The sequence below is a fragment of the Antechinus flavipes genome, chromosome 1 (assembly GCF_016432865.1).
Source record: "Antechinus flavipes isolate AdamAnt ecotype Samford, QLD, Australia chromosome 1, AdamAnt_v2, whole genome shotgun sequence".
Classification (NCBI taxonomy): domain Eukaryota; kingdom Metazoa; phylum Chordata; class Mammalia; order Dasyuromorphia; family Dasyuridae; genus Antechinus; species Antechinus flavipes.
In genome coordinates, this window is record NC_067398.1 from 338,584,224 (window position 1) to 338,728,402 (window position 144,179).

At 33.2% G+C, this 144,179-nt stretch overlaps 1 protein-coding gene and 1 long non-coding RNA gene across 2 annotated transcripts; both read right to left on the minus strand.

The window, feature by feature from the left end:
• Nucleotides 1-381: 381 nt before the first annotated feature.
• LOC127543356 (uncharacterized) lies at nucleotides 382-106,046 on the minus strand. Its single transcript, XR_007949217.1, has 2 exons — nucleotides 102,670-106,046; nucleotides 382-5,037 (listed from the first exon to the last, which is right to left on the minus strand). It is a non-coding gene; the product is annotated as an uncharacterized LOC127543356 (long non-coding RNA).
• A 13,307-nt stretch (nucleotides 106,047-119,353) lies between these two features.
• On the minus strand, nucleotides 119,354-120,022 carry LOC127543334 (5'-AMP-activated protein kinase subunit gamma-2-like). Its single transcript, XM_051969378.1, has one exon. The coding sequence runs from the start codon at nucleotides 120,005-120,007 to the stop codon at nucleotides 119,369-119,371; it is 639 nt and encodes a 212-aa protein (XP_051825338.1). The 5' UTR covers nucleotides 120,008-120,022; the 3' UTR covers nucleotides 119,354-119,368.
• Between the last annotated feature and the right edge of the window lie 24,157 nt (nucleotides 120,023-144,179).

Genomic DNA, 144,179 nt, shown 5'->3' on the forward strand with positions numbered 1-144,179 from the left:
TGGGTTGGGGGCAGGAGGAAGGGGAAGAGAGGAAAAATTTGGAACACAAGATTTTGCAAAGGTAAATGTTGAAAATTATCCTTGCATGTGTTTGAAAAAATAAAATACTATTGAAAAATGAGATAAAAAGAAATAAAATTTAAAAAGAAATGAGGCCTTGGTCAGAAAAAAAAGGCAGCTCAAATCCCACTTTTCTCAAGATTCTCTTTCCAGTCTCTCCCCAGACTCACAGGGCTAATGCTTTCCCTCTGAAATTATCTTCCACTTATAATACATATAGGTTGTTTATACAGAGGTATTTATATGTTGTTTCTCAACACTATTCCATTAGAATGTGAATTCCTTGAAGGGAAAGACAATGATTTTCTGGCACAGAGTAAATTCTTTTTTTTTTTTTTTTAAGCTTTTTATTTTCAAAACAAATGCAGAGATAATTTTTCAACACTGATCCATGCAAAACCTTGTGCATCAAAATTTCCCCCCCTTCCACTCACCCTCTCCTCTAGATGACAAGTAATCCAATATATGTTACACATGTGGAATTCTTCTATGCATATTCCAATTACTGTGCTGCACAAGAAAAATCACATCAAAAAATGAGAAAGAAAGCAAAATACAAGCAAACAACAAAAAACAGTAAAAAATACTATATTGTGATCCACATTCAATTCTCATAGTCCAATCTCTGGGTGTAAATGGCTCTCTTTATCAACAAGACGTCTGGAATGGCCACCAGTCATCTCATTGTTGAGAAGAGCCACATGCTTCAGAATTAATCATCATATAATCTTATTGTTTCCATGTACAATGATCTCCTGGTTCTGCTCACTTCTTTTAGCATCAGTTCATGTAAGTCCAGAGAGTAAATTCTTAATAAATTATTGGTAACTAACTCTTTATCACTTTAGATCTATAATTGGTCAATGAAGCAAAGATGAAAAATATGGAAATAATATTGGGAAGAGAAGCCAGGAAACTTGTTGGGGATTTGTGACATAGTCCACCTATTCTGAATTTGAATTTATAATTATGTAAGGAAAGTCACAAAGCTGTCTATACCCTTCATTCAGCAATTCCTCAAGAAATGACTTCAAGGAAGTCAAGGACAGAAACAAAGGTCTGCTAAATAGATATGCAGATAGGTGGATAGATAAGACAGATAACAAAATATTAACAGTAGTACTGTTGATGGCAACGTTTTAAAAATCATAAATTTAAAAATATATAATACACAAAAATTTAAAAAAATATATTTTTAAAGTTTAACTCTTAATGATGGAAAAAAGTAATGAAATGAAGAACATCCCAACAAAAAGACCCCTGGTCCTAGGCAGCTTCATAGACCTTAGGGAGGCATAGTAATAGGACAGGGCCTGAATTTTACTCTTGCAGCTACTTCCTGAGATAAGCAATAAGAAGCACAGATAAGATGTTCTCTGTCTTTAGTGGGCTTTTTGTTCTTACATAGTCCTTTTCTTGTCTTAAGTGGATCTTTATTGTAGTAGACCCAGCTTGAATTCCTTGTCCAGTTCCTTTTCTGTATTCAATTTCTGTATTCAATCAGAAGGCTTGATTTCAAGATGTCAACCCCACAGGTTATTTTCTTCTATAAAAGAAGTGCTGGAATTACAAACAAAAAAGTAAAACAGTTCCTGCAATCTAAGAATTTGCATTCTAATGGTGGAAGATAACACATTGGGAAGGTTTTATCTGCAAGTCAGGTGGAAAGGGTTATTCCTTAGGGTGCAGCAACAAATATGGTAATGCTTCTTTTAAACGCCATTTTTCACTGAAAATCATTTGAATTTCTGACATTAAAGCAAATATCAGTACTAAAAACATTGGTGACGATAACTTGCTTTTTCTGAATTTTCAGTAGATGTGGTTGTAGCACCTGTAGGAGCAAATGCCATGCTGAATTTCCAAAGCAGTTGCTAAGATGACAGTTATGGGCACAGGCTAGAAGTATTGCCATTTCCATGGTTATCAGGTCAGGATGTGGGATTGTCTCCAACTGGTGAGGAAAGATGGTGAAGATGATGGTGACATGGCTGGCTCCCATCTTTCTCTCTATCCCCTATTAGATCTGAAAGGCTGTAATTTTAGGAAGAAAAAGGGAATTGCTGAGAGTGAACAGGTAACTACAGAACAGGTGTCAATGAATATTTTCAGCCTTCATTTCTCTCCTGAGAACTGGTCCTATATTTTTGGCCATCTGGTGAGTATCTTCTCTTGGAGGTTAATACCAATACCTCCAACTTAACATGTCCACAACAAACTTCACATTACCTCTACTGTCTCTATTATTAACTTTCCTACTGCCTAGTTTGAAAACTCTCTTTGTTAATTCTACATCTAATCAGTTGTCTGTCATTTCCATCTCTTCAAATATTTCTCAAATCTATTCCCTTCCTTTCCATTTTCATTTTATTTTTTTCCATTTATTTATTTTTTATCATTTATTTATTTTTCCATTCTTTTTATTATTTTCCATTAGTTCAGATATTATTAGATTTTTATTTACAACAAAAGAGTAGTTTCTTTACTGGTGTGCTTTCCTCTAATATCTTCCTCTTCAATCCATCTTTTATACAGGTACCTGAAAAATAGTATCCCAAAAATCTTAAGGTCAATTTAAGCTTTATAAGCCTAGGCATTAGTAGCTTAGAAACTGCACTATAAGACTTCTGAGACAACACAAATGTAACCACACTGCTGCTCTGCTCAGAAATATTCAATGTGTCCCCATACTCTACTGGTAACATCCAAACTTCCAAATTTTCCAAATCTATTTTGCATGAACTAGTTGCAATCTATTTTTCTTTTTTTTCCTTTTTTCTTTTTCTTTTTATTAAGCTATTTATTTTCAAAACATATGTACGGATAATTTGACAACATTGACCCCTGAATAGCCTTGTGTTTCAGATTTTCTCCTCCTCCCCTAGATGGCAAGCAATTCAATATATGTTAAATTTTAGCATGTTAAATATTTTAGCATGTTTAACATATATTGAATTGCTTGCCATATGTTAAAATATGTATAAACATATTTATATAATTCTCTTGCTGCACAAGAGAAATCAGATCAAAAAAAAAGAAAATAAATGAGTAAGAAAACAAAAATGCAAGCGAACAACAACAAAAAGAGTGAGAATGTTATGTTGTGATCCATATTCACTTCCTACAGTTCTCTCTCTGGGTGTAGATGGCTCTCTTCATTACAAGATGATTGGAATTGGCATTAATAATCTCATTGTTGGAAAGAGTCACATTCATTAGAATTGATCATTGTACAACCTTCTTGTTGCCGATCTCCTGGTTCTGCTCATTTCATTCAGCATCAGTTCATATAAGTCTCTCCAGGACTCTCTGAAATCATTCTCCTGATCATTTCTTACAGAAAAATAATATTTGATGACATTCATATACCATAACTTATTCAGACATTCTCCAATTGATGGGCATTCACTTAATTTCTAGTTTCTAGCCACTATGAAAAAGGCTGCCACAAACATTTTTGCACATATGGGTCCCTTTCACTTCTTTAAGATCTCTTTGGGATATAAGCCCTGGAAATAATGCTGGATCAAAGGGTATGCACAGTTTGATAACTTTTTGAGTATAGTTTCAAATTGCTCTCCAGAATGGCTAGATCCATTCACAACTCCACCAACAATGTATCAGTGTCCCAGTTTTCCTACATCCTCTCCAACATTTGTCATTATTTTTTCCCGTCATCATAGTCAATCTGAGAGGTGTATAGTGGTATCTCAGAGTTGTTTTAGTTTGTATTTCTCTGATTAATAGTGATTTAGAGCACCTTTCCATATGACTAGAAATGGTTTCAATTTCTTCATCTGAAAATTGTCTGTTCCTATCTTTTACCATTTATCAATTGGAGAATGGCTTAGATTCTTATAAATTTGAGTCAATTGTTTACATATCTTAAAAATGAGGCCTTTATCAGAACCCTTAAATGTGAAAATGATTTCCTAGTTTATTGCTTCCCTTCTTATCTTGTCTGCATTAGTGTTGTTTTTCAAGAACTTTTTAACTTAATATAATCAAAATTGTCTATCTGGTGTTCAATTATAAGTTCCAGTTTTTCTTTGGATGCAAATTCCTTCCTTCTCCACAGATCTGAGAGGTAAACTATCCTATGTTCTGCTAATTTGTTTATAATATCACTCTTTATGTCTAAATCATAAACCTATTTAGATCTTATCAAGATTACTATTACCAAGGTATGTGGTGTGGGGTGTGGGTCGAGTCCTAATTTCTTTCATATTAGTTTTCAATTTTTCCAGCAGTTTGTGTCAAATAGTGAGTTCTTATCCCAAAAGCTGGGGACTTTGGGTTGGTCAAATACTAGATTACTATAGTTATTGCCTATTTTGTCCTATGATCCTAACCTATTCCACTGATCAACTACTCTATTTCTTAGATAGTTCCAAATTTGGATTACTGCTACTTTATAATATATTAGATCTGGCACAGCTAGACCACCTTCATTAGCATTTTTTTCATTACTTCCCTTGAAATTCTTGACCTTTTGTTCTTCCAGATGAACTTTGTTACTATTTTTTTCTAAATCTGTAAAATAATTTCTTGGGAGTCTGATTGGTATGGCACTAAATAAATAGATTAATTTAGGTAATATTGTCATTTTTATTATATTCGCTAGGCCTACCCATGAGCACTTGATATTTTTCCAACTGATTAGGTCTGACTTTATTTGTGTGGAAAGTGTTTTGTAGTTGTGTTTGTATAGTTCCTGACTTTCCCTTGGCAGATAGATTCCTAAATATTTTATATTAACAACAGTTATTTTGAATGGAATTTCTTTTTGTATATCTTGCTGCTGGACATTGTTGGTGATATATAAAAATGCTGATGATTTATGTAGATTTATTTTGTATCCTTCAACTTTGCTAAAATTGTGAATTGTTTCAAGTAATTTTTTAATTGATTCTCTAAGGTTCTCTAAGTATACTATCATATCATCTGCAAAGAGTGATAATTTGGTTTCCTCATTGCCTACTCCAATTTCTTTAATCTCTTATTCTTCTCTTATTGTCAAAGCTAACATTTCTAATACAATACTGAATAGTAATGGTGATAGTGGGCAGCCTTGTTTCATTCCTGATCTTATTGGGAATGGTTCTAATTTGTCCCCATTACAGATGATGCTTGCTAATGGTTTTAAATAGATCATTTTAAGGAAAACTCCATTTATTCATATACTCTCTAGTGTTTTTAATAGGAATGGGTATTGGATTTTATCAAATGCTTTTTCTTTTTCTTTTTGGAAGTTTACTTTATTTATTTATTTTTTTAAATAACTTTTTATTGACAGAACCCGTGCCAGGGTAATTTTTTACAGCATTATCCCTTGCACTCACTTCTGTTCCAATTTTTCCCCTCCCTCCCTTTGCCCCTCCCTCAGATGGCAAGCAGTCCTTTACATGTTATATAGGCTACAGTATATCCTAGATACAATATATGTATGCAGAACTGAACAGTTCTCTTGTTGCACAGGGAGAATTGGATTCAGAAGGTATAAATAACCTGGGAAGAAAAACAAAAATGCAAGCAGTTTATATTCATTTCTCAGTGTTCTTTCTTTGGTGTAGCTGCTTCTGTCCATCCATGATCAATTGAAACTGAATTAGCTCTCTTTATCGAAGAGATCCACTTCCATCAAAATACATCCTCAAACAGTATCATTGTTGAGGTATATAATGATCTCCTGATTCTGCTCATTTCACTTAGCATCAGTTCATGTAAGTCTCACCAGTCCTCTCTGTATTCATCCTGCTGGTCATTTCTTACAGAACAATAATATTCCATAACATTCATATACCACAATTTACCCAACCATTTTCCAATTGATGGACATCCATTCATTTTCCAGCTTCTAGCCACGACAAACAGGGCTGCCACAAACATTTTGGCACATACAGGTCCCTTTCTCTTCTTTAGTATCTCTTTGGGGTATAAGCCCAGTAGAAACACTGCTGGATTAAAGGATATGCACAGTTTGATAACTTTTTGAGCATAGTTCAAATGCTTTTTTCTGAATCTATTGAGATAATCATATGATTTTTGTTAGTTTAGTTATAAATATAGTTGATTATGCTGATAGTTTTCCTAATATTGACCTAGTCCTGTATTCCTGGTATAAATCCTACTTGGTCACAGTGCATCATCCTGGAGATGACTTTATGTAATCTCATTACTAATATTTTATTTAAGATTTTTGCATCAATATTCATTAGGGAAATTGCTCTATAATTTTCTTTCTTTTTTTTCACCCTCCCTGGTTTAGCTCTCAACATCATAGCTGTGTCATATAAGGAATTTGGTAGGACTCCTTCTTTTCCTATTTTTTCAAATAGTTTATATAGTATTGGAATTAATTGTTCTTTGAATGTTTGGTAGAATTCACATGTAAATCTATCTAGTTCTGGAAATTTTTTCTTAGGGAGTTGATTAATAGCTTGTTCTATTTCTTTTTCTAAAATGGGATTATTTAAATAATTTATTTCCTCTTCTATTAATCTGGGCAATCTATATTTTTGTAGATATTCCTATATTTCATTTAGATGATCAAATTTATTGGCATATAGTTGGGCAAAATAACTCCTAATTATTGCTCTAATTTCCTCTTCATTGGTGGAAAGATCTCCCTTTTCATTTTTGAGACTAACAATTTGATTTTCTTCTTTTCTTTTTCTAATCAAATTAACTAAGCTTTTAGTTAATTTGGTTTTTTCATAAAACCAACTCTTAGTTTTGTTTATTTGTTTATAAACTCAATAGTTTTCTTATTTTCAAGTTTATTAATCACAGTTTTATTTTCAAAATTTCAAATTTGGTATTTAATGGAAGGGGGGTTGATTTGTTTTTTTGTTTTGTTTTTGTTTTTGTTTTGTTTTTTTTTAATTGTAAGCCTAGTTCATTGATCTTCTCTTTTTCTATTTTATGCAAGTAAGCATCTAGAGATATAAAATATCTCCTTATAAATACTTTGACTGTATCCCATAAATTTTGGTATGATATCTCATTATTGTCATTTTTTTGGATGAAATCATTGACTGTGTCTATGATTTACTGTTTCATCCACTCATTCTTTAGGATTAGATTATTTAATTTCCAATTAACTTTTGTTCTGTTTTCTCCTGGTCTTATATTGCATGTGACTTATTGCATCATAATCTTAAAAAATGCATTTACTATTTCTGCCTTTCTGCATTTGATTTTGAAGTTTTTTTATGCCCTAACACATGGTCAATTTTTGTATAAGTTCCATGAACTGCTGAGAAAAAAGTAAACTCCTTTCTGTCTCCATTCAATTTTCTCCAAAGATCTATCATACCTAACTTTTCTAACATTTTTGTTTACCTCCTTAACTTCTTTTAAATTTATTTTGTGGTTCAATTTATTTAGTTTTGAGAGAGCAAGGTTGAGATCCCCCACTAGTATAGTTTTGCTGTCTATTTCTTCTTGCATTTCTCTTAACTTCTCTAGGAATCATGCTATACCACTTGGTGCATATATTTTTAGTATTGATATTGCTTCATTATCTATGGTACCCTTTAGTAAAATATAGTTTCCTTTCTTATCTCTTTTAATTACATCTATCTTTGCTTTTATTTGATCTGAGATCAGGATTGCTACCCCTGTTTTTTTTTTTTTTTCTTTCTTTACTTGAAGCATAAAAGATTCTGCTCCAGCCCTTCACTCTGTAGGTATCATTCTGCTTTAAATGTGTTTCTTGTAAACAACGTATTGTAGGATTCCAGATTTTAATCCAGTATGCTATCTTCCATTTTATAGGAGAGTTCATCCCATTCACATTCACAATTAAAATAATTCTGTATTTCCTGCCATCTTATTTACCCTAGGTTATGCTTTTCTCTTTCCTATCCCCCTTTCTTCCTACTCAGAATTTTGCTTTTGATTACCACTTCCCTCAAACTGTCCTCCCCTTTAAAACCCCTCCTCCTTTTTTACACCTTTCCCCAATACTTCTGTTTTCTCTTCTATTAGTCTTTCTTTGCCCCCTTTCTCTCCCACTTCCCTATAAGGTGAGACAAGTTTCTCTGGGAAACCAAATATGTCTGATATTCTCTCTTAGAGCCAAATCTGATGAGAGTAAGATTCACATAATGCTCATCCCTCCCTTTCCCCCTCAATTATAATAGGTTATCTTTGCCTCTTCATGAGATCAATTTCCCTTATTTTACCTCCTTTTCCCTTTTTTCCAGTATGATCCCCTTTTCACTTCTAATTTCTTTTTTCCATATTTCATAATAAAATCAAATTATACCCACATTCTCTAAGTATAATCATAACTGAAATATAGTTCTCAAGAATTCTTTCCTTTTTAACCTTTTTATGCTTCTCTTGAGTTCTGTTTGGAGATCAAGTTTTTTGTTTAGTTCTAGTCTTTTCAGTAGAAATAGGTGAAATTTACCTATATCATTGAATGTCCATCTTCTTCTCTGAAAGATAATGCTTATTTTAGCTGGATATCTTATTCTTGGCTGTAATTCAAGTTCCTTTGCCTTTTGGAATATCAGATTCTGGGCCCTTTGATACTTTGTGATGGAAGCTGCGAGGTCTTGGGTAATCCTAATTGTGGCTCCTCAGTATTTAAATTGTCTTTCTGGTTGCTTGCAATATCTTTTCCTTGATGTGATAGCTCTGAAATTTAGCCACAATATTCCTTGGGGATTTAATTTTGGGGTCTCTTTCAGGAGGTGATTGGTGAATTCTTCCAATGGCTATTTTACCGTTTGATTCTAAAATATCAGGGGAGTTTTCTTTTATGATTTACTGTAAGATAATGTCTAACTTCTTTTTTTTATCATGGCTTTCTTTCCTGGATCTATTTTCCAGGTCAGTTGTTTTTCCTAGGAGATATTTCATATTTTCTTCTATTTTTTCATTTTTTTCTTTTTGTTCAACTGATTTTTGAAGCCTTATTGAGTCATTCACTTCCACTTGTTCAATTTTAATTTTTAGTATATCGTTTTCTTCAGTTACCTTTTTTTAGCTCCTTTTGCAATTGGCCAATTTATTTTTTGTGTTCATTACCTTCTTTTTTTCCATTTCACAAATTTTGTTTTTCAATGAATTGGTGTCTTTTTCATATCTCTTTTGTAGGGCAAATGCTTTTTCCATTCTTTCTTGCAACAATCTCATTTTGTTTCCCCATTTTTCTTCTAACTCTTTTAAGATCCTTTATGCAATCTTGCAAGAAAGCCTTGTAAAATGGGGATCAGCTCATGTCTTTCTTTGTGGCTTCATCTGGAGTTGAACTTTGCCTTTAGAAACCTCAAGATTTGAGGTCTGTTCTTCTCTCTATAAAAGCTGCCTGTAGTAAGAGGTGGTTTTTTTTGTTTTTTTATTCATCTTTTTAAGTCTTCTTAAAAGTTCTGTTCAATGCAAAGGAGCTGACAGCTGCTTTAATTTGCTCTGGGGAAATTCTGCTGATTGATTTCCAGTGCTGGGTAATGGCAGCTAGGTGGGGGGAGAGTGGGGTTACCAGGGTTCAGTGGTTTACAATTTGCCTTTTGTAGCAAATCTGTCAAACCACCTACTTGCAACCTGGACAGAGTGGCCTAAGAAGCTCACAGAAGACTCCCAGGTCTGTGGAAGCTGCAACTCTCTGACTCAACACCCCAGCTTCTTGCCCAATCTCCCTGTGCTGTGGCTCAGTACACTATCCCCCTGTCTGTTTGAAACAGATCTGTTCTGAAGTTCTTCCAAGGTATCTTCTTCTGGGAATGTGTTGTACTCCAAATATTTGTGGGTTCTTTGACTCCAAGACCAGTTTAGAGGCTTAATCTGCTGTTGGTTTAAGAGAAGGTAAGAGGAGGTCACCCAAAACCTTATCTTGAAATCTAGAACTTTCTATAGTCATGATATGTTATGCAATATTCCATGAACAAGACATGCACTTTTCTTCTTTGCCCACACTGCTCACTTGGATAGTGCCACACCATACTACACACACACACACACACACACACACACACACACACACACACATCATTCTTTCTTCCTTAGAAAGGAGAACTGTCTTTCTTTCCTTCTTAGATAATGAAATCCTCCTCATTCTTCAGTCCCACAAAATACCACCTCTTCCTTGAAAGCTTCCATGGTTTCATTCAACCAGATGCAATCTCTGCAACCTCTGAAAACACAAAGACTGTATTAAGTACATACTCTGTACTAGGAATTAGGGATACAAAGAAGGACAGGGAAAAGACAGTCTGTCAAGGGAATCCAAAATAAAGAGATGGGGAACAACATGAAAACAACTATGTACATATAAAGATAGTATGATGATAATCTGTAAAAAGATAGCAGTAGCATTAAAGAGATTTAGAAAAGATCTTGCAGAAAGTAAGATGTTGAAAGAAGCTAGAAAAGTTAAGAGATAGAGGAGAGAGAGAATTCCAGGTCTATGATGTAGTCGATTAAATAGCTGAAGTCTGAATTGTTAAGTACATGTAAATAAGTAAAGTGTAAGAAATTTGGAAAAATAAAAAGGAGGCAAGTTACAAAGGACTTTGAAGACCAAACAGAGGGTTTTTTATTTTATCCTGAAGGTTACAGAGAGACATTTAAATTTATTGGCAGTTTTTTCTAAATATCTGTTATGAAGCTTTGCATTACAGATAACTATATTCTTAATTTACTCTAGAGGCCAAGGTCTGGTGCCAAAGCCTTCCTATCTCTGCCAAGAAGTGGGAAGTATGATTAATTCTCAGCATTCTGAGATTTGTAATTGACTATTACATTTATCATAGTTATTAAGTCTTACAATTAATATCCTTTATAATATTGTAAAACTTTGCATAAATGTGCAGTCATTGAATAAATTATTTTCCTGATTCTACTCAGTTTACTTTGAATCCATTCATATGAATCCTCCTTGCTGCAAATTTCTAAGATATGTAGGGAATTGGTTTATGTGTAACAACTCTGAGATGTCATCCTACAACCAAATTAGCAAATATGACAACAAAAAGAAAATGACAAAGTGGAGTGGGAGTAGGAGGGGAAAATAGGCATACAATTCCACTTTTAGTAGAGCTTTGTATTGGTCCATCATTCTGGAAAGCAATCTAGAACTACTCCCCAAAAGTCATTATTCCCTAAAAAGTCTTTATACAGTGATTTCATTAGTAGGCTTATATTGCCCCCAAAAAAATCACAGAAGAGAAAGAATCTTCCTTTATAAAAATATTTATAGTGGCATTTTTAAAGCACTAATCTAGAAACAAAATGAGAAATGGGTCAATTAGGGAATAGCTGAACAAATGGGAAGTGACTACAATGTAACATTATGGTGCTATCATAAATGACAGAAAATAAAGTAAATGCTGACAGATCCTATCCAAATTACAAAAACTTGAAAATAGCTTTTAGCTGTCATCTAATGGCAAGTCTGACTAAGATAAAGGAAGCATATGAGAAACTCAGCCATCAATGAATGAATTCTTTTTAGCCATAAAAACACAAAAAGAAAGACTACTAGAGATAGAAGGATTGTAATCAATCAATAAATATTTACTGAACACCTATTATGTGCCAAGGTACTTGGATATAGTTAGAGAAAAAATATACACCTATGAAATTAAGAATTACATTAAACATATAAATTCCCCAAGGACCCTGTAGTATTCTATATAACAAATAGGAAATATATTCATGGTTAATAATTATAGAATTCAATATAATTTCAAATGGGCATTTTTAAACTATTGACACTATGTAGCTTTGGAAAGCACAAGGTTTCAAAACTTAGTTTTAAGTCAGTTCTTTGGAACTCAAAAGGCATTTTCCCATAGAAACAATGTTATACATGGTGGTCAAGTTCCCAGGCCAACCCACAAAAACCTATAATTTAGTTAAAATAGAGTTCTAATAATACTAAATTTGAGTTCTCTTATTTCTGAGAGCAAGAAAGAAGAATGTTTTCTTCCTTCCCCATCCTCCCCCAATGTCAGTGTTATAAGTAAATCAACTGGTGTTAAAATGTTGAATTCTACCAAATTTATATTTGCTTACTTCCCATTCTGAAACTCTCCATGGTTTCCAAGTGCCCTTCAGTCCTAATGCTGCCCTAGGCTTCTGAATTTAATACTTACATATCTATCTTGCTATCTTGCTATTGCATTTTAAAGAAAATGCTCCATGTTCTGACTACTCAAATTTTCCAGACCAACCAAAAAAATCCTATTTCCTCAAATCAGGAGCCTCAACTATCTTTTGAAGAAGGAAAGCAATCTGCTTAAAATTGTTCATGTTAAAGTATGAATGAATATTAGTCACTTATCCCTCTCAAGCCTATTTGTATTCTCATCAATTGTAATTGTTGTTCATGTTTCCCCATAGATTTCCCAACATGAATTTATGCAATAAGCTGAAAAACTTTTTTTTCTTTTATTATCTTATTTGTGAAGGTAATACATTATTAATAAGATAATATGGACATAGTATGCTATAGAAAATCATTGCACCTACTCCCTTCTCATATTTTGATAAAGCATTCATATTGACCATTCTCAAAGATTTTAAGGGAGATCAGAAAGCAAGCATATGAGCGAATGCCTGCCAATGTCCCCTCAGTTTGCTTAACACACACACACACACACACACACACACACACACACATACACACACACATCCTATCTATAGTTCTTTCATTCTTTTGGTAGAATCTTCAGAGATGTTAAAAATCAATGTCTCATTTCATACAGAACTATGTTGCTTCCACACAGATTTCATTCATATTTGTGAGCTCTAAAAACTTACACAACTTCACTTTTTTTTCCCAATATCATTGTTATTTTTTTTTCAAGGTATACTTGTAAAGTATAAGAGTTGGCATAAAATTGAGGTAGTTTTATGAGTCTGATGATGAGAATTCATTTTTTAAAATAATGGCTTTTTATTTTTCCAGATACTTGCAAAGATAGTTTTCAACATTCACCTTTGCAATATCCTATATTCCAATTTTTTCTCCCTTCCTCTCCACCCACCCCCTTCCCTACACAACAAGAAATCCACTTATAGGTTAAACATATGCAATTCTTTCAAACATATCTCCATATCTGACATGCTGCTCAAGAAAAATCAGATCAAAAGGGGGAAAACAAACCAAACAGAAGAAAGAAAAACAATCAAGCAAATAAACAATACCACCACCAAGAAAAGGTGAAAATACTATACTTTGATCTGCTTTCAGTCTTCATAGTTCTCTCTTTGTAGGAGGATGGCATTTTCCATCACAAGTCTATTGGAAATGCTCAAATAAGCTTATTATCGAGAAGAGCCAACTCCATCACAGCTAATCATCACATAATCTTGTTGCTGTGTACAAAAGTCTCCTAGTTTTGCTCATTTCACTCGGCATCAGTTCATGCAAGTCTCTCCAGGCCTTTCTGAACTCATCCTGCTGATCATTTCTTACAAAACAATAATATCCCATAACATTCATATACCATAACTTATTAAGCCATTCTCCAACTGAGGGGCATCCCGCAAATTTCCAGTTCTTTGCTACATATGGGTTCTTTCCCCTTTTTTATGATCTCTTTAGGATACAGACTTAATAGAGACACTGCTAGATCAGAGGATATGCACGTCTCTTCAATGATGGGATGATTCAGGACAGTTCCAATGATCTTGTGATGAAGAGAGCCATCTACACCCAGAGAGAGGATAACGGGAACTAAGTATGGTCTACGACATAGCATCATCATTCTTTTTGTTGTTTGCTCCCATTTTATTTTGCTTCTCTTTTTTTCTGTTTTGATTTGATTTTTCTTCTGCGGCATGGGATAACTGTATAAATATATATGCACATATTGGATTTAACATATATTTTTACCATGTTTAATATATATTGGACTACTTGCCATCTAGGGGAGGGGATGGGGGATGAGGGAGAATTGGAACACAAGATTTTGCAAGGGTTAATGTTGAAAAATTGTCCACACATATGTTTTGAAAAATAAAAGGCTTTAATAAAAATTTTTTTAAAAAAAGGGTGTGCACAGTTTTATAAACTTTTGGGCATAAAACTCATTTTTTATTAATGGCAGACTTAATTACATATTATTTCTGTCCATTATCCTCCTTCTAACTTTACCTATAAAAGCATATGGAATAACCTAACTTCATTGAATTTTTGACTTAACTTTCTCAACTACTTTTCAATAACTTTATAATGTTTTGTAATTTTTCATCATCCTTCTTTTGGGGGTCAGGGAAGGTTTTGTTAATTCATCAATTTTATAATTTCTTGGTGTGGAGACTCCTTCTGCCAAAACAGATCAACAATTCATTTATAGCTTATATTCTTAAAGAGTTACTAAGGCAATGAGATATTAAGTGACTGGCCCCAAAGTCACATGACTAACCTGAACTGAAATATTGTTCCAAAGCCAACCTTCTCTCTACAGTGCTATCCACCCACTCATTCTTCTCCATATTTTACAAATAAGTTCATTATTATAAACTAAATGAAGGAAAAAGCATTGATTAAGCACTTATTATGTGCCAAGAATATTATTGAAATAGATACTGAAAAGCAAAACCATTCTCTTAGAGAGATTACATTTTAATTAAGAAGAATGCTCAATAAAAGGATGCAGCTGCAATGTGGATGAAAAGGCCCAGCAGTGTTCATTAAGATACAGTGATAGGGAAGATAGCATTTATTCATTCAGTGATGATTACATAACTGCCATCCTGGATGAAGGCCCTTTGCCCTTCATGCCTAGACTATTGCAATAGCCTGCAGTTTGGCCTCCCTGCCTTAAATCTCTCTCCACTCTGACCCATTTTCCATTCAGTTGCCAAAGGAATTTTTCTAAAGTCCAAATCTGACTATATCACCTCTCCTATTCCATAAAGTCTATTGGTTCCCTATTACTTCCAGGTCTCTGTTAGGCTTTTAAAGGTCTTGATAACCTGCCTCCTAGCTACCATATCTTTTTTCTTCTGAAGATTAAATATTAATTCTCTAGCAAATAGTTATAACTGTCACTATTTTTATTTTCCTTTTCCTTTTTGGAAAAGTGGAAATGAAAGCTTTTTGACACAATCCATTTCATTTTAAAAATCTAACCTTTATCTTGATTCTTATTCGAACCAGTCAATTATCTGACTGCACACAAATCTCTGTGGCTATTGCATCTGTAGCCAAACATTTCTTTTCACTCATTTCTAAAACCTCTGCAATTTTTCTTCTGTCCTCATAATTCAACTAAAAGTGCATTTCCCAATGTTATCAGCGACCTCACTACCAAATCTTGTGGTTTTTTTTCCAATCCTCATCTTTCTTGACCTTTTTAATATTCTTTAATAATATAAATCATCCTCTCTTGTTGGATATTTTTTCCTCTTTAGGTTTTCATGACACTGATCTCTCTTGTTTCTCCTCCAATTTGTCTGATCATTACTTATCAGTCTCCTTTGCTGAATTTTCATTTAGGTCCCGCGCCTTTTATGGTGATCTAATTAGCTCCACTAGCTTTCACTATCTTCTCCAATCACAAGATTCCAAATCTACACACCCAATCTTAGTCTCAGCTCTAGCCTCACATTACTACCTATTTACCTCTTGGACATTTCAAATTGAATGTCTCCATAGACAATTCAAATTCAGCATATCTAAAATAAGTTTTGTTATCTTTTCTTCTTACAAGCTTTCCTGGTACTCCCACATGCACCATAATCTTCCCAGTCACTCAGACTGGCAATCTTTAAGACATCCTCTAACTATTCTTATTCACTCTACTTATCCAATTTGTTGTTAAATCTTGCTAATTTTACCTTCAATAAGTGTGTATTGTGTGTGTGTGTGTATAGACACATACATACATATGAATGTATATATGTATATGTATGATGTATGTATATATGTGCATGTATGTATATATAATATATAATACATGAAATGCATCTTACACAGGTCTTCATTATCTTTTTAATTAGTCTCCTTAATTACTGCTTCTCCCCATTCCTATTTATCCCCTTCTCAGTTGCCAAAATTATTTTCCTAAAATATCACGTCACCCCATCATCAGAATGAAATCTCAAATTCTCTATTTGCATTGGAGCTCTTCATAATCTTGTCCCTTCCTACCTTTTCCACTTTTTTACCTTTTATTCTGTTCCACACACCCTATAATCCAGTGACTCTGGCCTACAAATTGTTCCTCAGACACAATACTCGATTTTTCACCTCCATACCTTTGTCTTGGTTGTCTCAGAAGCCTAAAATGTTATCCTTCCTCACCTCTATACCCTAGATTCCTTGCATTCCCATGAGACATAGCTCAAATCTCATCTTACACAGGTCTTTCTCAATCCTCCTACCTTCATTGCTAGTTCCTCCCTTCTGAGATTATCCAGCATTTGTTGCTATTTTTCTGGTTGTTCAGTCATTTCAGTCATGTCCAATTCTTCATGACACCATTTGGGGGTTTCTTAGGAAAGGTACTGGAGAGGTTTGCCATTTTCTCTTCCAGCTTATTTTGCAGAAGAAGAAATTGAGTGACTTGCCCCAGTCACACAGCTAGAAGATGAGGCTGGATTTGAACTCGGGTCTTCCTGATTCCTGGCCTGGCATTCTATACACTGGGCCACCTCGCTGCCTGTCTTCCAGTACAGTTTTATATTATATAATTTTTAAAATAATCTAGTCTTTTAAAATCTTCATCTAGTAGCATGTCAATTTGTTGACCATTAGACAAAATCACACATCTAAAACACTAGTCCTAATATTCTCTACTCTTTTCCATCGTTATCATTATGAAAGGCGGAGGAGATACCCTAGGACTAAGGATTATTTGCATTTACACTCCTCCCCAAACCATTTAGTGGCCAAATTTCTGAGGATAAATTCTTTGTAATTGACAAGGCTACAGCATCTGTCTCTGATCCTATTTGAATTTAAGTTGTGTCAACATAGCCCTTAAGAACTATGCTCACCTTCATGCCACCAATTAACTTTAGGGTAGGATTTTAGTGGAAGGCTAATTCTGTAGATAATCCAAGGTCAATGTTTTGACAAAATCTCTCATATTGCAGAGAAAATGATGAATCCATCAGTGAGGTGATGAAGAAGAATGAAGCATAAGCAACCATATGGATGGAGATAAATTAGGTATGTACAAAACGGAAACTAATGGCATATAGAATGAGATGATTCAGGTTACCTTGATTTTATAAAATCAACTGCAACCAACATGCCTATAAATTTCGGAAAAGTAAGTTAATCCTATTTTTCCTGCTGTCTTTGATTATTAAAGCAGGGATTCAGAGATGCATTGCCACAAAGGAAAAAAAAAAGTCTTCCCTGTAGCTTAGCCAGTTTTCTGTGAGTATTATTTCCTACCAAGAAATTTTCCTTCCACATTCTCAGATCTGTTATCCAGCTTCAACCATACTTTTCTTTATTGCCTTCCTCACACCACTCAAAGAATCCCATTTCCTGCATCTAGCACAGGGTCTATTGCATGAGAAATATTTTTTCTCTTGTATATTTATTTGTCAAAAACAACATTGTAGGAAGTAATAATTTATCTTATTTCTCGGTCACAACTTTTCCCTGGAATTGACAGTAGCAAAAGGATCCTAATTCTATCTTATTCTCTACAGGTTTAGTAAGAACAAGATGAATAAATGAGTAAAATCTCTCTGAAAGTGAATGGAAAAATACCTAGCCAGTGTATTTATAGCCAGTATATGTACTAGCCAGTGTAAGATGTATATTTGCCTTCTGATTACCATCAAAATTTCCTTCAAGAACTGAGTTTCTCCCTCAATTGAAGTATGAGACACTGTAAAAATATTAGAATCCATGACATACTAGGACCAAATAGAAGGAAGTAAAGCTATTTAGCTTGGAAAAGAGGACATTTAGGGGAACTATCATTTAGTCAGTAAACTAGTATTTTTTACATGCCTCTTATGTATCAGGCAATGATAAGTGCAGGACACATAAAGATAGGTAAAAAAAAATTCCTGATGTACAGAACATGTGAAAGAAAAATTAGATTTATGCTATTTGTCCCAAAAGGGGAAAAAAACTAAATGAATGTAGACTATTGTAGAAGAGCACTCTTTAGCACAAAATAAAGAAGCCTGTTAAACAATTAGAGCTTTCCAACAAGGGAAGAAGATGCCTTTGTAAACTAAGATTCATATATGTGAAACATTAAAAGTTCCAAATGGAGACTAAAACACTTCTCAGAGATATTGCTTCAGAATTTGAAGCAAAAATAAATTGCAGAAATCACTGCAGTAATTGCAACTTCCTAGCAATCATAATTTGAATTCTAGTACCCATCAACATGTTGAAAGGTTGATGAAACCATCACTCTAACAGATAAATATAAATATGGTTTGGAGTGGGACAGAATTGGAAGGAATAATTCCTATCAATCACCTATCATAGCACTGAAAGAAAGTGCCTTCTAGTGGCTTCCATATTCTATACAGTCATAATTGACAAGAAAACACATGGTAGTAAGATATGCATACTTTCATTCATTCACTCAACAATCATTAAACCCTATATTCCCGAATATTAAGATATCAAGATAAAAATAAAAGTCCCTGCCCTCAAAGGGCATATATTCTACTGGAGAAAACAAAATGCACAAAGAAAATCAAATTTAAAACTGCACATAATTATAAAGTGATTTCCTGGGACAATCATAAAAGCAACTGGGAGTGGGAAAAGTTGAAGGATCAAAAGTTTAGGTAGGATCAGCTATCTAAAAGTTGAAGGTTTTAGGTAGGATGTGGCACTTGAGATGAATCTTAAAGACAGCAGTGATGCAGAAGTGAGGGGGAATACCTTTCAGGAATGGGGCACTGAGGCTGTGCAAAGGCACAGAGAGGAAAGATGAAATATCAGGGATGAGGAAGTGCAACTAGATCAATTTGATGACACAGCAAATAAAGGAAAAGAATGCACCTTAATAAGCTTTAACCTAAGCTTTTAACCTAGAAGCAAGAGATCTGGGAACTTCTGAGCAATCAAAAGACATGGTCAGTGACTTAGGCAACTCTGTGGAGGCTGGAACACTGACTGAAGAGAGATTCAAGAAAATCAATGAGGAGACTAGTGAAGTAATCCAGAGAGGGGATGAGGACTTTCAGTAAGGTGGTGACTGGGAAACTGCAGAGTGGAGCCAAATGCAAGAGTCAGTGTAGAAAGAGAGCATAGAAATAGATAGCTGAGGGGGAAGAAGAGAGAAATGTACCAGAAAACTGAAGTCATGAACCTGGCTTTTAGCATAATAATAGGAGCCTGTATATTTCAATTTCACTTCTGTCTCTGTTTTTCTCTCCCTTTTTCTCTTTCTCTCCTTCCCCCTCCCCCCTTTCATTTTTTTTAAGTCACATTCAGTAGGCTCCAAAGTGATTAGCACGTCTGTAAAACAAAATCCTGATGCAAAAAAAAAAAAAAAAAAGAAAGAAAAAAAAAAGGAAAATAAGGGATTTTCAGAAAATAACTGAAGCATTTGGGAAGAGGGAAAGCATGTGCTCTGGTCTCAGGAGACAGAATGAAGGTGATAATTCTACCCTGGAAGGTTTGAACAAATAAACTTGTGTGAAAGAGTTAAGTTCACAAGTATGAAAAAGATTTCCAGCTTCTCAATCTAGAGAAGGAAGGTTCAAGTAGGGTAAGGATACAAGCTACATAACTGAGGAAAGTAATGTTATAATTTAGCCCTAATTTCACAATTTGAACATTTCATCTAACATTATACAAATATTTATGTCATCATTTAATGAATAGGGAAACACCACCATTTAGTTGGTAACATAGATTACTGTTAGTAGGCTCCCATTTACATTTGTCAACATTTTCATCTTAACATTCAATATTTTTATTTTCAGAGCAACATAAATGTACATAATACATAAAAGAAATAGTGATATATAAAATACATAAATGACAAATTCAATTCCCACTGAAAAAAATATTGATTTGGCAAAAATTATATATACAGAACACTATGATCAATTTTGAGACAAATTAGATATGATACAATTGAGCAATAGATAAAAATAAATATACATGATGCTTTTTTCCCATGAATATTTGGAAGGGGAATTCAAGGATTAATGTACATATCTGTACCGTTTCTCCACCATTGTTCCTGGAAGTCTTCTTGGAAGAGATGAGATTAGTAAGGTTCTTTGGAATCTGGGTCCTTCACATTTTGTACATGAATCAATCATTCACACCTGCACTATGGGAGTTTAGTATAAAAACACCAGAGATCAAAAAGCATTGAAACACCCTTTTTCCCTCTACTGAAATAAACTCTTAGACCTAGGAAAGAAATATACTCCTCAGATTGATCATTCTGGGAAAGAAAGTAACTCTATGTTAAAAGCACCCCAACTCTGTTTTGAACTTTCAAAACTGCAGGCGTGTTGAATAGAAGGGTTGTCAGCAAAGCTAAGGAAGGACTGCAACACCGATAACTAGAAACATGTGTGAGGCAGTTTGAACAAGAGCAAAACTTACTCTGGTGATTTATCATTCAGCTGAGGTTTCAATACGTTTACACTAATAGTCCCTGAAGGTAAAAAAAACCTTTATTTTAAAATTATTTCAAATAGAGTCATAGAACTGAAAGCAATTCTGAGGCATCTGTGTTATTTGTCAAAATAATTGCTCTATAAAGTATCTAATATTTTAAAATGTATTCCATACACAGAGCATCTGATATAAGAAATTGCCCTTCACCTCCTTGAAAATGTTACTTATCTCATTTTGTAGTTGTCTGAAAATTAACTTAAAAGTTTTATTGATATCTGTTAATGAAATCAGTTACACACTTTACTAACTGAAAATATAACTGATTATATAGTTGTTCAATATAAAACATTTTCAAAGTGGAATATATTAGAATAGTTATCCACAAAGGAATTTTTTTTATTGCAATAGACAAATCTTTCATATATGAAACACGAAAGATTTGTCTATTGTAATAAAAAAAAAAGACAACACAATTTATTTCAAAATCACTAGTCTCAATTAAGTTCAAGTGCACATTTCTATGGGAATGAGAGTTCAGTTATCTCTCAGTTGCAACATTAGGCAAAACAGCCTTGATGGGATGAAGATAGTTCCTTAAAAGCAATGTTTATATATTGCCCTATGCACTAAGGTGACAGCAAACAGACTAATACTCAGGGTAGTCAAAGATACTGGATTTCACATGCTTTCCAAGAGAGTCACCAACATTTTGGTTTTCACTTTTGGCAATCAGTCAATCACAGGGTAATTAACAGTTTCATTATAATGTACTGACATCATTATTAGATGACATTAAAGTGGCAGCATTATGCAGCGTATGTCTCTACAAGGTCAGTACAGTCATCTGGCACGGCACAGATACTGTTCACATCTACATTTACTGAAGATTTACTAGAGAAAAGAACAGTAAGGTAATGTTCATGTATACATATATAGTGAGTATATGTGAAATCTATGCATCCTCTATCTTATTTTTGCTACATGTATGAAACACTAATGAATGTTGAATGTAAACACTTAAGAAAATGTACATTTAAAATAGGCACTAAGATGAAAATGAAGTCTCAAAGATCTATTATATTTCAAAAGCTTTATTTCCCACAGAATCTCTTCTAGTTCATCACAGAAACATGCAGCAAATACAAGCTTGAACAAAGATGTGGCCCAGCAAAATGGAACAGACACTGAATTTGGAATCAGAGGATTGGAGCTTGAATTAAGGCTCTGCCATTTGCTATTATGTGTGACCCTGGCAATATCTCTTCTAGTTCCAAATTCTACAAGCTTTCATATCCAATATAATATGAGTTGTTAAAAGGAAATGATGAAATTATGTGCTTTTCCTTAAGAATGAAACTAGTCTTATCCTCAAATCAGAAGAGAAGTGCAGATATTGAGATTTTTTGGTTGTCATTTAGTTTTGTTAAAAGAACACTCTGGTGATCTGTATTATTATAAACTCTCTCTGAAAAACAAATTGACTACAGGATAAGATAACTGAAAGAAGCAAAAGGATTATTCTATCCAGGCTCCGAGGAACACAATTTATGGTGGAGAATTTATGCCACCTGTTTACAGTAAACATTTAGTAAATTTTCCTGCCTAAAAAAAAGACATGGAAGTCCAACAAAGAGAAAGTTAAGAGTGAACTCTCCTAGCTATGTCACTATTAAAATTCAGAATTATAGTAAAAGGAAAATAGGACATTTCTCAAGTTTCCAGAGCTAAAAAGGATAGAGATGTCTTAGAGATAATGCTCTTTCCTGTAGGTAGAAGAGTAGATGAACTAATGTTCCTTCCATGTCTGAAATTATGCTTCTGTGATTCTGCTGTAACCAATCTTATGCAGAGCTGCCTCACCATTCCTTCCTCAAATACTACTTTCATCATTTCACTCAAGACCTTGGAGTGGCTTTATATGGCACATTCCCATTCAACATAACATCAGCCTCTCAATCAACCATCCAACCAACAAGCACTTATCAAGTGCCTTTTTATGTGCTAGGCCGTGGCAGTTCAAATTCAAAAGTGAGTCAACTTTTCTCTCAAAGAGTGTACAGTATATGTTTATTAAATACAGAAAATAAACCACAAAAAGGGGGGAGGAGAGGAGAATACACAGTGGGTAGGACATGTATGGAGAAACACTACCTAAACTAGAGGAATCAGGAAAGATTCCATGAAAGGAAGTAGTACTTAAGCAAGTCTTGACTAGTCCTAAAGATAAGGAGGGACAATGTTCAAGGAAGGGGGCATAGTCTGTGCAAAGGCTGAGAGGAAGCAAACAATATTTTGTATGGAGAATAGCCAACAAAAAAGTTTGGTTGCGACACAGAAGAAATTAGAAGAATGTGAAAACAATCTATAAAAGAAGGTTGGAGATAGAAGGCTTTAAGTATCATATGAGGGAACTTGTATTTTAACCTAGGAACAACAGAGAACTACCAAATCTTCCTGGGCAAAGGAATGGCATGGTCATACCTATACTTTAGGAATATCAATTTGGCAGGCATATGGGGGAGGGTAAACGAAGGGAAAATTGGAAGCAGGGAGTCCAATTAGGAGGTTATTGCTACAGAACAGGCAAGAAACATTAAGGACTTGAATTAGGGTGGCTGTGGTATAAACAGAGGACACAGATGTGAGAGATTATGAGGAGGTAAAAATCGACAAAACTTGGCAACTGATTAGACAGTGAATAAGAGTGAAGAATCAAGAATGACTCATGGTGCTAGGTGAATGGAAGAATGGCATTGGCCCTTGAGAGAATAGGGAAGTTAAGAAGAGGGTGAAGTTTAGATGAAATGTTAAATGGGCAATTAGAGATAGAGGACTAGAGCTCAGAATAATAAGGAGAGCTAGCAAGATGAGTAATCTCTGAACTATGTGCATAGAGCTGAATCCATAGAAGCTGATGAGAGGAGAGAGGAGACAGAAAAAAAGGAGGGAGAGAAAAAGAGGAGAGAGGGACAATGAGAGGAGAAAGAAAAGAGCCAGACAAGTAAAAGTGGGGAGGAAGGAAGGGGGAGAGAGAAAGACAGAGAGAGAGAGAGAGAGAGAGAGAGAGACAGAGAGACAGAGAGACAGAGACACACACAGAGAGAAAGAGAGATAGAGAGAGCCAGAGAGAGACAGAGACAGAGACACACACAGAGAGAAAGACAAACAGAGAGAGAGAGAGAGACAGACAGACAGAAAGACAGACAGAGACACACAGAGACAGAAAGAGAGACAGAGAGAAAGACAGAGAAAGAGACAGAGACAGAGAGACAGAGACAGAGAGAGAGAGAGAGAATGACACAGAGAGAGAGAGAGAGAGAGAGAGAGAGAGAGAGAGAGAGAGAGAAGAAGAAGAAGAAGAAGAAGAAGAAGAAGGAGGAGGAGGAGGAGGAGGAGGAGGAGGAGGAGGAGGAGGAGGAGGGAGAAGGGAGGAAGAAAAAGAGGGAGGGAGGGAGAATAGATAAAGATAAAGCACTCAATACCCTGCATTCTTTCCAAACTTTCCAGCCCAAATCATCTCTCCTTTCTCAGCAGAGCCTCTTAAATTCCCACCAAGCCAATTTTCTTGACATTCTTTGTACAGAATTTGCTAATCCTTGTTTCCATGCTTCTGCTAATACTAATCCCCTGGCCTTAAATTATCTTTTCTGACAAAATCAACCTTCAAGAAGCTTTCCTTGATAGCCCACTAACAGGGCAAATTTGTTTGCTCCCCACCTCCTCAGGACTGTTACATGTTTGTGTAATAAGATTTCCCACCAAACCTGAAGCATTTTGCTTACCACTAATGTGGCATGGGGACAGTTAGATTACTCAGGAGTTAGAGCACTGAGCCTGGAGTCAGGAAGACTTGAGTCCACAGACTTCCTAGATGTCTGACCCTGGGTGAGTCACTTAATCTGTTTGCCTTAATCCATTAATGAAGGAAATGGAAAACCACTTCAGCACTTTTGCCAAGAAAGCCTCCTGGATGGCACTGACATGTTCTGATCCACAAGGTTACAAAGACATGATCAAACAACTGAAAAACAACAAAATAGAAGCAGGAGCAATTCCTAACTGGTGAAAAAAGAATGCTGAGCAAAATCGCTGTAGAGCTTCTTAGAGAAGAGACACACTTAGGTCCAGATACTCTTCAGAAGAGAAATGTTCGTGAAAAGACTTTGGAAACTGTGGACACATAAGAAAAGCAAGCCACTCAACACTGTGTCAGACTTTCAGCTTGCTCCTCTATGGACTTCAGAGATTTTTGTACATGTGAGACTGGAGCCTCTCTCTTGGTTTTGAACTGAGATCTCATCTTGCTCCCAGAAAAAAAGTTCATTCACTTTTGTAAATTTTCTAGTAGATTTTAATAATATGTATAATTTCTTTGATTTCTGTTTGCCATTTGTTTGGACAAATGGGTTTGTTTAATATTGATTATTTGTGATAGTATTTGTGTAACCAGTATTTGGTAGGAAAAAAAAAAAAAACATCTAGCAGATGTAAATTTTAGGTTACTCTCCTCATAAGAGAAACTAGAGAAATTGCTTTTTTGTGTGCGAACAAATAATGGAAATAATGATAATGAATATCCCTAGACCAGTGATCCTGGGAATGGGAACATGCAACTCTATATAAATTTAGTCCAACACCCTTAAGGACAAAAATAAGGGAAGGAGCAAACATCCAATTCCAGATCTCCTGCTCTTTTCAAAGAGGAAATTCATCCTCAGATAGTGATAGACCAGATTCTAGAGATACGTATCCATGTTATCTGCAAGTAAGCAACATCTTTAAATTTAGATAACTAATGTGGAAATAATAAATTACCATGGCATGCAAATATATGACACTTAATATTATTATGCACTTCTTCACATTTTTTCTTTCTCACTTTGCTCTCTCTCATTTTCTGTTTTCATATTAATCCTTTTTTTTTTTAATAGATGACTGTAAAGTCTGAAAAGTTAGTTAAAGCCCATACCTTCTACTTCTATGGTTCTTTAGACCTTACCTGCAAAAGGTACTCATTACAGTACTTGATTAATGAATACTTTGATTAAATTATATTGATGTTATCAACTGAATAACAGATTTTATGAAATAGTTTACTCAATTTCTGTTCGGTCACAAAATAGAATTTTATGTCCAACAGGCCAGGAAACAAACAAAGGTTTTGATGGATAGCACCAATCCAAAAGATGGCTTTGTCCATTTTTAAAAGATAAAAGACTGCATGGTCTTACAAACTGCTAATGATAAAGGCAATTGTCTAACTATCCCCTCTCATTATAGAATCAACAATAGTTATGATATCAAAGTTGTCCTTCTGGCCAGCTACCTTCTGTATTCTCCTCAGGTTGCTCTACACTATCATGGATACCACACCTCCATAGTCTAAATAAAACTAGGATGAAGGTAATTTCAAAAATCAGGGGAAACAGTGGTGACTATGAGTCCAGCTGCCACCATGGGCTATGACAATCACAGAGAAGAAACCAGTGGTAGGTGGGAAATGTACAATAATATGAGTAGATAGATGTGTAGTTCTGTAGTGACAGAGATATGAACTGCCTCTTTCTATATGGACTCTGGCCACATAGGTTCCTTTTGTAGGCACCCCCCATATCTTGCCTTGCACATTTGGACTTTGCATTTTTACCTGTGTGCATACCTATCTGTATATGTTTCCTAAATGTTCCCACTCTTCCCATTGTCACTATATATATTTGTGGAAGAATGGATTATGGAGGGAATGGTCTATATCTACTTTTTCTGCCATGCAATTTCATTAAATATCTTTGATTTACTTTGGGGTTTAAAAAGAGATAGGGGGAAGACTGCCTCCAAATATTGCTTTAAAAGCTATTATCCACTCTGTCTTTCATCCCTAGACTATTTACAGAAAAGTGTTTATCTATTAAAACTTTGTGAAATCATGGAATCCCAGAGCTTCAAATTGTCCTTTGCTGAATCTTTATATCACAATCACTAATTGTGGCTGTCCTTGGCCTTAGCTCTGCTTCTCTTCTCTCTCACTTATTCTGCTCTCTCATCAGCTCTCATGGGTTCAACTCTCATCTTCAGTCTCTCAGATCTATCTATGTATACATCGAGTCATACATAATCTTTTTCCTGACCTCCAACCTACATTACTAACTTCCCCTTAGACAACTCTAACACAAGATGTTTCAAGATAAAATCATTATTTTTCTCTTCAAACCCTTCCCCTCCACCTAGCTTTCCTACTATTATCATCAATCCTCTCATTCATTCAGGCTGGTATACTCAGTATCATCCTTAACTCCTTAATTACACTCACTTCACATTTCTAATCTATTCTTAAATCTTGTTGTTTTCAGCACATCTCTCATCTACATCTCCTTCTCTCAATTCATGGAGCTGCCACTTTTTTACAGACTCTTCATCACACGTCCTGCCTTGACAATTACAGCCTATATATTTGTAAGAGCATGTTCTTCAAACACAAGAATGAGAATATTGTTCTAAATATACAGGTTATTCCTCAGTTTTAAAAAGTGATTACTCCCCAAATGTGTGATTTTGACTGGCATAACAAAGCATATGAGGATTTTTAAAAATATCGTTTGAAAGATATCAAACTACATTGTTGGTGGAATTGTGAACACATCCAGCCATTCTGGAGAGCAATTTGGAACTACGCTCAAAAAATTATCAAACTGGGCATACCCTTTGATCCAGCGGTGTCTCTACTGGGCTTATACCCCAAAGAGATACTAAAGAAGGGAAAGGGACCTGTATGTGCCAAAATGTTTGTGGCAGCCCTGTTTGTAGTGGCTAGAAGCTGGAAAATGAATGGATGCCCATAAATTGGAGAATGGCTGGGTAAATTGTGGTATATGAACGTTATGGAATAGTATTGTTCTGTAAGGAATGGCCAGCGGAATGAATACAGAGAGGACTGGCAAGACTTACATGAACTGATGCTAAGTGAAATGAGCAGAACCAGGAGATCATTATATACCTCAACAATGATACTGTTTGAGGATGTATTTTGATGGAAGTGGATCTCTTCGATAAAGAGAGCTAATTCAGTTTCAATTGATCAAAGATGGGCAGAAGCAGCTACACCCAAAGAAAGAACACTGGGAAATGAATATAAACTGCTTGCATTTTTGTTTTTCTTCCCGGGTTTTTTATACCTTCTGAATCCAATTCTCCCTGTGCAACAAGAAAACTATTCGGTTCTGCACACATATATTGTATCTAGGATATACTGTAACCTATTCAACATGTAAAGGACTGCTTGCCCTCTGGGGGAGGGGATAGAAGGAGGGAGGGGAAAAATCGGAACAGAAGTGAATGCAAGGGGTAATGCTGTAAAAAAATTACCCTGGCATGAGTTCTATCGATAAAAAGTTATTAGAAAAAAAAAAAAGAAAGATATCAAACCATCTCTTCATTAATTTAACTGCCCAACGGTCTGGGCATGCTTAAAACAATCATTTTTGCCAGGTGTTCTGTAACAGGAAGAGGGAAAAAATCAGGCAAATAGATGGACATGGATATTATATTTGTTTCTCATATTATAAGAATCCTAGGAAACCACTTCCACTCACCAATTAGTTCTGTGTATAAGGATATCCAAACGTTTATCAGTTCAACAAAATAACAGAGGTATAGTCTCCAATCAAAAAGAACACAAAGAGTAACTAATAAATTAATGTGCTGTACTATTAGTCCAGGATAGTAGTTATATTTTTACCTCGGGCTAAGGATTATTCAAAAGCAAAGGATAAAAGAAATAAGTCTATAAGAATGTCAGAGATAGAAGGAATCTCTGAAGCCACCCAAGGTTCATTCAGCCTAGATTAAAGGAAAAAATTCTCCACAATAGATGGTGTCATCCTCAAATAGAAATGAATCCTGCAGGCTACAGGGTGACTTAGAAAATCACAAAGGAACATTACCTATGTGGTATTTTTATTTATTTTGTCAAACATTTCCTAATTGCATTTTAGGTTCTTCCCATTCGGGTTTTGTGGAAGCCAAGAGGGCCACAAATTTGACTCTCTGCTCTACAATATTTAATTTCTGCCTGAAGATCTCAAGTAAAAACGAATCTGCTACCTTACAAGCCAGCTAATTCTCTATGAGATAACTCTAATGTTAGGGAGCTTTTCCTTACATGGCACAGTGAAAAGAATGTTGTGTCTAGAGCCTAGGCAAACTGGGTTCAAAACCCAGCTTCAGTCACTTGAGCTGCACAGTGTTCAGGTGAATTAGATCAAGGTATTTTCTACCTCTTCCATGTACCTACAGCTGCTCCTTTGCAATTTCCCCTCTGTTGCTTTTAGTTTACAACAGCAAACTCTCGGACAAAGTAGAATATGGCCTTCTAATTTTCCTTCTACTGAACAGTCCTTCAAATACATGTTCTCCCTTAAGTCTTTGCTTCTTCAAGATAAACATGCAAGTTCTTTCAGATAGTCCTCCTAAAGGAAGAAGTCGACTCTCTTCACTTACTAACCTCCTATGAATGCTCTCAAGATTATTAACGTCCTTCTGAAAATGCTGTAGGTATCCAAGATTGATCATGTTTCAGATGTAGTCTGACCTAAGATCTGATACATCAATTACCATTCCTAGCATCGCAATAGCTGAAAATTATATAAGCACTGGATCAAGGCTTTTATCTAACCTATTGATAAAATATTTTAAACTGCACAGGAGCAACTAGAATGGAAGTATTCCATTGGTGTTTTCCTTCCCTTAAGAATTAAAATTCCCTAGTGATATATATAGGATGTTCAGGAGGACTAGCACCTCTGGTGTAAGGGCTTATTGAGCCTTTGTATCAGGGCTGCTCACCAATTTTGGTGTCCAACCTTCACCCAATGCTCACCTGTAGCATAGTAAAATCACCTTGGCAGATGAGCTTGGCAGATGAGAAGGGAACAAAAAGGCTTCAAACTTTTCAGTAAATTAAGGGGATGTCTATCCCAAGCATGTGAAGAGTTCCCCAAGCATATGAAAATTTCCCTTTGGTGGAATGAAATGGAATAGTTTGTTCCAATGGTCATAAAAATGGCTGAAGCAGATGTTATAGGGAATTTGGTCAGATATTGAAGATACCAAGGTTATCCACTACAGTCTGGGCCACCTACAGTTATCTGGATTTTTACCACTAGTTTTCTGTGACTCTGGAAGAGTGAGGCTGATGACTTTGTGCAACTCTGCTTCAGTTAAATCCAAATCACAGGCAAATAAAAACATCATCCCATGATGCCACTGATCCTCTTTGAAAATGAAGGACAAAACAATAATAGCAGCCACAGCAACAGCAGTAAACAGACATCACCTAGTTCAAATGCATCAATTTTTTTTTGTCAATACATGGAGTAGAGATCATATCTCTTTACTCCTAGTAGAGAATTTTCCACTAAACTTAGCTGTCTCTAGCTTGGTGACAAAATCTCCAATTCATGACTTCCTTTTATATCTCAATACCCACCATATAAGAAACTAGAAGATTTAAGTATCTATACTGCCTTTTGGAAAATATTTTCTTGTAAATAAATACCTCTACTCAATAAAAAGAGATAATTTAAAATTAAGAGAGTAAAATATAGCTTAATCTAAATATCTTTTGGCCTATTTTAGCACTACTAAATCTCCAGAAAGTAGCCAAATGATACAGACAAATCCATGGACATATACCCAAGGTCAGAATCTTATCCTGTAAAATCTTCCAGTAAGAGAATATAGACTAAAGTTTAAATTTTTTTCAATCCTATTTACATGTGGAGAAGCTAACTGCCATCCTTAAGTTAAAGATGAAATAAAACATTAAAATGATCTTAATATGTGAACCAAGGGAAGTGTTTGGTTTTTTTTTTGAACTGAGGAAAAATCATTGACCCTTAATGAGCAGTATGTGTCAAGATTTTTCACTGATCAAGGCAAGTTCAGAATGTTAGTCATAACCACAGGTTATACTTAAAGGTTATCCAATAAAAATGTACACCATTTTCTTTTGGACATAAATCAAAGAGGTAAGATTGTGCAACTTAAGTGCTTCATACTTAATAATAACAAACAGATGGTAAAATACTACTATAAATTATAACAAATGTTTGAGCTATGGGCCAGGAAACTAAAAGAAATTCCCCTTATTTAACTATCTAGAAACCATTTTGTTTATGGATATTATTTTAAAAATAAAATGGAACAACCATCAAGCTTAATATGACCCAAGACAAAGACATACTAACCTACAATATTGCCTACAACACAAACATCTATAATATGTTGAATTTTATTAATTCAGAAATTGATTACTTAAGATATATTATATGTGCAGCACCCCTCTCCTAGGTACCATGAAGGATACAAAAATGAGCAAGGAGCTTATTGTCCAGTAAGACTCTGATGCGAACCTTCAAAACTATATTAAACTATATTACTATATTAAAACTATATTAACTAACTATATTAAACTATATTAAAAAACAGAACATAATTAAGTACTGTTGTAGAAGTTATTATCAAAGAATCATACTTTGAGAAGGGAACTGAGAGGTCCCTTATTCAATTGCTTCATTTTACAAATGAAAAAAGTGAGGCCTAGAGAGAAGATAATTAAACACTCTAGTTCACTCAAATAGGAAGTAGTATAACCTGCATTTAAATATAACTTCTTGTCACTCTAAACAGAGTTTATGTTTCTTTATCCCATGCTGCTTCTTATTATATTCACTAAACAAACATAAAACACAATGTTTAGAACACTTTGCTCAGTATCAGAGTTGCTACAAGGATAAAAAAGATAGGTTCCCCAATAAGCTGCTTAGTGTATGGCAACAAAGATAAGACATTTTTGATTCTGACTTCTAATTTCATTGGCATAGGAAACTTCTGGTGAGAAATCACTTTTACTTATATAGAACAACAATACTTACTATTTTAGAGAGTTGGGGGTTGATATTATAAATGATTTACAAACAAACACTTGCCAATGGGTATCAGAAACAGGATTTGAACTTGAGTCCTCCTCACTCTGAGACCAGTTCCATTTACTACATCACACTCTTTCTTCAGGAAAGGACAAATACATCCATAAAAATTAAAAAGCCTAAATTCAAATATGATAAGTGAGGAAATTTGGCACAATGGCTAGAATACTGCATTTGGAATCTGAAAACACTAATTAGTCAGGTTATTTGGGGCAACTTGTTTAACTGCCTAAGATTCTATTTCTTCATCTATAAAATGTGAACAAGAGCATCCCTCAGTGTTGTAAAGAATCAATGGATAACATGTAAAAATGTTTTGTAAAAAAGAGGAGTTATACAATTTATCATCATCATTATTATTATGTGAACAAGAAGAGCACAAAATGTTGTAAGATCAGATATCAGATTCAAAGTATGATTAGCAGACCAAGGCAAGAGAGATTACTTCCAGGTGTGAAAAGCAATATTGACTACACAGAATATCTGTTTGTACATCAACAGATGAGCCCTGTTTCAGAGGGAAAAAAAAGATAACTTCTCTATCTTATTGTAAAAGAGAGTAAGAAGAAAAGATATGCCAAAATTCAAATAAATTGAAAATGAATAATTTTAGTATGTGTATGATAAAGGGGATTTTATAACATTCTGTAAGTGCTTACTAAGGGGAAGAGAAAGTGAGTGCTTTTAAGAACATTTTTAATTATTATCATCATAAACATAAATCATATAAAGTCAATATTTTCTTTTCTCGTTTTCACTTCCTAGAGCTAATACTTAATGGATACAGTAAAAGAAACAGTGAAAGAACTTGTCCCACAAAATAGGGGAATAATCAAGTTTCTATCATAAAATATAGTATTTTCTAATATAATATTATTACTTTAGCTCTTTCCCAAGAAAATAAGCCCACAGCTTCTCTTTTGGATATCTGCTGCTTGCACACAAGCACATTCTGTTAAGATAAGGTCAAATAGGTCCTGAAAACGTACACATTCATGTAATGTATACTTCATTCTTTTATGAAGCTATCCACATTGGTTCGTAAGGATTCAAGTAAATCTTATGATCAAATGTTGTTCCTAAACTACATTTCTATCTATTCATACAGGAAAGTGTATATGCCAGCTATTAGTACTGCAGCAAAAGAAATGGAATGGACCAGAAAGATGTAAATTAAAATCCAGCCTCAGACACTTACTAGTTGTATGACCCTAGGCAAGTTCCTTGATGCCTCAGCCATTTATCTCAGCTTCCTCAACTGGAAAATGGGAATAATAACAGCCTCTACTTTACAGAGTCATTGTGAGAGTTAAATAAGATAATATTTGTAAAAGTACTTAGTATAGTGCCATGTATATAGCAGAGCTATATAAATGCTTGTTTCCTTCCTCTCTCTTCATGTGTGTATTTGTTTTCAATTTATTTTGGCATAAATATAATATACATACATATTAAACATGCACTGTATATATTTAAGGCTCTCAGGCTGAAAATGCATCCTCTTTTCAACAAGGGCCTCCATCTCTGCCCTCAAATGGCCCAGATTCAGTCTTGGCGGGGAGCCTGACCTCTAAAAGACAGGATCAAGATTTTCTCACATTCTCATTTTTATTATATCTCCAATCTCAGTATAGAAGTCCAGGGAAAATTTCAAATAAAACTTAAATATGGCTCATCTCTAATGTCTTTCCAAAAGGAATTAACAAGGTTCCTTCTAAAAAATTCTTTAACATGCAAAGTAATAGATAACAGAAATGGGGCATGTATTTATTTTCTTTAACACACACACATACACATACACACAGTTTTAAACATAAAAAGTAATAAGCTTGAATTAATACTTAAAACATGATACAATAATTTATACATCTTATTGTACTCTCATAGGACTCCGAAGAGATTTATGAGACTGTTGAATTTCCTTTTTCACCCCTACCTGAGCAGTATCAGCAACTCACAAGTCCAGATCTCCTAACAATTTATGGCCCAGACTAAACATTTTTAATACTTTCTTTTATATTATTCTCTTGTTTTTTTTATTACAGTTTTTTTATTGACAAAACATATGCAGGGATAATTTTTCATCATTGACCCTTGCAAAAACTTCTGTTCCAACTTTTTCCCTCCTTCCCTCTAACCCCTCTCCTAGATGGCAGGTAGTCCCATATATGTTAAATATGTAAAACTATATGTTAAATACAATATATGTATACATATTTATACAGTTGTCTTGCTACACAAGAAAAATCGGATTTAGAAAGAAGGTTAAAATAACTTGGGAAGAAAAACAAAAATGCAAGCAAACAATAACAGAAAGAGTGTAAATGCTATGGTGTGGTCCACACTCATTTCCCAGTGTTCTTTCGCTGGGAGTAGCTGGTTCTGTTCATCACTGAACAAGTGGAACTGGTTTGGATCCTCTCATTATTGAAGAGAGCCACTTCCATCAGAATTGATCCTCATATAGTATTATTGTTGAAGTATATAATGATCTCCTGGTTCTGCTCATTTCATTCAACATCAGTTCATGGAAGTCTCTCCAAGCCTCTCTGTGTTCATCCTGCTGATCATTTCTTAGAGAACAATAATATTCCATAACATTCATATACCACAATTTACCCAACCATTCTCCAATTGATGGGCATCCATTCAATTTCCAGTTTCTAGCCACTACAGAAAAGGCTGCCACAAACATTCTTGCACATGTGGGTCCCTTTCTCTCCTTTAATATCTCTTTGGGATATAAGCCCAGTAGTATAGTGTCCTCTTGTTAATGACTGAAGTTGTTGCAGAAATTATCTATAACTAAACAAGCAGTTTCTAGACCAAAGAATTCCTGACCTCTTCAACTTATGAAGTCACCACTAAAGCTAGAATCATACATCTCAGTATTACTATTTAATCAACTATTTTCAGACAAAGAAACAAAAAGAAAAGGGAATCAGGAATATAATTATCCACAATTATGCAAGCAATACATGTTCTCACTTAAGAATTCAGAGTCACCATTGCTGGTGCTAATCTCTCCCCACCTGAAAACACTAAGAAGTTTACTTGAATCTCAAGTAACATATTCCCAAGAGAGAGAATGATAAAAGTTATTTTTCTTTTATGATGGAGATTTTATATTATGATGGAGATTTTATATATACACACACATACTCTCTCTCTCCTCCTCCCTTTTCCCCTCCTCTCATTTCAGTTATGTCCAACTCTCAATGAGAAGTTTTCTTTACAAAGAAATAGAGTGTTTTGCCCTTTTACAGATGAGATACTGAGGTAAACAGGTTCAGTGACTTGTCCAAAGTCATACAGTTAGTAAGTATATGAGACAAGATTTGAACTCGGGAAGATGTCTTTTTGACTTCAGACCTGGCATATGTAAAAATCAAGGGAAAAAAGGTTATCTTATTTGTATTTTATACAAATGGTAGGACAACCCAATCTGTCAGAGAGCCTTCTAGTTTTCTGAGCAGTTTTTTTTTTTTTAAATCAAATAATGAATCTTTACCCCAGTAAAGGGAATCACTGGATTTATCAAATGCTATGAGGCTACATTCATTTGCTTCTATATATTGTGTGACTAATCTGTTCTATTAATCCATCTCTCTAATTTTTAACCAGTAACAAGTATTATGAAGATTACTGCTTTCTAGTAATTTGAGATCCAGTAATAATGGCCCTTTATTCACAACTTTCTTTATTTTCCTTGAGATTTTTGACCTTTTGTTCCTCCATATGAATTCTATTATTATTTATTCCAGCACAATAAAGAAATCTTTTGTTATTTTTATTAGTATAAACATTAAATAAGAAAATTCATTTAGTCAGTATTGTCATTTTTATTATGTTGCCTCAGCCTTGCCATAAATAATTAACAATTTTCCAGTTTTTTAGCTCCATGCTACATTCATATAGTTATCATCAAATTTAAAAATATTTTTTCAAAGACACAGGAAAAAAGGTTGCAAATACAAAATAAAAATTGTTACAAATACTAGAAAAATTAAAAAATAAAAATATGTGGAAATATTACCTAGAAATATGATAGAACTGAAAAACACAAACCAAAAAGCAGAAGGATTAAAAGACATCTTAATAAAAGATAGAAAAGCTAAAACTCATTTGGAAAAGGAGGAGCTACAATTACATATTTAAAAACAATTACAAAAGAGAAGAAATTGTAAAAGATAAAACACATAATATCGATTATATAAAATTGGAAAATTTCTACACAAACAAAATTAATCCATCTAAGATAGGAAAAGCAATGGTCAAATAAGAACAAAATTCTGTTATCAAATTTCTTAGATATATGAGATATACCTATCTATAGACAGCTAATAAAAAATATGTAGGACCAAAATCCATTCCCCAGTAGAGAAATGATCAAATGATATGAATAAATAGTTCACAAAAATGTAAACTATAAAGAATGGTACAAATCACTAATAATTAAAGAAGTTCAAATCAAAACAACCATGAGCTTATATGCTATATCCAGCAAACTGCCAAAATTATCTTCACAAAAGAAAAGACATGTAAGGTTGTGAAAAGACAAGCACACCAATGTATTGTTAGTGAACTGAACCATAACCATTCTAAAAAGCATTTTGAAATTATATAAAGTAGCTAAAATGTTCACACTCTTTGACACCATATACCCTAGAGAGATCAGTAATTAATAATAATAATAATACTCTCAACAGACCAAAATATTTCCTTTTTTAGTTATAACTTTTTATTTTCAAAATATATATATACATGGATAGTGTTTGACATTCACCTCTACAAAATCCTGTGTTCTAATTTTTTCCCTCCCCCACCAGTGAGCAAGTGATCCAATATCTGTTAAACGTGCCATTCCTCTATATATATATGTCCACAAATATCATGCCGCACAAGAAAAATCAGATCCAAAAGGAAAAAAAAAATGAGAAAGAAAACAAAATTCAAGCAAGCAACAACAAAAAGAGTGGAAATATTATGTTGTGGTCCACATTCAGTTCCCATTGTCCCATCTCTGGGTGCAGAAGGCTTTCTTCATCACAAGACCATTGAAACTGCTCTGAACCACCTTATTTAGACCAAAATATTTATAGCCGTACTTTTTGTAACAGTAAAAACAAAAATACAACAAACAACTGAAGTAAAGTAGATAGATTAAGGAAAGACTAAACAAACTATAGTATATGAATATAATAATGGAATATTATTGAGCTTTAAGAAATAATAAATATGATGAATACAAAGAAATGTAGGAAAATGCATATAAAGTGATATAAAGTAAAAAAATCTGAGCCAAAAAAACAATATTTACAATGACTATAACGTCGATGGTAAGAACCTTCTCCCCAAAAAGAAAAAAAAAATGAACATGATAAAATTATAAAGAAGCTTGAACTCAAAGAAGAAATTCAAATATCTTCCTGAACTCCTTCAAAGTGAAAATTTCTTTTTTTTTTTTTTTAATTTTATTTAATAATAACTTCGCATTGACAGAATCCATGCCAGGATAATTTCTACACGACATTATCCCTTGCAATCACTTATGTTTCGTTTTTTCCCCTCCCTCCCTCCTCCCCCCCCCAGGATGGCAAGCAGTCCTATATATGCTAAACATGTTGCAGTATATCCTAGATACAATACATATTTGCAGAACCGAACAGTTCTCTTGTTGCACAGGGAGAATTGGATTCAGAAGGTAAAAATAACTCGGGAAGAAAATCAAAAATGCAAATAGTTCACATTCATTTCCCAGTATTCCTTCTTTGGGTGTAGCTGTTTCTGTCCATCATTTCTCCAATGAAACTCAGTTAAGTCTCTTTGTCAGAGAAATCCACAAAGTGAAAATTTCACAGGTGTTGAAATCGCCAAATAATTTCAAAGTTTTCAATGTTTTTATTGATTTTTGCTTATGTTTCCTTTCCTTCCTCTTCTTTGACTCTCTTTTTATTTCTCTCTTTGTCATCAGAGAGAAGAATACAGAAAGAAATTTCAAAAATGTAAAAATGAAAGAGATCAATAAAAACCATTTTAAATGTATAAGTAATGAGGAGGGGTGAAGATGGTAGAGTGATAGGAAATAAGGCAGGAAATTCCTCTCAATAAAACCCTCTTCACACATCTAGAAAATACACCAGACTTAATATTGAAAAGGAAATATACCTTTTCAGAGTGAGCCCTTTGTCCATTCCAGCTATGCATAGGAAAAAAAATAGGAAGAACTACATATTCTTGAGAAGGAAATGAGTTAGAAGGACACTTTCTACTGAGTACTCACACTCCAATGCCCAGGGAAGAGTTATGAAGTCTCAAATCCATACCATCCAACTCCCAGACTCATAATAACTCACTAATAGAAAAAAATGAATCAGGAATTTTTTTTTAATTAAAAATCTTTTTTACATATGACATGAGAACATGAGGAAACAATGAGAGGAGGGGGAATGAGAGATATGGAAGAAAGAATGGAAAGGGAAATATTAGCTTGACCCAAGATATACAAAATCTTCCCCAAACAATAAATCTCCTGAAAATTAGAGCTGATCAAATAGAAGTCAATGAAATGGTAAGAAATAGTAAAACAATCTCAAAAGACTAAAAATAATAAAAGATAATGTATGATCTCTCAAAGCAAAAACAAACAACATGGAAAATATTCAGAAAAAAACTGTAGAATTGCTAAACAATATGAATACTGTGACACTGTGTATTTGTGTATGAGAGTGTGTGTGTGTGTATATGTGTATGAGAGAGAGAGAGAGAGAAAGAAAGAAAGAGAGAGAGAGAGAGAGAAGAGAAAAGAAGAGAAGAGAAGAGAAGAGAAGAGAAGAGAAGAGAAGAGAAGAGAAGAGAAGAGAAGAGAAGAGAAGAGAAGAGAAGAGAAGAGAAGAGAGAGAGCGTAAACATCATATTTCCAAAAAATCTTAAAAGGAAACTGCCTAAGTACTTGTGGGAAGATTTACACTTCTAAACCTTATATCATTTAAAAAAAAAAAAAAGGAAGAGCAAATCAATGAATTGATTGCGCAACTAAAAATACTGAAAATAACAAATATTAAATCTCCAATTAAATACTAAAATAGAAATCCCGAAAATCAAAGAAGAGATCAATAAAACCAAAAATTAAAAAAAAAAATTAACTAAGAAATTAGTAGCTGGTCTATGAAAAAATAAAATAGACAAATCATTGTTTAATTATATTAAAAAGAAGAAAACTAAATTATCTACATCAAAAATGAAAAGAATGAATGCACAACCAATAAAGATGAAATTAAAACAATTATTAGGTATTATTTTGTCAAACTATATGCCAATAAAACTAGCAATCTAAGTGAAATGGGTAAATATTTATAAAAATATAAATCAGCCAGATTAAGGAAAAAGGAAATAGAATACTAAAACAACCTTTTCTCAGGAAATGAAATTGAATAAGCCATCAAAGAGCTCCCAAACAAAAAATCCCAAAGATCAAATGATTTATAAGTGAATCCTACCAAACATATAAAGAACAATTATTCCAATACTACATAAATATTATTTGAAAAATTAGGTAAAGGAATCCTACCAAATTTTTCTATTATAAAAATATGGTCTTGATATCTAAAAGAGAGAGAGCAAAAATAAGAAAGAAAACCACATACCAATTTCATTAATGAATATAGATGCAAAACTTATAAATAAAAAACTATCAAGGAGATGGAGAATATTAAGACAGTGAGGTAGTATAGTGGATAGAGTCATAAAGACTCATCTTTTTGATTTCAAATATGATCTCAGAAACTAGCTGTGTGATCCTGGGCAAGTCACTTAACTCTGTTTGCTTTAATTCCTTGCCTATAAAATGTGCTAGAAAAGCAAATGGCAAATCAGTCCTTGCCTGGAAAACCCCAAATGGGGTCACCAAGTGACAGAGATGATTGAAAAATGCCTGAACAATCAATAGAAAGGAGATTAAAGCAATTTATCATAAAGATCATATACTATGGCCAAGTGAGAGTTATACAAGGAATGGAGGTTCAATATTCAATAAAACAAGAAAAATATATGATTATATAAATAAATATAGAAAACAACTTGTGAAATGGGAAAAAAAAAAAAAGGAAAAAAGAAAACAACCCATCTTTAAAACTATAGAATAATTGACAATTGAAGGAATCTACCAGTCACTTCCTGAAAAAAACCTCAAAATGAAAACTCAGCAACACCATAATCAAAAGTCAGAACATCAAGGTCAAAGGGAAAAAAAATACTATAATAGATACATAGAATATAAATACTAATAATCATACTAATCAAATACTATTTAGCTGCCACCACTCCGAAGAAGGAAAAAAACTTGGAATATGCTATTCCATTGGCAGTGGATAAGAGCTTACAGCCAAGAATAATTTAGCCAGCAAAGTTGAATAAAATGCTACAAGAGGGAAATGGAAATAGAGGACTTTCAAGAATTCCTGATGAAAAGATCAGAACTAGGAGAAAGGTGGAATAGCAAATTCCCCATAACTGGACATCTTTTTCAAATAGAACCTGTATGATCCTAAACATAAAAAATTCATACATCAGTATGGTAGATAGGGTCTAAAGTAATGAATATTTTGGTGACTTCCAAGCATAAGATTCTATACTCCACAAATGACTTCTTTTTCACATGCTCTTCCACATTGACCCAAATGATAATGTACAGACATTTTCCCTAAGTCAAGCACTTCCTTAATTGCTTTTTTAATCTTATGGTTCTTTTGACAAGCTAAAATAAACTCAAATAATATCAGTCCTGCTGCCCTCAAAAAGTAATCTAATCCATTTAATCTTGTTCTCTTACAAAGTTATCTTTCTTGTCTGTTGCAACAATTATGCAGAAAGATCAGGCAGAAAGAAGGTTGTGATGTGTTGGTGACATGAAATGGGACAATGCTCAACAATCTTTTCAACTTTTTCTAGCCAGTAGAACTGTTCTATTTGTATAGAATATAAGAGGTGGGATTGGGGGATGAATGCTTTATAACTCAGTTTCTTTTCCATCTGAAGAAGTAAAAATGAACTTTTTTCTGAGGTTATTATACTTCCTGACTATGCAATATGACCACACTATGGCCATTTTTTGAAAAACAACTGAAATGACTGATTTGCAGGAAACAGTAGAGGAAAGAATGATCAATGTATTGTAGAGAAGAATGAAAAAGAGTTCAAAGAAAAGATCTAATTCTAGAACTCTGCTACTTTCTGGTATATCCCAGAAGAAAGAAAGCTTCATAGCAATTGTCTGATATGAACTAAATACTAAACTTTATAACTTTTATACTATGAAAGCTGAATGAGCACAACTCTAACCATACTTTGCATGAGAAAATTGATGATTTTGGTTATATTAAGTTAAAAAGTTTTTGTACAAACAAAATCAATGAAGACAAGATTAGAAGGGAAGCAATAAACTAGGAAAAAAATTAAATTCAAGGATTCTGATAAAAGTTTCATTTCTAAAATATAGAGAGAATTGACTCGAACTTATAAGAATTCAAACTATTCTCCAATTGATAAATGGTCAAAGGATATGAACAATTTTCAGATGAAGAAATTTAAACCATTTCTAGTCATTTGAAAAAATGGTCTAAATCATTATTGATCAGAAAAAATGCAAATCAAGACAATTCTGAGATACCACTATTTACATCACAGATTGCCTAAAATGACAGAAAAAGATTGAAAGGGTGGAACTCTGGAGAAGTATACTTGAAAGAAGTATACTTGAAACAATGTGTTAACTCAGTGGAATTGATGAGACAATGGTAATCTAGTTTACATATATACTTAGTACTTAGCGTGGTTCTACATTCTACAGTTGATATAATTGTAATAAGATATTTAAACTGAGGACAAAGTGAGCCACAGACATTCTGTCTTTGATCATCCTCATGGTGGCTCTCCTGCTTCCTACACTAAGATCAGGCTGGCAGACTAGCAGAATGCGGGCAAAGGAGACTGGGTCAAACTATGACAAACACAGAGTGTGAAGGGGACAGTAAAGACTTTGGACTTTATTCCTGACTATTCTCGTGATGGTTATTCTGCTGAGCCCAAGGTTGGAACCAAGGCCCTCCAGAAAGCTAGCCTGGACATTACAAAAAATGATGAATGTTGGAGGGGATATGAAAAAAATGGGGTACTAATATATTGCTGGTGGAGCTGTGAACTGATTCAACCATTCTGGAGAGCAATTTGGAACTATGCCCAAAAAGTTATCAAACTGTGCATACCCTTTGATACAGCATTGTCTTTACTGGATAAAGAGATCATAAAAAAGCAAAAATGTTTGTGGCAGCCCTTTTTGTAGTGGCAAGAAACTGGAAACTGAATGGATATCCATCAGTGGGAGAATGGCTGAATAAATTATGGTATATAAACATTATGGAATATTATCATTCTATTAAGAAATGATCAACAGGATGATTTCAGAAAGGCCTGGAGAGACTTACATAAACTGATGCTAAGTGAAGTGAATAGAACTAGGAAAACATTATATACAGCAATAAGAAGATTGGGTGATGATCAATTTTGATGACATGGCTGCTTTCAACAATGAGATAATTCAGGCCAGTTCCAATGGTCGTGTGATGGAGAGAGCCATCTGCACCAGAGAAAGAACTCTGTTGACTGAGTGTGGATCACAACATAGTATTTTCATTTTTTTCTTGTTTGCTTGCTTTTTGTTTTCTTTCTTTTTTTTCCCTTTTTGATCTGATTGTTCTTGTGCAGCATGATGATGGAAATATGTAAAGAAGAAATGTACATGTGTAACATATATTGGGTTACTTGCCATTTAGGGGAGGGAATAAGGGGAAGGGAGGAAAAAATTTTTGGAACACAAGGTTTTGCAAGGGTTATTGTTGAAAATTATCTATGCATATGTTTTGAAAATTAAAAAGCTTTAATGAAAAATACTAAAAGGTGAGGCAGCTGGTCTCAGACACTTAATGCTTCCTGGCTGTGTGACCCCGGGAGTTATTAAACCCCAATTGCCTCAGGAAAAAAAAAAAAAAGGTATTGTTGATTCTCCCATTAAAAAAAAAAAAGAAATAAACAACCAAAAAAATGAGAAAGGCTTACTAATCCCATCATCTCAGAAGAGAGAATGGATGGAGGTAGGTGGACCTGAATACCTGAATATATAGCCTCAGTTGAGGACTATAACCAAGGCACAATTGGAGGCTAAAAGACCAGGTTGAAATAAGAAAGTTATGCCCTTCCCTTTAAGGACAGGATTAATAACCACAGCACTCTCAAGAGAATGTACAGGTAGTTGAAAGACTGGATTGAAAGAGCTATAATCTTTGAAGGGCTTATTTTTAAGAACCTCCATTTTTCCCAGGCTGGTGTCATCTCTGTATTCCAGTTACTTTTTAGTTGTACAACTATGTTTAGGATTATCCAATCTGAACAGAACATAGCACATATAAAGTATGTGAGGCTAGAAAGGTAGGAGTCATATTATAGAGGAACTTCAATGCCAAAGAAAGAGCTAGTTTTATCTATCCCAGGGATAAGTGAGCCACTGAAGATTTTGAGCAAAGTAGTGGGATGTATGGGATATGTGCTTTAGGAAGATTATCTTGGCAATGTATATGAAGGATGAAAGGGAAGCAGATACATAGGGGGGAGAGATACAGCCCAAAAGCAGAGATATGTTAAAATAGTGCAGCTGAGAAGTGACAAATACCTAAGTCAGACAAGTGGTTCTATGAATGGAATGGAGACAGATGCTGTGAGGGTAGAATTGACTTATATCCTTTTGTCTTTCTGTGTCAAACATAATTTCCAACTTTCTTCTATAAAAGCCTCTCCATGAAAAGTTTCAGATGACCTGGATTTTCACTTCTGCCTCTTCATTTTCCCTGCTAAGTTCCACTTGACAGGCTGTAACCCTTTTATTATATTTTCTCTTATCCCTATTTACCACTTTGTGACAATTCAGACATTGTATCCCCAAAAAATCATTTCAGCCATATGTTAAAGATATAGAAATTAAGATGAAACTAGTTTAACAATCAGACGGATTTAATAAGTAAACACCATTTTTATCTTTCAACCTTTGATCTTTATCTTTCATCTTTCTTGTTGTTATAACCTCCCTGAAATTCTTTCTACCCTAAATTCCCCTAACTATTTCCCTCTCCCTGTCAAGCATTACTTTATTAAACTAGTTATTGGCTCTGCTACTTCCATATCCTGTAAAGGAGGTGGAAATACAGTATTTCCTTTCAACCTTGGTAAAGCAAAACTTCTGTTTTATTTAATTCTCCATTAATGGTCCAGAATTACATTCTTCCTCTACCCCACAAAAGATTTATACAGATTACAATGATTACCTAAAAGAAAAGAGAGTTTTCTTTCATTTATATGCAAGTATATGCATAACTTTCCAGTTGAAGCTTATACAATATTATGAGATTCCATCATGATATGCTGTTTTCAAAAAGTTTTACTAAATGTACTTTTCCCCTAACTTTTATTATATCAGTGATTACATAAGATTCATTCTTTTAGTCAACTAAAGGCTATATTTGCCCCCTCAAAACTCTTTAAGATTCAAGTCAAAGATCTAAGACAATTTTCTTTCGAAGAAATAAATTACTGTCCTACAGTCTTAGAAAATTAATTATGATATTTATGCATACTAAAAAGTACTGGATATTAAAAAACAAAAAGATGCAATTTCGCCAAATATGTCTTACATTGAAATAGCCCTTTATATTATTAAATATCAAGATTCCCAGTTTTCATTCCCAAATATTATTAATAGGTGTCACACAGATCATTATTATGATTTATTAATTCCTAAGGTTATCCATTTAAGAACTTTAGGTAAATACCACTTAACTTAGAATTTTTAAAAGTTAAAAATTAATGTAGAGATAAGAAAATTCAAGTGATTGCACATATTTCTTCCTTTAATTTTTCTTCAATGATTCCATATTTTTCAATTTATTACTAAGGTAATTTTCACATGGTAAAAATCAACCTAAGGAAAACCAAACTTTTAATTATTAATTATCAATCATATTTAATGCTTCTTTTCTTTTGTATGACCTTTAATTAAACTGACTTTTTAAAACATTATATACTTGGAACAATCTCAAGTAAACAAAATAATTAAGTCCATAAAATTTCAAAATAATCCTACATATCTGATGTGAAAAACTCTTTAATATAATTTAACTTTCAATTAACAAAATCTACCAGCATTTGTTGAATACCTACTAAGAACCAAGTACTGTTCTTGGTACAGTAGAGACAAAGACAAAACCTGTCCTCAAGAAGCTTCATTGAGAAAAACAACAATCAAAAAATCAGTTATTCTAGTAAGTATATGAACATAAACATTAGAAATAAGTCTTCTAGCATTATATTTATGATCTAATTATAACTGACTCTATAAGAAATTGAGGGCAATAAGATATGAAAAAGAAAAGAGCCACGTCCATCAGACAAAGAAGAGAGCCATGTCCATCAGAATTGATCATCATATAGTCTTGTTATTGCCATTTGTAATGATCTCCTAGTTCTACTAATTTCACTTAGCATCAATTCATGTAAGGCCTCTCTGAAATCATCCTGTTGGTCATTTCTTACAGAACAATAATGAAATAAAATACTTAAATAGTCCCATTTTACATAAAGAAATTGAACAAGTCATTAATGAATTTCCTAAGAAAAAAATCTCCAGGACAAGATGGATTCACAAGTGAATTCTACCAAACATTTAGAGAACAAATAATTCGAATAATATGTAAACTATTTGGAAAAATAAAGAAGGAATAGAAGGAGTACTGCCAAATTCCTTCTATGACACAAATATGGTACTAATACCTAAACCAGGAAGAGTCAAAACAGAAAAAGAAAATTGCAGACCAATTTTCCTAATGAATATTGATATAAAAATTTTAAATACACTATTAGCAAAAAGATTACATCAACTTATCAGCAGCATAATACACTGTGACCAAGTAAGATTTATACCAGGAATGTAGGGTTGGTTCAATATCAGGACAACTGTTATCATAATCAACCATATCAGTAACAAATCCAACAGAAATTACATGATAATTTCAATAGATGCAGAAAAAACTTTTGACAAAATACAGCATCCATTCCTATTTAAAACACTAGAGAGTATGGGGATAAAGGGAGCTTTCCTTAAAATAATAAACAGTATCTGTCTGAAACTACAGCAAGAATAACGTGTAATGCAGAGAAATTGGACAGATTTCCAATAACATGAGGGGTGAAATAAGGATACCCATTATTACCACTATTATTCAACAATGTGCTAGAAATTTTGACTTTAGCAATAAAAAAAATTAAAATAAATTAAAGGTATTAGAATAGGCAGTGAGGAAATAAAACCATCACTCTTTATAGATGATATGATGACATACTTACAGAATCCTAGAAAATCATTCAAAAACCTACTGGAAACAATTCACAGCTTTAGCAAAGTTACAGGATATAAAACAAACATATACAAATCATCAGCATTTCTATATATTACTGACAAAATCCATCAGGAAGAAATAGAAAGTGAAAAATCAATTTTAAATTACTATAGACATGGCTTGACAGGTAGATAAACCCAGGAAGTATATGAACACAATTACAAATCACTTCACACAAATAAAATCAGATATAAAAAAATTGGAAAAAATATCAGTTGTTCATGGCTAGGTCAAGTTAATATAATAAAAATGACAATTCTGCCTAAGTTGATCTACTTGTCCAGGGCCATACCAATCAAACTGCTATACTGTTATTTTATAGAACTAGAAAAAATAATAACAAAAATCATCTGAAGAACAAAAAGTCAAGAATATCAAGGAAAATAATGAAAAAAAATACAAAGGAGGGTGGCTTGGCATTACCAAATCTAAAACTATATTATAAAGCAACAGTCATCAAAACTATTTGGTACTGGCTACGAAATAGAGTGATGGATCAGTGGAATAAGTCTAATAACAATTTAGAATTTGATAAATCCCCAAATTCCAGCTTCTGGAATAAGAACTCACTATTTGAAAAAAATTGCTGGGAAAACTGGAAAATAATATCTCAGAAAATCAGCATAGACCTATATCTCACATTCCACACAAAAAAAGGTTAAAACACATACATGATTTGAGCATAAAGCATGATACCATAAACAAATTAGGAGAACAAGGGATAATTTACCTATCAGATCTTTGGAGAAGAGAGGAATTTATGACCAAATAAAAACTAGAGAACATTATGAAAGGCAAAATGGACAACTTTGATTACATTAAATTAAAAAGATTTTGCACAAACAAAACCAATAGAAACAAGTTTAAAAGGGAAGTACAAAGCTGGGGGGGGGGGGAGAGAAATCTTTACAGTCTATTTCTGATAAAGCTCTAATTTCTAAAGTATATAAAGAATTGTGTCAAATTTATAAGAATACAAGTTATTCCTCAATTAATAAATGGTAAAATGAACAGACAATTTTCAGATGAAGAAATTAAAGCCATTTATAGTTATATGAAAAAATGCTCTAAATCACTATTGATTAGAGAAATGTCAATTGAAATAACTCTGAGGTATCTCTATACACCTCTCAGATAGAATGTTGGTGGAATTGTAAAATGATCCAACCATTCTGGAGAGCAATCTAGAACTATGCCCAAAGGGCTATCAAACTGTACATACCCTTTGATTCAGCAGTGCCACTACTTGATCTGTATCCCAAGTAAATCTTAAAGGAGGAAAAAAGGACCCACATGTACAAAAATATTTGTAGAAGCTTTTTGTGATAGCAAAAAATTGGAAAAGGAGTGGATGCCCATCAATTGGGGAATGGCTGAAAATGCTGTGGCACATGAAAGTAAGGCAATATTGTTGGTCTACAAAAAATGATGAACAAGCTGATTTTAAAGGCCTGGAAGAATTTACATAAACTGATGCTGAGTGAAACAAGCAGAACCAAGAAAACATCGTACACAATAACAGCAAGAGCGTGTGATGATCAATCATAAAAAGCTTGGTACTTTTCTGCGGTTCAGTAATCCGAAATAATCTCAATAGACTGTGGATAGAAAATGTATACAGAAAAAGATTTATGGAGACTAAATGTAACTCAACATATGCTATATTCACTTCTTTTTTCTGTTTTTTTTTTTTTATCTTTTCCATGGTTTTTTCCTTTTGCTCTGATTTTTCTCTCCCAACATGATTCATAAAGTCATGTGTATTAAAAATAAATAAACTTACAACAAAAAATAAAATAAAAGAGAGAAGAAAATAGGGAAAGGAAATGAGAACTTTGCAAGAGAGTTTAAAAAAGGAAATACAAAAATTAGCTGAAGAAAATTCCTTAAAAATAAAATTAACAAAATGGAATCTCTTTACAAAATAAATTTGGCGAAATGGGAAAAAAAAAACAATTCACCGAAAATCAAAATCTGTGAAATGGAAAAAAGAATTAGATAAACAAAACAACTCATTTAAAAGCTCAACTGGCTAAATGAAAAAGGAGATAAAAAGCCAATTTTAGAAAATAATTCACTAAAAATTAGAATTCAACAAATGGAAGTGAATGACTCAATGAGACATCAAGAATCAAACAAAACAAAAAAAAAAATGGAAAAAATAGAAGAATATGCAAAATACCTCACTGGAAAAACAACTGACCTGGAAAATAGATCTAAGAGAGACAATATAAGAATTATTGGACTTCCTGAAAATCATGATGAAAAAAAGACCATAAGGATCCTCTTTCAGAAAATCATCAAGGAAAATTGCCCTGATTTCATAGACCAGCAGGTAAAATAGCCATTGAAATAATTCACTGAACACCTCCTGAAAAAGAACCCAAAATGAAAATTCCAAGGAATATAGTAGCTAAATTTAAGAATTATTTAATCAAGGAGAAAATATTGCAAGTAGCCAGAAAGAAACAATTTAAATATCAGGGAGCCACAATCAGGATTATTCAGGATCTAGCAGCTTCCACTGAATGGCAAAGATAAAAAGGAAAGAAAAAAAAATAATTGTTTCATTTAAAAGTTTAAAAGTTTACATCCCTACATGGGAAGATGAAATATTTAAATCTTGAGAACTGTATCTTTTAGGGGGTATAGGTATAATTTAATTTTATTGTAATGATATAAAAAAGAAACTAGAGAGGTAAAGGGGATTGTACTGAAAGAAGAGGAAAATGGAGGTAAAATGGGGTAAGTTGCATTTCATGAAGAGATTAAAAAAGACCTATTAAAACTGAGGGAAAGAAGGAAGGGGAATGAGCATTATGTGAACCTTTCCCTAACCGGGTTTGGCTCAGAGAGAGAATATCAGACACATATAGCTTCACAAAGAATCTTGTCTCACCACATAAGGAAGAAGGAGAGGAAAGAGAAAAGAAAGGGGGGGGGGGGCGAAATAGAAGGGAGAACAGAAGTAAAGGGGAAAAGATTAAGGTAAGGGGAGAGGATGTAAAAGGGGAGAGCTGTTTGAGAGAGGTGGTGATCAGAAAGAAAATACTGGGGAGGAGGGAAGGAAAGAGAAAAGTATCACTTGGGGAAAATAAGTTGGCTGGAAATACAGAGTTAGTAATTTTAACTATGAATGTGAATGTGATGAATTCTCCCATGAAATAGAAGTGGACAGAAGATTGGATTGAAAGCTAGAATTCTACAACATGTTGTTTACAAGAAATACATTTAAGGCAGAGTGATAAATATGGAGTAAAAGTAAAAGGCTAGAACACAACCTATTATGCTTCAGTTGAACTAAAAAAAAGCAGGGGTAGCAATTCTGATTTCAGACAAGCAAAAGTAAAATAAATCTAATTAAAAGAGATAAGGAAGAAAACTATATTTTGCTAAAGGATACCATAGATAATGAAATAATATCAATACTAAACATAAATGCACCAAGTGATATAGCATCCAAATTCATAGAGGAGAAGTTAAGAAAGCTGCAAGAAGAATAAGACAGCAAAACTATACTAATGGGGGATCTCAACCTTGCTCTCTCAGAACTAGATAAATCAAACCACAAAATAAATTAAAAATAAGTTAAGGAGGCAAACAGAATTTTAGAAAAGCTAGGTATGATAGACATTTGAAAAAAATCAAATGGAGACAGAAAGGAAAATTTTTTTTTTTCTTGCCAGTACATGAAACCTACTTAAAAATTGACCATATATTAGGGCATAAAACCCTCAAAATCAAGTACAGAAAGGGAGAAGTACTTTTTCAAATAATGATAAATTAAAATTACATGTAATAAAGGGTCAGAGAAAAATAGGCCAAAATGAATTGGAAACTAAATAATCTAATCCTAAAGAATGAGTGGGTGAAACAACAAATCATAGATGCAATTGATAATTTCATCCAAGAGAATGACCATAATGAGACAACATACCAAAATTTGTGGGATATAGACAAAGCAGTTCTTAGGGCAAGTTTTATATCTCTAGATACTTATTTGCATAAAATAAAAAAAGAGAAGCTCAATGAATTGAGCATGCAATTAAAAAGGCTAGAAAAAGAACAAATTAACCCCCCATAATTAAATACCAAATTTGAAATTCTGAAAATAAAAGGGGAGATTAATAAAATTTTAAAGTAAGAAAACTATTGAACTAATAAACAAAAATAAGAGTTGGTTTTATGAAAAATCCAACAAAATAGATAAATCTTTAGTTAATTTGATTAGAAAAAGGAAAGAAGAAAATCACACTGTTAATTTCAAAACTGAAAAGGATGAACTTTCTACCAATGAAGAGGATAGTAGAGCAACAATTAGGAGCTATTTTGTCTAATATATGTCAATAAATCTGATAATCTAAATGAAATGGATGAATACTTACAAAAATATAGGTTGTCCAGATTAATAGAGGAGGAAATAAATTAAATAGTTCCATTTTAGAAAAAGACAATGAACAAACTATTCATCAATTCCCTAGGAAAAAATCTCCAGGGCCAGGTGGATTTACAAGTGAATTGTACCAAACATTTAAAAAAACAATTTTCCAATACTATGCATATTTGAGAAAACAGGGAAAGAAAAAGTCCTACCAAATTCCTTTTATGACACAGATATGGTCATTATGTAATAATGACCTAATACATAAACTAGGTTGGGTCAAAATAGAGAAAGAAAATTATAGACGAAGTTCCCTAATGAATACTGATGCAAAAAACTTAAATAAAATATTATCAAAGAGATTAAGCTTTCCCCAGAGTAATATATCATGACCAAGTAGAATTTACATCAGGAATGCAGGGCTGGTTCAATATTAAGAAAACTATTAGCATAACTGAGTATATAATCAAACTAAAAAATCATATGATTATTTCAGTAGATGCAGAAAAAGGACTTGACAAAATCCAACACCCATTCCTATTAAAAACACTAGAGAGAATAGGAATTAATGGAGTTATCCTTAAAATGATCAGTAGTATCTATTTAAAACCATCATGAAGCATCATATGTAATAGAGATAAACTAGAACCATTCCCAATAAAATCAGGGATGAAACAAGGTTGCCCACCTTTACTATTACTATTCAATATTGTACTAGAAATATTAGCTTTAGCAGTAAGAAAAGAAAAAAGAAATTAAAAGAATTAGAGTAGGTGATGAGGAAACCAAATAATCACTTTTTGCAGATGATATAATAGTATACTTAAAAAATCCTAGAAAATCAACTACAAAAACTGTCACAAAATTCATAATTTTAGCAAAGCTGCAAGATACAAAATAAGTCCGTATAAATCATTAGAACTTTTATATGTTACCAAAAAAAGTCCAGCAGCAAGAGACACAAATGGAAATTCCATTTAAAATTACTATAGAAAAGATTAGAGGGGTCTACCTCCCAAGATAAAGTCAAGAACTATATGAACATAGTTATAAAACACATTCCATACAAAGAAATTCAGATCTTGGGATTGGAATTGGAATTGGAAAAAAATCAAGTGCTCATGGGTAAGCCAAACTAATATAAAAAATGACAACACTACCTAAATTAATCTACCTATTCAGTGTCATATCAAACTCCCAAAAAATTATTTTATAGAGCTAGAAAAAATAAATTTCATTTGAAAGACCAAAAGGTCAAGAATTTCAAGAGAACTGATGAAAATAAATGCAAATAAAGGTGGCCTAGCTATACCAGATCTAAAACTATATTATAAAGCAGCAGTCATCAAAACCATTTGGTACTGCCTAAGACATAAAGTAGTTGATCTGTGGAATAGGTTGGGTTCAAAAGACACAATAGTCAGTGACTACAGTAATCCAGTGTTTGATAAACTCAAAGACCCCAGCTTTCATGATGAAAACTCACTATTTGACAAAAATTGCTGGGAAAATTAGAAATTATTTTAGCAGAAACTAGACAATGATCCATATCTAACACCCCATACCAAGATATGGTCAAAATGAGTTCATGATTTAGACATAAGAAGTGATACTATAAGCAAAATTGAAGAACAAAGGATAGTTTACTTCTTAGATATGTAGAGAAGAAAGGAATTTGTGGCCAAAGAAGAGTTAGAGTACTTTATGGAATGCAAAATGTATAATTTTTATTATATTAAGCTAAAAAGATTTTGTACCAACAAAACCAATGAAGACAAGTTTAGAAGGGAAACAATAAACTGGGGGAAAATTTTACACCCATGGGTTCTGATAAAAGGCTCATTTCTAAAATATGTAGAGAACTAACGTCAATTTATAAGAATTCAAGCCATTCTCCAAATGATAAATGGCCAAAGAATATGAACAGACAATTTTCAGATAAAGAAATTAAAACCATTTCTAGTCATATGAAAAGATGCTCTAAATCCTTATTGATCAGAGAAATGCAAATTAAGACAGCTCTAAGGTACCCCTATACACCTCTCAGTTTGGTTAAAATAACAGGAAACGATAAGGACAAATGTTGGAGGGGATGTGGGAAGAGTGGGACACTAAAACAATGTTAGTTTGAATCCTACTATTCAGGAGAGCAATTTGGAACTATGCTTAAAAAGTTATCAAAGTGTGCATACCCTTTGATGCAGCAGTGTTTCTACTGTGCTTATATCCCAAAGAGATCTTAAAGAAGGGAAAGGGACCCATATGTACAAAAATGTTTATAGCAGCCCTGTTTGTAGTGGCAAGAGACAGGAAGCTAAGTGGATGCCCATCAGTTGGAGAATGGCTGAATAAGTTATGATATAGGAATAAATGAAATATTATTGTTCTATAAGAAATGATCAGCAGGATGATTTCAGAGAGACCTGAAGAGACTTACATGAACTGATGCTGAGGGAAATGAGTAGAACCAGGAAAACATTATACAAAACAACAACAAGATTATACAATGATCAATTTTGATGGACATAGCTCTTTTCATGAGATCAGTCAAGTCAATTCTGATAGACTTAATGATGAAGAGAGCCATCTGCACCCAGAGAAAAGACTATGGGAACTGAGGGTGAATCACAACACAGTATTTTCACTTTTTTGTTGATGTTTGCTTGCATTTGTTTTCTTCCTCACTTTTTTCTTTTTTGATCTGATTTTTCTTGTGTTAGCATGATGATTGTAGAAATATGTATAGAAGACTTGCACATGTTTAACATATATTGAATTACTTGCCATCTAGGGAAGGAATGGGAAGAAGGGCCAGAAAAAATTTGGAACACAAGGTTTTGTGTGGGTGAATGTTGAAAATTATCTATGCATATGGTTTGAAAATAAAAAAACTTTAATAAAAAATTTTCAAAAACCTATTAATGTAAATTTTTTTTAAAAAAGAAAGAGGATCTTTAAGGTTAAAATGGCAATAAGGACAAAAACATCTCTCTGAGCGAGAAGGAGTGGCAAAAATAGCTTTTGGAATCTTCACAGAAGGCTGTGCAGAATGATGAAGAAATGTCTGAAGAATAAGAATTAAGGTGAGAAGAATAATGAAGGAGTAAATAATTACTTCCCTTCATGAATGAATGAAAGGAATTGATTTTCTTTAAAAAGGAATTTATTAAATGGTTCTTTTGCAAAGCACTTAGTGAAACACCAGGGATACAAATATAAAAGTAAAGCATTTCCTGCTCTCAAAGAGCTCATGGTCTAATGAAGGACACAACACACAAAAAAAGTTAAAAGGGCAAGTCAACTTTCCCTTGGTTTTTAGAATACAGCAGTAAAGTAAAAAGAAATGCCTTTTTTTTTTTTTTTTAAATTTAGCTGAGACAGTTGGGGTTAAGTGACTTGCCCAGAGTCACACAGCCAGGACATATTAAGTGACTGAGGTCACATTTGAACTCAGGTCCTCCTGACTTCAGGGTTGGTGCTCTATGCACTACACCAACTAGCTGCCCTGAATGACTTTTTTAAAATACCATTTCCACTGAAAAATTCATATTAGCTTGTGATATTCAACTATTCACAATACAATAAACATTTATTAAATTCCTATCATGGACACTGTGATAAGCACTAGAAATACCCTATAGGAACTTACAATCTAGTGGGAAAAATAACCCACAAAAAGGAAGATGAAACGTGAGGGGAATATGAGGGAGGTAATGCATTTGACTTTCATGGCAAGAACGTATGGCATCAGATACAGCAATTATAAGACTGTATTTCACCACAAAGAATAATCCAAGGAAATAATGATATTTATAAGGCTCTTAGATTCAGGGTCTTGGTTTACCTCTTCTGGGGACTAAGGGAAAACAATAGTAAAAGTAATGACAATGGGCTGTTTTGACTAGCCCATGATGTTTCCTGTTTCTCCTGCAAGGTACTTTGCAACCTCATCTTGGTTGTCTGACTTACTATGTGAATGACAGTTGACTAAAGTTGGTAGGGAAGACTGGACCCATTCCATCTTGATCTCCGTTTTTCTTCAAACTTTGTACCTCTGTGCCTATAAACAAGATAATGGATGTCATACATGCCTAGAATGCACTCTCTCTCCTGGCCTCTATCTTTTAAAATCTCAGGCTTCATTCCAGCCTCAGTTCAAGTACTTTCTTCTATAAGAATCCTTTTTTGATTAATAAATATTTTAATAAACATTTATCAATGTTGACTATACATACTGGGGCATATGCTAAGTTCTGAGGATACAAAGAAAAGAACAAAAGAATCCCTGACCTCAAGGAGCTCATCTAATAAAGGAAACAATATTAAAAAAAAGACTCTGAAATGAGATGGAAGGAAATTACCCAATATAGGGGCATGAAGCCTTCAGTTGGAGTAGGAAAGGATCTGAAGAGATGAGAGTGTCCAAGTTGATTCCATCATGTGGAATGATGATTTTCCAGAGATCATGAAGTCTAAGGAAGCAGCTGAGTAAGAAAAGATAAAACTAATTTTCTGGATGCTCTCCTTAAATGGTGAATACTTTGTCAGTGTTCTCTCCATACTCATGTTCCTCAACACCAACCTCATTAGAATGTAAAGTTGCTTGAAGGCAAGGTTTGCCCTTAATCTCATTTTTGTAATCCCAGTCCTCTGATTAAATTCTTTTTTTTTTTAATTTTATAATAACTTTTTATTGACAGAACCCATGCCAGGGTAATTTTTTTTTACATTATCCCTTGCACTCGCTTCTGTTCTGATTTTTCCCCTTCCTCCCTCCACCTCCTCCCCTAGATGGCAAGCAGTTCTATACATGTTAAATATGCCACAGTATATCCTAGATACAATATCTGATTAGATTCTTAAAGTAGATTTTTTGAGTGCCTCTGAATTCATTACTGAAATATAGTTTTGTAATAAATAGAAGAGAACAAAAAGGCGAGAAGAAAGCACAGACAAGCAGGACAGTTCTGAAAGTAACATTTGATTTTATTATGTTACTCTTGCTCAAAAAAGAACACTATCTTCCAGCTCTTGATGTTTTCACTAGCTGTACCCTATTCCTGTAATGTTCTACTTCCTCATCTGTCCTCCTGACTTCCTTGAAGTACCAGCCAAAACTGACCTTCTATAGGAAAACTTCATTGCTAACACTTAATTCTAGTACTTTTCTTCTGTTGATTATTGCATAAATACACACACAAATATATCTCTGTGTAGATATATAATTTCCAATATATATCTTTTTTGAACATAGTTGATTGCATATGGTTTCTTCTATTAAATACTGAGTTCCTTATAAGAACTTTCTTACTTTTCCTTATATTTCTAGCATTTAACACAATGCTTAGCAGCTAGTAGGTATTAAATATATGTTTACTGACTGACTGATTTAACTAGCACTTCAACTCCATCAAGGCTTTCATAATTCCAGTAATTGTTAGTGTTCTCTCCATCCTCAAATTATGTTGTATTTACTTTTAAATGTACTTATTCTATCCTCAAAAAGATTAAAAATTTCTTAAGTGCACAGACTATTTTTAATTTTTTAATTTTAATTTTAGTCTTTTTATCTCCAGGTACCCAATTAACATATAGTAGTAGCCACTAAAAAAATCCCTTGTAAGTTGAATTGAATTCAAGCCCAGTAATAGATTGTTATCTTATCCTACATGTTATAAACATCTCATTTCCAATCCTAATGGATTAGAATTTTAGGAAGCAAAACAATCAATTAGAATGCCAAGATTCAATGGGCCAATAGCATATCAGAGAAAGACAAAATGGAACAGTAAGTATAGTGTGATATTCTTGTTCTTTAACTGTGGTGATTTTCTTCTTTAAAATATAATATAATATGATAGTTCTCTCTGGGAGAAAGCAGGTTTTTCGGAGAGGTTTTCTGGAGGCAGCCTTAGTTTCAGTTGAAAGTAATAATCACCCAAAACGCAGCCAGGTGTTGAAAGTTCAGATCTTTTATTGCCTCCAATATAACCTGGTTAGCTCAGGCCTATCTCTCTGCTTGGTTCTAAGAGCTCTTGCAGTTTTGTCCTTTGCTTCTGCCTCTGCTTTCTTCAGTCTCCAGAGCCAGCACCAAGTTGAATCTGTCTTGCCTCCGTGAGAGGGCTTCTGGCTCTCAATCTCTCAGAATGCTCCTCCCTGACCTCAGTCAATGTTCCAAAGTAAAACTCCTCAGTCAGAGAGGGCTTCTGGCTGAACTCACTTGATGCTCCGCTCTCAATCTAAAATCAGCTGAACTCTCCTAATTGGGCTTCTGCTTTTTTCTTATATATCAGAGAGCGGGATTATGGGTTTTCTCCCATAGTGCCCTCTGGCCCTAAGAGCTTCAGGGGAGGTGTCAATTCACAAAGTTACAAAGTTTACTTTGTCACTCTCCCATACTTGTGAACTCCAATGAGTAAAGGTATGAACACAAGCATTGTATCAATTAGTTCTACTTAGTACCTTGTTTCAGGTTCTGGCCCAAAACATCTTATAAGATCAGATCAGTAATCTATCAACTCTAATGAGTTAGCAGTTTATAAAGATTACAACAGTATAGGACCATGAATAAGAAGGAAACATTAAATATGGGACCAAAAATTCCAGGACATTTGGTCGTAATGTCTTTAAGAATAATTATGTAATTTAATATAATTTTTGAGAACTGAGAAAAGAAAACTTGGCTTGATTATATTGCACAGTTGACAGTCTTCTTAGGATTGGGAAAAATGAATATTAAATTAGGTATAAAATATCTATTTTGCAAAATAACACTGACATGATTTAATTATCTAGCTACTGCTCCTACATAAAATGTAACAAATACTTTAGTTTGTGCATATAATAAAGTTCACAGAAGATAAAGGAACACACCTTACCATTCCCCATAACATTCTCTAATTGAAGTTTCAAAAGAAATGCATTGACTCAAAGGGGCAATTATAAACCATTTTTAAGCCACTGAAATAGTTGCAGTTATATAAAATCCTAAAAGAGAAAAAGTGGAAGATAAGCATTTTTGACAATAATAAATTAATGTAGGAAATGCAATGTGAATAAGACATTTGCTGATAAACTGACAAAGGGAATACAATGGCAAATAATAAATATGGGGGGGAAAGGAATTTTTTAACATCTAGATTTTCAGCACTGCCTTTAAAACAAATACAGAGCAAACTATTTTCATTCATTTTTAAAAATATCAAAAAGTCTAAATATTTATTTACATAGTATCTTTCAATGTTCATTTCCTTTCATAACCTTACACTTCATCCTGCCATAAATATGTGAGTCTTTTCCCTAATGTTTACAGACACATGCTTGTTGGCTACCTTCATTTCCCCTGACATTTTCCATTGGCTATTTTCATTGTGGATTATGACTGTAACTGCTGATGTTGGCTCAATCCAAAGAAAGAAAAAAAAAAAAGGAACAAAAGAATTGGCCAGTCCTTGAAAAGTTGCCAAAAAGAGTTTTTTGTTTTTTTTTAAAGTGCCAACTCTTCTGAATCAAGGGACTAAAACTAAGCAAGTAAGATCAGGAGAAAATTTCATCACTTCAAATTACATAACCATGTTTATTTTGAAAAGCTGACACTTATTTCATTGTCTTATATAAAATAAGTACATTGGTTAAACTTATTTCCTATGAAGTGACACTAGGTAGCAGTTATATGAAAGCCAAATTAAAACTTTAATATTTATTGATATAATATTCTATGTCAAGTTCCTCATAGGAAATATACTCTGGAATCCTAGATTGTTCCAGCTCATAGGACCTTAGAGAAAACCACTATCCTCTGATTTTACATAAAAAGAAATTGACAGAAAGAATAAAATAAATTTGTCTGATACTACACAATAAATTAATAGCAGAAACAAGATGAGAATTCAGGTTTCTGGGTTTTGGCTTGATGCAAAGGGTTAATTTTATGTTCAAAGAAACATTATATGTCATATATTTATATATGATATCAATAACATATGTAATATATGTAACATTGTTATATTAATATATTTTACATTAAATATTATATTTAATTTCTTAATATGCTTCTAGTATTCTTAATATGCTTCTTTCAAAAAACAGAGAATAGTTGAAATTCAGAAGAAGAGATCCAAACCTGGGTCCTAACAAAATACAAGTTCTTCAATATAGAAATAAAACAGTTAAAATATACAAAACTCATGAGATAGTGACAAGCTATGGTAAATAGCTCCAGAGTTCCCAGTTACATACAATGTTAAAAGAGAAAACCCAAAACCTAGATACTTCTGCTCAGTGTTCTTCAGGCCCTCATTAGTCTCTCCTCAACTACCACTACAACTCTAAACTTATTTTCCTTCAGGGTTAAAGTAAGAAAACAGTGGGGAGAAAAAGACAGAAAAGTAAAGAGCAAAACTGTGAAGGACTTAGACAATCAAACCGTGTCAATTCAAATGAAGAGATATTTAACAAATTTTCACAACATATAAGGCAGGTGTAAGCTATATAGCATCATGGATAAAGCACTAAGCCTAGAATCCGAAAGACCTGAATTCAAACAATGTTACTTATATTACGTGTGCTATTAATATCACATATAATATTAAATATTAATATCACACACATGCTAGCTGTGTGACCCTGGGAAAGTCACTTAGCATAGAATGCCTCATCTGTAAAATGAGCTGGAGAAGGAAATGGGAAACCACTGCAATTTCTTTACTCAGAAAAGCCAAAATAGGATCATGAAGAGTCAAAACATAACAGAAAACAACAAAACAATTAACAGTGTATAAAGCATCCTATGAATGCCCAAGAAAATACAAAAAAGAAATAGTCCCAACCCTAAGAGCATTTGCTACCTCGTGGAAGAAATACAACATACACATATAAATAAGCATAATGAAAAACAGAACTCAATGGTATTAGAAGATTTTAAAAAACAAAAGTTATGCAAAGTCCACAGATAGAAACATATTCTAACAGGAAGGAAAAAGAGTAGGAACATAGAAAGCTAGAGAGAAAAGGACTAGATTTTAATCAGTATAAAGTAGGAATGGATTATGAGGGAAATATGGTATAGAGAAGAGGTAAATGTCTTCCAGGTATAAGAAAAAGAATATTCAAAATCACAAAAATAACAGACAATAAGACCCAAAATTTTGAGTTGAAAGAAACTTTTGAGGTTATCTAGTCCAGCATCCTCAATTCATAGATAATGGAATGATATATTCAAGGAATGAATATGAATTATGGAGCATATATACTAACATCAGGACCAGATTGATATCTGTATTCTACACAAGGAAGTATATGTTCCAGTGTTCCAAATACTAAATGCTGTTATGTGAGCATAGTTTCAATGCCATATAAAGAGACGGCAATATCCACAGGAATAATTTTATATGGCCAGTTCTATAATGCAAAGAATGCTCATGACCATCCCTTTAAGGGCCTTTATTTCAATGAAAAAGTTGTGTGCCAACAAAAGCATCATATGATTTCCCAAGTCAAATCCATCTTCATATTCATCTCTGGGTTCAGTTTGTCATCTATATCTATTTAATGACCAAAATATTTATAGAATTGAGATAAATCAGCTAACTCCAAAGCAGCATTCAACTGCTTATCTTGGTCTCAACAATTGACCTTTGTCATCCACTTTCTTTCTTTTATACGGATAGAAAATATAAATTCTTTTGAATAATTATGTGTCTCACTTAAGAATCTGTGCAACTTTCTGGGACATTATGCATTCACTCCAATATTCTGTGTCAAAAACAAGGAAGTGAGAGTAGAGCCAAGATGGCAGAGTAAAAGCAGAGACTGGCTTGAACTTTCCCAAATTCCCCCAAAATCAACATTAAAATAACACCTCAAAATGAATTCTGAAGCAAAATAAATAATAAAAGGAGGGAATGAAACCATTTTCCAGCCCAAGATTACGTATAAGGTCAGTAAGCAAGATCTGTCACACTGGGATGTGGAGCAGAACACTCCTGAAAAGCCAATAATATTTGGAAATCTCAACTTCTTCCAAAGCTCTGAACTCACATATGGTAAGGGAATTGGACAAATGGTCAAAAGGAGATTTAAAAAGAATTTTTGTTGGCACTGGGAGCAGGACTCTGCTGCATTGCCCATATGCATTTCTCAGTCATATTTCCAAGTCTAAAAAGAGCATTAGCAAGAATGGGCCTGGCCACTTATGACTTCTCATAGACCTAAGCATGGGTCCATGGGAGCAGTGACTCCTCCCTACATTTATATATATATACATACATACACACACACTATATATATATAAAATATATACATAATGTCCCTACATTATTATACAATATACACTGGAAGAATCAGCTCCATAAATACCAACCCAAAAGACCTTAAGTTTGCGACAGTACAACCTGTACCCTGAGTGATTCAATAAGATTAAAATGTTTATATTCCTGTATGTGATAATGCTCATAACTTTACCATTATTAGGGAAGAAAGGTCATGGGTAAAAGCTGACTATGATGGAACTATATCCAAAAAACTAAATTAAGAAGCAAGAAAGATGCATGCAGTGGAAAAAAGAAAAAAAGAAGGGTAAAGTGATAAATCATCTTATATAAGAGACACAACTGAGTTTTACAGCAGATTGGTATGGCAGGAAATGGCTAAACTTTACTCTCCTCAGAACTGGTTCAAAGAGGGAATAACACAATTGGGATAAAAAAAAAAATGTATCTTATCTTACAGGAAAGTAGGAGGGGCAAAAAATGGGAAAGGGATACTAACAGAAGGAAGGATTGATTGGAGGAGGCAATGCATAGAAGCAAAACTTTTTTTATTGAAGCTTTTTATTTTTTAAAACATATGTGTGGACAGTCTAAAACATTAATCCTTGAAAAACCTTGTGTTTCAATTTTCCTCTCCTTCCCTCACTCCCTCCCCTGGCAAGTTGTCCAATACATATTAAACATGGTAGAAATATATGTTAAATCTAATGTGCACATATATATTTATACAATTATCGTACTGCACAAGAAAAATCCAATCAAACCAGTTTAAAAAAGAGGAGAAGCAAAATAAAATGCAAGCAAACAACAACAAAAAGAGTGAAAATGTTATGTTGTGGCCCACACTCAGTTCCCACAGTCCTCACTCTAGGTATATATGGCTTTCTTCATCACTGAACAATTGGAACTGGTTTGAATCATCTCACTTCATCTCAATACATAGTAGTAAATGACCATAGTAATCTAATGTTTGATAAATGCAAAGATACGCACTTTTAAACTTACAAAAACTAATGGAAAAACTGGAAAGCAGTATGGCAGAAATTAGGTATAAACTAAGATCTTGTACCTTATACCAGAGTCAAAATGAGTACACGCTTTAAATATAAAGGGTGATACTATAAGCAAATTTAGGGAGCATGGAATAGTTTACCTGCCAAATCTAAGGATAAGAGAAGATTTTATGACCACACAAAAGATAGAGAGCATTATAGGATATGAATTGGATTATTCTGATTACATTAAATTAAAAGGGTTTTCCACAAACAAAATCAAGGCAGACAAAAATCAGAAAAAAAGCAGAAAACTGGGGAACAATTTTATGGCAAGTTTCTCTGACAAAGGCCTCATTTCTTGAATATATAGAGAACTGGGTCAAATTTATAAGAATACAACTCATTCTCCAATTCATAAATGTTCAAAGGATATTACCAGGCAGTTTTTAGATGAAAAAATCAAAGTTATCTATATTCACGTGGAAAAAAAATGGTCCAAATCATTTTTGATTAGAGAAACACAAATTAAAAGAAATCTGAGTACTATCTCATGCCTATCAGATTGGCTATTATGAAAAAAAATGAAAATGAGCAATATTAAAGGGCATGTGGGAAAATTGGGCCTCTGAAACACTACTAGTGGAATTGTGAACTGATCCAACCATTCTTAAGAGTAATTTGGCCATTTCTAATCATATAAAAAGGTGTTCCAAATCATTACTGATCAGAGAAATGCAAATTAAGGCAACTCTGAGATACCATTATATACCTCTCAGATTGGCTAAGAGGACAGCAAAAAAAATAATGATGAATGTTGGAGGGCATGTAGGAAAACTGGGACACTGATACATTGTTGGTGGAGTTGTGAATGGATCCAATCATTCTGAAGAGCAATTAGGAACTATACTCAAAAAGTTGTCAAACTGACCATACCCTTTGATCCAGCAGTGTTTCTACTGGGCTTATATTCCAAAGAGAACTTAAAAGGAGGGAAAGGGACCTACATGTGCAAAAATATCTGTGGTGGCCCTTTTTGTTGTGGCTAGAAACTGGAAATAGAATGGATGCCCATCAATTAGAGAATGGCTCAGTAAATTGTGGTATATGAATGTTATGGAATATTATTATTCTGTAAGAAACGACCAGCAGGATGAATGCAGAGAGGCTCCACTTTAACAACAATACTATATGAGGATCAATTTTGGTGCAAGTGGCTATCTTTCGCTATGAGAGGATCCAAATCCGTTCCAATTGATAAGTGATGAACAGAACCAACTAAACCCAACAAAAGAAATGAGTATGGACCACAACATAGCATTTCCACTTTTTCTGTTATTGTTTGCTTGCATTTTTGTTTTTTCCTCAGGTTATTTTATTTTTTTATTTTTAATAGCTTTTTATTTACAAGTTATATGCATGGGTAATTTTATATATTGACAATGGCCAACCTTTTGTTCCAATTTTTCCCCTCCTTCCTCCCACCCCCTCCCCTAGTTGACAGGATGATCAATACGTGTTAAATATATTAAAGTATAAATTAAATACAAAATAAGTATATATGTCCAAACCGTAATTTTGCTGTACAAAAAGAATCAGACTCTGAAATATTGTACAATTAGCCTTTGAAGGAAATCAAAAAATGCAGGCGGGCAAAAATATAGGGATTGGGAATTCAATATAATTGTCCTTAGTCATCTCCCAGAGTTCTTTTGCTAGGTATAGCTGGTTCAGTTCATTACTGCTCCATTAGAACTGATTTGGTTCATCTCATTGTTGAAGATGGCCACGTCCATCAAAATTGATCATTGTATAATCTTGTTGTTGCTGTGTATAATGTTTTCCTGGTTCTACTCATTTCACTCAGCATCAGTTTATGTCTCTTCAGATCTCTCTGAAATCATCCTGCTGATCATTTCTTATAGAACAATAATATTTCATTTATTTCTAGACCATAACTTATTTAACCATTCTCCAACTGATGGGCATCCACTTAGCTTCCTGTTTCTTTCCACTACAAAAAGGGCTACTACAAACATTTTGGCACATACAGGTCCCTTTCCCTTCTTTAGTATCTCTTTAGAATATAAGCCCAATAGTAACACTGCTGGATCAAAGTGTATGCACAGTATGATAACTTTGTGAGCATAGTTCCAAATTGCTCTCCAGAATGGTTGGATGTATTCACAATTCCACTAACAATGTATTAGTGTCCCTGTTTTCTCACATCCCCTCCAACATTCCGCATTATCTTTCCCTGTCATTCTAGCCAACCTGACAGGTGTGTAGTGGTATCTTGGAGTTGTCTAATTTACATTTCTCTGTCAGATTATTTTTAACTTCTTTCTAAATCTGACTTTTCCTGTGCAGCAAGATAATTGTATAAATGTGTATACATATATTATATTTGACATATATATGAACATATTTAACATGTATGGGATTACCTCCCATCGAGGGGAGGAGATGGAGGGAAGGAGAGGAAAAGTTGGAACAGAAATTTTTACAAGGGTCAATGTTGAAAAATTACACATGCGTATGTTTTGTCAATAAAAAGCTATTTAAAAAAGAATAATTTGATGTGGCCCTCTTCAACAATGAGATGAACCAAATCAGAACCAAATTGTCTTAAACCTATACTTTAACATATTTAACATGTATTGGTCAACCTGCCATCTGAGGGGGGGGGTGAGAGGAAGGAGGGGAAAAATTGGAATAAAAGGTTTTGCAATTGTCAATGCTGAAAAATTACCCATGCATATATCTTGTAAATAAAAAGCTATAATAAAAAAACAATTTGGCCAAAAGACTATAAAACTATGTATACTCTTTAACCCAGCAATACCACTACTAGGTTTATATCCCAAAGAAATTAAAAAAAAAATAAAAAGGATCTGTATGTACAAAAATATTTTAACAGCTCTTTTTTCTTTCTTTTTTGGATTTAATTAATTATTTTTTGATATACATTGCTTTATGAATCTTATATTGTAAGATAAAAATCAGAACAAAAGAGAAAAAAAACATGGCAGAAAAAAACAGGAAAAAGAAGTAAACATAGCATGTATTGATTTACATTCAATCTCCATAGTTCTTTTTCTGGATGCAGATGGCATTTTCTATCCAGAGTCTATTGGGATTACTTTGGATCACTGAAACACTGAGAAATACCGGGTTTTTCATAGTTGATCATCACACATTCTTGCTTTTATTGTGGATAATATATTCCTAGTTTTGCTTGTTTCATTCAGCATTAGTTCATATAAATCTTCCTAAGCCTTTCTAAAATCAGCTTTCTTATCATTTTTATAGAACAATAATATTCCATTGCTTCATATATTATAGCTTATTCAGCCATTTCCTAACTGATTAGCATCTACTCATTTTCCAATTCTTTATTACCATAAAAAGAGATGGCAAAGAACTAGAAATTAAGGGAATGTCCCTCAGCTGGAGAATGGCTGAATAAGTTGTGAGATATGATTGTGACAGCATATCATCATGCTATAAAAAAAAAAATGACAACCAAGATGCTTTCAGAAAAACCTGGAAAGATTTTTTAATAATTCTCAGCAATACAATGATTTAACACGATTCTAAAGGATTCATGATGAAAAAATGCAATATATCTCCAAAGAAAAAGATGACAGAATGTGAATGTTGGCCTGGAAATTTTTTAACATTATTTTTCCAAGTTTTTGATTTGGGGAGGGATTTGATCTGTGTTTTTTTTTTTTCCCACAACATAACTATTATTAAAATCCATTTTGCATGACTAAACATGGATAACCTACATCAAATTGCCTGCCTTCTTAGTGAGAGGGGATGGAAAGGAGGGAAGAAGAGAATTTGAAACGCAAAATTTTTAAAAATGGACATTAACCACTTTCATGTGTTTGGGAAAAAATAAAAAACTGTGGAATTTTTTTTTAAAGGAAGCACTGACAGATCTTACCATCAACCAGGATTCCTTATTCCATTTTAACTCTGTATTAAACATCCTCCATAAGAATGACTCATTTCTGGTGAACATACATCTTTCTTTTTTTTGCTTTGACTAATGTGAATAGTTAGAATGTTATTAAAAACTCTCTCATACCTTGAATAATTTTAACAAATGCATGGAGACACCTTGTTTTAAAAAAAAAAAATGCCTTTAGAGAAGCATTCTGCTCTACTCAAACAAGTACTTTTTTCGTCAATAAATAGAAAGTACAATAGAATTATATCCCTTTGCCTTTCAGTCTATTATATATCTATAATGGTATAGTTGGCTATACAATAGCATTTATATAAATTTGTCTCTTCTTTTCTCATGTCTTCATGAAGAATTCCTTCAACACAAGTATAAATCAGTCCAATAAATATTTTGTAGAGATGGGAAAATAGGCATATGGTTAGTAGTTAGACATATTTTCCTAATAGCTATTGTGGTAATAATAAGTTCTATAATTTTCTTTCCAAAGGAAGGAAAGGGAATAAGCATTCTTAAAGTACCAATTATCTGCCAAGTACTGTACTCAGCACTTCTACAGATATTATCTCATTTGATTGTCACGACAAGACTCTGAGGTAGGAGCTATATATGTTGTCCCCTTTTAAAGCTAAGGAGATCAACACACAGATCAAGTGACTTGTCCAGAGTTACATATTTAGGAAGTGATTTGAACAAGTTCATTTCAAGTTCATGCAGTATTCTATTCATTGTGCCATCAGCTGCTGCCTTTAGAAGGCAGAGCTGGTCCCTCTAGCTCCAACCTTCTATTATTCACTGATTTTACTTTGGGTTCTTTGTATTCATTAATAAGTCTTTGACTTGAAATTAGAATTTCATTACATAGCAAATTTTTCTCAAATAAGAAATTATTACATAGACAATGATATCCTGCAACTGAGTATAGAACAAAATTGGCTGTTTCCTTTTGGACAATCGATATACTCTTATGAGTATCATAAATGGTTTCCAGAGAAACAAACATTCATTAAATGTTCTATGAGGTATGTCTAAAAGTTAGTAGCTTAGCTTCAGCAATAAGAGTTGAAAAAGAGATTAAAGGAATTAGAGTAGGTAATTAGGAAATCAAATTATCACTCTTTGCAGATGATATGATGGTATAATTAGAGAACCCCAGAGATTCTACTAAAAAGCTATTAGAAATAATCCCCAACTTTAGCAAAGTTGCAGGATACAAAATAAGTCCACATAAATCCTCAGCATTTTTATACATCACCAACAAAATCCAACAGCAAAAGATACAAAGAGAAATTCCATTCAAAATAACTGTCGATGGCATAAAATATTTGGGAATCTATCTGCCAAAGGAAAGTCAGGAATTATATGAGCAAAACTACAAAACACTTTCCACATAAATAAAGTCAGATTTAAACAGTTGGAAAAATATTAAGTGTTCTTGGATAGGCCAAGTGAATATATTAAAGATGACAATACTACCTAAACCAATCTATTTATTTAGTGCTATGCCAATCCCAAGAAACTATTTTAATGACCTAGAAAAAATAACAACAAAATTCATATGGAAGAACAAAAGGTCAAGAATTTCAAGGGAACTAATAGAAAAAAATCCAATGAAGGCGGCCTAGCTGTACTTGATTTAAACTATATTGTAAAGCAGCAGTCACCAAAACCATTTGGTATTGGCTAAGAAATAGACTAGTTGATCAGTGGAATAGGTTAGATTCACAGGACAAAATAGTCAATAACTACAGCAATCTACTGTTTGACAAACCCAATGATCCCAACTTTTGGGATAAGAATTCATTATTTGACAAAAACTGCTGGGAAAACTGGAAATTAGCATAGCAGAAACTAGGCATGGACCCATACTTAACACTGTACACCAAAATAAAATCAAAATGGGTTCATGATTTAGGCAAAAAGAATTAGATTATAGAAAAATTAGAGGAACATAGGATAGTTTGCCTTTCAGACTTGTGGAGGAGGAAGGAATTTGTGGCCAAAAAAGAACTAGAGATCATTATTGATCACAAAATAGAAAATTTTGATTATATCAAGTTAAAAAGATTTTGTACAAACAAAACTAATGCAAACAAGATTAGAAGGGAAGCAATAAACTGGGAAAACATTTTTACAGTTAAAGGTTCTGTTAAAGGCCTCATTTCTAAAATATATAGAGAACTGACTCTAATTTATAAGAATTCAATTGATAAATGGTCAGAGGATATGAACAATTTTCAGATGATGAAATTGAAAGTATTTCTACTCCTATGAAAGGGTGTTCTAAATCACTATTGATTAGAGAAATGGAAATTAAGACAACTCTGAGACAACACTACACACCTGTCAGATTGGCTAGAATGACAGGGAAAGATAATGATGAATGTTGAATGGGATGCGGGAAAACGGACAATGATGCATTGTTGGTGGAGTTATGAATGGATCCAGCCATTCTGGAGAGCAACTGGAACTATGCTCAAAAAGTTATTGAATTGTGCATACCCTTTGATCCGGCAGTGTTACTACTGGGCTTATATCCCAAAGAGATACTAAAGAAGGGAAAGGGACCTATATGTGCCAAAATGTTTGTAGCAGTCCTTTTTGTAGCGGTTAGAAACTCGAAATTGAATGGATGCCCATCAATTGGAGAATGGTTGGGTAAACTGTGGTATATGAATGTTAAGGAATATTATTGTCTGTAAGAAATGATCAGCAGGATGAATACAGAGAGGCTTAGAGAGACTTACATGAACTGATGCTAAGTGAAATGAGCAGAACCAGGAGATCAATATACAATTCAATAACAATACTGTATGAGGATGTATTCTGATGGAAGTGGATACCTTCGACAAAGAGAAGATCCAATTCAGTTTCAATTGATCAATGATGGACAGAATCAGCTACAGCCAGAGAAGGAATACTGGGAAATTAATTTGGACTGCTTGCATTTTTGTTTTTCTTCCCAGGTTATTTTTACCTTCTGAATCCGATTTTTCTTGTGCAACAAGAGAACTGTATGGATCTGCATACATATATTGTATCTAATATATTTTAACATGTTTAACATGTATGAGAGCGCCTGCCATCTAGGGGAGAAGGTGGAGAGAGGGAAGGGAAAAGTTGGAACAGAAATGAGTGCAAGGGGCAATGTTGTAAAAATTATCCATGCATATGTTCTGTCAATAAAAAGCTATTAAAAAAGAGAAAGTAACTTTTTCTCATCTGAATATATGACTGACTTACAGATTGTAACCACAACAAGATAGAGGACTAAACATTTTCTCTGATCCTCATGTCCTTTCAAACCTCTCCAAAACAGAAATTGCATGCCAAAGATAAAGTAATTTTAGCTGTCTCCAGTAATCTAGGAAAACAAGCAATATAATTAATCATATTATAATAAAAACATCCAAAACCACATGATCATCTCAAAAGATGCAGAAAAAGCCTTTGACAAAGTAAATTTTTTTTTGCTAAAAATTCTATAAAGTATATATATATTTTTTATTTTTAAATATTATGAGAAACCCCTATCTAAAAGCAAAGGCAAATATCCTATCCAATGCAAATATATTAGAACTTTTTCCAGCAAAGTGAAGTGAAGCAAGAATGTTCACTATTATTCTGATTATTTGATATGGTTCTAGAAATATAAGAAACATAAATAAAATAAGAGAAAGAAAATAAATGCATCAAGATAGGGAGATAAAATGATACCTATTTGCTATTATGACAGTTTACTTGGAAAATTATAGAGAATCAGCAAAGATACTGATTCAAGATTATTAATGGCTTCAGCAAAGTTGCGAACTACAAAATAAATCCTTAAAAACCTAAAGCATTTTATATAATAATAACAAAACACAAAGAGCAATAATAGAAATATAATTCTAAATAATCCAAAATACATAAAATATCTGGATATCGAACTACCAAAGGACACAAAAGACTTGTACACATTCTGTTACAAAGTATTCTTTTAACAAATTTGAGAATAACTTAAACAGCTGAAGGAATATTCAATGTTCATGGCTGTACCACACTAATATAATAAAAATGAAAATACTACCAAAATTAATTCATACTTTTAATGTTTTTGCAATTAAATTACCAAGGGGATGCTTTCTATAACATGATAAAATAATAAAATTCATTTGGAAACAACAAAATCTTGAATATCAAGAGAGATTATGAAAAAATTAGGGATAAACCTGGAATAATATATCCAGATCTTAAACTATATTATAAAGCAGCAGTCATTAAAACCATCTGGTTTTAGATGAGAGACAGAGATAGAGAGACAGAGAAAAAGAGACTGAGATTGAGGGAACAGACTAGACAAGGGACAAACAGAAACAATAGAATTCAATAACCCAGTGTTTGATGAAGCAGAAAACAAATTACTTAGGGAAAAACTCCTTATTTAATAAGAACCACTATGAAAACTGGAAAGCAGTCTGGCAGAAATTAGACTTAAATTAACAACTTATATCATATTCTACAATATATTCTGAAAGAATATGTAATCTTAATATTAAAGATCATTATTACTAAAAACAGAAAAGAAGCAGATCAAGTACCTCTAAATGCTATGGGTAGGAGATGTATTTTTAACCAAAGAAATAAAAGCAATAACAAAAGATTAAATAGGTAACTTTGACTACATGAAACTGAAAAGCTTCTGCATGGACAACATTAATGTACCTAAGAAAAGAAGAGAAGCAGTTGAATGGGGGGAAAAAATCATAGTGTCATATTATAATGTTTGGATAATAGCCATTGTCTAATAGGTAAATGGTCAAAGGAGGTGAAAGATTCTCAAAAGAAATGTAAAGCATTCACAACCATATGAAAGAATGTTCCAAATGACTAATAATAAAGAAAGCAAATCAATCAACTCTAAGATTTTCCCTCACATCCTGCAAATTGATAAAATGGTAACATTTAATGTTAAAAGGGATTGTAAAATGCTGGGCACACTAATATATTGTTGGAGGAGCTGTGATAGGTACAATCATTTTTGGAAAACAATTTGTAATTTTGCAAATAAAGACTAAAATGTTTATACCGTTTAAATTTCCATTACTGGGCTTATATGAGGCATCAGTAAGAAGGAAATCTCCATATACACAAAAACATTTTAAAGCATCACTTTTTGTGATAGCTAAGAACTGGAAACAAAGTGAATGCTCATTGATTCAGAAACTGCCAAGCAAATTATACCACATTAATGTAAACAGATTATTATTGTGCATAAGAAATGATGTGTCTAATGAATACAGAGAAGATTTATATGAACTGATGCAGAATAAATACAAAGAAGAAAACAATATACACATCTATAATGATGGAAATGGAAAGAACAATCACAAAAATATTCAAAAATGAATACTACAAAATTATAAGAGGACACTTTCAGCCATCTCCTTTAGGAAGATTATCTGAGACAAGATTTAAACTGAGACCTTGGCTCTAAGTCCACTCTGCCATCTAAGTGCAAAATTATTCTTCTATCTCAAGGAAATACTACCATTTGCTGAGTACCTGGCAGATATTATATAGTTAGTTACCAAGTGTTTGATGTCACTATCCTCAGCAAAAGTTACAGTGGCTTCTCCTTTAACATGAGACTCCAACATTAATAAGTCAATTCACCATCAGTAGAAGCCAAACTATTCTCCTCAAACCTTCAATAATAATAATGATTGACCTTTATGTAACAATTTATGGCTTGCAAAATACTTTACAAACATTTTCCTATTTGATCTTTAAAACAACTGTGTAGTCAATAAGATGATAATTCTCCCCTGTTTTATAGACTTGAAAATTAAGGTTTAGAGAAGTTAAGTCTCTTCCTTATGGTCACAAAACTAATATGTATTAGGGGTATCATTTAAAGACATTTTGAAAAAATATTTTACTGATACCCCTTTTTACAATCACTATCATTTCCTATTAACTCACTCCCCCTACATATACTATCACTACCTCTTCCCACTGCCAATGAGTTACTGTGTAAAATTAATAAGTAAAGTCAAGCAGAATTGATCAATAAATTGGTCATATTTGTCCTGGACCTACTATTTATTATCTCTTGAAAGGTATAGGTCTGAAAGCTAAAAGTAGGTTGGTTCATGGTTAATCAAAGTATTGACAAGAGTTCTGAAATATTCCACTGATGTTTTCCTTAACATTTCCTTGTGATATACATGTAAATTATCTTTCTTGTTTTGTTTGTTTTCCTTTTAATAAATTCATATAAGTCTTCAGTTTCTCTGAATTCTTCATATTTTCAACATTCTTGTAGCATAATAACATCCCATTATATTCACATATAATAATTCAGATCTTTCTTCTTCTCCACCATAGTGCCTGAGCTAAAGAACAACTTCCCATCCAAGACTCTTCAAAAACTAGAAAATGACATTTATCAGCAAGAAAGATTGGGCTACAGCCTAGAGCCATGAAAGACAATAGTTTCTAGTATCTATTCAAGGTAATGGAACTTGGCTGACTGACTTGGGCCTCGCTAGTGCTTTAATCAACTGAGTCTAGGTACGCTCTTTATCATGTAAAATGCAATGTTCTCTGTCTGGAACATCATCTCTCTCCCTCACCAATCATTCCTTGCTATTTCCTTACTTAGACTTTCTGCTCTAGAAATTTATTTGTGACTTACTCATACCTCCAACAAAGCTCAAAGCTTGTCACTTCCAAAAAGTCTATTCATCAGAAGCATTTTAGCACTTTATGGTAACATTGATTTAAACTTGAAAAGGTTCTAAAGGATAATCTTGTATAGAAGAAGCCAAGACCATAGAAAAGTGAATTGGTCAAAGTCACAAAGGCAGCAAATAAGAGTTAAAAGGATTAACATTTTCCAGCATAACCTCTCCACTGTACCTTATACAAAATAAACAAACAAATAAATATCTGCATATAATATGGACATAATAAAGACTTATTATACATCTTTCAATTGAGCTGTGGCTTCTCTACCAAATTTTAACATCTTATAACATTTCAAGATTTATAAAGCATTTTAGTATTTAGACTGCACCTACAAGAAAACATAATATTTATTTTATATTGGAAAACAAACCATGACACAACTATAACTTGTGTTTTTATTAAGTAGGAGGAAAATGGGGGAAGAAATAGCAGTATGACATGATTTACCAAAGAGTGAAATAAACATGAATTGTGGCATAATCTACCTTTTTTTGAATGAGACAAAAATGTTGGTGGTGATAGAGGAAACAAGAAAGTTAAAATACTAACTATATACAGAATCTATTCTAGAAAAAAATCCTCTAAATTTCTCTCTATTCTAAAATACTCTAGTACTAAAATACTTTAAAACATTAAGGCAGAAGCTACATTTTCTCCCATAGATAATTAAACTGAGATTAGTTAAGCTTTGATACCAAGAGTAAGTATGACATACTTATGTAAAAATATCCTTTTCCTTTTGCATCATGGGGTAAAGAGGTTTATGAAACAATAATTCTCTTTCTCCTAATTCACTGTTTTGTTCAACTGGAAAAGATACTATCTATTAATTTTGATTCTGTTTTTACCCAATAGTTCAATGCTTTTTTTTTTTTTTCCCTTAAGAAAAAAGAGAAGTTATAGTTGAATGTGAAATGGAATTTCTAATATTTCTATGTTCGAGACAAATGAGGCAACTTGGCTTAGGTAGGAAAAAGGATTTTTAAAAAATGAGTAAAGGAAGGGAATAGACAAATTTGTCTTTTCAGTAGAGGTAGGGAAGATAAAGAAGGCCAAGAACAAGCTTCCATGGCTAGAACTCTTTTCTAAAACCCTATAACTAAGATTGGCAAGGGAAGACTCACTTGGAGCCATGCAGCCATTTATATCCTTAGCCCCCTCCCCACCCCCCAATATCAAGTAGTAATTTTTCCTCCCTCTGGCACTGAACTAGTCTGCTTTTCTTTAAAAAAAAGATTAAGCTTGAATTTCCAGCACACAGCACAGGAAGTATTGCATAAGCACAGAAATCTCATTATCCTTTAGTTAGGTTTACATGAGTAACTTTCATCTAGGAATAATGGGTGTGGTTAGATATCATTTCTCAAATTGAAGACAAATCTTTGGTTGGGGTGGGGTGAGGAAGGAGGACCTGTGTATTGCCCAATCCACCATAAGATAGGCCATGACTAATTTGGAACAGAGAAACCCAAAGGACACACAGGTGTGGGAGCTAGAGAAGTACAATATTTCCCACAAATTTCTAAAGGAGAAGGAAGCTTTATCCATGATGGAGCAGTTGCTTATTGGGGCCTTGACTCTCTTCCAGTTGCACCTCCTTATTAAGTCAAGTTCATCTGTACAACACATTTCAGTGCAACGCAGTACCCTAGTCCAGGCAAGGAACCTCCACCTAAGAGGCAAGGGCAATCCACCAACTAGAAGTGATTAAAAACAAGTTCCCCTCTGTCCCAGTGAAAAGGTGTTAACAGCTCCTTTAACTCAAGTCTTTCTGAAATTCCCACCTTTACCCATGTGAATAAATAAGGTTTTGCCATATCTGTAATAGGGACATATTCTAATACTGTTTTTATATATTCTTTCCTCTTTTTTGTAAGCAACACAATGAGCAAATTTTCAGATTTAGGTTTTTTTAGAGTTTCTAGAAATAAGAATAAAATTTAACTCAAAAATTGATTAAAATAATACTTTAAAATTTACCCAACTAATATTTATCAGTGTTTTTATAAGCCCCAAAATTATGGCATCTAAAATCATTGCCTCAAGTTTTCAGAAAATTTATTTTTACAATAATTTGGTGATATATAATCAAATCTTCTAAAACTCAAAATCTAACATGTCTATAAGTGACTATTGCAAGCTTTTATATATTATCATATCAAACCAGAATTAAATCAGGGAAATAATTCATCAGACATTCATAAATCAAAGCATGTTATGTGATCAATATAAACAAATAACAACACAATTAATGGCAGAACCCAAACTTTTAATTCATCCTGATGGCTTCTCATAATTTTATTCTGCATCAGAGATTACATTTAAATTTAGAAATATTTTTAAATTTAAAAAATATCCTAAGACATCCTATAAAAAGATAACTTACTTGTTTATCCATTTCCCTCATTTTCAAAATTCAATAACATTCTCTGAATTTCATTCTTTCCACTGCTAACCATTCATGTATATGTTGGTTTTCTCTGATTGTCTTAAATTTTCATGTAATTAGACCCAATTCTAGCTGGTTCAACTGGTTTATTGTTCCTGACACATTTATTAGAGAGGTTAGGGAGATTCTAGATACTACAGATGTTAAAGAAGTCATAAAGTGCCATTAAAAACAAAGATGGAAAATTTATTGTTCCTTTTGGAGCATCTCTGCTCTCAAAGAAGCAGCATCAATCTGTCAACACTAATAATACAGTCAAGAATATAAGCAGTCATATTTTTTATATTCAGTTCAATTGATTCTTTCCATCCATGTTAGCAAAACTACAGATCCAATTGTATATTCTTTAAAAAATAACGAACAGTTTTACACATCCTTCAGATATCCTAGTTCAAGAATACTACTTATGAATCTTTTATATATTTAACATAAAATATATAATTTTTAGAAAGCAATGTATACTATCCAAGGATTGCTACACCAAAAATGAAAAAAAAAATGGAGAATAAAAATGAATGTCCACTACAACTGTATGGAGGTAAGTGGTTTTATAAAAATTTCCAACTAAATCTTTAATTAAGCTCTCTAATTTAAAAAGATAGCAGTCTTATAATAGGAACATCATCCAGACATTAAAGAATAAAACTAAATTTCTTTAGTGTTTTATGAAAAGAATGATACCTTATTTTTTAAAAGCAAATCAGTATTTAAACATGACTCTAGCTTGATTGTTCTGATACTCAATACAAAAAAAAAAAAAAAAAAGAAAGGAAGAAATTTTTCATCATGAATACTGTATAGTCCTGAATGAAGAATGAAATTTCCACCAAGAACTACCAAAAATAAAATCTTTTTGAAGAAGTGTCACAATATTTTAAAATATAACTTTTAGAAGAAACAATAATGTTCGCAATGAAATTTTGCCCAGCACTGAGTCTTTCACATAGATATTTAATAAATCTTTGTTGAAATGAAATCCATATTATTAAGAAGATAGCCCCCAGGTAGTTTAGTAATAATTAGGGATAACTGAATAAGTCTACATTTGACAGTTCTTTGAAGCAGTCTGAAAGTTGGCTCTAACTATCCTCATCCAGGGCTTTCCTTATATAGTTTAAAACTGTTTGTTAAAATAAAATCCTCTTATTATTAGTGACAATAATAATTTTAGGCCAAAACAACTGCTTAAGAAAAACAAATATAAGTCTTAAATAAGTCATTCTTTCCCAGTCCAGCAAGACACAATATAATATCCTGGGAAGAAATAATCCATACAATTAGCACTTTTGTGTTAAATGTGCTTCTATATAAGGAAAGTCTACTTTAATGCTTTTATTTTTCTAAAGATAAAGAAAAAATATGATCTACAAGGGTACTATCAAATTGTAGTCATCAGACTTCCATCTTTTCATTGCCTAGAGTTGCTTTCCTTATAATTTCTTTTTAGCCAATTAGATATAATAATATTTTAATATACTGTTATGAGATAATAAGCTCATTGAGGTCAAGAACTGTTACAGTCATGTTCATATTTTCCAAATATAGAATATTTGAGGCTGAGCTTTAAACACAAAAGGTGACTAAGTCAATGAATAAATGAAAATGACTGGAATACAATATATTAGACTATCCCTTCTTACACTATATAAGGCAGTCTAATTTTGGTTTTACTCCAACCAACCATTTCAAGGGAGCAAAAAGTAAACCAAATCCAGGTCATCCCATAGTCAGGTATGAGGGGAGACAAGTAAGGAGGGGAAGGGAAGTCCCAGTTCAAGAAACAGACAAGAAAACTGATCAACCAACACCTAAGTATAAATGGATATTTCACAAAGAAACTCTCAAAAATACACTTATAACAAATCCTGTTTATGCAGTCTTCCTAAGCCTGAAAAGCCATTCTAATTCATGAAAGTGAAAAAACTAAATGGAAAAACCGGGACACTTTGACTTGTCAAAGGAATATAAATCTAAGGACCAGTTAATATCTCTGCAATAAGTACAGAGAATTCTGCTTTTAAAAAACCTGAATAACCTTGATAAAGGGGATAAAAACTTTCAAGGAGAGATTTATTATACATGGTTATAAAGCATTTACTGTAATAAAAATTCATCGGTATTTGTGTATCCATTCTGTGCACCCTCACCAACAAGAGAGACTATTGTAGTGGCAAACTGTACCAATAACAAAAATATAGTTTGGTTCCCGAGCTTGAAATTTGTGATTTAAAATATCAAAGCATTTGTAAAAAAAAACAAAAAAAAAAACCAAACAAACAAACAAAAAAAAAAAAAAACTGGCACACATGTGCTATTAAAGAGCTAACCCAACAATGTCTCTTCCTGTTACATTCACTGGCAAAGGTTAAGCTCACCAGCACTCTATCCCTCTTGCAATTCAACAATGGGGTATTTGGGGCCAAAATACTTGATGGCTGCTGGACTTGCATACCAAACTAGATATTCCAGCTTTGCCAAAGAGCTGAATTTGGCCTCTGATGAAACCATGAACACTCTGCTCTGTCCTTTAAATGACTAGTCGCAATTCAGAGAATATAGCAAATTTGTTTTCCCATGAAGGGGCATTGGTAGCAAAATTAATGAATCATTATTCATTTCTTCTTGCTTGAAATGGATTGTTAACACATGCTGAATAGATAGATATTTCCCAGGCTGCTCTTAAAATGTTTGTGAAAATGTAGTGATAAAAAATAAAAGGTTAAAAATCATTATAAATGCACATATATTTGTATTTCTTTTTGATGAGAGGGACAGTCAATAGATAATAAGTCCTCATTTTATGTCTAAGATTGATCTTCTCCCAATTATTTCTTTCATTGATGAATTTGGAATCTCAAGACTTATTAATCTCAAAACTCTAGCATGAACTTAGGAAAACGTCACTTTTTAGCAAAAATCTCTGTCTATAAGTCCCAAACTTTCTAGCTCCATATTAAGATATATAAATAAGCACAGAACACAAAGGAAAATTTCTCAGCAATGAGAACACAAAATATATCTCTTTCAAAACAGTGTCAAGAAGTAATATACAATCCTACTCAAGACACAAAGAAAGAAAGCTCTGACTTCCAATATAATGTAACAATTTCTTTTTTTTTCTTTTATTAAAGCTTTTTTTTTTATTTTTTTATTTTTCAAAACACATGTATGGACAATTCCTCAACATTAGCCTTTACAAAACCTTGTGTTCCAATTTTCCCCCCTTCCTCATTTCCTCCTTTAGATGGCAAGTAGTCCAATATATGTTACACATGGTAGAAATATATGTTAAATCCAAAATATGCATACATATTTATACAATTATTGGGCTGCACAAGAAAAAAAAGAGAAACAAAACAAAATGCAAGCAAACATCAATAGAAAGAGTGAAAATGCTATGTTGTGGTCAGTTCCCATAGTTCTCTCTCTGGGTGTAGATGGCTCTCTTCATCACTGAACAATTGGAACTGGTTTGAATCATTTCTTTGTTGAAGAGAGCCACATCCATCAGAATTGATTGTCGTATAATCTTGTTGTTGCTGTGTACAATGATCTCCTGGAATCAGCACACCTCTATGAGTGCAGAAATAGCCAGGCAGAGACGCTGCTGGCTGTGGACACATGCTGGAAAGTGGAGATTTTGGTTTAGGTTTCCTGATCAGAGTGGAGAGCTGAAGTGAAGCATAAGGCACCATCCCTCCACCCCACAATTAGAGGTGCTTACATTAATATTCCTTATTTTAAAAAAAGTAAGCAAAGAAGAAAGAATCTTACCATACAAACATACTATAGGAACAAAGAAGACAGGGGTTCATCTTCAGAGAAGGTCACTGAAGTTAAAAAAAAAAAAAAAAAAGCTTCTACTCCAAAGAGTAGCATGAAATAGCTCCCTGCCCAGAGTGAATTTGCTGAAGAACTTAAAACGAATTTAAAAATCAAATGAGTGAAAAAAAAAAAGAATGAATGAATGAATGAATGAATGAATGTAGACCACTCAAGAAAAACAAGAAGATTATGACAAAAGTTATCCAACTAGAAAAAGAGATACAGAATCTCAAAGATGAAAATAATTCTTTGAAAATTAGAATTTGGCAAGGGGAAGCTAGTGAAGCTATGAGAGACCAAGAAATAACAAAACAGATTATAAAGAATGAAAAAATAGAACAGAATGTGAAACATAAGAAAAATGACAGATCTGAAGAACAGATTAAGAAGAGAAAATATAAGAATAATTGGACTGTCTGAAAGTTGTGATCAAAAAAAGGACCTTGACACAAAAATGCAAGAAATAATCCAAAAAACAAATTGTTCTGGAGTGATAGAACAGGATGGGAAAGTAGAAATAGAAAAAAACTACTCAACAAGATACTATGTGAAAAGAATAAAGGAACATTATTGCTAAATTTTGAAACCCCAAGATCAAAGAAAAAATGTTGTGAGAAAAAAGAAAAATAATTCAAATATGCTGGAGCTACAATTAGAATTGTACAGGACTTATCAGCAGCCACAATAAAAGACTATAGGTTCTGGAATCATATCAATCAAAAGAACTAGGCTTATGGCCAAAAAGATCATATGCTCCAAAATAATCCCTAATACTGAATGAAATAAAGTATCTGGGAATCTATGTGTCAAGGGAAATTCAGGAACTATAAGCAAAACTACAAAACACTTTCCACACAAATAAATTCAAATCTAAACAACTGGAAAAATACCAAGTGCTCTTGGATAGGTCAAGCGAATATAATAAAGATGACAGTGCTATCTAAACTAATCTATTTATTTAATGCTATGCCAATCAGACTTCTAAGAAACTATTTACTGACCTAGAAAAAATAATAACAAATTCATATGAAAAAATAAAAGGTCAAGAATTTCAAGAGAATTAATGCGGAAAAAAGCAAATGAAGGTGGCCTAGCTGTACCAGATCTAAAACTATATCATAAAGCAGTGGTCATCAAAACCATTTGGTATTGGCTAATCAACAGACTAGCTGATCAGTGGAATAGGTTAGATTCACAGAACAAAATAGTAATGACTATAACAATCTAGTGTTTACAAACCCAAAGACCCCAACTTTTGGGATAAGAACTCAGCATTTGACAAAAACTGCTGGGAAAATTGGAAGCTGGTATGGTAGAAACTGGCACTGACCCACACCTAACACCATATACCATGTCAAAATGGGTTCGTGATCTAGACCAAAAAATGATATTATAAACAGAAGAACATAGGATAGTTTACCTCTCAGTTCTGTGGAAGAGGAAGGAATTTGTGATCAAAGAAGAACTAGAGGTCATTATTGATCACAAAATAGATATATTTGATTATATTAAGTTAAAAAGTTTTTGTACAAACAAAACTAATGCAGACACGTTTAGAAGGGAAGCAATAAACTGGGAAAACATTTTTACATTCAAAGCTTCTGATAAAGGCCTCATTTCTGAAATATATAGAGAATTAATTCAAATGTTTAAGGATTCAAGGCATTATCCAATTGATAAATGGCCAAAGGTTATGAACAGACAATTTTCAGATGAAAAAACTGAAACTATTTGTAGTCACATGAAAAGGTGCCCCAAATCACTACTGATCAGAGAAATGCAAATTAAGACAACTCTGAAATACTATTACACACCTGTCAGGTTGGCTATGATTATAGGAAAAGATAATGACAAATGTTGCAGGGGATGTGGGAAACCTGGGGCACTGATACATTGTGGATGGAATTTGAATGGATCCAACCATTCTGGAGGACAGTTTGGAACTATACTCAAAAAGTTATCAAACTGGGCATACCTTTTGATCCAGCAGTGTTACTACTGGGCTTATATTCCAAGGAGTTCTTAAGGAGGGAAAGGGACCCACATGTGCAAAATGTTTGTGGCAGCCCTTTTTGTAGTGGCAAGAAACTGGAAACTGAATGGATGCCCATTAATTGGAGAATGGCTATAAGAATATGGTATGTGAATGTTATGGAATATTATTGTTCTGTAAGAAATGACCAGCAGGATAATTTCAGAGAGTCCTGGAGAGACTTAAATGATTTGATGCTAAGTGAAATAAGCAGAACTGGGAGATCATTATATGTGGTAACAACAAGATTATACAATGATCAACTCTGATGGACGTGGCTCTCTTCAACAATGAGATAATTCAAATCAATTCTACTTGTTCAGTAAAAAGAGAGTCATCTACACCCAGAGAGAGAATTATGGAAACTGAGTGTGACCACAACATAGCATTTTCATGCTTAATGTTGGTGTTTGCTTGTATTTTGTTTTCCTTCTCAGGTTTTTTTTTTTTCCCTTCTAGATCCATTTTTGTTTGTTTGTGTAGCAAGCAAGATAACTGTATAAATATGTATTCAGTTATTGGATGTAACATATTTTTTAACATATTTAACATTTATTGGACTACCTGCCATCTAGGGGAGGCGGGAGGGGAAGGAGGTAAAAATTTGGAACACAAAGTTTTGCAAGGGTCAATGTTGAAAAATTACCCATGCATATGTTTTGTAAATAAAAAAAAAGATTTAATAAAAAATATTGAATGAAAAAAATGGATATTGAACAAACTTGCAGATTTTCAGAAATTTCTATAAACTAAACCCAAACTTAGTAGAAAATATAACATGTAAGCACCAATATCCAAGATCAATCTCAAAGACCTCAGCATGGACAGATTGTTTTGTTGTTTTTTTTTTTTTTTAACATGGGAAATGAATACCATACATTTAAGATTGACATCAACAATAGGGCAGCTCAAAAGAAAGATTGGGACAAAATTAAGATGAAAATGGCTATTATGTTATACAAATGAGGTGCAGAGGAAGAATATACACAGAGGCATTAGAAGGGAGAGGAGGGCTAGAAATTCTGAAAACCTACTCACATTGGAATGGGTTCAATAGGCAACTCTATATACCATGAAAGATATAGCATCCTTCAAAATCTATAAAGAAATAAGGGGAAGAATGGATGGGAAGCAAAGGGTGTGGAAAGAAGGCAAGGGAAGGATCCATAGGTAGGGGAAGGTTAAGTAATAACAAAGGTAGTTAGGAGCAGAATTAAAGCAAGGAGTCAGCAGGACAGGAAAGGTATGTGTGTGTCTATGTAAGAGGATATGTGTGTGTGTGTGTGTGTGTGTGTGTGTGTGTATACAGAAATATATCTTTTTTGAATTATAGCCTGCTTGGGATACAAAATAAATCCACATAAATCATCAATATTTTTATACATCACTAACAAAATCCAACAGCAAAAGATATAAAGAGAAATTCCATTTAAAATAACTGTTGATAATATAAAATATTTGGGAATCTATCTGCCAAGGGAAAGGCAAGAACTATATGAACAAAACTACAAAACACTTTCCACACAAATAAAGTCATATCTAAACAACTGGAAAAATATCAAATGCTCTTGGTTGAGCAAATATAATAAAAGACGACAATATTACCTAAACTAATCTATTTATTTAGTGCTATACCAATCAAATACCCAAGAAACTATTTTACTGACTTAAAAAAAACAACAACAAAATTCATCTGGAAGGAAAAAAGGTCAAGAATTTCAAGAAAATTAATGAAAAGAAAAGCAAATGAAGGTGGCCTAGTTCTACCAGATCTAAAACTATATTATAAAGCAGTGGTCATCAAAACCATATGGTACTGGTTAAGAAATAAGAGTAGTTGATCAGTGGAATAGGTTAGGTTCATAGGACAAAATAGTCAATAACTGTAGCAATCTAATGTTTGACAAACCCAAAAATCCCAACTTTTGGGATAAGAATTCACTATTTGACAAAAACTGCTGGGAAAATTAGAAACTAGCATGGCAGAAACTAGGCACAGACCTAAGGTCCTCTAAATCACTATTGATCAGAGAAATGCAAATTAAGGTAACTCAGATGGCTATACCTGTCAGATGGTTAAGAGGATAAGAAAAGATAATGATGAATGTTGGAGAGGATGTGGGAAAACTGGAACACTGATACATTGTTGGTGGAGTTGTGAAAGGATCCAACCATTCTAGAGAGCAATTTGGAACTATACTCAAAAAGCTATCGAATTGTGTGTACCCTTTCACCCAACAGTGGGCCTGTATCCCAAAGAGATCTTAAAGGAAGCAAAGAGACCCACATGTGCAAAAATATTTGTGGCAGCCCTCTATGTAGTGGCTAGAAACTGGAAACTGAGGCGATGTCTATCAGTTGGAGAATGGCTGAATAAATTATAGTATATAAATGTTATAGAATATTATTGTTCTATAAGAAATAACCAACAGGATGATTTCAGAGAGTCCTGGAAAGACTTACATGAACTGATGCTGAGTGAAATGAGCAAAACTAGAAGATCATTATACATGGCAACAACAAGATTATGCAATGATTAATTCTGATGAATGGGACTCTCTTCAACAAAGAGAGGATTCAAAGCAGTTCCAATTGTTCAATGATGAAGAGAACCAGCTACACCCAGAAAGAGGATTATGGGAACTGAGTGTGGACCATAACATAGCATTTTCACTCTTAGTTATTTTTTTTGCTTGCATTTTTGTTTTCCTTTGCAGGTTTTTTTTTTCTTTCTAGATCCGATAACTGTATAAATATGTATACATATATTGATTTAACATATATTTTAACATATTTAACATGTATTGGACTACCTGCCATCTAGAAGAGGGGATGGGGAGAAGGAGGGGAAAATTTGGAACAGAAGGTTTTGCAAGAGTCAATGCATATGTTTTGTAAATAAAAAGCCATAATAAAAATTTTTTAAATCCACTAAAAATTTAAAAAAAGAATTGTAGCCTTCTTGCAGGTAGGGGGAATGAAAGGGGTGAGGGGAAACAATAAAGTAAATAAGATATGCAACAGAGAACAAAAGAATAAGGAAGCAAAAAAAGATGGACACTCGTGAATATAATTTCTTTTACTAATACACACACACACACACACACACACACACACACACACACTCTCACACACTAACTTGATTTGGCAAATTTATTGTTACGTATTTTGAATCCTCCCTGATGTGCTGCTAGGCACATGACAATATTCTCTTTTGTTTTGTTTCATTTTGTTTTAACTTCCTTTTCTGTTTTCCTTTTTTTATTATTGTTTTAAAAAAATAGATTATAAACTACTTAAGAATTAGGATTATCTTATATTTTTCTTTTGTATTTTTCTTAGAATTCCTAGCACAAAGCACAGATCCTAGCACATAACAGATGCTTACTAAATGCTTATTGATTGGAAAAAAAAAAAAAGAGGACAGCTAACTGATGCAGTAGATAGAGCACTGACCCTGAAGTCAAGAGCACCTTAGTTCAAATCTGGCCTTAAATATTTACTACTTACTAGCTATGCGATTCTGAGCAAATCACTTAACCCCAGTTGCCTCACCAAAACAAATAATTTAAAAAATAATAATAATAATAATAATAATTAAGAGTTGTAGAGAAAGAAATTAGATGCTAAAATCAAATTCAGAAAACAACTTGTTCTATAATTTTCCAATCTGTGTCCATTGGACACATTTTACCAAATCTCAAAATTGGAAGGTTAGAGCATAAATCAGTATCAAAAAGAAGACCATTTCTACAACATTCTTTGCTTGAACAATTTGAATGATGGAGAATCCAAGAACTTCTAAGGCAGCCTATTGCATTTCTGAAGAACTCTAATGCTTATTTACTGGACGAAGCCAAAATCTGAATCACCACAGCCCAATGTTCTAGCTTTAGGGGCCAAATAAAGCACATTTAATGTCTCTTCAACATGACAGCCCTTCAGCTGTTGGAAAAAATCTATTATGCATCTTCTCCAGGCTAAACCCTTGTTCCTTCAATTAAGTGGGTTTCTCAGAAGTAGTATGGTATAAAGGATAGAGAACTAGCCTTATAGTTTCAGTCTTGTCTCTGATATATAATGGCACTGTACACACAGACAAGATAATCTCTTGGTGCTTCCCACTAAATCTTTAGTGACAGAAGAGTTGCTGATCTATATTAGTAGAAGGAGTTAAATTATCTCAGAGCTCCCAAAACAGACAAAAACGAATGTACATATTATAACAGATACTATAATAAATTTCAAAATGGAAAAATGACACAAATAATCATAAAAATTAGAAGCAAAGGTTAGATCTTCTATGACAATGTCCAGTAAAAAAAAATCCATAAAAGAAAATGGCAATAAAAAATCGGTAGTTGTGATTCATTTGTTTTAGTCATGTCCCAACTCTTCATGACTACTTTTGGGATTTTTTTTTTTTTGGCAAAGATACTGGTCCATTTACTTCTTCAGCTCACTTTTCAGATGAGGAAACTGAGGCAAACAGGGTTAAGTGACTTGCCAAGCATCAAACAGCTAGTAAGAATCATTTTTTGTCTATATCTATTACATAATGATATAATAGATACACATGGATAATCTATAAATGTTTGTTCTTTGACTGCCGGAAGTGGGGTTGTTAATTTCCATATTTTATGCTTGCTTTATTTTGGATTTATAATACCCTAAAAACTCTTAAATCCTTTTTAGTTGTTATTTAAGAATGTCTTTTCTATCATATACTTTTTGAGACGACAGCCTGAATAATCTGTAAGACAATATTTATATCCATTAAATATCATTTGACTAACTCCATCTAATGGTCAAGTCTATTGACATCTTTTTGGAATCTAACATCCATGAATTAACTACTCCCAGCTTTATGTTTTCTGCAAATTTCTCACCTGTGCTTTTTTACAAGTTACTAATTTAAAAAAGTAAAACAATATAAAGTTAAGCAGAGATTATTGATTAATGGTATGGAGTATACCATTAGAAATCTCTTAGTTCTAAATTCAAATATAATTCCAAATATAATTTATCTTACACAAATTTGACCAATCATATCTAAGGACATAATAAAAGATTATCAAATGCTTTTTTCTGAGACCTATGCAAAATATATCAGTAGCATTCACCTTGTTAACAATAAAAACAACAACAAAAACAACAACACATAAATGAGCTAAGTATGACATTACTGTCCTTGATAATTTCCTGATAACTCTTTGTAATCATCACTTATTTTGATAAAACATTCTGGAATTCTGTAGACTCCATTCCTGTCCCTTTTTGGAAAACTGTGACAAATACTGTTCTCTAGGCTTGTAGCATCCTGTTCTCTATAATCTTTCAAAGCTTAATGACAGTAATTCAATAATTATAAACAGTAGTTTTTTCAGGATGCAATTCTCCTGGGCCAAAGGACTTGAATACTCAAGTGCAAATAAGCAATCTCATTGTCTCTTCACTAATATTTGTTTCAATACCTCATACCATGTTAACAGCAACCATTTTTGTTTTGACCCAACAGAAAAAGTAAAAATAATATAAAGGTTTAGTATTTTTGTCTATATTTTATTATCATAGTCTCATCTACTCCAAGTATCATTTCCTTTCTTGGTTCTCCTCTTTTCTCCAATAGTTCTTTAAAAATATTTTGTTGTTCTCTGAGGTACCACTACATACCTCTCAGATTGGCTAAGATGACAGGAAAAGATATGTTACATGTTGGAGGAGATGCGGGAAAACTGGGACACTAATACATTGTTGGTGGAATTGTGAACTGATCCAACCATTCTGGAGACCAATGTGAAACTTTGCCCAAAGGACTATAAAACTAACTATACATACTCTTTGATACAGCAATGTCTCTATTGGGCCTATATTCCAAAGAGATCATAAAGGAGGGACAGGGACCCACATGTGCAAAAATGTTTGTAGCAGCTCTTTTTGTAGTGGCAAGGGACTCCAGTCCTTAATGGATGCCCATCAGTTGGAGAATGGCTGAATAAGTTATGGTGTATGAATGCTGTGGAATATTATTGTTCTATAAGGAAAAGATCAGCAGGATGAATTCTGAAAGGCCTAGAAAGACTTACATGAACTGATGTTAAATGAAGTGAGTAGAATCAGGAGAGAGAAAAAAAAGAGCAAGATCGTGTCATGATCAACTGTGATGGACTTAGCTCTTTCTAACAATGTGATGATTCAGTACAATTTGGATAGACTTTTGATAGAGAGATGTGCATCTAGAGAAAGGACTACAGGGACTAAATGTAGATCACTACATAGTATTTTCACCTTTGTTGTTGTTTGCTTACCTGTTTTTTCTTCCTTATTTTTTCCCTTTTGATCTGATTTTTCTTGTTCAGCATGATAAATGTAGAAATATGTTTGGAGGAACTGCATGTGTTTAATTTATATTGGGTTACTTGCTATCTAGGCAAGGGTGGAGGATTTGGAACACAAAAGTCTGCAATGGTGAAGACTATCTTTGCATGTATTTTAAAAAATGAAAAGCTATTATAATAAAAATATTTTGTTGTTGTTTCTTTGGCATCCATCACCAGTCTCGTGCCCATTCTGAGCTTTTGCACTCCCACCAGTATATGGCCTGTGCCATTCACTATTTACCCTTATTTCCATCATTCTATACCTACTTCTTTTTTCTATATTCAAAGTGATTAATAAGTTCCTTATGCATCCATATTTACATCTTGAGCAAACTGCTCATTGGAAATGTTTTTCTTTGTATTTTCATAATTTTATACTTTCTATCCTTCAAGGTATTACTTTAGAACTGTAGGCAATAGAATCCTACCTATTCTTTCTTAGAACCTTTAAATGTGATCTCACTAAATCTAGAGTTCAATGTAATATTATACCTGGCTTTCTTCTGCTTTTCTATCATAAATTCTAAAACTTTCATCCAAATTACCTATCATTTCCACGCCAGCAACAAGTTCTTCCTTATTTAGAATCAGGTCTAAAATAGCAATTTGTCCCTCATCACTTCCTCTACCTTTTGAAAGATGAAATTATCATTAAGAAAAGCCAAGAATTAATAACTATTCTGCTTTGGGCAAAGAGAAAGCATCAGCAGATGTCCACTTTGGCATGCGTCTATAACAAGCTTGTCTTCAGTTTCCTAAACTCCTCATCTATTTCTTTCTTCTGTCCCACATTCTGTTTACCTCACACCTAACAAGTGAACCTCAGCCTTTGCTTAAAGACATCAAGTGACAAGGAACCCACCACTTCCTGGAGCAGTCTATTCCACATTTGTATAGCTATAATTGTTGGGAAGTTTTTCATGAAATTAAATTTAAATTTCTATTTCTCAGCTTCCACTCATTGGTTCCCATTTTTCCCTTTAAAGTTAAACAAAACAAACCTCATTCCTCTTCCATAGGAAATCTGTTCAAACACTTGAAGACAGCTTTCATGCCCCAACTAAGTCTTCTCTTCTAAAACTAAATGCTAAACTTTATAATTTCTTCATCCAATCATTCTATAGCACAAAATCAAGTCCCTTCAACATCTGGGCAGCTCTCTACTGGATGCTTTTTTTTCATCTTATATTCTTCTAAAATGTAGTATACAGGATTGAACACAGAATTTCAGATGTGGTCCAACAAGAGTAGAGTACAACAGGACAACAGATGTTCTTAGTCATAGATGCTATGTCACAATATAGCCTAAGACTGAATTACTTTTTTTCTGGCTGTCATAACACACTGTTTACTTATGGTAAGCTTACAAATCAGTGTGAACTCTGGCAGAAGAAATAAAAATGAGGCGACATTCCAAAAGAATGCAAAATCACCAACACAAATATTAAAATGAAATTCCAATGATCAGCAGGATGATTTCAGAGAGACATGGAGAGACTTACATAAACTGATACTAAGTGAAAAAAGCAGAACCAGGAGATCATTGTAAACAGTAACAACAAAATTATATGATGAACAACTCTGATTGGCATGGCTCTTTTCAACAGTGAAGTGATTCAAGCGTTTTTCAAGGTCTTATGATGAAAAGAGCCATCTACACCCAGAGACAGAACTTTGGGAATTGAATGTGGATCACAACATAGTATTTTCAACTTTTTTTATTGTGGTTTGCTTGCATTTTGTTTTCTTTCTCATTTTTTTCCTTTGTGATATGATTTTCTTTTGCAGCATGATAAATGTAGAACTATGTCTAGAAGAATTGCACATATTGAATTACTTGCCATCTAGGAGAGGGGGTAGAAAGAAGGGAATGAAAAAAATTTAGAACACAAGGTTTTTCAAAGGTGAATGCTGAAAAATATTTATGCATGTGTTTTGAAAATAAAAAGCTTTAATAAAAAATAAAAAACAATAAAATTCAGAGCTTTAAAAAATGGAAATAGAAAAAAGACAAAGATATTGATGAAGATTATCATTTCCTACAAATGTTAACTCAAATATAACAGTCACAATAGTGACATTATATATGCTTAGAAACTATCTTAGGACAGCAAACACAATCTCCCTGAAGAGCTGAGAAAGATGTGCAGATTACAAATTAATTTGTAAAACACAGTGAAAGGGGGCAGCAAGGTGGTGAAGTGGATAGAGCACCAATCCTGAAGTCAGGAGAACCTAGTTCAAATCTGACCTCAGACACTTAACATTTCCTAGCTATGTGACCCTGGGCAAGTCACTTAACCCCAATTGCCTCAGCAAAAACAAACAAACAAAAAAATACAATGAAAGAAGATTATAAATCTTATCAACTCATTAAAGAGTGAAAAACAGTAAAACCTCCACCAAAAAACATTTATAGAAAACTTCATGTGAGACCTAATTAAGCCATATCATCTTTAGAATATTCATAGATGAAAGTATAAAATACCAAAAAGACTAAATGAAAAAAATTTAAAAATCAATAACCATCTCTTCAAATGAAAACACAAAAATAATTGTGTTTAATGTCATTTTGATCCTTAAGGTCATAAAAAACATGGACAGGGACAAGGTGTGTCATTTGTTAATACAAATAACTGAAAAATAAGAAAACTACCAGTCTCTACAATCTAAATTCCTGGAGTGCAACTTAGAGTCTTTAAAGAGCAATCAAGGGCACTGAGAAATTAAATGATTTACGCAGAGTCATTCAGTATTTGCCAGAGATAGGTTTTGAATCTAAGTTTAAATTATATTTGTAAAAAGATGCTTTATTTGCAAATAAGGTCCAAATGGAAGAGGGAATCCTTATAAATGTTATGGTCTTCCAGATATTCTTCTTGATGAAATTCATCAACATTCAAAAGAAATTAACCTAAAAATCAATACAGCAAAAACGAAATGAATGAAGAGTATGTATCGTAGTAACAATTCAGGCTAATGGAACTGGCTTGATAAATCAAAATTCATAATTGAGATAAGAATTGCAATTATATAATTAAGTGAATCCAGAATTAAATCAGGCCAGCTCTCTACTCATTATACCACATTGCCTGTCATTATTCATATATTTAATACCACAAAAGATAAAAGCAAGCAGCATCAAGAAGGGGAAAAAAATATTGTAGACAATATAAGTCAGCACTATATGTAACATGGAAAACTTATAAACTTCTCCCACCTTCTTGTTGAACAATTATGGTTAAACAAATTTTATTATATTCACCATTATTTTTGACATAATACCAGAAATGCAGCTATATGCAGAGCAAGGGAAAAAAAGTAAAGAAAAAATCTGTGTAGAGAGGAGGTTAGTATATCTCTACTTTCAGAGTATAATGATTTATTAAGAAAGCCTGAGATCAAGAAAAGCAACTTCAACAAAATAAGATACAATATAAACCCATAGAAAGCATTAGTACTTCTATGTATCATCTATAAAAAAATAAGAAAATATGATAAATCCTATTTTAAATCTTATAAGTCATACTAAACATAAGTCAATAGCTTATACTGAGTTATAAAATTTGAAAACATTCTTTACATATATTATTTCATCGGATCCTCATCTGAGAATTAAGTTAGCAAGATTCATGGTCCAACAGAAAGAATATCAGGCCACAGAGTATTAGCTTCATGACTAGAAGGAACCTAAAAGGTCATGATGCAAGTTCCTCTTTTCAGAGATAAGGAAACTGAGAAGATTCAAAGTGATCTATTAAGCAGATACTAAATGGAAGAATAAGAAAAGGAATCTAAGTTTTTTGACTCTAAATTTAGCACTCTTCCCACTGTACCATGCAGGCTAATGGAACAGGAATCTGACAGTCTAGAGGTGACAGAATCACCAAAAGGCCATTGGTTTTCTGTTATAGCAGTCACTCCTGCTCTATAAGACAGAATCATATTGAAATATTTGAGCCATTTCTAAAATTAGAAACATTAATAGAAACTTCCAAAGATCTTGATTGAAATGGAGCTCAAAGGGAGTAATGATAACCATTTTAATTATCAGGCAGCAAGTTTGATTTTCTACATTTGGGGGGAATAGAGAGATATCAGCATGACTCCAGTGTGAGAAGTGGTTCTTGCTAAGAGAAGCTGGAATTTGCCCTATAAATATTGTTATAGCAATGGATTACAAGTACTAAAAATGAGCATAAGATGTCAGGTCAGTTGATAAAATCATGAAGGCACTGAAAGAATATTCAAATTTTAATGATCAAAGGATATGAACAATTTTCAGATGAAGAAATTGAAACTATTTCTAGTCATATGAAAAGGTGGTCCAAATCATTATTGATCAGAGAAATGCAAATTAAGACAACATTGAAGAACTACTACACTCCTTTCAGTTGGTTAAGATGACAGGAAAAGAGAAGGACAGATGTTGGAGGGGATGTGGGAAAACTGGGACATTGATACTTTGTTGGTGGAGTTGTGAACAGATCCAACCATTCTGGAGAGCAATCTGGAATTATGCCCAAAAAGTTATCAAACTGTGCATACCCTTTGATCCAGCAGTGTTTCTACTGGGCTTATACCCCAAAGAGATACTAAAGAAGGGAAAGGGACCTCTATGTTGCAAAAATGTTAGTGGCATTCCTTTTTGTAATGTCAAGAAATTAGAAACTGAGTGGATGTGTAGTGTTCCCTTGTAGTGTTCTCTTGGGGTAGTTCAGTAATCACCACAAGTACAGCCAGGTGTTAAAAGTCCAAATCCTTAATTGTCTACTTCAAAGACCTATCTCCTTCATTTGGGGCTCAGCTAGTTTTCTGGAGGCCTTCCGGTGTCTTGGTTTCAGTAAAGACCCGGGGGAGGAAAACCTGCCACCAAGGCAGTGTAAGATGAAGTGAATGAATCTCTCTGAGTCCAAAGATTTGTGCTTCAGCCCTCAACCACCACAAAAGTGGAAGATGGAATGAATCTGTCTCAACCTCTTCTCTAGCCCTGAGAGCTTGCCTTTTGTGGCTCTCAGTCCCTGCTTATATGCCCCACACTGAGTATACATCAATCATTATATCACTAGGAAACCTTTATTTGTGGTAGGATTAAATCAATGCTAAACTAGCTTTAACCATTGCCTCCTCAATTTCACTTAGTACCTTGTTTCAAATTCTGGCCCGTAACATGGATGCCCATGATTTGGGGAATGGCTGAATAAGTTATGGCATATGAATGGTTTTTTGTTTTTATTTTTTTGTGGCTTCTTTTTTTTTTTAATAATTATAATTTTTTATTGACAGAACCCATGCCAGGGTAATTTTTTTATTACAGCATTATCCCTTGCACTCACTTCTGTTCCGACTTTTCCCCTCCCTTCCTCCACCCTCTCCCCCAGGTGGCAAGCAGTCCTATACATGTTAAATATGGCATATGAATGTTATGGAATATTATTGTTCTGTAAAAAACAACCAATAGGATGATTTCACAGACACCTGAAGAGACTTACATGAACTGATGCTAAGTGAAATGAGCAGAACCAAGAGATCATGATACACAGCAATAACAAGACTATACAATGATTAATTCTGATGGATGTGGCCCTCTTTAATAAAGAGACCATTCAAACAATTTCCAATTGTTCAGTGATGAAGAGAGCCATTTACACCAAGAGAGGATTGTGGGAACTGAGTGTGGTTCACAACATAGTATCTTCACTCTTTTTGTTGTTGTTTGCTTGCATTTTACTTTGCTTCTCTTTTTTTTCTTGTGCGGCATGATAATTGCATAAATATGTATACATACATTAGATTTAACATATTTCTACCATATTTAACATATATTAGATTACTTGCCATCTAGGGGACGAAGTGGGAAAAACTGGAACGCAGGGTTTTACAAGGGCTAATGTTGAAGAATTGTCCATTGTTTTGAAAAATAAAAAACTTTAACTAAAAAATAATTCAGATTTTAAAATCACTAGTTTATTTCTTATGTAAGTAGGTCTATGCAATGTACAAAAAACCTGTGTACTGTGAAACATGTGGTCCAGTTTTCCTTTATGTTATTAAGACATTAAAAGGATATGACTCCACTGACGGGCAGATAGCACTGTAGTAACTTCCAAGATGCATAACAAATAATAGAGAAACCCATTCAACTTTCCTGCCTGGACCACTTAAGAAATACCTGTGGTGATAAGAGATTGTATTTGTTTAAGAATTCACTTCTATTACATGTTGGTTGCTGTAGAAATAAATCCTTAGATTTCTAAAGCAATTTGGGGGAAAAAAGCTGTCAAAAACATGTTGCCATCAGTTTTTCTAATGTTTACACATTTTAAAAAAGAAAATATCATATAAAAAGGTGCCATATTTCTCCCAACATTAATGATGACATCTATGCTTATGCTCTAAAAGGGAAGATGATTTATTGAACCTTTTTTTTTTTAAGGAAAGTATTTAACAGTCATCTTTCTTTCATTTATTAGTATCTTTCAAAGAATATTTATGCTTCTCTAGAAAGACAATTCATGTTCACATTGTATACACATGTTGTAGTGGTGCAAATATTTTTCGCTTATCTATTTTTTTAAATGCTACTGTTTTGTGGGTCTGTGAATTTCTTTATACAGTTTACTGATTTGAACATTTTGATTTTTTTAAAAATAAGTTTCTTGGCTACCATTAAAAAAGTAATTAAATGCTGCAAGAAAGTCAAGAAAAATTTGAGTGGAAAGGAAATCTCAGATGTGGCAAATAAGAATTTAATGGCAACTTTGAAGTTTGAGTGATGCGGTTGCAAAACAGATTACAGATTGAAGAGAGAGGAAAGGAGCTGAAGATCAAATTATGGATGGCTTTTTAAAGCATAATTTAAAAAGGGAAGAAGATATGAAACATAACATAGCTGGTGCACATAGTACTCTTTTTTTAAGAATGTGGAAAATGGATATTTGTAGGCAACAGGGAAGGTGCCAGTAAACAGAGCAAGATTGAAGTTTGGAGAAATAAAAGATGATTGAAAAAAATCTGTTGGAGAAGGGAATTAAGGTCACCATGTAAATGATTAGCCTTGATGAGCAGAAAGGCTTCCCCGTCATCAGAGTGAAAGAAGAGGAGGTAGGGGAAGAGAGAAGAACTCTTAGAGAGATATGAAATGCAAGAAGGGAAATTAATAGCTTCAATTATTTTGTTGTAGTATGAGACAGGTGCTCAGTAGAACAGAGAGAGTGGCCTTAAGGTGAAGATTAAGAAAGGAAGAAAAAGTTTTAGTGAGCAGCAAACAGAATCAGTTCAGGAGAAATAGTAAGACTGCCTAGTTATATTAAGGATTCAATTAAGATTAGATAGAGTTTTGACAAAATGTGAGAAGAGATAAATTTTAAAGCAGAGATACAAGGGGACAGTGATAGGAAACAATACGGTAGGAAAGCAACCATCAATTCCTCCAAACAGATACAGAGAATTTACCAGGCAGAATTCTGATGAGGGAATCCAGGAAAAAAGTGACAATTATTTGTCTAGCCCAATTCAGCAGAGAGACAGGGAGGTCTGCACATGTTGCGGAGGGAATGGGAACTCAATGCCATGAGGCATTCCAGGGCTTATGGAGAGGGGAAAAATGTAAAAGAAATAAGAGGTATAGAATAAAGAATTGAAAAAGATATAAAATCTTACCCAAGCAACAAACTCTTTGAAAATTAAAAGGAATCAAAAGTCAATGGTTTCATAAAGTAATAAGAAATATTTAAACAAAAGCAAAAGGTTGGAAAAAATAAAAGAAAATGTACAGTACCTCAAAACAAAAACAATTGATATGGAAAATATATTAAGGAGAAAATATTTAAGAATCGCTGGACTATCAGAATACATACCATGAGCAAAAAAAAGAGACTAGACCGCATATTTAAAGCTCTTTTTGAGGCAGAAAGAATAGGAATATGGGGGAGTATTCATTATTTGGAAATGGATTAACAAGTTATAATATATAAATATGACAGAATAATATTGTGCTATATTTTTATAGAGTTATGACCAGCAAGGATTTTAGAGATTAATGAAGACCAAGCTATCTCGCTCCTAAGAGAGAGATGAAGGACTCAGAATACAGAATGAGACACATTCTTTTGGACACAGTCAATGTGGAAATGTATTTTGATTAACTATACATGTTTGTAATGTGTTTTTTTTTTTTTTTTTTGTCTTCTCATTTGGGAGAGGAACTTGAGTTGGTGGGTAAAAAAGAAGATATTTTTGGTTGATTAAAATAAATTGTTTTAACTAAAAAAACAAGGGATATGAATTTTGATAAATGGTCAAAAGATATAAATAGAAAGCTACCAAAGCAAGAGTTAGAAACATTTTTCTTGAGACCCTAGGGAGAAGCTACAACTGTCAACCTTAAGTGCCTTTTCTACAATGTCCCATTTTACTTTTAAAAATACAATTACAGGATCTGTAGTCTCATCTACAGCATCTGTAGTTTAGTTAACTATATAGATATGTAGCAGGTATTACATATATAAATGTGAATTACTACATCATTAAATGAGGTGGGCATTGATTTGAACTATAATATCTAAAGAAGGTTTAGGTAAAGTGGACTAACCTGATCTGGAGAGACTGGTTGGGGAAGTTTGAGGATTACAGTTCTCTAAACTAGTACTCATAACTCATTCAGGAAATACTTTGAGGAAATCATCCAACATTCTATGCCAAGAAAAACTGGAATATAGTCAAAATTTTATTGGCACTCTTCTATCTCCTTTCTGAACTCCTCTTTTACCTTTAAAAAAAAAAACAAAAACAAACAAAAAAAAAAAACTAATTGCTAGGTATCCAGTACTATCATATTGCCCTTTAGTTATGCAAAGTCCCTTAATCCCATTCATCCAGGCCTGACAATATATCCAAATGCCTTCAAATTACTCTTCTTTTCCCATTTCCCCAATACCCAGACCAACAACCAAACAAACAAAAATTTAATGCTTTAATAATTAGTTCCTATTTTTTTTTTCCACTTCTGGAAGCTATGATGGCAGAATAAACATTGAATCACTGTAATCCTCCCATGATCACCCCCAGGCAACCATAAAGCAGCCCAAGAAAGAGACTATAGCAACAACAATAACAAAAAGAATCTGACCATAAAAAAGTTATTGTGGTGACAGGGAAGACCAAGACACAATCTCAAAAGAGAAAAACGGTGTCAAAACACCTATGGGCAAAACCCCAAAGATAAATAGGAGTGGTCTCAAGTCCAAAAAGGAACTAATGGAAGAGTTCAAAAAGAAACTTAGAAATCATATAAAAGCAAGGAAAAAAACTGGGAAAAAATAAGAGTGATGCAAAAGAATTATGAAAAGAGTCAACAACTTGGAAAACCACTTAAAAGGTAGAATTAACCAAATGGAAAAGAAAGTACATAAGGTAATTGAAGAAAAACCACACTTTAAAAGTTAGAATTGATCTAGTAGAAGTGAATGACTCTATGAGATATCAAGAATCACTCAAATTCAAAAGAATGAGCAAATGGAAGAAAATGTAAAATATCTTATGGGGAAAAACAACTGACCTGGAAAATAGGAACTAGGAGAGAGAATATAAAAAGCCCTGGGTCATCTGAAAGCCATAATCAAAAGGAGAATCTGAACAGCATCTTCCAAGAAATTATCAAAGAAAACTATCCTGATGTTCTAGTACCAAACGGCAAAATAGGCATTGAAAGAATGCACCAATTACCTCAGGGAAAATATTCCAAAATAAAAACTCCAAGGAAAATTATATACAAATTTCAAATCTGTCAGATCAAAAAATACTACAAGGAGCCAGAAATAAAAAATCTGAAATATCAGGGAGTCACTATCAAGAAATACAAAGGACGTGGCAGTTGCTGATTAAAGGATCAGAGATCAAGGAATGATATTCCAGAAAGCAAAAAAGGTATGGCTATAACCAAGGATTACCTATTCAAGAAAATTAAACATAATAATTCAAGGCGGGAAATAGTCATTCAATGAAATAGAAGGATTTCAAGTTTTCATAAAAAAAAAAAATAGAACTAAATAAAAAAATTTGTCCTCCAATACCAAAACCCAAGAAAAGCAAATAGGGGAGAGAAAACATAAGGGATTCAACAGAGCTGAACTGTTTACATCTCTAAACAGGAAAATGATACTTGTAATTCTTAATAATTGTAAAACTAGTAAATAATACAGGTAGAAGGGATACACATACACACAGGGTATGGATATGAGGTGAATTTGAGAGAATGATATAAAAAAGCAAATGATGAAATAGGAAAGTACACTGGGTACAGAAAGAAGGGAGAGATAGAATGGTATAAATTATTTTTCATGAAGAAATAGGAAAGGCCTATTATAGTGGAAGAGAAGAGGGGAAGGTAGTTGACAAACATCATTTGAACCTTATTCTTATCTGTATTGGTTCAAAAGGGAATAATAAACACAATCAATTGAATATAGAAATCTATCTTACCTGACAGGAAAAATAGAAGATTAAGTAAAGAGGAAGGAGTAAGAAGCAGGGGACTAACAGAAGAGAAAACAGATCAGGGGAGGTGGTAGAAAGTGCATAGCACTGGTAAGCAGAGAAAAGGTGAAAGGAGAAAGAGGACAAAAGGAGGGAGAATAGAATGGATTACAGGTAGTAATCATAACTATGAATGTGAATGAAATGAACTCATATGTAAAATAGAAGTAGATAGCAGAGTGAATCAAAAAACAGAATACTACAATATGTTGTTTACAAGAAGTACACTTAAAATAAGGAGACACAGAGTAAAGGTAAGGGGCTAAAACAAAATCTATTACAATTCAATTGAAATTAAAAAAAGCAAGGCTAGCAATCCTAATATCAGAAACAGAAAAAGCAAAAATAGAACAAATTAAGCCATGTATTAGGGCATAAAAACCTCAAAATCAAATGTGGAAATGAAATATTAAATGATTTTTCAGATGATAACACAATAAAAATTATGTTCCACAAAGGGAAGTAGAAAGATAGATTAAAAATTAATGGGAAAAAAATAATCTAATCCCAAAGAATAAAGTGAGTCAAAGAACAAATTATAAAAACATTCAATAATTTCATTAAACAGACTGACCACAATGAGACCACAAACCAAAATTTATAGGATGCAGCCAGAGCAATACTTAGGGGAAAATTTATTTCTCTAAATTCTTACATCAACAAAATAGAAAAAGAACAGATCAATAAATTAAGTATACAACTAAAAAACTTTGAAAAAGAACAAATTAAAAATCACCAATTGAGCACCAAATCAGAAATCCTGAAAATCAAAGGTGAGATTAATAAGACTGAAGAGGGAAAAAACATGTTGAGCAAATAATTAATCTAGAAACTGGTTTTATGAAAAAATGGTAAGATAGATAAACTATGCATTTTTGTTTTTCTTCCCAGTTTATTTTTACCTTTCTAAATCCAATTTTTCTTGTGCAATAAGAGAATTGTATAAATATATACACATATATTGTATTTAAGATATACTTTAATATGTTTAACATGTATGAAACTGCCTGCCATCTAGGGGAGAGAGTGGAGGGAAAGAAGGGAAAAGTTGGAAGAGAAGTGATTGCAAGGGACAATGTTGAAAAATTACCCGTGCATATGTTCTGTCAATAAAAAGCTATAATAATAAAAAAAAAAAAACTGAAAAAATAAAAATGAAAAAAAAGATAGATAAGCTATTAATTTGATTTTTAAAAAAAAGAAAGAAGAAAATCAAATATCTAGCATCAAAAAATGAAAAAGGTGAAATCACCACCAATGAAGAACTCATTGAACTCAGGTCCTCCTGACTTCAGGGCTGGTGTTCTATCCATTGCGCACCTAACTGCCCCCAGTTTGATAACTTTTTGAGCATAGTTCCAAATTGCTCTCCAGAATGGTTGGAGAGCATTCTGCTCTGCTGCTGCTGCCAATTCTGATTTAATTTAAAACTTTATTCCCATTCTTATTAAAATATTCCTTATTAATGTACCCAAAAGCCTATATTAGAGCAAAACTTGGTTGCATAATGTTAGGTTAATTTAGCATCAAAACTTCTCATAGCTTCTCTTGACTAGGAGCTATAGGTATTCAGTTTAATTATTCATTATTCTGCATTCAATAAATATTTGAATATTTACTATGTGCAATACACTATACTCTGAAGTATATACAACATATAAGGTAGTCTATACTCTGAATGAGCTTGTAGTCCAGTAGGGGAAGAAAAAATATACTTGCATAGTCCTTTGTTCCAAGTATAACAATCACTATTGAAGTTTGGGGCTCATCCCTATGAGCAAATGATATAAGCTGTCTTCTTAATGAATGACATTTTTATCCTATCTGGATAAGACCATTTAAGATTTTTTAAATCATTTAAGAAAGCTGAGATTAAAGTAAACAATTTCTTCATAATAACCTTTTCACTATTCTAGAAAACAGAATCCTGTAAACACCAAAACAAAACTGCTATTCACAATAAGCAATCCTGACTTTTCTTCACTTGTCTACTTCTTCTGAACTCCTTTCTGTATCATATTCCATGGGAATGGGATCATTCCCATCATCATGTTCATACATTCAGAATTTCTATACAACTCTTCCTTTTAGAATCTAGGTGAATCTATTAAGAAATAAACTGGGTGGCACAGAAAGAAGTGAGGCTCAGAAACTGATAGGCCTGAAAGTATTTGTGGTTTAAGATACAGAAATTAATAGTATTGATAAATAGGCAGTTCTCAATAACATTGAGAGAGAAGATGTGGACATTAAGCAGAGAGAAAGAAATTATCACTTACCATTAATTCAGGAGAAGAACATCAAAGACACAGATTAATTATATTAATATTGGCAATAAATGAACACTACATATACTAAGAGCTTCACGATAGTTGGAGAAGAAAAGTTAGTTACAGGAAAGTTTGAAGGGAATACAATACGCACTATCATTTAGGATCTAAATCAGAATGCTTTTTGGTGGGAATGACAAATTGGAATGCTATGTAGCACCATATATAGTTGCCAAATTCCAAACTGGGGTACTGGTATTATATTCTTCTAATCCACGTCTCAAAATTTTAATAGAATGAGTTCTTTTGTGCTTCCTGACATACAAAAATATTGGTTATATTGGTCTATGGATTTTATGCATTTAACAATATTTCCTATTAAAGGGAGCTACATTTTGACAATGAATAAAATAATTTTCTTCTATAAAATCTATCTAGCATTTGTGTTAGATTGGTGCCTCAGGACAAAAAGTACTGTGATTGTCATTTGTATTTCTTTAAAAAGCAAGAAATATGAGCAACTATATTTTGGACATACAAAACTACACAGTTCCTCCAAAGTTACATGATGTTATGGATTAGAAAGCACAATTTCTTTTTTTTTATGTAATTTTTTATTATTATTATAGCTTTTTGTTGACAAAACATATTTCATCATTGACCCTTGCAAAAACTTCTGTTCCAACTTTTCCCCTTCTTCCCTCCACTCCCTCCCCTAGATGGCAGGCAGTCCCATACATGTTAAACATGTTAAAGTATATAGTAATACAACATATGTATACACATTTATACAATTATCTTGTTGCACAAGAAAAATCAGATTTAGAAAGAAGATAAAAATAACCTGGGAAGAAAAACAAAAATGCAAGCAAACAACAGCAGAAAGAGTGCAAATGCTATGTTGTGGTCCACATTCATTTCCCTGTGTTCTTTTGTGGGTGTAGCTGGTTCTATTCATCACTGATCAATTGAATCTGATTTGGATCCTCTCATTGCTGAAGACAGTCATTTCCATCAGAGTACATCCTCATACAATATTGTTGTTGAAGTGTATAATCATCTCCTGGTTCTGCTCATTTCACTTAGCATCAGTTCATATAAGTCTCTCCAAACCTTTCTGAAATCATCCTGCTCGTCATTTCTTATAGAACAATAAAATTCCATAACATTCATATATACAATTTATTCAGCCATTCTCCAATTGATGGGCATCCATTCTATTTCCATTTTTTAGCCACTACAAAAAAGGTTGCCACAAACATTTTTGCACATATGGGTCCCTTTCCCTCTTTTAAAATCTCTTTGGAATATAAGCCCAGTAGTAGCACTTCTAGATCAAAGGGTACATACAGTTTGATAACTTTTTGAGTATAGTTCCAAATTGCTCTCCAGAATGGTTGGATTTGTTCACAACTCCACCAACAATGTATCAGTGTTCCAGTTTTCCCACATCCCCTCCACCATTCATCATTATCTTTTCTTGTCATCTTAGCCAATCTGACAGATATGTAGTGGTATCTCAGAGTTGTGTTAATTTGCATTTCTCTGATGAATAACGATTTGGAGCACCTTTTCATATGAGAAGAAATAGTTTCAATTTCTTCATCCTAAAATTGTCTGTTCATATCTTTTGACCATTTATCAATTGGAGAATGGCTTGATTTCTTATTAGTCAATTCTCTATATATTTTGGAAATGAGGCTTTATCAGAACCTTTAACTGTAAAAATGTTTTCCCAGTTTATTGCTTCACTTCTAATCTTGTCTGAATTAGTTTTGTTTGTACAAAATCTTTTTAACTTGATATAATCAAAATTTTCTATTTTGTGATCAATAATGATCTCTAGTTCTTCTTTGATCAAAAGTTCATTCCTCCTCCACAGGTCTGAGAGGTAAACTATCCTCTAATTTTTCTAATTTATTTATTATCTCATTCTTTATGTCTATATCATGAACTCATTTTGATCTTATCTTGGTATATGGTATATGGTCAATGCCTAGTTTCTGCCATACTAAATTCTAATTTTCCCAGCAGTTTTTGTAAAATAATGAATTCTTATCTCAAAGATTGGGATCTTTGCATTTGTCAAACACTAGATTACTATAGTTATTGACTATTTTGTCCTGTGACTCTAACCTATTCCATTAATCAACTAGTCTATTTCTTAGCCAATACCAAATCTTTTTGGTGACTGCTGCTTTATAATAGAGTTTTAGATCAGGTAGAGCTAGACCAACTTCATTTGATTTTTTTTTTCATTAGTTCCCTTGAAATTCTTGACCTTTATTCTTCCATATGAATTTTGTTGTTATTTTTTCTAGGTCAATAAAAATGTTTCTTGGGAGTCTGATTAGTATAGCGCTAAATAAATAGATTAGTTTAGGTAGTATTGTCATTTTTATTAGATTTGCTCGACCTATCCAAGAGGACTTAATATTTTTCCAGTTGTTTAGATCTGACTTTATTTGTATGGAAAATGTTTTGTAGTTTTGCTCATATCATTTCTGACTTTCATTTGGCAGATAGATTCCCAAGTATTCTATACTATCGACATTTATTTTAAATGGAATTTCTCTTTGTAGCTCTTGCTATTGAATTTTGTTAGTGATGTATAAAAATGCTGAGGATTTATTTTGTATCCTGCAACTTTGCTAAAGTTGTGGATTATTTCTAATAGCTTTCTAGTAGAATCTCTGGGGTTCTCTAATCATAATATCATCTGCAAAGAGTGATAATTTGGTTTCCTCTTTACCTACTCTAATTCCTTTAATCTCTTTTTCATCTCTTATTGCTTAAGCTAGCATTTTCAATACAATATTGGATAGTAATGATGATAGTGGGCAACTTTGTTTCACTCCTGATTTTCTTGGGAATGGTTCCAGTTTAGCACCATTACATATGATGGTTATAATAGTTTTAAATAGATGCTACAATTTTAAGGAGAAGTCCATTTATTCCTATATTCTCTAGTGTTTTTAATAGGAATGGGTGTTGGATTTTATCAAATGCTTTTTCTGCATCTATTGAGATGACCTATGGTTTTTGTTAATTTGGTTATTGATATAGTCAATTATGTTAATAGTTTTTCGAATAGTGAGCCAGCCCTGCATTCCTGGTATAAATCCTACTTGGTTATAGTATATTATGCTGGGGATGATTTTCTGTAATCTTTTTGCTAATATTTTATTTAAGATTTTTGCATCAATGTTCATTAGGGAGATTGGTCTATAATTTTCTTTCTCTTGTTTTCGTCCTACCTGGTTTAGGTATCAGTACCATGTCTGTGTCATAAAAGGAATTTGGTAAGACTCCTTCAATCCCCATTTTTTCAAATAGTTTATATAGCATTAGAATTAATTGTTCTTTAAATGTTTGATAGAATTCACATGTAAATCCATCTGGTCCTGGGGATTTTTTCTTAGGGAGTTGATTAATAGATTGTTCTATTTCTTTTTCTAAAATGGGACTATTTAATCAATTTATTTCTTCCTCTGTTAATCTGGGCAACCTATATTTTTGAAGGTATTCATCCATTTCATTTGTTATCAATTTATTGGCAAAAAGTTGGGCAAAGTAACTCCTAATTATTGCTCTAATTTCCTCTTCACTGGTGGTAAGTTCTCCTCCTTTTCATTTTTAAGACTAACAATTTTATTTTCCTCTTTCTTTTTTCTAATCAAATTTACCAAGGGTTTATTTATTTTGTTATTTTTTTTTCATAAAATCAATTCTTAGTTTTATTAATTCAACAGTTTTTTTTTTTTTACTTTCAATTTTATTATTCTCTCCTTTTATTTTTAGAATTTCAAGTTTAGTGTTTGATTGGGGGGGTTCTAATTTGCTCTTTTTCTAGCTTTTTTTAGTTGCAAACCTAATTCATTGATTTTCTCTTTGTCTATTTTATGCAAGTGCTCCTCCAGAGACATAAAATTTCCCCTTATTACTGCTTTGGCTGCATCCCACAAATTTCAGTATGTCATCTAATTAATGTCATTCTCTTGGGTGAAATTATTGTGTCTATGATTTGCTGTTTCATCCAATCATTCTTTAGGATGAGATTATTTAGTTTCCAATTACTTTTTGGTCTATTTTCCCCTGACTTTTTATTGAATGTAATTTTCATTGCATTGTGATCTGAAAAGGATGCATTTACATTCTGCCTTTCTTCATTTGAATTTGAGATCTTTGTGTCTTAATATATGGTCAATTTTTATATAGGTTCCATGAACTATTGAAAAGAAAGTATACTCCTTTCTGTCTCCATTTAGTTTTCTACAAAGATCTATAATACCTAACTTTCCTAGTGTTCTATTTACTTCTTTAACTTCTTTCTTATTTATTTTGTGTAGTGGGCCAGAACTCTATACTTGAAACAAGGATTTTTACAAGGTTTTAACTCTGTGGAGTCATCTTGTTTAGCATGGTGATTAATAATTCCCTAGTTCAGTATTATTGAATTAATCTTACAATAAATAATGGTCCCCTAGTGATATAATGATTGGTTTATACTCAGTATGATGAATGGATTTAATTGTAATAGAGTATTTAAGAAGTCAGAGTCAGACCTAGAGAGGACTCAGAGACAGACTCAGAGAATACAGAGGACTAGAAGCTGGAGCTCAAAGTCTCAGAGCCAACGAGAGACATTCATTCCATCTGACACCATCGTAGTAGCTGGCCTATCCTCCTGCATTTCCTATACTGAGACCAAGGCCTGTCCAAAGGCCCTCCAGAAAGCTTGAGGAGCCCCAGTCAAGAAGAAGCCAGACTGTGAAAGAGACAATAAAGACTTTTAGACTTTATCCCTGGCTATTTTTGTGGTGATTATTGTGCTGAAATGAAGGCTTGGTCCAAAGACCTCCAGAAAGCTAAATAGAACATTACATTTTGGCACCCAAGTGTGAGACTAAGGATTTACACTCAACAGTCCAAACTGACACAATCTGGAGTTTAGTGGAAAAGTCTCTGATCCTGAGTTCAATGGAAAAGTCTCTGATCCTGAGTTCAGTGGAATAGTCTCTGTGACCCAAAAATCAGGGTGAGCACAAAAATAGACAAGAAGGAAACTCTGTTAAGGGCCAAACTAGTGTTTTAGCTGAAATGGGACAAATGTTTAGAAAAGCACCTTTTGAACCCCAAGGAAAATGTGTAGAAAGCATAGTTAAACTAATAAAAAACCAAGGCTTGATTGTAACTTGGAAGCAGGTCCTTGAACTCTTCAAAACATTAAAACACACATCTCCTTGCTTCTCCAAGGAAGAAGAATTAGAGCCAGATGAGTGGAAACTAGTAGGAGAGCAATTAATTTAATATTACAAAGATAATGGTCCTGATTCAATTTTTAAAGAAACATTCTATACATATAACTTAATACAATTGGCTTCAAGGAATTACATAAGTATTAGAATAAGGAAAAAGAAGAAAAAGCAGAAGAGGGTACTGATAAAACAGTTTTAAAGCACGAAAAATTAGACAAGAAAGGAGTTAAGTAAATGCTGATGAAATTAAGGAGTGTGGTGCTTCACAGCAGGACCCATTAGAGCATTCCCCATCCCCTGACCTACTCTTCTCAAGTAACCCTTCATGGGTGGAGGGAGAAGGAGAAGGGGGAGGGGCAGGGATACAATCAGCACTATACATGCAGGAGCTTTTGTCCACTCCCTATGACAAGATTACAAAAGGCATTAGTTAAAGCTAAAAAAGAAGGGCAGGATATATCTGATTTAAAAATAAAAGCATACCCTGTTACTCAAGAGTTTGACTCTTCAGGTCAAGCAAGGAGAATATACACTCCTTTTGATCTGGAAATTATCAAAGATCTGAAAAAGGATTGCACTCTTTATCTACGGGCTACATCATCTTATGTTAAGATGATATTAGAGAATTTGGCTTATGAAATTTTAACTCCTAGTGATTGGAAATCTATAGCAAGTACATGTTTAGAACCTGGACACAACTTGTGGCTTTTGAAGTATAGTGAACTATGTAGAATACAAGCCAAACTAAATAGGCAAACTGGAGTTAATATACAAATCACCTTTGATCAACTAGTAGGAAAAGGTCAGTATGCAGACCCTTTAGCACAGATTAATTATCCTTTGATAGCATATGAACAAATTGTTGCCTCTGCTATCAAAGCATGGGGCACCCTCCCAGGAAAGCAAGATTGAAGGGAACTCTTCACAAAAATAGAGCAAGGTCCAAATGAACCTTTTGCTGATTTTATGGGATATTTGCATACAGCTGTCATACAAACTTTTGGTGAAAATGCAGTAACAGTAATAATGATAAAATAACTTGCCAGAGAAAATGCTAATGAGGTTTGTAAAAGAATTATTCTAGGACTACACAAAGATGCTCCTTTAAAGAGATCATAAGATGCTGTGTGACAGTGGGCACAAATGCCTTTTACATCCAGGCTATCATGCAGAATATGGGAAGACAGGGTCCTTCTTGGCAAGGGACTTCCAGAGAGATTCATCAATGCTTTCAATGTGGTAAAATAGGGCATATGAAAGCTCAACATTGGCAGAAAAGACAGGGTGGGAAAACAGGACCCCAAACCCCATGTCCAAAATGCAACAGAGCCTTCCAACAGAGGCTGTAGATTGACCCAGGGAAATGAGAGGAGGGGGCCAGCTCCAAGATCTCAAACAAAAAACTGAAGAGGTATGATGGCAGCTGAGGTTACACCCAGAAAGTCTTTAGAAGTTCAGTACTCTGATATGATCAATCAGCCAAAAAGTAATCTGATGGGAGAAAGGGATTACAATTGGGGAGAATACAGATTTTATAACCCAACAAAAGGGCAGTGTCCAGTGTGAGCAGCTCCAGTGTAATTTCCAGGTGATGAGGAGAGATTCAGAAAGTGATGAATGGAAAGGACCAGATAAGTTAACTGCTTGAGGGTGAGGGTTTGCTTGCATCTCTACAGATGGAGAAGGAATTAGATGGGTAAAACGAGCCAAATTTGCCTTGTCCATTAGAGAGAGAGACAGAAAAAGAGAAAAAAATTTCAAAACAAAGGAGAAGGCCTAAGAAACATCTGACACTGAAAAAGCATGGCTGATATTGAGACTGTTGCAAGACTTTAAAACCCACAGGAATCATTAGATTCCCTTAGATGAAAAATTATTGATAAGACTGTTGAAGAACTTCAAAACCAGCAAGAATCATTGGATTTCCTGAGACCTGATAAGACTGTTGCAGGACTTCAAAACCAGAAGGAATCATTGGATTCAATGAGACATGATAACACTGATGCAGGACTTCAAAACCTGCAGGAATTATTAGATTCCCTCTCACATGAAGTAATGGACAATAGATTGGTTTGGGACTATCTCTAGGACTTATGAACATGTGTAATTCCTCACTTGATTTATTGTTTGTTACATCATTACTAGCCTGTCTTATATTATTATGTGCTTGTGCAATACCTCTCATGTTGATAGATTTATGTTTACCTGTTTCAAGTGAGACCCTACAGAAACCTGCCAATCTGGTTTGACTCCCCATTTCCTTTTGGTGTTTTCATCTCCCTTTTTTGGTATTTTCACCCCCCTTTTCTGAGAAGTTTGGAAGGGCATGATCACTTCTTTTTTGGGATTCTCACTTCCCTGAAAAGTCAGAGGGAACATGACCACCTATGTTCTAAAACAAAAGAAAGCAGGAGATGTAATGGGCCAGAATTCTCTACTTGAAACAAGGATTCTTACAAGATGTTAACTCAATGGAATTGATAATACTATCAATTGGAATCAAAGTGGAATGGTTATCTAGTTTAGTATGGTGATTAATAGTTCTCTAGTTCAGTATGCTTGAATTAATCTTACAACAAATAATGGTTCCCTAGTGATATAATGATTGGCTTATACTCAGTATGATGAATGGATTTAATTGTAATAGAGTATTTAAGAGGTCAGAGTCAGACCTAGAGAGGACTCAGAGAAGACAGAGGACTGGAGGCTGGAGCTTAAAATCTCAGAGGCAAGGAGAGACATTCATTCCATCTGACACCATTGTAGTGACTGGTCTATCCTCCTGAATTTCCTATACTGAGACCAAGGCCTGTCTGAAGGACCTTCAGAAAGCTAGCGGAGCCCCAGTCAACAAGACAGATTATGAAGAAGACAATAAAGCCTTTTGGACTTTATCTCTGGCTATTTTAGTGGCAATTATTCTGCTGAAACAAAGGCTTGGTGTAACGATGTCCAGAAAGCTAACCAAATCACTACAATTTTGATTTATCTCATTCTGAGAGTGCAAGGTTGAGATCTCCCACTCTTATAGTTTTGCTGTCTATTTCTTCTTGCAGCTATCTTAATTTCTCCTTTAGAAATTTAGATGTTATGCCACTTGGTGCATATATGTTTAATATTGATATTGCTTCATCATCTATATAGTGCCCTTCCTTATCTCTTTTAATTAGATCAATTTTGCTTTTGCTTGATCTGAGATCAGGATGGCTATCCTACTCTTTTGACTTCACCTGAAGCATAGTAGATTCTGCTCCCACCTTTTATCTTTACTCTTTATATATCACCCTGCTTCAAGTGTGTTTCCTCTAAACAATATAATGTGGGATTCTGGCTTTTAATCCAGTCTGCTATCTGCCTTCACTTTATGGGGGAGTTTACCCTATTCACATTTATGATTAAAATTACTAACTCTGTATTGCTTGCCATCTTGTTAACCCCAGATTATGCTTTTCTCTTTCTTTTCCCCCTTACACTCTTCCCCAGTATTAAACTCATGAGCACCACTTGCTTTACATAGCCCTCCTTCTTTAGGATCCCTCTTTCCCCCTTAAAATCCCTCCCTTTTTCTTAAATCTTTCCCTGACAATTTCTGTATGCCCTTCTATTCAATCTACTCCTTCCATTTTTGCTTTTCACCTGCCACTTTTCAATGAGGTGGGAGAAGTTTTTCTGTAAACCAAATATGTCTAATATTTTCTCTTTGATTCTGATGAGAGTAAGATTCACACTATATTCATCCCCCTCCCTTCTTTCCCTCAGATATAATAGGTTTTCTTTGCCTCTTCATGAGATGTAGTACTCCCATTTTACCCTTCTTTTGGTACAATTTCCTTTCTAACTCTAGTTTCTAAAACAAATTATACATATGTTCTTTATATATCTCTATAACAGAAATATAGTTCCCAAGATTTCTTTTTACCTTTTGAGGTTTCTCTTGAGTCCTATATTTGGAGGTCAAACTTTTTGTTTAACCTGTCAGATTGGCTAAGATGACAGGAAAAAATAATGATGAATGTTGGACGGGATGCGGGAAAACTGGGACACTGATGCATTGTTGGTGGAGTTGTGAACAAATCTAACCATTCTGGAGAGCAATCTGGAATTATGCCCCAAAATTTATCAAACTGTGCATATCTTTTGATCCAGCAGTGCTACTACTGGGCTTATACTCCAACGAGATACTAAAGAAGAGAAAGGGACCTGTATGTGCCAAAATGTTTGTGGCAGCCCTGTTTGTAGTGGCTAGAAACTGGAAAATAAATGGATGCCCATCAATTGGAGAATGGTTGGTTAAATTGTGGTATATGAATGTCATGGAATATTATTGTTCTGTAAGAAATGACCAGCAGGATGAATACAGAGAGGCTTGGAGAGACTTACATGAACTGATGCTAAGTGAAATTAGCAGAACCAAGAGATCATTATATTCTTCAACAATGACACAGTATGAGGATCTATTCTGAAGAAAGTGGATTTCTTTGACAAAGAGAAGATCTAATTCAGTTTCAATTGATCAAGGATGGACAGAAGCAGCCACATGCAAAGAAAAAACACTGGGAAATCAATGTAAACTGTTTGCATTTTTGTTTTTCTTCCCAGGTTATTTTTACCTTCTGAATCCAATTCTTCCTGTGCAACAAGAGAACTGTTCAGTTCTACACACATATATTGTATCTAGGATATACTGTGATATATTTAACATGTATAGGACTGCTTGCTCTCTAGGGGAGTGGGTAGAGGGAGGGATGGGAAAAATCGGAACAGAAGTGAGTGCAAGGGATAATGTAAAAAATTACCCTGGCATGGGTTCTGTCAATAAAAAATTATAATTATTTTTAAAAAAGAAAAAAAACTTTTTGTTTAGCTCTGGTTTTTTTCATAAGAAATAAATTGAATTCACCTATTTCATTCAATGTCCATCTTCTTCCCTGGAAGAAAATGCTCAGTTTGCCTGGGTTAGTTATTCCTGGCTGCATACCAAGTTCCTTTGCCTTTCAGAATATCACATTCCAGGCCCTTTGATCCTTTAATGTGGACACTACTAGATCCTGCGTAATCCTTGTTGTAGCTCCTCTGTATTTGAATTGGTTTTTTTTCTGTCTCCTTGTAGTATTTTTCCTTGGTCTGATAGCTCTGGAATTTAGCTACAATATTTCTTGGAGTTTTGATCTTAGGATCTCTTTCAGTAGGTAATCGATGAATTCTTTCAGTGTCTATTTTACCTTCTGTTTCTATAATATCTGGGCAGTTCTGTTTGATGATTTCCTAAAAAATAGTGTCTAGGTTCTTTTTTTCATCATGATTTTCAGGGATCAGGAATCCTCAGATTATCTCTCCTAGATCTATTTTCAAAGTCTATTGTTTTCCCATGTAGGTATTTGACATTTTTTTTCTATTTTTTCATTTTTTTGGTTTTGCTTGACTGATTCTTAATGTCTCCTAAAAGTCATTTATTTCCATTTTGTTCAATTCTGATTTTTAATGAATTATTTTCTTCATTTACTTTTTTTTATTTCTTTTTGTAATTGTCCAAATGAGTTTTTAAATGAGTTGTTTTGTCCTATGGAATTTTTTCCATTTTGCCAATTTTATTTTTTAAGGAGTTATTTTCTTTTTCCAATTCACTAATTCTGTTTTTCAGGGAGTTGTTTTCTTTTTCCACTCTATCTTTTAATGAGTTACATGTCTTATCCAGACCTTCTTTCGAAGCTTCCCTTTCCTTTCCCCATTTTTCTTCTATCTCTCTTTTAAAAGCCTTTTAAATTTCTCCAAGAGAGCCTTATGTAGTGGGGATCAGATTATATCCATTTTTGAAAGTAGAGATAAATTTGTTTTTAGTCTCCTCAGGGGTTGAAATCTGCTTTCTTTCAGAATAGAAGCTCTCTATAGTTAGAGCCGGCTTTGCCTTTTTACTTATTTTAACAACAACAACAAAAAAGCTGCAATCTGCTTTTGGGACAATGTAGGGTTACCAAGCTTCCTCAACAGACAACAGGAAGTAGCAGTGAAGCAGCAATGGGATAACAATGACTGCGCTGGGATCAGCGGCTGTGTTGGGATTAGCAGTTGTGCATTGAAATTCTGCTGAGTCCCTCCCAGTGCTGGGTGGGTGTGGCCAGATCCCGAGAGACTCTAAGGGTTATAGTCTTTACTCCCTGTGTTTATAGCTTCTCTGCTGATCTATTGGCTTGCTGCCAGAGCAGAGTAGCCAACAGTGTGGTAAAGTTTTCCCCACAGATTTTCAGCCAGTGAAAACTACTCCTAACCCCCTCCAGTCTGCTCAGTGTGAGCTGTTTCCTGTGCTCTCACTGCCTATCTGCCTGAGTCTGAGCCTGGCCTAGCCCCATTCCATCCCCATGCATGAGCAAAAACAGACCTTTTCTGATGAATTTTGAAATTATCTTCTGTTGATAATGTGTTGTACTCCCAATATTTGTGGATTTTGACAGTCAAGCATTAATTTCTAGGCTGAATTTTGGAAAAATAGTTTGAGGGTAAAGAAGAACTCAGAAAGAAAGCTCTCCACTATCTTGGCTCTGCCCAGAAAGCACAATTTCAACAAACATCTAAATTGATGATGTGTGTGAGAAGCTATGAAAATAATGTTAGAATTAATAATATGTTAAAAATCTGGTTAAAAGTTGTCCAAAATCATTTTGGTTCTGAAAGCATGATAAAGAGCAACTAACTAATCTTCAGAATATGAGCTATTAGCATCATTATTATCATCACTGCAATCTCATTCTCATCTTCTTTTGTTGGGGCTTAGATAAAAAGAAGTCACTATCCTGCTATTTTCCTGTTTTTGTAACACTGTTATTACTACCATCATCTTTCTCTTTCTTATCACCTTTTTAATAGGTTTCAGAGAGAAATGAATCTCAGAGAAGTCCCTATTCTGATCATATTCTTTTAAAGTTAATATCACATGGATTGTTGAACATAGGAATAAAGTAAATGATTTTTGTACTGCAACAAAAATGTTACGATTCAAGCTCATCCTTGCTAGGTTCATTGAATTCAGAAATAAAATGTAGCCCATAATGTTTTCATGTAATTTTTAATCTTCTCTGTAGGGTCCTCAGATTTTGAAAGTTTTTCATTCCATGCAGATTGAAAGTCATGAATATTTGTTATGGCAACATCTTCTAAAAATTTTTGTTTTTAAAGTTTTAGGAGATCAGTGGGCAACTTGTGAGTTTATTCTGTGATTATGATTTGGTTCTAGTACTGTTTATTGATTGAATTTTATACAATATTTTTAATTCTTTATATGAAGCATAGAGATTAATCATCTTCTAGTTTATGAAATAGAGTGATATTTCAAAGCATAATTCTAGCCACCAGATCACATTGTGCTAGATATTCAATAGGTGCTAAGTTAGAATACCTTGAAATAAAGATTTGTACAATTACTACCATTTCTTTGCATAATCTATATTGAGCTAGAAATCTAGGCACCCAAGAAATACTATCTTTTCCTGAATTCCCAACACAAATCCTTCTATTCCTACAACTCTATATGACTAAACCATTTGTTTGACAGTTGGTGACTGATATATTGTTGGCTGGATTCATGCATATGTTGTCCATGGAGTACCTTTTGATTTCATTCCCTTATCTTAGTTCTATCATAAGCTCAATCCAGAGATAAACCATTTTCATGTACATTCAATAAATTGAATAAAATGTACATGTTATTAAAATAGCAATATTAAAAAAATAACCACTCATATCGAACAGAGTTACTTAGTTTATCTATATTTACTAGCTACCTCTTAGCATGTTACTTTATTTCTTCTCATACTGTATCTTATCATCCCAAATTTTATATGGATCGGAGTGTATTTCTATATTCTTTTATTCATTAATAAAATATAAAATAAATTAATAAAATATAAACATTCATTTATAAAATTTAAACATTTCTCAATTAAGCTGAGAGGCTTAATTTAAACAAAAAGTAGTTATAAAAAGAGGTATTTTTGTTACTCATAGCTATCCAAAGGTGTTAAATTTCTTTAGCTTCTAGCATTAAATAAGTTACTGAAAATAAAATTTATTGACAACAAATTCTATAACAAAAGGAAAATGTGTTATTTTTAACATTTAAGTTGTGAAAAAAAAGCATAGTCAATCATTTAAAGCCTTCACTATAAGAGCAGATGTAATAATAATATTAAAGTAGTATTAGTAGTAGCAGCAGCAGCAGCAGCAGCAGTAACAGTAATAGTCCTAATAGTAGTAGTAGTAGTAGTAGTAGTAGTAGTAGTAGTAGTAGTAGTAGTAAGGATCTGAATTTCAAAGAGGTTAAAATGTTATAACTTCAACATTTAAAACTCAGGACTTTATCTGTAAATATTTCCTCCAATTATGTAAATTGAAATTCTTTCTCTTAATAAGATGCTGTTCCCCTCCACTTAAATATAAAAAACAAATATATATCCATTTTTATTAAATAAATACTATTTGATTAACTGTGGTAAGAACTTTGAATTTATAAAGATGTTTAAATTTTAGTGATTAATAAAAATATATATAAATATATAAATGTGTATATATTTATATTATATATTTATGTGTATGAATATATACAATATTATATATATAAACAAACTTAGATCAACATAAAATTTGGAGTGATAAGATAAAGCATGGGAACAAATAAAATAACAGACTGAAGGATAACCAGGAAGTGGAGTTAATAAACTAAGTTACCTTGTTTATTACTGGTTATCCTTCTTATATTGCTACCCTAATAAGAGGTACATGTTATTAAATCTGTTGAACATCCATGGAAATGGTTTATCTCTGGATGGAACCTATGAAATACCTAAGATATAAGAATGGAGTCAAAAGACGTTGGAGCCATCAGCAACATATCCATGAAAGCAGACTCTGATATTAAGCATCTTTACATTTATATAAGGTTGGTCCTCAGAAGATAGACATACATGAAATCTTTCTATCTTAGTAGGCTCCAGATGACAATGGGCCACATTCTATGCTATAAGGAGGCATCAGAGTAGGACTTTAGTTGAATAATATGATTTAGAAACAAAAAAAAAATGTTGTTAATAAATGTGAATAAGTATGTTGTCAGTTGATATGTTGATGAGTTTTGAAGAACTGGTTGTCTTTTTAAAAATAATTTTTTTGTTACAAAAAACAGGGACAGGTAACAAACACCAGAAATTAAACTGCTACAAAGACAAATCAAATAATAATTTTAAACACAAAAAATACAATTAAATTAAAAAACATTCTAATTTTAAAGTTATCATTTTCCCCAATCCAAAAATCTAAACACCATAGCTGAATAGCTTGCTAATATGGCAAACAACTAAAAAATGAAGAAAATATGTTAAAGAAAAAGATTCAAGAAACAATTTTCTCCCAATTATGGAAATTCCAGGTCTGATTCAATCACTTTTGTTTGCTTGTGATAGTTCTTCCCTTGGCATAATTTAGGCAGTTACTATAGAGATTACTTCATAGAATTGTAGCTTTGATGACAGAATTTCCATGATCTTAAATTTAAAAGCATATGGTAGTTTGGGCCAGACATTCAAAAGGAAAACTGAAAAACATCTTGCAGTAAGGAGATTAGCAATGGACATACAATTTCTTTACCTTTCTTTCCCTACAGAAAATCTAAGCAGTTCACCTCAGTTCTTATCTTGACCATATACAAGAGTCAGAAGTCAGAACAAGACATAATGACAACCTAATTTTTTCTAACTACTTCACAGATATAATGCTGTAAAGGATTTTTCTGTGTACACATGAAGTTTCTTAAAAATCAATATAGGATTTTAGAGGAATTTTCTTTATGCATGTTGAGTCAATGATGTAAGCATTTTATACAGGAGAAAGATTGCATAAAGTACAAATTGAAAATTCCAAATAGGACCCAGATTTATTTTTAGTTTCTTTGGGTAGAGCAATGTTCAACATTTGAACTACTCTGCATAATTGAGGTTCATGAGCAAATCAAACCTGGATGAGTGAAGCTATGTCTGACTATAAGAATAATTGAATTAAAACAAACTGCTTTCTAGAACATGGGGGGTTGGGAAGAGAATTAGATGAACTATAAATTAAAACAGAGGATATGAATACCATGCAAACTCTAGTGTTAGGGTTAACGTGAATCTGGAAACAGTTTAGTGAAAACCTGGTGTGGCTAGAGGCCAGCTCCAAGCTTAGTTGCTCTGGGCTAATCGCTTCCTTCAGGCAAGCTACTCTAGCGCACTAATAGGTTTTAATAAAAACTTCCAATTGGGCCAGTAAACCCCTCATTAAGCTGTTTTTAAAGCATGAATTTAAGAGCAGCAAGGGTAAAAGGTCACAAGGAGTATTTAATTCACAACGGCTGGCAAGAGGTGCTGTTGTGATTGAAAACACCAGAGTTCAAGTGTCCAGGGCCATATAAACATCCGATTCTGTCACTAGACCTAGTTAAGTGACAGTTTGAAAAATAGATTTAATAAGGCATAAGGAAAAGTTTCCCACTCTATATGAGAAATAGAAACACAAGATTGTAACATTAGTTAAAAAATAAAAATGGTCAGTATCCACTTACACAGAATTCTCTTAACTGTCAATATCTTGTCTAAAATAACTTTCAAAGGTAGTCTACAACTCTTATGCCATGCAAATGTAATGAACATATAATTTCTAGTTTTATTAAATCAATGCAAACTACAAATGCATCCTAAATTACATATTATCTTGGCTTTTTCATTATATTCTTTTTTCTATTTGAAAACCTCTCTAATTATTTTCGGTAAGAGTTTTGTAATCAATATTAGGCAGTAACTACCAACGTGTATCACTTTTCTTAAACATACCAGGTCTATTATATTCTTCTTATTCCTATTAGAGACATTCTAAGTACAGTGCCCAGAATGCTTTTTTTTTTTTTTTTTAATGAAAACACACTTTGGGCATACCATAACTCAGTTTAGACTCTGAAATAGCACTCTTGTTTTCTCACTACTTATACTCTTTTCCTGAAATTTGTCCTTATTTTAGAGATTTGTATGGCAACACTTGTTGCTAACAGGCTCAGCCCCCCAAATAGAAGGGGCGCTGGCTGCTAACATCAGCACTTCAAAATTATAGGCCTATCATATTCATATTAGTCTCTCCACTATACAATTCAATATTATCAGATGATTGATTCATTATTTCTTTAAAGAATGCTGGATTTGGGGTTAGAGGATATGGGTTCAAATCTCAACTCTATGACTTACAACTCACATGACCTTATGTAAGTCTCTGGACTTTTCTGTTTAATTAGGAGATCGAAACTGAAATACTCTGAGGTTCAACTTCAACTCCAACTTTAACTACACACAACTGCTATAGTTCTTTTCCTCCAACATAATTTCACTATTCAAAATCTCATAATGACCTATAATAGAACAAATAGCAGTTATATCATCTAGTCAAAAGTCATCATTTTTAAAGATGAGGAATTAGAAAAATGAGAAAATAGAAATTTCACCTCTTTGAGAGTGATTTTTTGAGAGCTTAAGTGAAATTCATTTTCATATTTTGCTTTTTCTCAAAGATTCAGTTTTACCAATATGGGTAGTCTCTCCTCACACATGAATGATAATGTCTCTATAACTCTGGAAATAGCCTTCATGGTTGAGTGTGGCTGAAACAAAAAATATTCATCACCTAGTGGCCAACATTCTAGTGAAAAGCTTTGGATTTCACTGACTCAGCCACTATCATTATAGTTGCCTCTTTTTTCCTTCCCAGGAAAAGCTCATCACCAGGAAACTTATCATCAGAGAGATTTCATCAACATGTTAGCTTTTGTATTAACACCTTATCAGTACCTTCCATAGCTTCTGCCCCTCTTAACTGGAGGGAGTAAAAAAAAAAAAAAAAAATTCCTCCCAAAGGCTCTATATAAAAAGAATTCAGAACCTTTTCTTCATTTTCTACCAACTTTTCTCCTTGGATTTGTGAACACTATCTGAGCTCAAAGCCAGCCTCAGATACTTAATTAGCTATGTGATCCTGGGCAAGTCACATAAGCCCATTTGCCTCAGTTTTTCTCATTTGTAAAACAATTTGGAGAAGAAAATTATTTCAGTATCTTTAACAAGAAAACTCCAAATGGACATGATTGAAATAACAATCACTCCTTGGATTCTACTGACTCTATCACTGTGATCCCAAAAATCATGTTAGCATCTCCCTCCCCTTCATTCCCATTTTTAAGCTTCCTTTTATGTATTATCTTCTCCCATTAAATTGTAAGCTTCTTGAGGACAGGGACCATTTGTATCCTCAAGACTTAGTACGTGGCAAATATTAGGTATTATGTTGTTTACATGTTCATGTGAGAGACAGACAAATCTCCATTGAAGTTCTATTCCAATACTTCACCATGTTATAGAATCAAAATCGTATTCTAAAAGAAATACAAAGAAGCTAACAGGGAAGTCTTTGAAGTAGGTCCAGCAACAGATTACATCCTTCTTTATACAAATGAAAATTTCAAAATACCAAAAGTCCTATATAATGAATTGATTCCTAGGCATTCAATCAGAAGAATTGTTAGAATGGTGGTAAAAAGCAAAAGTTGAGCCACTGAGGCAAGAAAGAAATAGCAAGTTAGAGATCAAGAAGTGTCAAATTCAGAGTTTCTGCACTTGTGTCAAGATAAGTAATGACATTATTAATCAGAGAAATGCAAATTAAGACAACTCTGAGATACCACTACACACCTCTCAGATTGGCTAGGATGACAGGAAAAGATAATGATGAATGTTGGAGGAGATGTGGGAAAACTAGGACACTGATACATTGTTGGTGGAATTATGAATACATCCAGCCATTCTGGAGAGCAATTTGGAACTATGCTCAAAAAGTTATCAAACTGTACATACCCTTTGATCCAGCAATGTTACTACTGGGCTTATACCCCAAAGAGATCTTAAAGAAGGGAAAGGGACCTATATGTGCAAGAATGTTTGTGGCAGCCCTCTTTGTAGTGGCCAGAAACTGGAAACAGAGTGGATGCCCCTTAATTGGAGAATGGCTGAATAAATTGTGGTATATGAATATTATGGAATACTACTGTTCTATAAGAAATAACTAACAGGATGATTTTGGAGAGGTCTGGAGAGACCTACATGAACTGATGTTAAGGGAAATGAATAGAACCAAGAGAACATTGTACACAGCAACAACAAGGTTATATGATGATCAATTCTGATGGACATGGCTCTTTTCAACAATGAGGTGATTCAGACCAATTCCAATGATCTTGTGATAAAGAGCGCAATCTATACCCAGAGAAGACTATAGAAACAATTTTTTTCTTATCATATCAATATCCACATGTTTAATTCTCCTCTACTGTAACATACTTGTCCAACCCTCCCCCTCTCTAAAAAAAAAAAAAAAAAAAAAGACATTCCTATTCTGAAGAAGGAATTACAATATTTTTTTTTCTTTTTTAAAAGATACATATAAGAATGTTGAACACATTCTACATAGTCTAGATTCAGTAATGAAACATTTAAGATGAAGAGCTAGGATTCCATGGCAGTTATTCTACAGGAACAGTCAATTCAAAAAAGATGGAAAGACTTTAAAAAATATTTCCAATGGGGGGGAGGGGGTTCAATAAGGAAGAAAATGGGAGCTATCTAAAGGAAAAAGATAAAACTCTAAAATTTAATTATATGAAATCTAAATGGATTCAAAGGACTAACTGCCCAATGATGGAGATATGGATAATTTACAAGATATGTTTTCATATAAAAAGGACTTGAGAATTTTACTGGACTGCTCAATATGTCCATAGTGTTAACAGAGTGACCAAAAAACAAAGGCAATTTTACACAGAATTGAAAGGAGCATAATGCTCACAATGAGTTAACAGTATAATCCCGTCCTACTTTATATATTCAGACCAAATCTAGAATGCTAGTTTTGTGTTTAGGCAACATATTTTAAGTAAGATAGTAACAAGCTAGCACATTTCAAAGAATAACTAAAATGGTGAGAAAACTTCAAACCATATCATAGAAAGATCAATTAAATAGAGCTTTAGCTGAGAGAAGAGATATTATCAAGTGTTTTCAAGTATTTAAATGGTTGGCTTATCGGAGTTTCATGAATTATGTAGGATTCAAGCCCAACGCAATAGGCAAACAGGAGCTATTGTACAAGTTGCTTTTGACCAACTAGCTGGTGAACCTCAGCTCTTACTATCCTATCCACGATGGTCTCCAGTGTTTCCAGCTTGCTGCACTTCACAACACCTTCAAAATATTGGGAACGGTGCTGAAGGGCTTGCGTCACTGTGATATCTAGGTTATTATATGTTTTTTCAGCAGCAAGATTTATTACATCAAATTTGGAATAAATATCAACAACTTTTCCTGACTCATCCACAACAGGCAAAGCTGATATCCGTCTTTCTACAAATATATTCAAGGCTTTAATGATAGGAGTGTCTGGATGTATAAAGGCAATGTTGTGGTACGTTCCTATTCCAAGTTCATCTAGGTTCTGTTTCATGAAGGCAGGTTTTGGCATCTCAGACACAAATAGCTGAAGAAACTTGAGTATTCTTTTGTGGGTAAGTATATAAAGTGCGTTCCCACTGACAGGGTCGATAACTGGCAATCTGTGGATTTTATTTTTGATCAATGAGTATACAGCATCGAAGAGGCTTGCATCTGGGGATATATTCACTAAAGGCTTAAATGTTTCTTGTAAATAAAGTTCCCTCCACGTTTCAATTTTATGTTCTTCTGCTTGGCTCCAGATGGTAGAATTAGGAATAATGGGCATATGATATGGGGACAGATTTTGACTTAATAAAACTTCCTAATGATTATAGCTTCCAAAGTAGACTGAGTTTCCATTAATAGAAGTCCATAAGTTAAAGTTAAGAGACTACAATTCACAAAGGTGTAGATGGGAATCTTGCTTAAAAACACATTGATCCAAATAACCTCTGTTTCCCCTTCCAACTCTGAGAGTCCATGACTAAATGAAATCAGTCAACTTTGGTAATATCCACAAATAGGTTCAAATAATATTAATGCTAAACCTGCCTTGGTCTTCTGAAGTCAGGCACTATCAGGTCATTGCTACTGTCCCAAGATCTTTATAATTCAGTCTCTTCCTATCTTTTCAGTCTTCTTACACTTTATGGCCTGACACTTATCTGAACCAATGACACTGACTTGTTGCATTCACAAGATACTCCATCTCTTAGTTCCGGGTATTCTTTCTGGCTATTCACCCTGCTAAGAATGCTCTTCCTCTTCAATTTTGTCTAATGACTTCCTTTCCTTCCTTCAAATCCCAACTACAATCTTACCTTTTACAAGTAGGCTTCTCCAACTCTTCTTAATTCTAATATCTTCTCTTCTCTTATTACTCTTAATTCCTGTGCTTCACTTTGTCAATTTTCCCCCTATTTTTGTGTATTGTATATATTTGTTTTCATGTGGCCTTCCCCATTAGATTGTAAACTTCTTGAAGGCAGGGACTATCTTATGCCTCTTTTTGTATCCCCAGCACTTAACACATTAAATAAATGTTGATTGGTTGATTGATATAGAAATTCTTCAAGAACCCATTTTTAAAGAAATATTTGAAGGGTGTTAAATGTAGCACTCAATATGAATCAGCACTTGCTAAAAGACTATTGCAGTCTTTCACATGTTCTAATTTTACCACCAGCAAGCAAGCACAGGATTTACTTTATAAAATATTCCTCCATCTCTTTGGAGAAACCAGTAAAAATAATTCCCAAAGCTTTGTGGCATGCAAACTGCTACACTTATATTTCATAACTCACTGTCTTGAGTGAGAAGAATTTTCAGTAACTTTCACTTAAAGGTAAAGAACAAAAAATAATTGAAAGCATTACCAGTTGATCCCATTTGGCCTAGCAGCTTGCTGTTATTTCTACCCTTTGTCAGTCGTCTGCCTTCTTTCAAAATTCACCCAGACAGCTCGCATTCTCAGAAGGTTACCAAAAGCTATCCTTACAAATATCCAAAAGCACACTTCCTGCAGGGGTACAGGAAACAGTCAGCATTTACAAAGCTTACTCGATGAATTATTTTTTAAATTTGTTCTTTGAAGTAAATGTTACTAAACTGTAAATGCTTTCAAAGCCCAGCAATATTCAATGCAACTTCTTCAAAAACAGAAAAGGATGGCAGCATTGTTGTTTCAGCTATATTATAACAAAAATATTGTGGTTTTCCTGTGTTCTGACAAAGTCGCTTCAAATTTACATTTCATTCATCTTATTCAGCAACAGCATTTTATCTAAAAACAGGACTAAAGGAATCCTACTGTGAACAAAGAATTTAAAGAGCAGTGGCAGGTTACTTACTGATTCAGGAGATAAAAGTAGATATATCACAATTTAGTAAGCCTGAGAAGAATAATGGTCATTTAAGACATATAGACTAATTATACTATAACCTCCATTGTGTATTGATAAAATTTTAGCCATATTAAGAAAAGGGTAAACTCGTACTTCCCATGGTACTTGAAATACTGAACTATAATTCATACTTTATTACTGATTAGCTTAGAGGAACTTGAGGTAAACTTCCTTGACATCCCTACTCTGTTTCTATACCTTTAAAATGAAAGGCACAACTATCTTTAGTTTGTTGACAATAATTCTGGACAGTCAAATGAGAATGGAAAAAATTTTTAAATATGTTGACTTTCTGAAGAGAATAATTCTATACACATAAATCTCCAACTATTGTTATGAACTTATTAAAGTGAAATTAGATGCTTCCATAACCATATCTTCAGATCAGTTAAAAATCAAAATACTCTGAGAACTTAGTCCACTCCACTATTCCTATCCCAGGAAAACTATTTTCCATAAAGAAAGGCTTTCCTTCTACATTACAAACATAAAGCATTAACCTGAATGTCAGCACACTGATTAATTTTCCTCAAAGCCTTCATGGTGAAGATGTGAATCACTGAATATAACATTAGGAAAAAAAAAAAACATGGTGAGAACAAAATTGTTTGCAATAAGGAAATCAGGGAAATATGTTACATTGTAATCTTGTAATGACATTCAAGATTTGACATGACCAACCATTTTGCTGATTCACCTGAAGAATCATAAGACTTTTATTTGACTTGCAGCTAAAATCTTCCATAGGTGTTGTCTCCTTAATTAGAATGTGAGCTCCCTGAAAAGTGGGAGCTATTTTACCTTTTTAGGATGAGAAAGTGAGGCAGGTGACCTTGCCTTTTCTCACTTAAATCTAATTTACTTGCATGTCTTGGTATCACCTCCCTGATATCATAGGCCTCTTTGAGAATAAAGGACAAACAACAACAACAACCTATGTCTCCTGCTAAATGCACAGTATTTTGTACATAGTAAGAGCACTTACTTAATAATTGCTTCCTTCCTTCAGTCATCCTGAAGACTTAAGTTTTTCAGATAACCTTTAAAAATAAATATATAATGAAATAGCAGCTCACTTTTTTATTGGACTGAATTCTTGCAAACACATTCTCCTCTCAACCATCCTGTGTGGAAGATAGAGAAGATTTTTCTTTATTTTACTATTGAGGAAACCAAGGGTTGAAACTAGTGAAGTGACTTCCTTACTAAGCTGTTAAGTGGAAGAAATGGGACTTGGAACTAGGTCTTTAGATTCAGTATTCAGCACTATATCATACTAACTCCACTGAGGACCTAACAAACCATGGAAAGTATAGCTATAGGATTATAGAAAGAAAAAAAAAAAAAAAAAAGACCTCACATTTTTTTTTTTCTGGGTCAATTGGAGTTAAGTGACTTGCCCAGGGTCACATAGCTAGGAAGTGTTAAGTGTCTGAGGCCACATTTGAACTCAGTTCCTCCTAACTTCGGGGCTGGTGCTCTATCCACTGCACCATCTAGCTGCCCCAACTTCAGCTCTTAAAGGAAATTCTATAATCATCAGATTGAGTCAATGCTAAAATTCAATTGACTCAATGCCAAAAGTAATGGATTTTTATTTGATCAAGTTTAAATTCACATAAGAAAAACCTTTAGAGGTCTATGAGAGGTAGAAGGAATGGGAAGCAGAGGACACAAAAGAAGTATATAACCAAGGTAACCAATAAACCTCAGGTACTATGTTCTTTGAGCCACAAAACAGAGAAGTATGCACTTCAATAATAGTCTTAAGGAAAAAGATACTTTGCCTCTCTGGCACCCCTGTTTCATCAGCAGTACAACAATAACAATCTGAAGTCCCACATCTTTACTCAAAGGAACTTACAGCTCCATTCCAACATTAATATATTGAACCAGGACTTTCAGAATAGAACACTGCATGTGCTTGCTCATGCGCCTGCTCACTCCCCTGTTCCTCCCCCGCACACACACACACATACATTCACACACTACACCATGCAGGCCAATGAATCCAAATTAGGAAAGTAGGACAACATCACACCAATAGTCTTAGGTATTCCACACATTGGGGAAGGTACCAAAGTAAAGGAAAACCATGATTTTTATGGGAAAAAATTAGTTTGTTTCCTATCTCAGATGTCACAGGCAAAAAGATACTAGAAATTGGACAGCAAGTCCATGTAGAGGTGCGGGGTCTAGACATTTCCAGTAGATTCTAATCTGCCACAAGAAAGGCTAAATTCCACAAGTAAGAGAGATATTTTTGAAAGCCATAGCATAAAACTGAATTTTTTTACATACAGATATACTTTTTGCATTTTTCAAATCTACCTAATCTTAATATCATCTAACCTTTATCTCTCTCTTGCATCCATAAATGAAAGCAATTGCTTAATACTTTGCTAAAATCTATGAGTAACCATATATAGATATTTGTGACACTATTTTGTCTTAGTTACAACAGCAATAATAATAAAAACAATAGTTAACATTTAATAGCTGGTACTGCCAAGCATGACGCTAAGTTCTTCATAACTATTATTTCATTTGATCCTCACAAAACCCTTGGAAGGTAGGTGCTATTTATTCTCATTTTACAGATGAGGAAACTGAGACAAACAGAAGTTAAATGGTTTGTCCAAGGTCACACAGTTAAGTGTTTGTAATCAAATCTGAACTCAGGTCTTCTTGACTACAGTCCTGGCATTTGATATATCCCCTGAGCTACTTAGCTGCCTTTATATAATACTGAACAAGTTGTATCAAATCCCCAGAACTCTGTGGAATCTCATGAATCACATTTTAAAACACATGACAGGTTGAAGGTTTCCTTCTGGTTTCGAAAATAATTACTGAACATTTTAATTATTCAGCTTAAAGGAATATAAAAATTTTCAGAAAGCTTTTACCCCAATTCCTCAGAACAGAATAGAGGTGACCCCCTCAAATGCTACACCAGCAGATAACTATTTCTGGTAGATTCCACTATGATAGAAACACAGTTCTTGGTGACAGATTATGACAGCTGTCCAAGGACCAATGTTGATAAGTATGGAGGGGGAGGTTAGCAATCATTAAGTAGACCAGTAAACAATTATTTTGCTATGACAGTCCATAAAACGAAGAAAAGTAAAAAAAACAGTCCTCAAATCTATCTAATTCCTTTTTGCTTATATAGGGTCCATATTGAAGAGACAGGAGAGAAGCATATGGTATCTAAGGGATAGGACCTAAATGTGGCATAGGGTAATAGGGCCTAATTCAAATAGAAATGGAGGCACTTAAGCTATATAAAAGGATCCTTGTGGGTCAACTATTGACTTAGAAAACCACATGTTAACGTTCTTTATGTTTTTATTATATTCTTATTGTTAAATATTTCCTAGTTACATTTTAATCTGGCCTGGCCTCCCTCAGGAGTTTTCTGGACTACTTGAAGCAGGAGCATCACAAGTCTGACACTTCTGCAAGGTCCTCCATGGATTATGAGACTATCTCTGAAAGCATGGAGCATGGAGACATTAAATGATTTGTTCAAGGTTACAAAATCACTATTGTATAAGAAGCAGAACTTGGACCGAGGACTTCTTGGTTTTAAGGGTGCAGCTCTCTATCCATCATACCAAATGACTGGTACTCTAAATACATATTGTAGGAAAACTGCTAAACCTCAATTCAAGAAGACTTGGGTTAACAGCCTATATCTATGGAACCCTGGAAAAATCACAATTTATGTGTCTAATTAATTCCCCTGGATTTATCTATTAAGACAGAGGATTTAGTGGAGGAAATTTCCACAAAGGAGCTTCTCCATGCTGTTGAAATCACAGATATTTCTTGTACTTGCTTGCTCTAAATGTGAGACATTGGCTCAGTGACCAAAGTAAAATTAATACTGACATTCTCCCTATAGAAGAATTTTCAATTAAATAGAAGGATGAATCACAAATTTTTCTTGGAGAACAACCAAAAGAGCCACTAGAATTGATTTTACCTTGTTCCCAAAGACAAAAAAGACAATCATTAATGGGACACTTGGTTTTCTTACCTTTGCAGTGCTCATGAAGGGAAAAAAGCATTTTGTAAATGTTAAGAGTTCTGCATGAAAGTTCTTCCTAAATAAGAGACTGAAATAGTAGTAGCTACTACAAATATCATTGCATTGGTGAAGAAAGATGGTCGGGGTAGTAGGAAAGGAAATCCGTTACCAACCACTAAAGTTTAAAATGCTCTAGAGTAACTTTGAAAATAACACCAAAATAACCCTGATTTTAATCATGTTTTCAGAGATAGAAAAGAAAATTTTATCTCAGGGAGACACTTAGTTGCATATAATAAATGCTTAAGGAGTAGGAGGGCATGTGACTATTAAACTCGTTACAAAACTAAACTAAATCATAGAATCAAGGAACCTCAGAGTTGGAAGGAACCCCAGAGGTCATTTAAGCTGACCCATTTCTGATTAAAAATTTTATTTAACACATACATGATTTGTATTCTAACTTTTTCTTGAAGACTGCTACTGAGAAGACTTCTATATTACCATCTACATCTTATTAGCCTATAAATATTTTTAATAGAAATTTTGCATTTGAATTTTTGTCTTTAATAAGAAAGGGAAAGAAATAGGACCAAAGGGGTGTGCCTTTTCCTAGTTGTCCAAAATAACTACTGAAATTTAAGAATTCACTGAACTACTGTAGAATCTATGTCCCTCTGCTAGTGGCATGAAAGAGTTAATAGTATATCCAAGGTGCCTCAGGCACTAGAAGAATTAGACTCATAAATATTAAACAACCACTACCATAATATTATTAAGTCTAATACTCCTTTCAGAAAGGAAAAGTGTATAAGCAAGGACTGTGCAATAAAATCCACCAATAATACTAAGAACCTGCTCGTCCATCTGTCCTCTCAATATTTCCCCTTCCCAAGGCAGAAAGCTATGTATACCAGAAAAGCTAACTAGACTACACAAAACAGAAGTCCCATAGTAAAAGATATAATTGATCCAAAAAAACACCAAGTTTTTCCTTTCTTTCCTACTGACACCCAAGAAAAAAGTGAAGCTTTTAACTAAAGTGGGCATTTCTATGGAATGATTCTTTCCTTCAGTATCTTTTAGAGGCTTAATAATTTTCAAACATGCACAAGAAAAATGTTTGTTGGTTTTCCAAGACTAACACAAATAATTTTCCATCTGAATTCGCATTATTAACAGAAGGTACAAATGTCTTTTGTAATAGTTATGCACAATTCTTTCTTCCAGCTTGACTTGCTGGGATTTATCTACCTGGATATACCTACATGCTCTCTCAGTCTGTCTTATCTGCTCTATGTTTACTCAGTGCACTCTTATTAAACAAAGTAAATTAAAAAGTAGGCTTTAAAAATCATATTTTACTCAACTGTGTTGAATACAGTATCAAGCTATCCTTGGTCCAATCTACTTGGGACTTGAATGCCCAGTGCAGATTTCAGCTTTATGTTGAGAATTGTATGAGGTATAAATATGCTGTAGAAAACTCACCGTGTTATGTAAAGATGAGATATGTCTTTGTGATCCTTTTTACATGCATAAATGTGCATATCTCCTTTTCATGTACCCCAGAGAATCAAGTTGAATAATAATATCTGTAGATGTATTCATTATAATGTAATTGAACTGTCACCACTATGCCTAACTTATTCTATTCCAGCAAGGTGGAGATTGAATTTCTAGGCAAATCATGGATCTGAAAAATTCATGATTTCACACATCTGCATTAGGTGGTCATTCTCATATCAGTGTAGGGGTGCCTGCCTAAATTAGGATTCCATGACTAAACACCTAATATTATATTAAAGCGTTACAAGAGCTGAGTCATTTAGAAGCAAAGAATATATTAAAGAGTTGTTCATAAAATCTTTGAAAGGTAGAATGAAACAAAATAATATAAAAATCCTTTCAAGATACATACCCCAAAAATAGATCACCAGGTAAATTCCTGGAGATAGTTTTTTCTGAATTTATAATCACTTACCAAAAGCATACCTGAAAAAGAAATAGAAAAAAATACATTAAAATATGGTTTAACTTCACTTTTAAAGCACAGAATGTTACATTGATGTAAAAATTTGCCAAACCTAAGTGAGATGCAAATAAAATGAAGTTCCAACATTTATGGGACAAAAACTGATAGGACAGTGTATGCAGTTAACACATTAATAACACAAATAGATATCAGTTTTAGTTTATCCTCTATAAACTCTCAGTTGTCTGTGTTTTGTATTTGCTACTCATCAGAGTGAGCTGATACACACAATCTCAGTTCCTACCTAACTAGTTAATCCATCTAATTAGATGATAAAACTCAGGCCTAGGAAGGTGAACTTGCTTTCTCTAAATCATAAAATTAGTAAATAATATGCTGAATCCAGATTCCAACCCAGGCCCTTCCTCTAAATGACAAGTACCCTATTCCTTTCTCTCTCTTTCATCTTCTCCTCTCACCAATCTTCTAGCTTTGACTTATTTATTTACCATCACCAGGCCATATTATTGATCTGTGGTATAAGAAAATTCAAGTAATGATATGATACATTATCTACTATTAGGCTAAAGGGCCTGTGAGGAAAGGAAATACCACTAAGTATGAATATTGTAACTAAATTTTGATGCACTATAAAATCACTCAAAACTCTAGCAGGATATTACATATTTATTTAGATTTGAAAAACTTTCCAGAGTATATCACTGATATGTCTTTAACCCCATTCAAATTCAGGCTATGTTAAAGAACGGGGTTTAAACTAAAAGAACATGATGTCATCTCAGCTCTAATGATACAAGAAAGATCTGTGCCCTAACTCTGTCAAAGCTAACTGGAAAACTAAGGTTCCTCAGATTTGAATTAAGATTGTATTAACTTACTTTTATATTGTTAGAATGGAAAGTTAGCAGCAAACTTTTAAAAATAATCAAAATGCCCAAAAGAGAAATGCTTCCAAGCCAGTAAATTTACAAAGCAAAGAAAAGCAGCACTACATGTGGGCTGAGTACAGAAGATTACCACACCTGTTACAATAGACAGTATCTTTCATCTCTTCCAAGGATTTAACAAAGAACATAGTCTTTTGATTTTAAAAAAATGACAATTTGAATGACCATGAAATAAAGCTACATGCAGTGACTTTGAAACACTTCTATTTTTAATAAGGAAGCTGATTAAACAGCAAAAAGGATAAGTTAGTTTCAGAAGCAGTCCATCAAATTTAATCTCCCAGAAACTATGGCATTAGAAATGCATTTTTAAATTTTTGATCAGGCAAATTGCCACAGTACACAAATTTGTAAAACACCATTGTAAGTGATAAAACTAACCCTACCATTTTAAAAACAAATTCCATTCAAAGGTAAACATCTCAGAAAAGTAATTAAGTGACAAAGAACATTAAATTATTTTCATCAGATTTACTTGGAATTTTTCTACTTATATTTTTTTAATAGCTTCACCTGCTTTGAGTTTTAAGTGACAAGACTATTTGATATAAGATTTTTAAACATAAAGCTGGTGGATCCAATTATATGGTAGAAGGGAGAACTAAAGAGTCTTCATTATTTTTAGAGCTTTTGTTATATTATTTTTTCTAACAGCTGGAATTTGTTTTACAAGATGTCTTTCATGGAGTTTTTTTTTTTTTTTTTAAATTTCTTAAGTCCATCTCTACTCCTAAAAGCTTAAATTTTCCACTAAAATGGTCCATTTTAATAAATTACATCAAATTATTTTTAAAGACATGTTTTTGCTCCATATATCATTGGCTTAACTCTACCTGATTGGCAATTCATTAGGCTCCGCCATTCTGAAGGGGGCAAAAATAATCATGAAAGGGGGAGAATGTGCTGAAGGCTGGCAGAAATCCTGCTGGAAAATAGCCCACTTTTTAAATACCTAAGCAGTTTTCTGCTGTATAAAGTATTTTATTTTACAGATTGAGCTTTTTATGTAAGGCTACTGGTTTATAGAAAACCTTTGATTGGAATGGGGCATTAAGTTTAAAACAACTTTCATTAAAATGGCATAACATAGAAATAGGTAATATGGAATTGTTCCTTCTCATTTCTAAAGTCATTACTTCTTCTTCCAGTTATGGTACAGTCTAAATGTAAACTCACAAGAATTATTCTATTTTCTTGGCAGACATAAGGAACCCCCCGAGGCCTATTTAAGAAGCATGCAGCAAGGAATTAATAATAAATTGTTTTCTGACGTGTGTCTGTTGCTGATTACATCAATCAAAACTGAAGAACTTGTCATGTGATGACAGCCAAACACTTGTGAATTTATTTCTCTGAAGAAGCTCATGATGAAAAATGCCAAAGAAACAAAAGCAAATGGCTCTCTGAGCAACTAAATAAAATCAGTAGGGTTTCTTAGCTAGAGACTACTGGATTAACTGGGGCAGCAAGAAAGGTGGGAGGGGAGTATTTTCTCAAATCTCCTTTGCCTTTCTTTCCATACCAAACTGAACTGAGTAACAACATTTCACTAAGAAATATTATGAGGTTTTGGGAACAAAAGAGAGAGAAAATCCTTCTTTCTATCCGATATCCTCTCCCAGGAGAAAAATTTTCCATTTTGCAATATTTCTTCAAGTCATATTCTGAATATGGATGGAGAAAGATCATATTAGTAGAAGCAAGACATAAAATAGGTAGTGTTAGGAGTTAATTAAGTAGTGTTCTTATACTAATACTCAAAATTTCATAGGTCCGTGAGGGCTTTGCTTGGACAGCTTTAATCTTGGAAACAGCCATTCAAGCAACTAGGAAAAGACAGACAATGAGCAACTTCAAAATACCAGACCTAGTAAACTAATAACAACTTAATAGTGAAGTAGTACAGTATAACTATTGTCTTGTATTTACGTTCTGGCTTTTTAAAGGTCTTGTCTAAAGTCCCTTCCAGTTCTAACAACATTTCATGAATGTGTAAATTTTAATTTCTAATCTACTGTGGAGACAAGACTAACATATATAAATAGTTAGGGGGCAATATAAGGCAAAATAAATTAAATGTTGGGTTTTATTGTACAGACTATAAATCTACTCTGAACTGTAGAGTTCAGAGGAAATATGGAAGCTAGGTGATAAGGTGGATACTGTAGTACTGTAATTGGAGTCAAAAAGACCTGAATTCAAATCTTGTCTCTAATTCACCTGCCAGCTATATTGACCTGGGTAAATCACAACTTCTAAACTCAATTTCCCAATCTGAAAATTGGAGATCATAATAGCTCCTATCTTGTAGGCTTGTTGTGATAGTCAAATAAGATAACACATGTAAAGGTCTTTGCATACCTTAAAGCACTCTCAAATTCTAATTGTTATTAAACACTAACTATTCAAATCAACATGGGCCAAAATAGTTAGGGATGTGAGTAGATATAAAGGAAAGAAAGATTTATTCTAAACAAGAGGAACTAGGTAAGCAAAGGCAATAATTGAGAATTGATATGAGAGACATTACATAAGAGGCACAGTAATTTATAAAGTTATAGGATCAGATTTGTCTCTTATTCTCACAAAGTCATCCTAGGTGTATCATTTAACTTTGTTGAGATTGAGTTTCTTCATAAACAAAAAGGGAATGATAGTAGCATCTTTCTCACAGGCTTCTTATAATGAAGTGCTGTGCAAATTTTAAAGTGCTATATTTTGAATTATTTCACTATATTCTTCTTGGTTTTTGATGCTGTTCAGATAGAAACAATTCCAAATAAGTCATTATTCTGCATTTTTTTTTATATTTAAATCTTTTCAAACTATTTTGCAAGTGAATAAAATGATTTTCTTTTTTTGCTGTAATTTAGTAAGAGTACTGAGATTTAAGTTTATCTTCTATAGAATCACTGAAATTAATATAATTTTCAGTATAACTCCAGAAGGAGATAAGATACATGTACTTATCCTATTCTCTTTTTTTAATTAAAGCTTTTTAGTTTTCAAAGCATATGCAAGGATAATTTTTCAACATTAAACCTTGAAAAACCTTGTGTTCCAAATTCTCCCTGCCTTCTCCCCATCCCCTCCCCTAGGTGGCAAGTAATCAAATATATGTTAAACATGGCAAAAAAAAATGTTAAATCCAATATGTGCATATATATTTATGCAATTATCTTGCTGCACAAGAAAAATCAAATCAAAAAGAAAAAAATGAGAAATAAAATAAAATGCAAGCAAGCAACAACAAAAAGAGTGAAAATGTTATGTTGTGAACCACACTCAGTTCCATAATTCTCTTTCTGGATGTATATGGCTCTCTTCATCACAAGATCATTAGAACTGGCTTGGACCATATCATTGTTGAAAAAAGCCATGTCCATCAGAATTGATCATCGTATAATCTTGCTGTTGTTATGTGCAATGATCTCCTGATGTTGCTCATTTCATTCAGCATCAGTTCATCTAAATCTCTCCAGGCCTCTCTGAAATCATCTTACCTATTGTTTTTTATAGAAAAATAATATTCTATAACATTCATATACCATAATTTATTCAGCTTTTCTCCAATTGATGGGTATCCATTCAGTTTCCAGTTTCTTGACACAATTTTTACACATGTGGGTCCCTTTCCCTCCTTTAAGATCTCTTTGGGATATAAGCCTAGTAGAAACACTGCTGGATGAAAGGGATGTACAGTTTGATAACTTTTTGAGCATAGTTCCAAATTGCTCTCCAGAATGGTTGGATCCATTCACAACTCCACCAACAATATATTAGTGTTCCAGTTTTCTAACATCCTTTCCAACATTCGTCATTATTTTTTCCTGTTAGCCTGTTCCTGTTAGCCAATCCAAGAGGTTGTATAGTGTTACCTCAAAATTGTCTTAGTTTGCATTTCTCTGGTCAATAGTGATTTAGAGAACCTTTTCATATGCCTAGAAAAAGTTTCATTTTCTTTATCTGAAAATTGTCTGTTCATATCTTTTGATCATTTATCAATTGCAGAATGGCTTGAAGTCTTATAAATGAGTCAATTCTCTCTATATATTAGAAATGAGGCCTTTATCAGAACTTTTGAATATAAAAATGTTTTCCAGTTTATTGCTTCCCTTCTCATCTTGTCTGCAAAGATGAATTTTGTTATTATTTCTTCTAGATCTGTAAAATAATTTCTAGGGTGTTTGAACTGTGCAGCACTGAATAAGTAGATTAATTTAGGTAGTATTGTCATCTTTATTATATTTGCTTGGCCTATCACTTATCCTATTCTCCAAAGATTTTCATTTCTTCTTTTAGGTCTTTATGTTTTTAAATCTTTTCATTTTAGATAGTTTGGAAGTAATAAGCATTGAAAAAAGTGGTATCTGTAAATAGTTTCTAAATAGGTTGTTCTTAAATCTTCAAAGGTCATTATTATGTCTGAGCAACAATTTCAGTTTTTAAAGACTGGCTACAATATACTCTGTTGAATTCTCAAAGATATCTTGGAGTTTATATTTGTAGTAGTGTGATTTGTAATCTGTATAAAAGTGGAGAGACCTTCTGGTATGTAAATCTAGCCAAATGAAATGTTTTTCAAAAAATCTGGTAGATATTATATTATTTGAGCCCACAGTAAAGTTTGCATAGTTTGCTTTTCTTTTTTTTTTATTTTCCTTTCTTAAAAATAATCTGATTTATTTTCAGTTTATGAATATTTAAGTACTTTAGTGATAGCAAAGCATAGGAAACAAAGTAGATGCTCGTCAACAACTGAGTAATGCCCAAACATGAATGCCATATACTACTATTGTTCTGTAGTAAATTAATTATATTGAATTTTGTTTAAAAATTGTACAAAAGGTACAAAGTAATCTTCAACAGAATACAAAGAAGCATGGAAAGACCTAAGTGAACTATTGCAAAGTGAAATAAGCAGAACCAAAGAAATAATATGCACAATTTTAACAATGTAAATTGAAACTCATAATTATAGAACAATCAGAAAGAATGTCACAAAATTACAAAGAACTGGTTTGGCTACAAAGAATAAGTATGAGAAAAACACTTCCTTCAACTACTTTGCGAAGCTTAGACAACTATTGCAAATATTGTCAGATTTTTTTCATTATACAGATTGGTTATGATGGAGGGGAGGGTTTCTTTTTTTAACTTTTTCTTTTAAAGAAAAGTCTTGCTATATGAAATAGCTCTCTAGCAGGATAGGAAGAGATACAAGGGGAAAATAAAGGCTGCTAAAAATGAAACCTCAATAAAACAATTTTTTTAAATTAATGAGCATTTATTTTTCTCTCCTGACCCAAAAAGGAAACTCTCCTAAAATATGCATAATGAAGGAGAAAAAGAATTGTACAGTGGCCATGTCCCCAAAATAGATGTTTTATTTTGCACTTTTAGTCCATCATCTCTATCAATAAAATGGATAGCATGTTCTATCATCTATCCCCCTGGAATTATGATTGGTTACTGCATTGATCAGAATTCTTAAATCTTTCACAATTGTTTTCATTTACCATATTGTAGTAATAAAAATTATTTTTATTTACAATACTGTAATTCCAAGTAAGGACAACTCATAAACTTTTTTTAAAACCTTAACCTTTGTACACATCATGCATTACTTTTACTGATTGGATGATTTGGTAAGATCCTCACATGCATTTTTTTAATTTAAATTTTGTTTTATAAGTTATAACTTTGGAATGCCAGTATCTCTCTGTAAGATACTAAGCCTCAGCATTCTCATGTTATGCTCAATGTGTTTTGCTTAGAGAAGACATATTATCTTTATCCAAAGATAAAATTTGACTTCCAAAATCAAGCCCAAAGCTTTTAGTTTCTCTCATTCCTTGACACACAGTATGTTTTACATTTTCACTTCCATGGAGAAAGTTTCCATGTTTATGTGCCTTTCAATGGAATCATATACCTTGAAGTCATCTGTGTCCATCAAGTAATTAATATAATATTTTAATATGACTCCTTAAGTCTTGTAAACAATGTTCAGTCTATTCAGAAGCAATGACAATTGATTTAGCATGAGGCAGATTGATAGCATGCTCAAATTGTCTTGTGGAAAAATAAACAATTTTTCTTGACATTGTATAAATGATTTATTTTAAACAGAGAATAGTTTCCATGATTATTATACTTCTATTTTATATATGTGTAGGACATGTTATTATTATCATTTTCTCATATTTTTCTTCTCAATTCAGATAGAAAATGTCCTAGGACAAGTTATTATTCTCTATTGTTCTTTTATATGTAATGTTTCATGGCCTATATTCCATAGGTAAATAAAATGATTGTTTTTTGTAACTGAATAAAAAATAAGGAAATAAGCTCATCCTCTGTAAGCTTACAGAGTATTACAAGTATTCTTGATATGACTACTAGTAGATGGGGAATATAGACAATATGTGTTTCATTCTATTTCCATGTGATTTTTATCTCCTCTGTTGGGGATCTATATTTTGAAAGCTTTTCCCCCATGTAGCTTAAAGTTTAGGAGTATAAAATTATATTGTTGTTAAATTTTCACGAAATTCTGGCTTGGCAATTGTGGTCAATAATGTAGTCTGTAATAACGGCCAATTCCAAATCAGTTTTATTAGTTGAGTTTTACATAACACTTTGAGGTCTGTATTTACAATATAATTTGTCAATCACTGAAAAACAGCAAACTTCGCATAGATGATTAGTAATTATCAGGTTGTGCCTTGCTAAAGATTTCATAGGTACTAAATTTTAACACTCTGCATTAGTGGTATACATAATTTCTATCATTTTGTTGACACAATTTATATTGATCACTTACTCCAGTATTCTTAAGGATAGCTTCTCAATAACTTCTGGTGGAATGATATGGTTTTACTATCATCAACCCATCCATTTTTAGAAATACAACTGTATGAATTAGTCATTTAACACTCGTCCACATATCATTAATTGAATTCATGAAGATGCCTCCTAAGAGGGATCTTTTGATTCCCTTCTTGAATCTTAGTCACTGCCCAGGATCTTTTACTTCTTTTAGAAGTAAATTATTTTTGGTAATTTCACTTTCCAGTTATGTCTTTTAATATCATCTTCACACTCAATAAATTTTGACTTTAGAAGATGCAAGATATTTGTAAACAATGTCTTCATTCAGTAGTTCACTATCACTTTTAGATTCCAACAAAGACTTGAGTTTCTATCTTTTCTTAAGAAACTGTAAATATTTAACATTAATTGAATTCATGACATTTTCAAATATAATTTATAAAGATTTCATAAGAAGAGAGATGATTGGTATCTTTTTCAGTAGGGCCATTTCAGTCAATAAACACTTAATAAGTGTTTACTATGTATGAGGAATACAAATAGCTGAGGATACAGAAAGAGGCAAAAATAATCTTTGCCTTCAAAGAGCAAACAATCTTTTTGTTTGTTTCTGATCAAAATTAGTTTTATTTTTAATAGTATCTTCCCTAATTACATATCAAGAAAAATTTTAACATTAATTTTTACAAGATTTGGGGTTCCAAATTTTTCTACCCTTGCTCACCTTCTCCAAAAATAATAGGCAACTGGATTTAAGTTATATATATGCTATAATTTAAAACATATTTCGATATCATTCACAATTGTGAAAGAAAAAACAGATAAGGAAAAAAGACACAAAAAGAGTAAAGTAAGTGGGGAAAAAAGTATCCTTCTGTCTTCATTCAAATCCATCAGTTCTTTATCTAGATGTAGACAGCATTTTCCTTATTGAGTCCTTTGTACTTGTTTTAGATAATTGTGTTACTGAGAAGAGCAGAGTCATTTATAGTTAGTTGATCATCACGCAATGTTGCTGACTCTGTATATAATGTTTTCCTGGTTCTGCTCATTTTACTTTGCATCAATTCTTACTTTCCAGCTTTTTCTGAAATTTGCCTGTCCATCATTTCTTATTATACAATAGCATACCATTACATTCATATGCCAAAACTTGTTTAGCTACTCCCCAATTGAAGGGCTTCCCTCAACTTCCACTATTTTGCCACCACAAAAAGGGCTGCTTTAAATATTTTTGCACATGTAGATCCTTTCCCTTTTTTCATAAGAACTCACAAACTTGATGTCATCCTTGTTCTTCAAATAATTAACAAGATGCTTTAATTTGACCCCCTTGAATTTAATAAATTCAATATTTCACCCATGTTTAGTCATAGCTAAGAGATTGTAGTAGATAGCTAAATAGAATTATAATTGGTTTAAATTGCTTCCCTAAAAAAATGCTACACTTTCTATTACTTGTCCTTGACCTTAAAGTGTTTGGAGTGTTTTAAATCTACAATGGCTTTCCATATACCCATCAAATACTCCAGTGTTCTCATTATGTTTAGGTATATTTTTTTGTGACTGAAAGATAAAGTTGCTCTTTTTAGCCCCTTAGACTTTTGGCACGCTCTTTTTATTCCTCAGACAATTAATTGAATTTGCGTGTTACAATTTTATTTTCACAATATATAAATGTGACTACTTTTCATCAACTTCATCAACTTGAAATTAACCTGTATGTGGAAGCCGGTGCTGTATTTTTCCGATAATAGATATGAGATACATTCTGTTATGTAACTCCAACTCAAAACTGAGTTTAAAGGAAAATGTGATAAAATATTGTCAGTAATCTATGAACCACTGGAAAGTAGTCAAGCCAAAAATTATTATCTTATTCAGTTTACACTTTCCAGAGCAGCTAGAATTTCAGTAACCTCCCCTGACATAACTGTACAGTAATTAACTACAATAATGGTGCACAAACTTTCTGTTTCTTTTTTAATTCAACCTGTATTTTCATTGTATTGAACTTCTCACAACCATAGAGATGAAAATAAATCTTTCTTCCTCAGGGATTATTCATTCACTTTACTTCTCAAGACTCTGATAAAGTTATCAATATTCAACTTTTATTTTGTTCTTTTGTATTTTGACCTCATATACCATTTTAACCTTTTGACCTTGTTGATATTGATTATTGATGTGTTGATTATGATAACATGGAATTTCTGATATGCTTTTGTTTTCCATATTCCCTTCCTCCTAGATTTCTTTTTGTTGACTTTAATTGGGCAATATACAAATTTACTATCAGCAAGATATTGATATACTTTTCCACTACTTTTCCAATTTTCTGATTCCAGTTAATTCTGTAGTGGTAGTATTTGATACCTATTTTTAGGATTATTCCTTGAGAGTTCCTTTTTTTTTTTTTCTATGAGATCTTGCATATCCATGCAACAGATCTTGCATATATGTATATTTGTTGTATGAAGGTCCTGAAATGTATACAGTTTATGTCAAATGCTATTAGAGGATATGTTCATTCATAATAATTATAGAAGATATCTTTTTCAATTACCTTATTTATACACATATTTATAGCAGGTATAATTCACTTGCTAGTTGGTTTAATGTTATCAAACTCAAAAGATTTCTGATGATTACAGTCTAAGTATGCTTATCTCCTTTTAAAAATAATGTGAAACATTCATGCTATTTCTGTCACTTCATTATTAAGTATAATTTCTGGAATTTCATCAAGTAAAGATTTCTCAATGATCTTAAGTTTTCAACTCTTCCCTTTTCAAATTTTAACAATTTTTCAATTTCATCTCTTATTTCATCTAATAAAAGTTTATGACAGCCTAGCACTGCTTGGCAATATGTTGTTGTGTGACTTGGAGATAAGGGCACCAATGACTAAAAGAATTATGAACCCCTTGACTGTATTGTGAGAATTGTTTCCAATTTTGTTATGAGCAAAACATTCTTATCTTCATTCCATTTTGTGTCCGCTCATGGATCACCCACTCTAATGATCAGTACATTCCCAATGAAGCAATTCTATCAGGAGATATATTGGTATTTCTAATGGTACCAGAAAACAAAAATACACCACTTTCATTTTCTATCCTCTGTCAAGTTGATCATTCTGATAGTTTTTAACAGAGTCACACTACATGCCTATGCCAGCTTGTCTATTTTTTAGATTTAACAAGACCAATTTTATCGCATTTCCCAAGATGTTAACCTGGTAAATATTTAACAACTAGAATAGTGGTAAATGTTTAACAACTGACTGAGGAAAAAAATTCACAAACAATACTTTTTAAAAACAATACATTATTAATATTTTCTCCATTACTTTCTAAAACCTAGACAACCAACAAAAGAATACAGTCCTGATTTATAACATTTGCCAATCTCCAGGGCAAAAAATGTTTACATTGAAAATTTAACAATCAGTTCTTGAGCCTGTTTGAGTTGGCTCCAGCATACCCCTGGTGCTAACCATATCATGACCCAAATTGCTAGTATTTCACATTTTTCGATAGGTCTTCAATCTCCTAGATGCTTCCTAATCTGTCTTAGTCCTTAGCCATTACGAATAATAAGCTGGGTTTTCACAGGGTCATTATTACTATTAATATTGGTCTGAAATGATTAAAGTGAAAACTAACACAGAGGATACACATTAAAGTCTAGTAAAAATAAAAACATAAGTACTTCATGATCATCAAAACAAAGCTAATTACTCATAACAATTTGAAAAGAAAAATAAAAACTACAAAAAATAATAAAATTTAGATTTATCCAAGGATCAACCTTTTGATACTCTTGGAAATCCTGAATGACTGAGAACTTGGAAAAAGATATAGAACAAAGGCATCTTCAGAGACTATATGTATGTGTGTGTGTGTGTATGTGTATATATATATATATATATATATATTATATATATATATATATATATATTAGAACAGTGAGCAGGAATGAAAAAAGCAGATAAGAACTAGACAAAAAAATCATACCCAATTCGATGTAAACTCATTGAACAGAAATAAAAAATCCTGAGAAATTCTCATATACATTTTTCACATATATATACCCCTAAAAATATTTCACCATAATAAGAGAAGGGACAGTATTTCTAACAGAAAACCAGAGAAGTAGAAATGAAGAGAAAGAGAATAAAATAATTGCAGAGAGTGGGGAGGAAAAAAACTTGGTGATGTCAAAGTAACAAATTAAGTCTTTTAGTTCTATATCTCATCTATTTGAATCTCAACTAAATTAATGACAATTTATAAGAATTTAAGACAGAAAAATATAAAGGAAAGTTAGCTAAATTTATCCAGAAAACTTATCTAGAAATAGACTTTCCATAACAATCTCTCATAACCAAGGCTTTCTTTCCTTCAACAAAATAAATCCATACTTTTGTAGCAAATTATCTGTGAACAAAATAATCATTTCATTTGATCCTTTAGGGGCTATCTTGAACATTCTCCAATCTGTTTTAACTTTCAGTACGATCCTTTTTTTCCTTTATAGATACTATATACAGAGTCTTTATCTCCTTCTTTAGTGAGAAGATTGAGGTTAGTAGGTGAGAATGCCCTCAGATTTTACTTATCCCTCTCAAAATATCTCCTTATCTATTCCCTTCTTTTCCTTTCTTTACAATCTCAGAAATAAAAAAAGATGGCCTTGCTTTTTCCACATGTGCTCACATTTTCATTTACTCCTATTTCTTCTTGAATCTAATTTCTCTCAATCGTTCACTCTCTTTAGCTAACATCTTCATTCTCTTTCTCAAATGGCTCTGTGCTACCAAAAAAAAAAAAAAAGATTCCCACTGTGTTGAGAAAATTCTGCTTTTTTCTACTATATTCTCTATCATTCTTTCTCTCTTTTTCAAAAGTTTATCAAATAAGTGTTTTACATACCATGCTTCCATTTCCTTATTATAGACCCTGTCTGAATCTGTTCAAATCAACTACACAATTAATACATAACAACTAACATAAAGCAGAGTCATTAGAAAATAAGCCATATGTAAATTACTTCCTTTTTAAAGCAGAACCAACTCTTTTAAAACTTCTTTAATCTGTCTTTCACCCAAATATTCTACTGAAATTATACATTCAAAAGTCACAAGTAATTTAATAAACTCAAAAGACTTTTCAGTCCTCATTACCCTTCATTCTCTGTAAGACCTGGAATCATGAACCACCTAATTTATTTAGAAACTCTTCTATCTTAATGATAATTCCATTCTCATGTGGTAGTTTCCCTTATTCTTCCAATCTACTAAATACAGTTCTTTCTCTCTGCTCTTGACTATATATTTTCCTATATGTTTTTCTACCCCATGAAGAATTCATAAAAGCATTTTCAATTATTCAATGATAATTACTGTGCCAGCGATCTCCAAATCTATATTCTTAATCTTGACCTTTCCCTCATGCTCTAATACCAAAGCTCTAATGTCTGCTGGCCATTTTAATTTATGAGTCCTACAACACTTCAAGTTCAATATTTTTATGCTAAACTCATCATCTTCCTAATAAAAGCAATGATACTTCTCCTGACTTTCATATGTAGGTAAATAGTCTTAGTTTTCTCCATCATCAAGATTCAAAATTTCAGATCCATCTTTATCTCTTCCTACTGCCTTCTCCCAAACATTTAAGTAGTGACTCAAACTCTTTTTCATTAATGTTCTTAAATGACTATGAGTCAATACTCTTTGGAGATAAGAGATTATATCAAATCTTCTGGAGTTCATTCCTATAGTTACTGGAAGATAAAAGAGGCCAGCATGCGTTAAGAGTCAAAAAATTTGACATTTATTTAGGGCTAGTCAGCTTACAAAACTTCAGTTTCCTCATATGCAAAATGGTGATAAAAACTATGTAGTTAATGAAGGTTATTAAAAATATTTTAGAAACCCCAGAGCAATAAAAATATAAGTTATTATTAGCATTAAGATGGTAGCAAAGTACTGGCTATTGGAACAAAAGGGTATATTAATTTTTAAAAATTGAAGCTCCTCTAAAATCCTTGAAAATTTCTGTGCTACAAACAAAACCAATGTAGCCAAGATTAGAAGAGAAGCAGAAAGCTGGCAAAATATTTTTACAGCCAGTATTTCTGATAAAGACCTCATTTCCAAAATATATAGAGAACTAACTAAAATTAATAATGCAAATATCCAACAGATAAATGATCAAAGGATATGAACAATTTTCAGATGAAGAAATAAAAGCCATTTCTAAGCACATAAAAATTGTTTAAATCACTTTTGATTAGAAAAATGAAAATTAATACAATTCTGAAGTATCATTCAGATTGGCTAAGATGACAGGAAAGATAATTATAAATGTTAGAAAGGAAACTAGGACATTAATGCATTGTTAGTAGAGTTATGAAATGATCCAACCATTCTGAAGAGCAATTTGGAATTATGACCAAAGGGCTATAAAACCATGTATACCTTTTGATCCAGCAGTGTCTCTATTGAGGCTGTATCCCAAAGAGATCATAAAAGAAGTAAAAGGACTCACATGTACAAAAATATTTGTAGTAGCCCTTTGTGGAATGACGAGGAACTGGAAATTGAGTAGATGTCCATTAGTTGGAGAATGACTAAACAAGTTATGGTATATGAATGTAATGAAATATTGTTCTATAAAAAATAATGAGTAAAGTGATTTCAGAAAGGCCTGGAAAGACGTACATGAACTAATGTTGAATGAAGGGAGCAGAACCAAGAGAACATAGTACACAGTAACAAGATTATCTGAAGATCAGCTATGGTGTTCTTGGTTCTTCCTAGCAATGGGGTAATTCAAGGCAATTCCAATAGATTTGGGATGGATATAATGCCATTCACATTGAGAGACAGAACTATGGGAGACTGAATATGGATCAAAGCATAGTATTTTCACTTTTTGTTTATTTTCTTTCTGATGGTTTTTCCCCTTCTTGGTCTCATTTTTCTTGCACAATATGAGAAATATGAAAATATATTTAAAAGAATTGCTCATATTTAATTAATATTGCTTAATTAAGATTGCTTGCTGTCTTGAGTAGGAGGGAAGATAAGAATGGGAAGGAGAAAAATCTGGAATACAAAGTCTTACAAAAATGAATTCTGAAAATGATTTTTACATGAATTTGGAAAATAAAATACTATTGAAAAAATTTTTAGAGGAAAGAAAATCCCTACATACTACTAAAGTTCATTCTACTTTAAAAAAAAAAAAATGGAGTAACTTACATGTGACCTATTACCTAATGGATCTGTTTCTTATTACTTGATAAGTGTTAGTTGTTTGGTTGATATAAGCAGATTCAGAGTAGGCCAATAAGAACTTCACTATCACATTTAAGAGGATCATGTAAGAATTTCTGAATGCCTGATTAACTGAAACTTTCTCCTTGTTGCATAATTATATGGTTCTTGTTTGGTAATATGTGTCAGACTTCTTTTCAGTAGCAAACTGATAAAGAAAAATAAAATGTAAAACAAAGGAAATGCTTTGCATTTCTTTGGCAAATTCAAATATGTTTACCTGCAAGATCAATATTTCAACCAATGATTCAGTAAAACATTTTCCTTTAAGAAAAAACGAATTTACAAAACATTATTAGGCCAAAATGTGGGGGTAGGTAACATCTCTGACAGCTGGTTTTGGTTGTTGCCAAGCCTCAGTATTCCATAGCGGTCACAAGGGAAGGAAATAAGCTAGAATTGTAGTAAATGAAACCACTTGTCTGCTTTCTGGATTCACTTTCTTGTGGTCACAGATCTCTAAAAACTGGGATCCTGAGCTCTGTAATTACAACCTCCACATTTAAAAGGAGGGAAAAGGAATAACAAAAATATGGGCTCGAAGGAAGTTTTTTTCTCCTGATGAATACTTAGTGAGAAGAGGCAAGGCAGCAGAGGCAAGAAAGGTTGGAGGAAAAAATAAAAACAAAGCATTGTGGCAATCTGAGAAATAAAGTTCAATGCAATAGTGATCTTTTAAGTATTCTCTTGCATGTGGATTCTATGAGACTACTGACTTGAGGCCTTTTATGTTATATCTTTGTAGTGTTATGGATATGGGGTAACAAGAATCATTTTGTACTGTCAATATCTAGATTGTACTTTTCTGAACTTTTTGCCCTGAAAGTACAAAACAGATCAGGAACTAGTTAAAAATCATCTGAAAACTGAATTAAGCAATTGAAGTCTGACTTAAGCCAAGTCTTCTGTCTATGTTAATTTCCAAAACCAAAAGTCATTATGGAATCTGGCTTATAAGATGCAAAAGTAGCCAGTTTCAAATTAAATTTGCTTTGGTTCAATCACTGCAGTGCCAAAACCAGAATTTATGTGGTAACTCACAGAATCCTACTTTCAAATTACTCTGTGCCACAATATGACTCTGAATCAGCGAGTACCCCAGCAGCTTTGATCTAGGCATTAGTCGGACTTTCCTCCCCTCAATTAAAGCATGTGTTCATGTAGCTATAAGCAAATCCTCCAAAAAAATGGAGATTCCCCTGAGAATCATACACCAAAATCTTGCTGGGTCCAACTACAGCACTAAAAAGTCTGGGTTTTTAGTGACTACAGGCTGCTTTAACTCTAGTCAATTGAAAGAACTCATAGTGTTTTCACAAGTGAGGCATCAATTTCTACAAGTAGAACTTGGATAAACAAAATTGAATTTTAGCTATATATTCAGATTAAT

Coding starts and splice junctions, on each gene's coding strand:
- LOC127543334 (XM_051969378.1), bottom strand. CDS start 120,007: ATGCCCATTATTCCTAATTCTACCATCTGGAGCCAAGCAGAAGAACAT.